This window comes from Haliotis cracherodii, unplaced genomic scaffold (genome assembly GCF_022045235.1).
Source record: "Haliotis cracherodii isolate W230 unplaced genomic scaffold, xgHalCrac1.p SCAF_3, whole genome shotgun sequence".
NCBI classification, from domain to species: Eukaryota; Metazoa; Mollusca; class Gastropoda; order Lepetellida; family Haliotidae; genus Haliotis; species Haliotis cracherodii.
Window position 1 is genome coordinate 16,572,779 of NW_027266286.1, and position 115,838 is coordinate 16,688,616.

The 115,838-nt window shown below is 40.0% G+C and overlaps 4 protein-coding genes across 18 annotated transcripts; all 4 read right to left on the bottom strand.

Annotated features, from left to right (window-relative positions):
- Window positions 1-22,292: 22,292 nt before the first annotated feature.
- On the bottom strand, window positions 22,293-23,657 carry LOC139474718 (uncharacterized). The gene is made up of 2 exons (XM_071257822.1): window positions 23,525-23,657; window positions 22,293-22,632 (listed from the first exon to the last, which is right to left on the bottom strand). The coding sequence occupies exons 1-2, from the start codon at window positions 23,600-23,602 to the stop codon at window positions 22,357-22,359; spliced, it is 354 nt and encodes a 117-aa protein (XP_071113923.1). The 5' UTR covers window positions 23,603-23,657; the 3' UTR covers window positions 22,293-22,356.
- A 1,987-nt stretch (window positions 23,658-25,644) lies between these two features.
- Window positions 25,645-27,694, bottom strand: LOC139475251 (sperm acrosomal protein FSA-ACR.1-like). Its single transcript, XM_071258490.1, has 2 exons — window positions 27,680-27,694; window positions 25,645-26,049 (listed from the first exon to the last, which is right to left on the bottom strand). Exons 1-2 carry the CDS (start codon window positions 27,692-27,694, stop codon window positions 25,645-25,647), a joined length of 420 nt encoding a protein of 139 aa, XP_071114591.1.
- Window positions 27,695-31,562: 3,868 nt separating this feature from the next.
- LOC139475882 (uncharacterized) lies at window positions 31,563-33,196 on the bottom strand. The gene is made up of 2 exons (XM_071259094.1): window positions 33,113-33,196; window positions 31,563-31,922 (listed from the first exon to the last, which is right to left on the bottom strand). Exons 1-2 carry the CDS (start codon window positions 33,188-33,190, stop codon window positions 31,647-31,649), a joined length of 354 nt encoding a protein of 117 aa, XP_071115195.1. The 5' UTR covers window positions 33,191-33,196; the 3' UTR covers window positions 31,563-31,646.
- Window positions 33,197-36,569: 3,373 nt separating this feature from the next.
- On the bottom strand, window positions 36,570-109,989 carry LOC139474400 (ensconsin-like). 15 transcript variants are annotated; one of them, XM_071257395.1, is made up of 16 exons: window positions 109,925-109,989; window positions 77,535-77,984; window positions 74,490-74,731; window positions 72,357-72,648; window positions 68,999-69,025; window positions 68,476-68,601; window positions 66,375-66,599; window positions 65,098-65,309; window positions 63,803-63,874; window positions 59,717-60,030; window positions 57,960-58,140; window positions 56,549-56,653; window positions 55,607-55,660; window positions 54,057-54,853; window positions 41,264-41,544; window positions 36,570-40,866 (listed from the first exon to the last, which is right to left on the bottom strand). In XM_071257395.1, the coding sequence occupies exons 1-16, from the start codon at window positions 109,962-109,964 to the stop codon at window positions 40,853-40,855; spliced, it is 3,432 nt and encodes a 1,143-aa protein (XP_071113496.1). In that variant the 5' UTR covers window positions 109,965-109,989; the 3' UTR covers window positions 36,570-40,852. The 15 variants fall into 15 exon arrangements, with proteins under 15 accessions (XP_071113496.1, XP_071113494.1, XP_071113493.1 ...); XM_071257393.1 differs by lacking the exon at window positions 109,925-109,989 and adding an exon at window positions 99,377-99,740 and having other exon boundaries at window positions 65,098-65,306; XM_071257392.1 differs by lacking the exon at window positions 109,925-109,989 and adding an exon at window positions 99,377-99,740.
- Between the last annotated feature and the right edge of the window lie 5,849 nt (window positions 109,990-115,838).

The following is a 115,838-nucleotide window of genomic DNA, read 5'->3' on the forward strand; positions in this document are numbered from 1 at the left end:
GGTAGTTCAGGCTTTCTTTAACCCAATTATTAGTTAGTTATTTGTAATCATAGCGTCTGTACTTCAGAGGGCCCCTACTTCTGTTGATAGTAATGAGTTTGTCGTTCAAATTCATGCATTTGTGCCACTTTTGCCCGTCATGTGTTATGATTTGATATAAATTGTGATAACACACAAAGCTGAACGACTTATAAGAAGTCGATACAATTAGTTTAGTTAAATGTGATGTTTCGCAAATATAGAAGGTAGTGATTAAGTTAGAACGTCTTGAGGTACCGACGATTCAGTATTCTGGAAGGAAGCCATGAGATTTTATAGTTTTCAGTCATCCCTTCAATACATACAATGGAAATTCTCTGATAGAAGGAGTCAATTCTAAACTTCAACGCCAGAGAAAATTCAGTCTTGATTATCAGTCTAAATATATTTCATTTGATGTAAAAGGCAAAATGGTGATAAGAGTTTAAAAGAATTGATCATTGAAAATCAGTGCTGACACCAGGTGTTAGGGAAAGGGTAAGCATGCCCTCCTCACACTTACATAATTTTTATACAAAGTAAGTTTCGTTTGTTGCCTAACGCCGTACCCAGCAAGATTCCAGACATACGACAGCGGCGGCCTGTAAATACTCGGGTCTGGACCAGACAAGTCAGTGATCAGTATCATGAGCAATGATTCTCATGCCACGCTGTCAACAAAGTCACCAAGCATGACCACCCGATCCACTTCTTTTGACTCATACTACAAAATGTCTTTAGCATGTCCATTGAACGATTTATTGTCTTGTGTAAAATGGTTTTTTTCCGATATTTTCTGGAACAGATTCTTCTTTTAAACACCCCTGAATTGTCTCCCCTTAGATGTTGCCAGGATCCGATGATCGCGGATTCAACCCCAGAATCTCCATGAAGAATGAGCCTTGGTCAGTACCATACCAGTGCCATGGGTCTCACTAAAGTGGTAGGACTTTGCACCACTTTGAACTTTCGGGGGAGGGGTCCGTCATGTCGCCTGGGTCCACAATAAGGGGAAAATACATAAAGGTGACATGGCTTAAAAGGCAGCTCAATTACAACCTCTGTCAAATGAGGCACATTTCCATCAGTGGAAGTTTAGTTGTGCTCCTGTTTGTTGATTTGTTTTAATATTCTAAAGGAGATTCCTGTTATCATGATTCACAAATTGAAAAAAGAAATTCTATTCCATTTAACAGATACTAATTATATCAGTGAGCGAGTGAGTGAACATAGGTTTACGCCTTATTTAGCAATAATCCAGCAACACCACGTCACGGGACACTAAAAATGAACTTCTCACACTGTACCTGTTTGACTTGGCTACCCCACCGCCTCTGAAAATTATATCATATGAAAAGCTTAGAGGTAAAAGGGGCCAAAATGCACTTGGGCCCTTTTTGCATATTACTGCATAAATAACATCTATGAGTTCTTGTCTACCTGTAGAAAAGATATTGTATGTTTTCATTGATGCGTTTTCGAAATATAGCAACTTAAAATTCTATAAAAGGGCCAAAGTCAAGTTCCAAAACGGCCAAAGTCACTTTGCTAGATTTTGAACGTTTTAGCTCTCATTTCCGTGTGTGGTTGAAACTGGTGGTCTGAGAGAGATTTTGAAAGTTTGGACACCTTATAATTATGTTTCAACTATTTCAACAAAGTTAGCATTAGTTTCAATCATTTAAAAGTACTCAATATTATGTGTTTGTACTTTTAGTAGTGGTTTATCAATCGCACATGTTAAATCCCATGCAAATGCATGAGGGTAAAAAAAGGCCAAAATACAGACATTGGCCGTCTCCACCCTTACACAAATTTAAAACGTAAATTTATTTCCTTTTCTGAATTTTTTTCATAGCAACATGTGTATCTCTGCTGTCAGAATTCGTTAATGTCTAGGAATTTATCGGTAAAGAAATGTTCGTTAACATGCATAATATTATGTGTTTTCATTACTTTCCTCAAAACAGACTCCACATGGCATTGGCCCTTATGGCTCCAAGCTCATTCATATGAATATCAAACAATACTACTGTGACTATTCATGCATTGCCGATTTTTCTAAGTTTAATCCAGGAATAACGGCATCAAAAAGTATGTCACGTGGTCCTATAGGCGTTACAACACAGCGTTAGATTTGCAAATCGATATTGAAAATGCCATTGCCACAAACACACAAACATTTTATTGATTTGTCACTATCGTACAAGTCTTTAATGTGTCTGGTGTATCCCATACACCTCATGCAGTTATATGTTTCAAAGTTTACAGCTATATTCCTCATACCAAGAGCTAGTAAAACCTGATTCTGATTGATCAATCAGAGGTATCAAATTGTCTTAACATGACTATGGCTACAACAGCTGATTTACCGGTCGCTTTACCGCATAGTAATGTGCACAGTGTGAAGTGAAGACTAACGATGATATTGTCAGCAAGTGTTTCCTACCGGGCCTCACTGATTGTTCCAATCCTGCTGTGATAGACTCAATTTCCTGTTTACGAGATATGCACATTCTCTGTGTCTGCTTATCTGTCACCTGGGGAAAGGCTTCCAATATGTCAAAGTCTTTATCATCAAACGGAGAATAGTATTGGTGAATGATTTTCTAATGATTTCGTTTGGTTTGAAATTGAACTTTTCTATGTTAAAGGGTGCTGTTTCTTTGCAGTTACTATACACATGTGCACATTAGTGTGTATACGCTGTGTTTGATCAAATACAGATGTAATGTTTTACCTTTACGACAGAATGAGGGTAAATGGCAATCGTTTTAATCGTTAGCACATTTGCTACTGTTTCCAACTTTGTTGAAGATGGATGTCATTTCGTATTGATCTGAAAACATTATATTGAGCTACGTAAAGTTTACAAAATTGTATTGGAAGTCCAAACTATTTATAAATTCAAAAGTGTATTGCCTTCAATTCAGGATTATGTATAAAACCATCTGCGATAATATATATATTATGCATTCAAAAAGATATGACGTCATACAATCAATGTAATAGTTTCACATTGTATTTCTGGCGTTGCATTTATTGTATATGGACCAAACGCATTCACACATAACAACTAGTTTGACTTAAATGAATTTAACTTTGGTTGTTACCACGAGCATGCATATGGTGATTATAATCCAATAATATTTTTCGGGGCAAACATGTGATTCCTATCTGTGAACAGGCCTGTAAAGTTTATTTAGTTCAGTTCTGAATCATTATGTTACACATCACTCAAAAAACACATAACCTAAAAACATGTGATTCCTATCTGTGAACAGGCCTGTAAAGTTTGTTTAGTCCAGTTCTGATCATTATGTTACACATCACTCAAAAAACACATAACCTAAAAACGTAAAATGAAATCACAATTTGTTTTAACAAGACCTACCTAAATGTTGATCACGTACTTGACACAGATACTAGCATATGTACCCAACATCGCATTGAAAAACAATGAAGTTGAAATTCACCAGTCACATCTGTGTTCACGGTTTTACAGCTTCTAAATGTCAACAAAAACAAAAGATATAATATGTGTATTCACATCGAAATCTACTTGCCACATACTTCCTTGTTAGCATGGTACGATATATTATCGCGGTAGTTAAGTTATAATGGATCGTAATGGCACACGCTTACTAACCTATAACAAATGTCATACGCAAAATGTGTCTGGTTCTTTGTTCAACTTTTGCAACACATCAATTACGATTGATCTATGCGTATTTTCTTTACCGAGTTCGTTAAACAAAGTACCTATCATTAGCGACTCAAGGGCGTGCAACTCTATTTATCGCGGTATGGCTATTTTGTATTATGATACGCGTGGAATATATGCTTTAAGCACTTCCTGCTTTGGATTATGCATAATCAGTAAGCACACGCCCCAGGTTGGGTCAAGGAATGGGTTCTTTTTTTTATCAATATTTCGAGTGAAGGTAGGGGTAAATCCACTTCAAAAACATTCCAGAAACTATCATATAAAATTACGGGTATACTTAAGAGTAGCCGTGACATAACGCAACGAGTCCTGTATTCGATCAAGCGATGAAAAAACGTGCTTAGATTTGCATAAGTCAACAGTTGACAAGGGTGAGTAGATATTGAGGTTTACCGATGCCGCGATAATATAGAGTTATACATTATAAGTCGTCTTCACCTACAAAAGAGCATTAATATTACTGATTTGGAGAATAGGTCTTCAGCAACCCATGGGTGTCGTAAGAGGCGACCATGCTTGTCGTAAGAGTCGACTGCCCAGTGACTTGGTTGAGTGTATGTCGATGTACCCCCTTATAGTATCAATCAATGGAGGTTCTGGTCCAGATCGCTCTATAAAGCTCGAATATTGCAGAATGTGGCAATAAAGACAACAACAACAACAACACACGTAATGACAGACATGCGCTACAGCCTTTCCTGTCGAGGTATTGTATATGGGCACATTATTTACTTATTAATTGTATCTGGAAATGTCTAGGCACACCACTCAGAGGTTTCTTCCGTCGTGTCCCTGTGCAATCGATCCATATCTGTTCAGTAAATGTGTATTTGCTGAAATGATTCTGTGATAACAATTCGGACATTACCATCAATTGCTAAATACAATGGCTTGATATTACAAGGTGTTAAATCTTCTACATGCCCGGAGTACTGTTTTATATTCAAGTGTGATTACCTATAATGTTTGAATTGGGCAATTCCAGATAAAATCAATAGAAGGCTGTTTAAATATGCGCTCCTCTGAGCTGCTGAAATGGAATAAAAGTTCGGAGAAAGTTCTGAAATTGGATTGTTGTTTGCAGTGGCATGTTGGTAACCGAATCTAAGAAAGGCATGTTCCATAGTGGGAAGATATGGGTGTGCTTTGGAACATGTGGTATTGATACAGATGACACTTGAAAAGACTGCAACAGTGCTTTTGATCGCAGACTAAAGGATACATTCGATTCGACGTTTTCTGCACGGAACTGTGAATCATCATGACAACTGGAATTTAGATCCTGACACAAACTGAAGCCGATCAAAGCCTGAGTCAGTTGCCATTGTGCAGTTCTCTTCCTAGAAAGTAAAAGCAATGAGCCGCTTTCGCATTTATCTTGAGGGCTTTTAAGTCAAGTGGAAAATCTTTAGATTCAGGTTTTTGAAAGATTAGACACGACCACATATTAATGTGAATAAAAAGATATTTGTCATTTTTAGTCAATATGCAACTCTAGAACTAATTCCAATTCCATGGGCTACTATATATATTGTCAATTATTTTGTTATCTCATAAGAATAAGTACTTCGAGTCTCAACATTAAAAACGCATTTGTACATCACTTCAAGTATCCTGTCACAATTAAGAATTAAATGATGCTCAGGAAAAATCTTCGATTGGTTTAAAAACGAATTCTTCGAACGAAGTTCTCACAGAAAAATTGACACATCTGCAAAAGAGATCGTGATGTGATATTGATGACCATTAAACTCTTAGATTCAAATATATCATCCAGTTCCCTTTACATCAGTTTGTTGTTTAACGCCAAAGTATATACAGCAATACTCCAGCTGTTACACAGCCGTTACATGATCGAGACAAGATAAACAATTGATTAATATTATGAGTAACATTTAAAGTCGCCATGGTACAATGACATACATTCGTAACTCGTCACTTATCACCCATCCCTTTATACGCAAAATGACAAGACCTTCATAACTGGTTTACTTTCTTCAAGGGTTTACTTCGTACATTTGTAACAATGTGAAATACTGATGTCGCATGAGAAATAAAGTTATGTAAAATTCCCTTCAACTTATCTACCCACCTGAACTAGAAATAAAAGAGACCAGTGAGACCGCCCCTTGTTTTTTTCATATTTAGATCTATGCCTAACATAAACACTCTCCGCAAGACTGTATGACAAGAGGGATGACTTTGAACAACTTTCCAATAGTCACCTTTCCCTTTATGTTGAGCAATATTCCAGCAGCTCCCGCCCTTGGTGTCCACGTTTCTCAACTTTTGACGCAGGATGCGTTCACCTTTTCGTGAACGCCTTGCATCATCGCTATTTGATAGTGATTTCTCTGATATAGTCGTAAATTGACTCTACTTGTTGCAGGGATTTATATGGCGATAGAAACGGTTTTGTCGCTATTATGACAACGAAGACTTCAAAGAGCGTAATACGATTCTTGCTCAAACGTTTTTATGATCAGGGTTACAACATTCAGGGTCTTTCGATATGCTTTTATGGTAGATATGAGAGGACATTTCCAAATTTGACGCAGGGGTGACGAAAAGGATGTCCGATGCAATTCCCTGTTTTGACTTGTATCATATTTTCTCGTGTATTTGGCAACTGAACAATTGACATTTTCCCTTGCCTATGTTTATGACGGGAGCCATTGGCGAGGAAGGGCATGTCCACCTTTTCGCGAATACCTGGTATCATCAATATATGATAGTGATTCATAAACACTTGCCCTTTGATATGGCTGTAATTGTTCAATGGTCTCTGCTTTGAGCAGAGATCTCTTATGCTTAGGAGATTTGTCGCATTTTTCGTAGACTATATATGTACGGTTGAGGATAAAATCTGAAACTATTCTGGAACCTTGTTACAGTCTAAAGACACACAGTTCATGGCATAATTCAATATTCAGTGATCTCTCCGTACCGAAAATATTGATTTTACTGTCAGGGATAATGTTCCAACATTATACATCAATATAAACATGCAACATGTTCATTGATTTGAAGTGGAACCTATATCTATGGCATCGCAAATCCGTCACACGCATATGGGTTTTTTATTTCTAGTAATAACTATTGATCGTTTTAATGAAACACATGTCTGAATTCTAGAGTGGTTCCATGAGCATGACAAGGTGTCCTTGCATGTAAGCGTTAAAAAAGCAACCATTATATGATCAAATGAGTTTCTCCTTTACACACACACAAAAACAGCACGTGAGTATAAACCACTGCTCATCCTAATGGGGTTTGCTCATACACCATCTGCTCTTTTCACACGTCGGGACATTGGCAAGGCATGGTCCTACGTATGTATGTATCTTGCTTTGACCTGTTTGTTCTGGTCGCCTTTAATCTCTGCATGTTTCTTGAATATAAGAGTTTGAAATTTCTGTAAAATATCAGCTCTTGTAATAATTACCAAAACCTTCACTTAAATATTTATCTTTTGTTATAATACTTATCAAGCTTATCATGTTATAAGTGAGAATAGCGTGAGTGTTTAAGCATGTATGTATTATAAGCTGTAGGTAAACACAAGAGGCGGTGGGGTAGCCTAGTGGTTAAAGCGCTCGCTCGTCACGCCGAAGAACCGGGTTCCATTTCCCACATGGGAACAATGTGTGAAGCCCATTTCTATGATATTGCTGGAATATTGCTAAAAGCGGCGTAGAAAAATCACCCACTCATTGATATAGACCATATTATACACTTTGAAGGAGGTGCTCAAGTGTAGATATATTTGTATCCAAGGCAGGCTTTACTCATTCTAAAAAAGATCCACATAGGCATATCTAAACTCCAGAAACATGATAGCAAAAAGACAATTTTATGGCGAAAGTGAGGCTATTTATTACAGAAGGGAAATGGATCCGGGACGTTCGTTGATGTGTGGGTGGCTAAGAAAAACGTCTCAGAGGAGAGATACAAGCAGTTTGGTTAGAGGTTAGAGTGGGGTTAGTGGAACATGTAGAAAATACTATTTTTTTCTATGGTTTTCTTGAACTGTTTCAGAAGGCCACAGCAAAACATTTTGTCAATTATTCCTATCCTGAAAAAAAAATCTCGGTTTTGTGTATATGTTTATATCCTTGAGAAGATCAGCTTTGAAGAAGGTGTGGTTCGTGATTGTATTACGAAGCATGCGACCTTTTACTCCGTCTTGCATGAGCATTTACTGATACTCAAAGTAGTTCTGTAAGCGACGACAGTGGACATATCAACTGTTAAAAAGTATGTATTAAGATAAAGATATGAGTAGAACGCCAGGGAAGGTGCCATCATAAAGAGGTGAGCAGCAGAGGTTAAGCGTGATAGGGAGAGCTTTAAAGACAACCCCAGTCCTGGAGTGTTATGACATCACCTACACCAGAAATGATCAAGAGAATCCGCGATATGGCTTTGACTGTCCGGCAAATGACATTTCCCAGGAGAGTACATTCCATTATCACAGAAACTCTGGCAATGAAGAAATTATCATCTCGTTCGGTAACACATCCTCTGACATCTAATTAACAACGCACCAGCCTCAACATGGCTCGTGATACTCCAGCTCGAATTGAAGCTGATACAGAAAGGCTCTTGCAATTATTTGTGACTATGTATGAAACCTGGTCACACCACTTCAAGTCCCATTCCAAACAACAAATCAAAACAGTGATGCATTGGACATCACCATCAAAGAAGGCAATGTTATAGGCTCCGTGTTCTGTCATCATGGTGGACTGTCCAATAAACGCCAGATAACAATCATGCTGCACTTTTAAATCAGCTATTGGATGAATTAAGACAACGAGACGTGGGAAGATAGAAAATGGCATGCTCTTCCATGAGGCCAATGCACCAGTGCACAAATCAGTCATTGCCATTGATACAATCCATAAGTGTAGCTTTTAAACTCCTTCGGCACCACGTTAGTCTCCTGATCTAGGTCATTCTGATTTTAATGTTTCCAAACTTGAAGAAAGCTGCAACCGGAACCCATTTCGACTCTAACGATTACGTCAAAGCAGTTGTGGAGAACATTTTGGACAGTCAAGCGAAGGGCTTCTACAAACCGGGAATATATCCCTCCAATTACAGTAAACTACGTTTATAACGAACACTCTTATAACGAACTGTCCATTTTCAATATATATAATAAGCTAGCGCTTTCAACTCGTACCACGTACGAGTCTCATCAGGCCATATATATGCTTATACGAACTACGATTATAACGAATTAAAATTGGTGGTCACCTTTGAGTTTGTTATAACCGTAGTCTACTGTAGTCACTTTATTGGTCACTTCTCATCACACCATTTGACTTTTGACGCACAAAATTATCAATTACTTGACATGTCTCTTTGCCTGTCAGTCATTCTTGCCGATTCACAAATTGTGTACACACATATCAGTATTGTCCTGACATTGTAGAACGTTTATTGTCTACAACTCAAACCATGAGTCCCCGAGCGGATGTATACATAGGTATCATCACTGTTGATAATGTGGAAAGTTTTATAGAGAAAACGAAATGTGACTTTTCTGTTTGTTAACGGGCGGTAGTATAGCCTAATGGTTAAAGAGTTTGCTCGTCACGCCGGAATATACTATAATATTGTTCAAAGCGAGGTTAAACTCACTCCTCATTTTTGTCCATATGTAATCTGACGGGTACAAGGACAGTCTAAACCCTTGTTTCATAGTGGCTAAAATGAAACAAACAAGAAATGTATTTGATACGAGTACCATAGCTGTGTTTTGGAACTCAAGAGTGCAGTGTTTCGTCGACTGTTTTCAGCCAAGTGGGGCTTTGAGAACGTTTGGTGAGGTGAGGTGAAATGGGGTTTAACGTCGCGTCCAAGATTATTGCACTTATATAGCGACGTGCATGCACGTGTATGTGTGTGTGTGGCTGCTTGTACTAGTCCGGACTGATGCCGATTTATAGTGCTAGCTCACTGAGATACCATGCCGCAGTTTAACATGAATACCCCACTCAGACACAGTATACTGACTCCGAGCCGACTAGTCCTTGTTTTAGCCCCTTAATGCCGAGCGCCAGACAGGGTAACAACAAGTACAATCTTTTAACGTCTTTTTGTATGACGCGGCCCGGGATCGAACCCTGGACCTTCCGCTCTCCGGGCGGACGCTCTACCACAAGACCACGGAGGCGGTCCGAGAACGTTTGGAAGTTTATGTAAAGTGTTTAGTTTCTTTGGCCTGGAGTTTATGTGAGTTGCGGTGGCACGTAGTGTTAACGACCATGTACTAAAAAAAAGAAAACCCACCCAACGTATACCAATGTTCATGTTTTGTTTCATGCTCGACGTTGCTATTCGACGTCGCTCTGGTTTAATGCAATCAGTGTGGCGCACTCCAAGTTCCCCTGGGCTGTTGGAACGGAAAATCTATTGTGATGTATTGAAATTGGATTCTTGTTTGAAACAGCCTCCTGATAATCTAAGTCACCGAAGAAACTTGCCAACATCCCGATGGTTCATTCGAAATCCGTTATTGATAAAGACGGCGTCCGAAACAGATTCAACATGTCGCGCCTCCCCCCCCCCCCCCCCCCCCCCGCGGCCAAAGCACTAGGAAACGTGTATCAGATGTTTGCATTGAGAGTATATGTATGAATTGCCTTGCAATCAAAGTGATAAATTTAGATGGAATTCTGTGAATAGCAACGGTAGAGAAAAACTGTGGCCATTATTGAAAAGTTGGACATTGGCATCATTTTGAAATTAAATTTCGCGTACTCAAAGACCTGAGAATCTCTTAGTTTTAGGGTTCTTTGTCACGGTGTGTATCAGGGTTGATTCCCCACATGGTTATAATGTGTACCGTAATACCCATTCTTGGCGTACCACCATCGTAATCTCATAGCAGTTTACGTCAAGGTCGTAGAAGCGACCTTAGACCTATAATGTTTTATCTGTTTTACAAATATACGTATTAAGGACTTCAAGTTGTTGTCCAAAATAGAAATATGGTTTGTATCTGTTCATTGGTCTGTTTCTATCAATTTGACCTTTGAATACTTAGTATTGACTAATGTAACCAGCTTCTGGACCTGAAAAGTAGATATGTAAGCTTACATTTCGGTCGTCTCAAACAATCAAGGTCTTGGACTATGGGTTGTACTTTCATTATGCAAACGCCACGGTAATGTAAAAGAAATAGCTTGAGCCAAGGTTGGCAGCTGTCTGTCGGTATTGACGTAAAGTTCTTATGTCAACAGTTGTATAACGATCTGTCCCTTCTCTGAAACCCGTTTTAGTCACACGCCACCAGTGCATGATAAGCCAATGGGAACTTCAAAATCGCAGGAACGTTTTTTTTCTCGATCAGTTGCGTTATGACCGCATCACCTTTCTCTGGTGATTGAAGCTGTGTTGTTTTGTGTATGTCAAGCAGGCATCCACTGATTTATTCCATGGGATCTGGTGTTACATCTATGCCACTCGACAACACCTTATAGTTTTCTTCTGCCACCATGGAAACACTTTTCACTAGCGTATGTACACCTACCACCGTCACTTTACATCTACAGCATTCACTATCTCGTACACTGACCCGTGAAGATCCGGGGTAGAATAGGTCTGCAGCTTGCCGTGAAAGGCGACAATGCTTGTCCTAAGAGGCGACTAACGGGATCGGGTGGTCAGACTCGCTGACTTGGTTTGATGCATGTCATCGTATTCCAATTGTTAGGATCGATGCTCATAATGTCAGTCACTGGATTGTCTGGTCCAGACTCGATTATTTACAGATTGCCGTCATATAGCTGGGGTGCGGCGTTGAACAACAAACAAATAAACCTAACATCTTTTTACAATCTCGTACAACCTCACCATTCACCACTTCGTACTCCTACAATGTACACCTCGTACACCCACCACGTACACCTACCAACATTCACACCACGTACACCCACCACGTTCACCTACCAACATTCACACCTCATACACTCACCACGTACACCCACCAACATTCACACCTCGTACACTCACCACGTACACCTACCAACATTCACACCTCGTACACTCACCACGTACACCTACCAACATTCACACCACTTACACTCACCACGTACACCTACCAACATCCACACCACTTACACCCACCACATACACCTACCAACATTCACACCTCGTACACTCACCACGTACACCTACCAACATCCACACCACTTACACCCACCACGTACACCTACCAACATTCACACCTCGTACACTCACCACGTACACCTACCAACATTCACACCACATACACCCACCACGTACACCTACCAACATTCACACCTCGTACACTCACCACGTACACCTACCAACATCCACACCACTTACACCCACCACGTACACCTACCAACATTCACATCTCATACACCCACCACGTACACCTACCAACATCCACACCACTTACACCCACCACGTACACCTACCAACATCCACACCTCATACACTCACCACGTACACCTACCAACATTCACACCTCGTACACTCACCACGTACACCTACCAACATCCACACCACTTACACCCACCACGTACACCTACCAACATCCACACCTCGTACACCCACCACGTACACCTACCAACATTCACACCTCGTACACTCACCACGTACACCTACCAACATTCACACCACATACACCCACCACGTACACCTACCAACATTCACACCTCGTACGCCCACCACGTACACCTACCAACATTCACACCACTTACACCTACCACGTACACCTACCAACATTCACACCACTTACACTCACCACGTACACCTACCAACATCCACACCACTTACACCCACCACATACACCTACCAACATTCACACCACATACACTCACCACGTACACCTACCAACATTCACACCTCGTACACTCACCACTTACACCTACTAATATTCACACCTCGTACACTCACCACGTACAGCTACCAGCATTCACATCTCATACACCCACCACGTACACCCACCAACATTCACACCACGTACACTCACCACGTACACCTACCAACATTCACACCTCGTCCAACCACCACGTACACCTACTAATATTCACACCTCGTACACTCACCACGTACACCCACCAGCATTCACACCTCGTACACTCACCACGTACAGCTACCAACATTCACACCTCGTCCACCCACCACGTACACCTACTAATATTCACACCTCGTACACTCACCACGTACACCTACCAGCATTCACATCTCATACACCCACCACGTACACCCACCAACATTCACACCTCGTACACTCACCACGTACACCTACCAACATTCACACCACGTACACTCACCACTTACACCTACCAACATTCACATCTCATACACTCACCACGTACACCCACCAACATTCACACCTCGTACACTCACCACGTAAACCTACCAACATTCACCAACTCACACATGCACGAACACCTGGCCCTGAAGTTTCATCAGACAGACATATGTACAAAAACTACATGATATAAAAAGTAAAGATAGCAAATTGAAGTTCCATCGCACACTGACAGGAGGAAGGAAGTTTGAAAATCATACACGTCCTTGTTTTCTAGCTTTTCCAAAAAAACGGCTCGAGGAAATAGCCCTCCGGGGAAGCACTGATTGCGCGCAAAGTAGTGTAGCAGACACAATTTCCTGTTTGTTACATATGCATGCCTGTGTGGAAATGGTTCTGCAAAATGTCAAATTATTGATCACATTAGGTTTGTGATGAAGTGTGTAACGGGACTTCATCTTCATGTAAACAGGACTAGTCACAAACTCTGCACGCTTGTCGTGATGGGGATCGGGTGGTCAGGTTGAGTGTCATCGTGCCCCGATGCCAAGGATCCTTGCTCATGCTTTCAGTCACTGGTTTGAATGGTTTAGAATTATTAATAAAAAGAAACAACCAATATATCGCTTGATATGTTGCTGACAGTCCTTTACCCAACTGGGCCAGCCCTTCCCCCCTTAAGTGAATGAGTGAGTGAGTGGGTGGGTGGGTGGGTGGGTGAGTGAGTGAGTGAGTGAGTGAGTGAGTGAGTGATTTAGTGGGTGAGTGAGTGAGTGAGTGAGTGAGTGAGTGATTGAGCGGTTTTACATCCCAGCAATATCATTTGGGGGACACCAGAAATAGGCTTCACACATGGTACCCATGTGGCGAATCGAACCCGGTTCTTTGGCGTGACGCTAAATAACCACTAAGCTACCCTGCCTCTCTATAGGGAAACAAGCTACATGATGTGCACATCTACGTCCCGCTGTACTGGCGAAGCTGAGCTGAACTTCTGGAGAAATCTGGACCCGCACCCGTCACGGGATGACATTTGGAACACAAAGACTGACAATAAGACTGTCCATTCAAAGACGTGTAGAGATACAGCTGGTCCTGGAACACCACGGAGGCCTTTGATCGTTAACCAGATGAACCTATAGGCTGGATTTTTTCTGTATGGTGTTGTCAATCGCCATGGCAACTACCTTTAAATCACAAGAAAACCTGAATTTGATTCAGAACAAAGCACCTTTCTGTTTCCATTATGTCTGTTTTCTTCTGGAAAAAAGAGCAAAAGATTGTATTCCAATAACCAGTTAAGGGTTCTTTATTTTGATGAAATGCGATTAGGATCCTGGTTGTACAAGACACGAGATGGAAGCACATGTGAATCTTTGTGAAACAATATGCATCGATTGGTACGTTCTGGATTAAGACTTAATTAACAAACGTTGGATTCCTTTCAATGTGTTTTTTAGTCATATGCATTTATCTAGTTTGTTGTGTCGTTGCTAAAGTGAAAAATACATTCTTTGATGCTGTAGAACATCATTGAATAACCTTTCAAAAAGTAGACAGATGTGTTTTGACCGATTTCTTGAGATCAAAAGCGTCGGAAAAAATACTTCATCGCTTATTAAACGTCGTGATGTCACGTGAGCCAATTCAAAATAAATCTTGCTTTTTGTAATGCAATAAACACATTCTGTCCTCTTGAAAATGATATAAACTTTCCACATATTACAAAAAAAATCATGCTTGCCGTAATTGCGACTATCTGTGTCATAAGAGGCGACTAACGGGATCGGGGGGGGTCAGGTTCGCTGACTTGGTTGATGCATGTCATCGTATCCCAATTGCGTGGATCGATGCTCATGATGTCAATAACTGGATTGTCTGGTTCAGATTTGATTATTTACAGACCGCCGTCAAATAGAATGTAAATATTATATGTTATCCCTATGATATATATTGTACTCTAAACAATTATGTTTACAGACATGGTTACAACTGTATCCAAAATATTGCAATTCAATTGAGGCTGTTCACGTCTCAATGAAATACCCGTGTACTGTGACATATCCGAGGGATTTTACGACGCTTTCTCAGGTATGTCTGCGCAATGGACCATGTAACTAAAACTGTTACTATCCTAAGAACATAATGTGGGTTACCTCAGCATCCGGATGTATGTGATGAATTATCAGAAATACATCGTGTCTGACTATTAAGCGTGAATACACAATGACCACATGTTGTATCACACTGGATACAAACTTGATTTTTTAGTGTTCTTAAAACCTGAGTAAAACTTTTTTTTAAAGTAGTGAGTGAGTGAGTATGTTTTTACGCCGCCTTTACCAATATTCCAGCAATATCACGACAGGGGACACCAGAAATGGGCTTCACACATTGTACCCATGTCGGGAATCGAACACGGGTCTGCGGCGTGACGAGCCAACGCTTTAACCACTAGGCTACCCGACCGCCCCTTTTTTAAAGAAAGATATGTTACTAACTAATACATTCGTAGGGTAACAAGTTGTGTATACTAATATGGTACCTCAATAAGAATTAACTGTGTGATTATTATGCAGAAATTTGGAACTATAAGTATTTCGTTTGATACTACTATGTCTATCCCGCATTACATAAATTCAATGTCTGGATGTCAAGTGATAAATTTAATATCATACGAAACTTGGCTATGTATGTTTATAAGTCTATGCAGTTAAGGACAAAACTATTGATGTAAATTTCAATGATAATAATGGCTGCTGTACAACTGCTGTGACACGGGCAGATGGCCTACGTAACCATGCTGAATAAACAAAAAGAACACAAACAATTTTTATAGCTTTGGGGTAAAGGGATAAAAGTTTATCTAATTTTATCAACGAGTGTTGAAATATTTTATATCAAAAGGGTGAGATTTTACTTTTCATCCAACATCATTTTTCTAACTTTTTCAGTTTGTAAAACAGTGATAAGCAGTGTCTTAAAGGGGAAGTGTACACGCAAAAATCACTTTCTTTCTTTTTCTAAACAAAACGCAATTTTAGAATTAGTTAGTATCTGTGTTTGAAAATATACACTCATTTTTTTCACAGTGAAAGTAGGAAGCTCACAATAGTGTGAAAGTGATATGCCGTTATGAGGCCTTCGTTTTACGAGCGAAATAGGCCTGAGTTATCCCCCTTAGATTATGACGTAATTGGTGCCAATTCAACTGGGTCCCTGTCTATTCTCAACGCAAAAGATATCAAGGACCAGTTTGCGGTAAAACATCATGGTCTACGACACACTCGGGCGCAGGGTGACTCAGCATAACACAATTCTGGCTGGCATCTGAGATGCTAGAATCACAAAACTGTACCTACACCACGTGAAGCGGCTCTAACAAAGCATGATGACGTCATAATGTTTATCAATTGGCACCAATGACGTCATATTGCAAGGGGCATAAGCCATGGTGTTTTTGTTATGGCAATAGAACACTTGGTAAATGTGAAAAATATAAATCGTTTTAGTGCAAAAAATATGTTAATTAAATGTGATGTTTTTATATTTTTGTCTATGACACTTCTATGTTAACACTTTTAATGTGGAAAAAGTACAAGAAAAAATGGTTCATTTCCGTGTGAACTTGCCCTTTAAGTGTAAAAAGTAGTGCTAACATCTTCAGTAGCAGGGCCATTAGTGATGTCATTTGATTGTGACGTCATGATAACCAATGACATCACAGTGATCTGCAAAGCATTGTGATGCAATTTCATTTCAGCGATATCTAGAATGTAGATATCGCTTGATCTCACCAATGCGATATCTACTGTGGGAGCCAGTATATAGGATAACATATGTTAATGCATTCGCTCGTCATCCTGAAGGTCCGGGTTCGATTCTCAACGTTTGTCCATCGTGTGAAGCCTGTTTCTGGTGTCCCGTGACCTGATACTGCTGGATTGTTGCTAAATGAGTCGTAAAATCATATTCTCCAGTTATCTTCGGCCTTGTGTATTCATTACACTTTCACGGAACCTAAATTGCACAACTACGATGGCTGTCAAACGAATGGTTGTGTGGGCTGTAATCTGATTGCTTGGGAAATGTAATCTGGTTTCCGGCTCCCTATGCGCCACGTCAGCTTATAAGAGACGGGGCCCAGCTAAATGAGATGCGATGCCCGGATGTCTCGTGGGATATTCACAATGTATGAACACTTTTCTATTTTCCCTCAATCCCAAATCAGAAGTTTGGTGAAATACCACGTTAATTAAATCATATATTAACTGCAAGGATTCCACGGCATTTGACTGGTTAACCAAGCATCTGTTTTTGCGTCTTTGGAGTTATATAAAATAGCTACGCGACAAAAAGCTAAGAACAATGAAGAACGAAGCGTTGTTTATTTCATGATAAAACATTGTATTTTCATGACGTCATTTCTGAAGATTCGAACATGCACTCGCAACTTGATGACGTCGTAAATTGGACGACGTTATTTTTTAGAGGGAAGCGTCTCGTGAGTTGTTCCCCATAGATGCAGCTGATGTACGCAATGGTCAACAATCGCATCGAAAAGTGGGAGAGATATGACAATCGGTATTTGGAGAAATGGTGCATATAATTGACCTGCAAATTGTGAGAATACCAAAACGCTATACAGAAAAGGGACTTGTCCGACATTGCCGAGGTCGGGCTGTATTCAGAGTCATCTTTATCTAAATACGCATAATTATTTTCCAAGCTTGTACATTTTATTGACATCCGTAAAAAGGTTTTACAAAATGTTCATGTCTTATATTTTAAAATAAACGACAATTAGGAGTTGTTTATCGTATAATAAAACACTGCAGGGAGAATGAACCTCGATGGGCGCAATTTATTTCTTAAATAACCGAAAAAATATATTATACGATTATATCTACACTTTACAGTGCAGACTACTTCGTAGGTTTATTTCTCATTAAAGAGCTAAACAAACTATAATATAAGTTAATTCATAACTAAGTTTGATCAATATTTATCTGAATAACCAGGAGAATTCAGTTATCACGGATTCATGTGTCGTCGTCAATTGTAACATGACGTCATCGCATTCGGAGGGAGTTTTTCAGATGCTGACTGATTACGTGTGTATTTAGTATGTAGATTATATCAGCGCATTTTATTGAGTATTCAATGTCAATATATCTAATTTTAGGCAAAAATTATTAGGCATGTTCAAATTGCTGAAGGGCGGCCCGGGTGGCACAGTCGTCAAAGGCGCCGCAATTCGATGTGCAGAGTTGCGTCCCTTGGGCACGACAGAAACCATGGATTGTGGGTTCGATTCCCGGTTCGCCCCGATTATTTTTCTAGGTTTGTCAGCAACATACCCGTGCTCGTGGGTTTCACCAAAGTGGTAAACGTCTGAGACCTGCATAACTTGGGCCTTTCCTCCCACATTAAGCTGACACGCCGTGATATAACTGGGATACTGTTAAAAGCGGCGTTAAACCCAACTCACTCACTCACTCACTCACTCAAATGACTGAAAGTCCCAAACTTGTGTCAATAATTGTTCCTCTTCAAATTCGTTATTTTGGTCTTAAGCTATGGAGGCAATTGGATCCGTGATTTATATCATAATAGAATGAAGATAAGATACCAGTGATAATCGGGGATGAGCGTGATCAATAAAGATGGTACTTTGGTCCATGTCTTGTGGTCTGCGGGGGGCACGGGTGGCCCAGTCGTCTTAGGCGCCGCGATTCGCTGTGCAGAGTTGCGTCCCTTGGGCACGCCAGAAACCTATGATTGTGGGTTCGAATCCCGGTTCGCCCCGATTATGTTTCTAGGTTTTTCAGCACCATACCAATGATTGACACAGGTTTGAAATATAAATGTTTTATTCTTTTCAACAACTACTAATCTTTAAGCACATGAATCACCCAATGACAGTTCCCGTTGTCTTGGGCCGGCATTTCCCATATAAGGAGCGGAAGGTGGGAGTGTCGATGTTAGGATGACAGGACATGCCATTAGCACACGGACATGTGGACGCTGTCACTTTCGTTGAACAGTCAGCGTTTCGGGATCCAAGCTTCTTGCAGTACACATAGGCTTCGGGGAATACTTCATGGACGCAGCAGAACCCAACAGAGCATTTTGGGTTACAATCAGCCTACAACAACAACAGCTATGGGCCCATCTTCAATGGCTAAAGGGGAAATCGTCTAAGGCGCCGCGATTCGCTGTGCAGAGTTGCGTCCCTTGGGCACGCCAGAAACCTATGATTGTGGATTCGAATCCCGGTTGGCCACGATTATGTTTCTAGGTTTGTCAGCACCATACCCGTGGGTTTCACCGAAGTGGTAAACGTCTGAGACCTGCATCTCCTCCCACATTAAGCTGACACGCCGTGATGTAACTGGAATAGTGTTAAAAGCGGCGTTAAAAGCCAACTCACTCACTCAGTGGTTAAAAACATATGTTTCTACCCCATGTAGTTATTATAGCTACGTTAGACAATTCATGCTTCGAAACATTACTGATAACATATGTGAGTGGCCTACTCTTATCCCATTACCAGCTCAACTGAATAGGGCATCATGGATACATGTTCACTTTGAGATTTCTTTGGATTCGTTAACTACTGTGCCGTGTGTTTCATCTTGACCAGGCTGCCGTTGTACAAAGCCTTAAGGTTATTTTGTACAACGGAACTCAGGCCGGAAGGTCGTGGGTTCGATCCCCGGCCGCGTCATACCAAAAGACGTTAAAAGATGGTACTTGTTATTACCCTGTCTGGCGCTTCGGCATTAAGGGTCCAATACAGGTACTGGTCGGCTCGGAGTCAGTATACTGTGTCTGAGTGGGGTATTCATGTTAAACTGCGGAATGGTATCTCAGTGGGCTAACACTATAAATCGGCATCAGTCCGGACTAGTACAAGCAACCACACACACACACGACTCCGAGCCGACCAGTCCTTGTTTCAGCCCCTTAATGCCGAGCGTCAGACAGGGTAACAACAAGTACCATCTTTTAACGTCTTTTGGTATGACGCGGCCGGTGATCGATCCCCGGACCTTCCGCTCTCCGGGCGGACGCTCTACCACTAGACCACGATCTGCGGATTTCTATAAAAGTGGTATTAAAAGCTTGAAGGATAAATGGAATAAGTGTATTGAGGTGAATGGAGATTATATTGAAAAATAAAAGTGCAAAAGATATTCTGCGAGTTGGCCTTCTATTGAAGTTGCAAAATTTATTTAACGCCCCTCGTAACTATAACCGCTTCAGTGCTATGACCAACAACAACAAAATTAATTTCCATTCGTTTAAGCCAATCATCCTTTACAAACTCACGTGGGATGAACTTCCTAACAAGACACAGAAGGAGAGAACGAACAATAAATTCCACCGGGCAGCCATTGTCTGTTTTCCTGTTCAATCGTTATCAGCGTGTTAAACCACAGCCGTCTGATAAAATATATGTGAGGGTACTGGTTGGTACATAATGACGAATAAAATGGCGATAAGAGATTTGCCATATAACGCAGGGTATTGAATGGAAAAGGAGATTTTCTTATTCATTCATTTCACTAACGGATGACGGACGATAAAAGGAGGTTTATCGCAATCAAATACCTCGTATGTTTGTTTGTTGTTTAACCTAAACATACACATTCATTCACTATTTAACCACGTACGACTTCACTGTTGTAAATATCTATGGTCTTGATTTGTCACAATTATGATTAAATAATGTCATGTATTCCCTGGAAACTCTGACCCGTGACGATCCGGGGTAGAATAGGTCTTCAGCAGCCCATGCTAGCCGTAAGAGGCGACTAAGGGGATCGAATGGTCAGACTCGCTGACTTGGTTGATGAATGTCATCGTATCCGAATTACGTGGATCGATGCTCATGATGGCAATCACTGGATTGTCTGGTCCAGACTCGATTATTTACAGACCGCCGTCATATAGCTGGCATATTGCTGAGTGCGGCGTATCAAATATCACAAACAAATATCAACATATCTAATGCTCATCTTATGAAAGGTCGGCGTTCATGGAAGAGTCAGTGTGTGAGACTTGGTTTGATGCCTCTTTTTACTGTATTTCATTCACGGCGTGTCAGCTTAATGTGGGAGGAACACCTGAAGTGATGCGGGTTTACCACTTTGGTGAAACCCAAGAGCAGGGGTATGGAGCTGAGAGTGAGTGAGTGAGTTGGGTTTAACGCCGCTTTTAACATTATTCCAGTTATACTACGGTCTGTCAGCTTAATGTGGGAGGAAAGCCCGAAGTGATGCAGGTCTCAGACGTTTATCACTTCGTGAAACCCAAGGGCATGGGTATGGTGCTGACAAACCTAGAAACATAATCGGGGCGAACCGGGATTCGAACCCACAATCATAGGTTTCTGGCGTGTCCAAGGGACGCAACTCTGCACAGCGAATCGCGGCGCCTGAGACGACTGGGCCCCCCGTGCCCCCTATGGAGCTGAGAAACCTAGAAACATAATCGGGGCGAACCCACGATCATAGGTTTCTGGCCTGCCCAGGGATGCAATTCTACACCGCGAATTGCGGCGCCTTAGACGGCTGGACGACCCGTGTCCCCTCATGGACAAAGGCATAAAGCAGGTAGTTCAACTCATCGTCCATAGTCAGCGGAGAAGAAAATTCTGAAATATTGTCTCTATTTGGAACTCAAACATCTGGTTATTTATCACAAAAGTGCATTTGACTGTGACCCTTGAAACAGGCTTGACCTTCGCTGATTGTAAACTGGATGAGTCTGTTTTGGGTATCTCCTACAAGGAGTTACTAAATAATGTGACAAAAAATAAATCATTGTAAATCATTGCAAATCATCAATATCAGTTGTAGTTGTGTTTCCTTCCAGCAACAAAATGATGTTTTAATAGTCCAGACCATCAGGATAACATGTCTCCATCGAAAGAGAATATTGTACAGAGATGTCATCAGATCATATTTAATATTGACCTTTAGATGAAAGTAGCACCAATACCATTTCAATAGTGTTCTTAATTTGCAATAGTTAGGATCATCTCTCAAACGTGTGTCGTTTCAAATATCACAGGATGTTCCTGTTTGCTTAGAGTGAGTGAGTGAGTGAGTATGGTTTTACGCCCATGTCGGGAATCGAACCCGGGTCTTCGGCGTGACGAGCGAACGCTTTAACCACTAGGCTACCCGACCGCCCCTGTTTGCTTAGAAACATGATAGATTTAGTCAGAAGAAACGCGAATAATTTCATGATATTTTAATCATTTTGTATCATAGTTGTCCTATATCCGTTGTTGGAGATCAGTTCACCCAGTGATACTGCCATGTGCTGTTGTGTTAAGTTGGCATTTGCCGTACAGTGAATGGAAGGTGGCACTCTCAATGTTGGGACGACAGTACATGCCCGAGACACACGGACAGGCGGACTCCGTCACCCTCATCGTGCAGTCCATGTTGAGGACTCCCATCTTCTTGCAGTACACGTAGGAGGGAAGGAATTCGTCACGGACGCAGCAGTAACCATTGGGACAGTCGTTCATGCGATTACTTATTGATGGGTCGCAGTCCATATCAATAGTCACCTGCAATGGTAAAGACTCCATTGTCAGTGGTTGAAAAATCTGTTCTTTTCTCCATATAGAAATAATTGCTACATCTGTGATTCATGTTTCGAAAAACTATCAGTACATGCATGGCTAGCAGATACATATACTAACATCAGGTGAGGTGAGGTGAGGTGAGGTGAGGTGAGGTGAGGTGAGGTGAGGTGAGGTGAGGTGAGGAGAGGTGAGGTGAGGTGAGGTGAAATTGGGTTTAACGTGGCGTCCAAGATTATTGCACTTATATAGCGACGTGGATGCACGTGTGTGGTTGCATGTATTAGTCCGGACTGATGCCGATTTGTAGTGCTAGCTCACTGAGATACCATGCCACAGTTTAACATGAATACCCCACTCAGACAAAGTATACTACCTCCGAGGCGACCAGTCGTTGTTTTGGCCCCTTAATGCCGAGCGCCAGACAGGGTAACAACAAGAACTATCTTTAAAAGTGTTTTTGATGACTCGGCCGGGGATCTAACCCCGGACCTTCCGCTCTCCGGGCGGACGCTCTACCACTAGACCACGGAGGCGGTCAATACTAACATCAAACACTGAGTTGTATAAGATACCAGGAACTGATTTTCACTGATCATATAATATCCATCACTATTTTGCCCTTTACACCCAATGTAATCTGTTCCAGTAGATAATAAAGACTGGTTATTCTCTATCGTTGACGTTTGTATTTATATTGGAATCTATGCCAACATTACAAATCGTTCCTTCTTGTGCAGCCATAGAAATAGGTTGCTCTATGATGTAATCTTGAAGAGATAACAGCTTTAGTGTTATAATTGACATTTTTGTTTTAAAAAATCAAATCCTATCTAATTTACGTTCCTTTAAACTAAAATCGTTATTAGTACCTCACCTGATCAATCAGCTGGTATGAACTTCTGAAGAGGACACAGAGGGAGAGAACGGACAGTAAATTCCATCGTGTCGCCATTGTCTGTCTGTATGTGCAGTCGTTATCTATCAGCTGTTATCAGTATGTTACAGGCAGGTCGTGTTGTTTGTGCATAAGTTAAGGTTAACCCACAGCCGTCGGTTTAAGTATGCTGTGGGGTCTTGGTCACAACAGCCATTAATTGGTTACAAGATATATGCAATGTCATCCAGGTTCTTGACTTGAATAGATGGTTCATTTCAGTTATAGATGGCATGGTTTTAGATGGAATGATTATGGCAATGAATTACCAGAAGAATAACATATACTATGCTTATATTTACCGATGACCCCATAGTAAATCAGACCAAGACTATGTGTCATGCAATGCATGCAATGCTGGACCATTGCTTTCATTTATCGCAGTCTCCAGCAGTGGTGTAAAAAACGTTGGTTGGTTGGTTGGTTGGTTGGTTGGTTGGTTGTTTAAAGTCGCACTCAGCAATATTCCAGTTATATGACGGCGGTCTGTAAATAATCGAGTCTGGACAAGACAATCTAGTGATTGACATCATGAGCATCGATCCACGCAATTGGGATCGATGACATGCATGAACCAAGTCAGCGAGCCTGACCACCCGATTCCGTTAGTCGCCTTTTGCGCCGAGCCCGGGTTGCTGAAGAGCTATTCTACCCCGGCTCTTCACGGGTTGTAAAACACGTACAGAAGTCAAGCGGGCTTGTTACTTGCAGGGATAGGGACTTCTGTTGTACCCACGGTGGAGAATCGAGCCTTCTGTGTGCACAGCGAACGCTGCAACCACTAAGCTACCCAACCGTCCGTGTATGTGTGCGCGCGCGCGTGTGTGTGTGTTTGTGAGAGAGAGAGAGAGAGGAGAGAGAGAGAGAGAGAGAGAGAGAGAGAGAGAGAGAGAGAGAGAGAGAGAGAGAGAGAAGGATGGGGGTAAACAGAACACAGCAATAACGCTAAAGTTGTTTCAAGATCAGTCGTAATCTAACATCAACATCTAGCTATCTGCAAGGTGTGAACGGTAATGGTTTAACAGTGGGCTTATATATACACACACATTATTGCCCATAACAGTAACGTCCCACTGACTTCATTATTCATAAATACTGCCAGTATTACGCCCGTACATCCCACGGGGAACTGTTAGTTCAGTAGGCTGAGGCGTTGTGTTATAAGACTAAGATCGTGGGTTCGAATTCCAGATTCGCCCTCATTTCATCCTTGGTTTCACAGCACCATTCCTGTGCTCGTTGGTTGCAATGGTGATTGCAGCCCTTTTCTGATGTTCCTCCCACATTGAGCTGGACCCGTGGAGATCCGGGGTAGAATAGGTCTTCAGCAACTAATGCTTGCCGTAAACGACGACTATGCTTGTTGTAAGAGGCGATGACTTGGTTGATGCATGTTGAACAACGTACACAGAATATTTCACAGACAATTAGCATAATATAATACAACTAATACATCACGAATATTTTAATCATGTTTACTGACCAAACGATCATGATAGTCCCAAACGTATTAACCGCGTACGTCTACAAGGCTGTCAATTATCTAAGGTTCCGAGTTACATTCTTAATGTGTTAACATAATTATGAATAAAGGATTAATGTTCACACTTTAAAAAAAAGAAGACAAATAAAATCAAGTAATCTTCCAATCCACTCATACATAATCTAAATCGTATTAATAATTATTCGTGAAACTGATGTCTTCAAGTTGCCCTTCCCGTAGGGTTTACCGTGTGTGATGGTTGATGTCGCCGTTCATTGGTCACGTCATTGTCCAAGAAATCGGTTATGACATTTCGGGGCCAGTTAACAGCTGTTTTCTTGAGCAATCATTGATAAAGAATTCTAGTCCTAAGCCCCAATCACATGCATGTAGCAGCTGACAAATATCAATACATGGCATGCTCATGTTACAAAAGGACAAGCTACAATGTCCATAGGGACCAAGACGCGTACAGCGTTTAACTAACTTTGACGCCATAATAACATAGACACAATAACTCACCTGTCCACCGGTTCTGAGAACACCTCATACCGGCCAACGGGTCTGACAACACGTATCACTGAGAACACCTCCCGCCGGTCCACCGGTTCTGAGAACTCCTCTCGCCGGTCCACCGGTTCTGGGAACACCTCACACCGATCCACCGGTCCTGAGAACACGTATCACCGGTCCACCGGCTCTGAGAACACCTCTCACCGATCCACGGGTTCTGAGAACACGTATCACCGGTCCACCGGTTCTGAGAACGCCTCTCGCCGGTCCACCGGTTCTGAGAACTCCTCTCGCCGGTCCACCGGTTCTGAGAACACCTCTCACCGATCCACCGGTTCTGAGAACTCCTCTCGCCGGTCCACCGGTTCTGAGAACACCTCTCACCGATCCACCGGTTCTGAGAACGCTTCTCGCCTGTCCACCGGTTCTGAGAACGCCTCTCGCCGGTCCACCGGTTCTGAGAACGAATCTGAACAGCATGTTTATTTGTTTATACCGTTGTCAAGCAAGTAAATAAAGAAGTTGTTATCGATAAGTTATCTCTACTTTGTCATCTGTCAACTCCTAAGTAATGCCTATCAAACAATTCATCCGTCGTCTGCAATGAGACGTGGCAATCACCACCATAAACAACCTCACATGACTAGAGAAGAATCGCATTGAAGCCAGCAATCCTTGCTTGAGCATCGTTCCACGCAATTGGGATACGATGACATGCATCAACCAAGTTTGCGAGCCTGACCACCAGATCCCTCTTACGACAAGCGTAGTCGCCTTTTACGGCAAGCAGGGGTTGCTGAAGACCTATTGATGAGTCACTACATGACATGAAAACTTTGGAAGAACAACTCCAGCAGAAAAAGACTCATGTTGTTTTCAGATGTTTCATTTCACCAAGGCCAACCCCTCTGGGAATGAGCGTTTGCAGGGGACGTTCAAGGTTTCAGAGAGATTCCACCTGGACATACGAGCCTACCAGCACCTGGACCTCTACTCTAACGCTATTCTAATCCGGATCTTCATTTGGTTATACAGCTGTTACTTCAGTATGACACTAACTTAAATTTTGTACTTGATATGTCTTGAAACAACCTCGACGAACATAGGCCTATTGTACTTGTTACAAAAGCGTTTGTGATCAATAGCCATTTTTCGGGTTAATATTCAACAAGAGGCCATATCTATCTATATCCTCCGCTTGGTAAATACTTGTCGTGAGTAGTCAACCAGTAAAATCAACTTCCCCCGAAAATCCCAAACCATTTCCAGTCCAAGTCAACGTTTTTGCCATGGAAACGAATTTTCGTTTTCAAAACATCCCAAGCTATCAGGCATCAGTTAACCACTAAACCTATGTATGTGCCAAGTTTGGTGAAGAAATATTGTACGGTTTTCAAGAACTGTTCTGGAAACGACATCTTTCCGACAAACGGACGGATTGACGGTGCCCCTTATGTACCAGCTGAAACAAAGTAGATTACATTATACTTTTCTATAGCATAATATTGAGTGAGAGACGTAGATAGATTAGTAATCCAATAAGTCCAATCTAATAAAGGTTATTTGTACGTAATATTCTGATATTTTGGTAACATTTAGACTAAATCGTATACAATAATAGAAATATATATCACAGCATATTTTGCAACGGTGTAATTAACATCATGTTTTGTTCATAGTAATCATTATCTTGTCATTGTTAGGATAGTGCACGCTTCACACATTGCATTCCTATATGTTATTCATATACAATATCACAAATATGTATCACTTTATAGTCACAAACGTGCACCGCCTCCGTGGTGTAGTGAATAGAGCGCCTGTTTAAAAAATGGCAGATCGGTGGTTCGATCCCTTGTCCCGGTCATACCAAAAAGATATTACTTGTTGATACACCGCCTGGCGCTCAACATAAAGGGGGAAAATAAGGACTTGTCTGTTCGGTAAAAGGTGTCTGAATTGGTTATCTATTTTAACTGCGACAATGTATTTCAGTGTGCTGGCACCATGAAACCAGTATAAGTCCGGACTATCACAAGCAGCCACAAACTTGAAATATTTTTGAATGCGACGTTTAAGCTTATTTCACCTCACCGTACCTCGTACCGTTCCATGTTCACATAGGTAGACATTTGTGCAGTATAAAAGATAAAATGATAATAAAAGATAAAATATAAAAATCACAGGTTAAACTCTGATTCATAAACATGAGCACACTTTACTTTCTGAAAAAAAACACATTAATTAAGTAAGCAAGTGCTGCTTTGTCAAAGTCGTCCTATTGTTGCATTTTCTTCCTTTTGCCTCGCCTGCTTGAAAGCATGCGTGAAATGTGAATTTACGCCTGAAATGTGTGTGCGTCTCACATTTCTAGATCGTCGCCTGAATATGAGACTTATTATTCCAAACAAAACGAGTCTTATAAACACACATTAAATAATGCAGCTAAATAACTTTGACATCACCTGGTCACTTCTGTAAAACTGGTCATTCTATTACACTGACGTCAACATCTCTAAATAATCAACTTCATTTTTAATGCGATCCGTGGCAGAAAGCCATAGCATCGACCCACGCTATCTCCCATTCATCCAGATTATTGCTACCACTGTTTCCTCTTTAGTCGACGCTTACTACTAATATGGGGAAATGGAAGCTCAACAGTCTCATGGATACAGGTTACAACAACAACATTGGAGCTATTGTTTGTACGAGGTAAAACCTTTGATATTTTGGTAGAACTATGTAGCGTTACAATGGAAAACAAATATTATTTAGGAATTTGATTGGTTGTTTAAACATTGAAATAAATTTCATTTTGAAAATAATGTTATGAATAGCACAGCGATCAAGCTGAAATTGTATGTAGTGGATAATGATTATGTTTCAAGGCATCGTCTGTTTTCAGTTTGTCCTGTTGCGAAAACAGATATATTACATAAAGATTACATCTGCAAAACTGCTGTGACAAAAGTACGAGGGTATGGAATACTGTAAGGGACATTCTCGCGATCTCGACCTTTGGAAACGTGCTAAATATGCCCAAAACACGGGAATGCGAGATCGCGAGATCGCGAGAATGCGAGAATAGGCAAAACTATCGCGTTCTCGCGATCTCAAATATTAAAAAAATATGTTACGTTTCTGGTGATTTAATTGTATTAGTGTGGAAGTGTTCTTATGGATTGGCAGGTGTGTAGGTGTATGTTTTGTTTTGTCAGGTTACAGGTCGATGATATTGTTCTTCATTACAGTTGGGAGTAATCTGTCACCTCCTGATACCCTTACTTCCAACTGTTGACTTTTTTATATTATCCCACGCGACGCGTTTTGAGGGGGGTATTAAAATGTACACCGTCAATCCGTTCGTCCATACCTCAATCTATGCAAGATGTCATTTCCGGAGCAAGGAGGGCAAGGAGGGCAGTTGAAAAGACCTAGGGCTTTTGCAGATTATAATGCCCTGAAAAATAGCGTTACCGTTATAACATTTATTATAGTTAAAATGGATGGTTTTTGTAATCAAATAAAAATAAACAATATCGGTTTTGAAACATTTAGTGCAATCAACAGAAATGTCACTGACCCACTTTTACAAATATGGAAACGTCATAGAACAAACCAGATGACGTCACTATTGAACGCGAACTCACCTTTCCTAACCCTATGACGTCACGTAACAACGGGTTTCTTTTACATAAAAGATTATCAAGTTGCTTGGAAATATAACTCAAACATAGGACTAATGCATGGAATCTGGAATTTTACCCTTAACACAATGCTTTGAAAGCCTTTAAAGTGTATGAGACATTTTTGTACATGTATATATAAAATTGATGTGTAACCTTTACCATCCACTGTGTTGTGATATATTATATAAACATTCTTGTATCGGAGAAGTCTTGAAATAGACATTGGTCTGTTGACCAATCAATTAGGAAAATATAATAATGTTTAAATCATACACATGGGCAGATGCTAGGATAAGTCACTCCCACTTTACCTGCAATGTTGTGTGTCATCGTACAACGCGGTGGTTGCCCATACTGTCAATCACCAGTTTGTCTGGTCCAGGATAAAATTCCATTTGGCTTCCACGATGCTGACCACGGTGTAAAAGGACATTGAATCAAAACATCGCAAGAAAACCCACCATTTGAAACCCACACTAACAGGTGTGTCCAGGTTATAATTCCTTTGGGCTTCCACAATATACCTGCATGCATTGCTGACCACGGTGTAAAAGGACATTGAATCAAACCATCGCAAGAAAACTCACCATTTGAAACCCACACTAACAGGTGTGTCCAGGTTATAATTCCTTTGGGCTTCCACAATATACCGGCATGCATTGCTGACCACGGTGTAAAAGGACATTGAATCAAACCATCGCAAGAAAACCCACCATTTGAAACCCACACTAACAGGTGTGTCCAGAATATAATTCCTTTGGGCTTCCACAATATACCGGCATGCATTGCTGACCACGGTGTAAAAGGACATTGAATCAAACCATCGCAAGAAAACCCACCATTTGAAACCCACACTAACAGGTGTGTCCAGATTATAATTCCTTTTGGCTTCCACAATATACCCGCATGCATTGCTGACCACGGTGTAAAAGGACATTGAATCAAACCATCGCAAGAAAACCCACCATTTGAAACCCACACTATAAGGTGTGTCCAGATTATAATTCCTTTGGGCTTCCACAATATACCGGCATGCATTGCTGACCACGGTGTAAAACGACATTGAATCAAACCCTCGCAAGAAAACCCACCATTTGAAGCCCACACTAACAGGTGTGTCCAGATTATAATTCCTTTGGGCTTCCACAATATACCGGCATGCATTGCTGACCACGGTGTAAAACGACATTGAATCAAACCCTCGCAAGAAAACCCACCATTTGAAGCCCACACTAACAGGTGTGTCCAGATTATAATTCCTTTGGGCTTCCACAATATACCGGCATGCATTGCTGACCACGGTGTAAAACGACATTGAATCAAACCATCGCAAGAAAACCCACCATTTGAAGCCTACAGTAACAGGTGTGTACTCTGACAGGTGCCCTAGCCGCATGTATTTTTAGTAGAGGCGCAGAGGTTATCTACGGAGTTGTTGATAATTTGGCTGCCATCCAATGTCGGCATGAGGTTGTTTGTCGAGCTTTCAATTTTTGCCAGATGCTGACTTCCTACGGGTATTTGGCTCGCAAATTAAAGACCATAGAGGGATTCGAACCCCGACCATCACATGCTGCACAACCGTTGCCCCCTTTCACAGACAGTTGATGTGGGTTTTTTTTACAACGCCGCGCTCAGAAAAAAATTCCAACTGTATGAGGCGATCTGTTACCGGCATGTTAACTAGTATGGACCAGACACACCAGTGACTGAAATTATCAGCATATCCCATGCCGTCGTTGTACACGCAATGAAACACGTCATCGTGTCTCACTTCCCGATCCACGTACATGTAATCGTAGGACCAATGCAGGTTGCTCGGGACTTATTCTAACCCGGAATCACCACGGGAACACTATATAAGTTATCAGTGGGAGGCCACTTGGACCATATCGAAAGGATAGCTTTGTTTGTTTGTTGTTTAACGCTGCACTCAGCAATATTCCAGCTATATGACGGCGGTCCGGAAATAATCGAGTCTGGACCAGACAATCCAATGATTAATGTCATGAGCATCGATCCATGCATCAGCCAAATCAGTGAGTCTGACCACCCGTTAGTCGCCACTTACGGCAAGCATGGGTTGCTGAAGACCTATTCTAACCCGGATCTTGACGGGCGAAAGGATAGCAGTTACATGAACGTGTACATACATAAAATCATAACAATTGACATGAACGTGTGAAAACTGTTTCCTTTAAGTAGTCCATTAGTTAACTTATTCAACTAGAATAGTTACTTATAACGCAACACATACGTTTCATAAAATGTTATTTTGAGTTTCTTTGTAACCATTTATTTGTACTTTGTTTCAAATACTTTACAATTCACATCATTGAAGTCGATATCGATTTTTTTCATTTCTAACATCTTTTCACCCAGTGATACTGCCATGCGCTGTTGTGTTAGGGTGGCATTTCCCATACAGTGAGTGGAAGGTGGCACTCTCAATGTTGGGACGGCAATGCAAACCACTGACGCACGGACAGGCGGACTCGGTCAACCTGGTGGTGCAGTCTTCGTTGTGGACTCCCATCTTCTTGCAGTAGACGTAGGTGGGGAGAAACTCGTCACGGACGCAGCAGTAACCAGTGGGACAGTCGTCCATGCGTTTACTTAGCGTTGGGTCACATTTCATATCGATGGTTTGCTGCAAAGTAGAAAAAAGCATGATAGGACTGTTTGCCACAAACTACCCAAGGCAAGGGAGTTAACTGGCTATGCAAGTCCAGATTGCACCCTTTCCGAACTAGGCTGGAATTTCGTGGCTCGATCGTAGCGCACAAGTGACAGTTACGAGTTATGTCCCTTCTATGTTCCTACTATTGTGTCCCGATGGAGAGGTCCATTATTTGCATGCATCCGTCGTATAGGTGGAATATTGCCGCCTCGGTGTCATATAGCCTAACTCTTACTAATATATCCTGACTATACATAAAACATCAACGCCTGAGAATAACCAGTGTCGATCATCCACCGAGACAGATTCCATTGGGCGTATAGGCCAAAAAACGGTGGAAATTTTGTGAATGGATTAATGAAAGTCAGTGATGACGTCAGGTGTTCGCGAAACGGGTAAGCATGTCCTGCCCTACAACATTCGTGACCAACTCGTGTTGTTCCGTGACAAGCCGAATAGCGACTCGTGCCCCTAACGTGGCCATTTATGCGACCGGGATCCGTTTTAGCGCAAACGGGCATACCTAAAACAATTGTCAACTAGTTGCGTAATGGTTCACATATATTTCCCCATATATTATATATATTTCAGATGCAATTTAAAGCACATCTTGACATGCGGAATTATACAGTATGATTGAACACATTAAAATGTGTCTTGGGTATATTTTTAGATGCAAGACATATGTAAAATCAATAATTATTTCTGAGGGATTCTTTGACGAAGAACTTGAAATCATACGCGCATTCTGATTGGTTTGTCGTATTTTCGCACATAACATTCATCGATAGGGGGACGAGTCTACTTGCAGGTTACGGAAAGGGGCGAGTAGTGACGAATGGTCCTACAAGTCGCACTCGCTGTCGTCTCGGTTCCGGAATGTATGTCCACGTTCGTCGAAAATTCTTATCAATGATGCGAATGACTTGGTTGACCAAACACCAATCTAAACCATGGGCTTCGCAACAATGGACGCAAGGAGAGTCATTGAAGACTTTGGGCTGCATGATGATTGTTCTTGTTTTTCCATACCTTTGTACATTTCAGCTACACCATATACCATGCAATGGGGTCGAGATAATCTGACGTGTACAACAACTGAAAGAACTTACTGTGTGTTAATTTTCCTATTCTTCCTTTAACACATTTTTTTAACTTACCTGGACAATCAGCTGATGTGATATTTGAACAGCGATGCACCAGACGACGAGGATCAACATTTTCATTTGGGCCGCCATTGTCTGTCTGTACGTTAAATTCTTATCTGTTTACCCTTATCAGTATGTTACAGGCAGGTCATGTTGTTGTTCGAATAATCAAGGTTTAAACCCAGCTGTGTATTAAAATGCGAGTGTCCTTGAACATGATGGCGAGTCTTCCAGATTATACATGTTTCAATATGGCGCCGCAATGCTGTCTCTGGTTAGGGATTTCTAACATGGTCAGTGTGCACTGACCGAGATAAATGGATTTCTCATTGTACATGCCAAAAGATGACAGATTCGAGATATCTTAATTTCGAACACGATATTTTACAAGAAAATATTAACTTATTTCTTTACATGTACACATTTCACCACAAACATAAACAGTACATAATTCGCTGCCCAAATTTGGCATGCACTTTGGCTATTACAATTTATGTCCCGTCTATGTCCCTCCTATTGACCAATCAGATTCCACCTCTCACATCACTTGTACGTACATCAAACAAAATGGCGGTGCCCAGTTAAGACGATCTGATCGATAACCAAGATGTATGTTGTTAAAAAACGGGTCTTTCTTCGCTTGGTGCATCAAATCACGTGAGCACCTTGATGGGAAACATGAAACGGTTTGGAAGATATATGTTGATGCCGAGTTGACGGTACACATGCTTTACAAATCCTGCATTCGACTGAAATCTGCTCGGCAGTTGACTAACCGGATGTCGATTTCGTTACGCGATTTTGATTGGACTATGCATAGCCTCGTTAGTCCAGCCAAGATATCACTCCATAATTCCTGTCTTGTTCGGCAACAGTCAGTTAACTCCCTTGCCTCGGGAAGATGGGGGCAGGCGGACCTAGAGGTCATTATGCTCGTGTCTTCTGGGATGGCAAATATGATGTATCAGGAAAAGGCTTTGTATTCAATGGGTCTTGGCGACTTAATAACCTGAAAGGCATAATAAAACTTCTGTCAGTTTGAATGTCGGTAAAAGGAAATCAAGACGAATATAGTTCCCCACGTGAATGTAATCAATTAGGTTATCATCTGATAGTATAACATTAATAAAAATCGATACGACTCAATGAATCGCGTGGAAATGAGTCGGGATAAAACACGGGGTAAAACAAGACAATTTCTACCCTGAAGTGGAAACAGACGCTTGTAGTAAAACTAAAATTGTTGTGTTGTGTTGTGACAAATAACGTGTGCGTCCACAACCTGTATTAAGGCACGCTTCCGTGTATCTTGTGGACTCTCCGCCTTTTCCCAGAAAAGTATGTACGAGCTACATTCTGTTGACTGGTGGCTGTTGTTGGTCTATTATCTGCCTGCCCATGTGATCCCACAAGTACAAATTGGATTAATACCAGGTGAACATGCTGGCCAAGGTAGGACCTGAACATTCTCGTTGTTTAGATTGCCCTAGATCGTGCAGTAAGGGGTCCTAGCGTTGTGGTGTTGCAGAATTGTTTCCTGAGGCCGTTCATGTAAAAATGGCAATGTAACTGGTTGGAGACCTTGATCACTATAACCTTGAGCGTTTAGGTTGCAATTAATGATCACGTCGAACACGATGATCCATGACATCCCAGAGGTGTTCTATGTCTGGGGAGCGTGCAGGCCACGGCAACAAGTTCTATACGATTCGGGCTGTATGGGGTCTGGTGTTGTTATACTGATGACGGACACCACGTGGCAGCTGTTGTAGATATAATAGGACAATCGGACGAAGGATGTCATCTATGTATCACTGAGCTGTCAAATACTCGTTAACGATGACCAGTGGTGTTCTCACGTGCCCACAAATTCCCCCCCATACCAAAACACCCCCTCCACCATGACCACCTGAACGTAACATACCGCCGTTCGTTCTTCACTTTTGAGGAAAACACGTCGTCTCCTATCTGACGAGTAGAGGAAGCCCTACTTCCTTGAGCCCTGGGACGCCTGGCCACTGTCTGTCAACTAACAATATGCTGTAAGACATTCTTTCCTGAGGAAGTGCGCAAGTACCGGTCATTATTGGGCGTAGTTACCCTGAGTCTGTCAGTGCCCGGTCTGTCTGTAACGTTGCATCAGGTTGCATCAACAGCCACACGGGAGCAACCATACGTTCTGGCAACTTGGGCATGGTTGGCTTCCATCTATATCATACACAGACCCTGCTGGCGTTGTTCGGGTGTCAGTCGAGGCATTTCTATGGTGTGTTTTATTTAAGAGTGTGAGTGTATGAAATGCGTCCGTATCATCTATATACCCTTTTTGCAAGTATTTCCGACTGGACGTGCCTACTTTCTGCATAGATAATTGATGTTTTACATTGATTTAGTTTAAACTTGTTTTTAACCGTTTGCAATTTTGTTTTTCAAGTGGTAAAGTTTCTTTTGTCTGTCTGTTTTTATGTCAGTAGTTCATATAGCTTGATGTCTGTGGAAATTCTATCTCCTTTTTGTGTTAAAAGTATACAGCAAACGTTCAGCGTATCCAGGCAGGACCCTTAATCCCCAGCACCATCTATAAATGTCAATTAACACCTCCTTACGTATGGTCTTTTACTATATAAAATGCTTTATTATATCTCAGCGCTCATTTATTACCCCAAATATCCCGGCCCTAACGGATTGTATCCATAACATTTTTTTGTGATGAACACATAAGCGTGCAGTGGACAGAAGGAAGAAAGAAAGAAAATGTTATTTTATAAGGGTCGGCAGAATCCTTAAACCAATAATTTCATTTCCCATGAGAAATTACAGCCATTTCATAAAGAAACATATTTGTGGGTGTGACTTTCGTTTGGACTCCCACATGCATTAAAATGAAACCGAACTACTCTGGTCCGCCTTGGCAAAGTTTATGTTGTAACGACAGTTCAAAGCTGATGAGCCTGGTGATTTTATGAATGCTCCCTGAATATATTGTGTGACCCCCAACCGAAAATTTGCCTCTGGCGAAAACACTCAATCCCAAACAGAACTCGGTGGCATCATCCAAGATCTTATTATAAATGTGACAATTCCCAGTTGTCCTCGTGGTGACAAAACCAAAAATTCAATTGTCTTAAGATCCTATGATAGACGTTAACGTTGAGAATTCAATGACAAAGTCAGGTAACTCTTAAGACTATATATTTCAGCTAAGACATGGCAATGGAGACCAACAAGGAACTAATATCACAAATCTTTAATTGATGCTAGTCTAAATTATTGTTACACCAAACATATTCTTGTATTCCTACATTCTGAATGAGTGCTAAAATCTGATTTATATATGAAAAATACAAATAATTTTCTAAAACATTTTTTGGAACAAATGTTATAGCACAAATTCAATCCTTCTTCACGATTACCTCTATTCAAGAAAATCTATGCAGACTTAAAAAACAAAAAACAAAACATGAATTCATAATTTACGACAGGTTTATTGCAGTAAAATCTTCAGACCGGCAAGCATGGTTTAGTACAGTTCAAGATGTTGACTCCAGATTGAGAAATAAATAAAGTGCTTTCCATGGTAGCCTATACAATTATCATTTACGACAACACAATATTGGAGCATGGTAAGGATACCAAGTACTGACACCCACGCACTCAGAGGTTGTGTCATCACATCCATAATACAACTCACATTGCCAGAAATTTCAGAGTAAGCATTTCACACTCAGATTATCAAGTTAACCAACAACCTACAAAACTGGATCTCATACTGGCTTGAACCATTAAATACATTCTTATACCTACAAACAGGAGGCTTTGATATATACATATGTCAATTCAAATGAATAAATATCAAGATTACTTTCATTGTTTTTAGTATCAAAACAATGGGAAATTACTTTTACAACAATAATTTGTTATGGATAAATCATTATGGAGTTTTTGAATGATTTTGCTATAATATACCCTAATAAGCCAACTGCTTGAGGAAAAGTTAATATGGCTGGCATGCTTACAGAACTGACTCCCTCGGCTATTTACACGAGCGAAATGAATGACTGCGAAAAGTAAATAGCCTGCAGTTTCTTACAAAACCCATTTACCAACTCACACACTGAAACAACTGAAGAGGTTCATAGATGTACAAAAGTAGAAACAGCAAGTTGCATTCATCCATCCCTAGTGTCAAAGGTCAAGGTGTTTCATTTAGAGGCAAGCACTATTCAAAATAATCTCCTTGACAGAATTTGATAAATTGGAATTTAGGTCGTTTAAATATGAAATAAGGATAAAAATAGTGTTAGAAAGAATATCTAATATAAACAATTTCTCTGTTGACAAAAATAAATTATGTTACCCTACTCTTTAAAACCTAAAACTTATCTCTAAATAAACTAAATAGACTTTCTGGAAATATATTAATCTATCCTATGATATAGTTGATTTTATAGATATGCTAATAAAGATCAAATACACACTTGTTAGTTTCTGAGTATTTTGTTGTATGATTGATTATATAACCTCTTAAGGTTTTACCAGCTTAGCTAATTACTTCACATTCATTTAGTTACACCGAATGAGAAATATGTTAGAGCATTACAAATGTTGACTGAAATGTATGGGGTATTTCAGATACAGTAATACATGAATTATGCTTGATATCTAAATATGGTCTCAGGACTGATATGCAAGCAGGAGACCAATACACCACTGAGTTATTCTACAATACATATTTATTACATGCATTTAAACACAATTTGATCATGTTAGACTATCAGTTAACCAATCACATTTGACAACCAAATAAATTATCAAAGTCAACCCATTTGCACTGAAATCAAGCACTTTTGCGCTCAATCAACACAGTCTTAGTCTTAACAAGCTTGACTGCAATGGGCACCAACTGTAGTACATATCATAGTTTAACAATATTATTCATTGAAAAGACTCACCTTTTGGAATCAATTTCAACAATGGACCATGGTGAAATAAGCACATAAACAACATCCAGTGCAATGGCTGCAACATACGTTAACTTATCAATACTTGCAGGCTGTGTGGGTAAATCACAAAGATTTTACTTTGCAATTCTAACCTGCAGCTCATTCTGTACAAATAGCAAATAATTAATGACTTTTTCTTTTTAAAATAACATTAAAAGTGTTATTTACATAAATGCATGCACATTTCGATAACCGATTTACATGTCACCTCTAACTGAAAAAAATGACCACTTCTTACAAAACATGGTGAAGTTTGTTTGGGATCAAAACACCAGAATCCCCCAGGTCATCATCTGACCCAAAACAAAAGTGACTTTACAGCAAATAATCAACAATTCTATTCTGTCTCCCTGAGTCTAATTCCTCTGACAAGATCACTAAAGCAGAGATGTGAAAATTTTGATTTCAAATGTCTTAAATAATGTGTTCCTAGAAAAACATTAAAATGCATGTTGTTTCAGTTTTACTACCTTAGAACATGTTTCCTAATGGCAAGTATGATTTCCAACACATGGAGCTGTTTCCCAAAAGCAATTTTGATTTTCTACAAACGTATATATTTTATAAAACTGCAACTAGTTCACTAACAGGAATGTCTATAATGGAAAAAATAATCCACAGCACAGGGTACTATTTTCAGGTAGAATCCAGGTTTGGGGCCACATTTGGCTTAACTTCAGCCCCAAACAAGCATCAAACCGAACACCCTATAGCATGTGTGAAAGCAAATGGCAGAATAAAGAAACCCATCATCGAATTGATAATGATGAAACACACAAATCGGATAAGAAAACAAGTATTTAATCAAGACAAGTTGGCAGTTAGCAAGAATTGCTACAGTACAGTTACAGCGTTCACAAACTGCCCCCCCTGATATGCTGTAACGCCCCTTTTGCCTGGATCAGCATCTCCTGGTCTGGTAACAGACAAACAATATTTGGAGAACAAAGATCCCGACTAGAGCACAACACGACTGATTGGGAGAGAGCGAAGTATTACAACCGAACCACGGGCAATCTCGGATATACACACAACATGGAAATCCATACATTATGAAATTGTTTTGGACAGTTTTATCACAGTGCGGCAAGCGGCATGCACATCCGAGCCACATCCTGTCACAAATAACATTCAATAACGTCTTATCTTCATCAGAATGTGATTCCCTCTTCTTTGTGTCTGTTGGCGTCGATACACAAGCACTTCCATGAAACATGTTTGAAGAAAATGACACTCAAGTCTTCCTCCACATTGGGGAAAAGTTATGGCAGCAAAATTGAACATACATGTTTTCTCTACAAGCTCTACAATACTTTTTATTCTTTTTATAAGTTTCGTAAGCATTCTAGTCTAACCTAGGCCTACCATATATACAGAATGTACAGGATCTTTGTATACACGTGTATACGTCCACAGATCATTGATTAACATGCGATATTGCACAGATGTGGAGGTCAGGGCATCAGGCTGAGATAATAGAAAGCACTATACTTCCTTGTTGAGCAAACAACACAGCTTCAGCAAGAACAATCACGTTTAATAATCCTCCCCAATTAAGTATATTTCTAACATACTCATAAGTATTTCCAAATTATAAATACTCATTTTAAGTATTTCCCAAATTTTACAGAATTAAGTACTGTGTACCTCATAGGTAAAAACTAGACATAAATTTCTATAATCTTGAATTCAAATTTGACACCAAATTTGTAAATGAAAGACAATGTTTTTACTTGTAATCCTACTATAACTTGTGGCATTTCAGTCATGGTGAGACTATATGTACAGTTGTTTTTGTCACATATACACAGACTCGTATTCGTCCGGGATAGTTTACACACAATCTGACTGCATCAGTTGGAGATTCGTATCTACATTTGTACATCATGAATTATTTACATATAACAAATCTGATAGATACATACAATGTAGCAACCAGTTCTAACTGTACTTCAAAGGAATTTACCCTAAATTTGGACAATTAAAATATCACAGTACTTGTACGAATTCATAAACCTGGAGGTATAATGTTTGGAGGAATATTATAGAAAAAAAGTACTTTGGAATTATATAGCACCAGATCATCAATCTTCCTGATGATGATGATAATGCTTCATTTGAGCCTGTGGTTCCGAAATCAAAATTTGGAATGAATTCAAACACAACCCAAAGTCAATTATCAGCCTTGAATTATGACAACTGGCTTGGTCGAGTGAGCTGGGAAAGCACCAATAGACTTTTGGTTAGGAAGTGTGTAGATAGGAGTGTGATATACCCTGGACATCCATACAATACAGCTATGTTGCAGATAACGCCTCTGTATATATTCAATAAGTTAGATTGTCGCTACACTGTATGCCTTATCTAAACCAGGTCGTTTTTACAACCGGTTCCCTTTTCCACGGTTTGCCAAAGTTGGGCTTCATCGCTCTCCCCATCCTCTCCCTCGCCTATCCCATAATCCTCTAGTATTTGCCGCACGTTACCCTGTTTCTGCATCAGAAGCTGTTCTGTTTGCTGCCATAACTTGTCCAAGTGGCAATCGTCAGCCATGTTAATAGTAAGCATATGACTGTCCCCAGCTGGCGGAGGCAGCACAGAGTCGGAGCCTATGAAGGTCAGATTGGTGCTGGCAGAGGACAGCTGTGTAGCAGGAGGCCGAGACCCAGGCTCAGTCGCTAAATGTGATTGGCTGGGAGTCTGTTCGGCAGCCTCCTTCTGAGATGAAACGCCTTCAGCCTCCTTGGGATCATGAGAGGAGATCTGAAAATAGCACATGAAATCAGTTTTAGAAATTCTAGGATCTTCAGTTTTGTTGTAGTATTTGAATCAACAGATCCATAAATTGGGTTAGAATTGATTCCCAGAACCCTATCCTGGTCATATGCTGGGTGACTAAATGGATGGTCATGGCTTGTAGACTTGGTTAATTGCGTGACATTGTATTCCGATAGCAAGGATTATTGGTCATCACATTAATCACTGGATTGTCTGGTCTAGACTCGATTTACTACAGGCTACCATCATGGATCTGGATAATTGCTAAGACCAGTATACTATTAAACAACAAGCAATCATTATATAACATTCCACCCTCCAGCCTTCTTTGACAGAACTCATTGACGAAATTATCTACACTATTCCTATTCTGTCTGCCTACCTGTGACATCTTGTCTGGCTGCTGAGTTTTCTTCAAAAGCAATTAATGGTGTTCTGTTGGTGTTATCCTCACTGGCACCATCAAGGTTGTTAAAGTTGAGAAGATCCTCAGAGTTGTCTCCCCTAGACTCCTGCCCGCAGTTCAGCTGGATGTTCTTGTTGCTATTGGTAACCGACAGGTCGATGATTTCCTCAAAGTCGTTCTGTGAGGTGACCAGTCCGCTCTCTGTCATGCCATCGTTCATGGAGGCTGTCACACTCTCCACTGATTTCATACTAATGCTGAAAAGACAATCATATACCATAAATAGCCCATCACAATCTACATGGTCATGTTCACCGGCATAACACAAATAGTCATATTATTAATCAATGCAGGAAAATACCATATTTCTTCTAACAGTCCTGGGCGTCTATAACAGGCCTAGCACAGTGGCAATGCACTACCTTACACTATCTCAAATTCTCAGTCATACAGAGGATACATTTGCAAGAAACAGTCATCTTAAATCACCAACATATCACAGTATAAGAGACCCATGGTCTATTAGATGCTTGGCTTGCGAGTTTTGACAGCATATGATCCGGCGTGTCATGAAGCTCCGATGTCTAACAGGGGAAATATGGTATGCCACACATCGTAAATTCAGGGTGAATCAAAAGAGGACAGGGGTTATACCCAAATCAGCAGCATTACTGTCATATTCCTGTGGACATTTCAGGTTTAAATTACCCAATAACTGACAAATCGTATTTCTTCAATACAGTCGTGCCTCGTTTATACGGACACTTGCGTCATTTCACAATTCGTCCGTATAAACGAATTTCCGTATAACTGAAACCAGCTTCTTACTGGAAGGGTTACTTCCCTTCAATTATGCAACTCATGACAAAATTCCTTATACATATTGTTTTTATTAATTTCGGCGAAATCGTGTGTGAAGCGATCGGAAGATCGCACAACTCACCGTTATTAACAGCAACCACGGTAAGAATACCGCTATTGACGCCTTGAAACGAACTTTAGTTGACAGAGAATGGATACATATATCATAGATGACATACTTTGATTCGTTAAAAGTCATATTTGTTTTTGTTTGACGATTCTATGTCAACATGAAATTCTCGCGATCACAATTTCACGTGCGCGTGAGCCTTGACGGTGACTGGTCAGACTGGTTCCATGTAAAAAATAATACCCGAGAATAGCGATCAGCTGCTTCGCTTATGGTTATTATTATTTTAAATACGTTTAGTAAAGGCTGCATATAATTAAGAAAATAATGGAATATATTATTCCTGATAAAAAAAAAATAGTTTCAGATACAATTGTTGTCGATCCTTGCATAAAAATCCTATAAAGTTATATCATTGGGTGTGTCTTTACCGAATCACCGGTCGATTCCAAGAAAACGTGTGTACAGCTGATTGCTGTTTCCGGCTTAGTTTACGAGAAAATACACAAGGTAATCTTAATCCCTAGATATAAAACAATGCCTCGTAATGTTCTCGTAATACGTAATGAAGTTCAACTTTGACCTCTGACCTGACTGACTGACTGATATAGACCTCTGACCTCCACAGACGCCATATTTATCGAAGGGGATTACATGTACAATAAACAAGCTCGTCTCAAACGTAACTCAGTGTCACTGGTTAATTGACTTCTCACGAATCAAATATATTACCACCAGCGGAAGTGTACTGTCCGGATAAGTGCGACAATTTTGAGTGCATTTCAGTGTTTTGTGTGTGAAAATGACCGTCCGGTTCCGGAAACTGAATTTCCGGATATACGGGCAAATTTATATAGTAATTATTTCGTTTAGAATGAAAATCGTCCGGGAACCGAGGTTTCCGGATATCTGAAGTCCGTATAAGCGGGGCACGACTGTATGTCTTATTTCATGGGCAATGTACCCCGTTAATCGGAGGAATTGTTACACCAATCTGACAAGCCTGCAAGTGTCCTTGTGTCTAGACCAGTCAAACCAGGGACTACAGTGTGCGAGTCTGAAACCTGAGTCTAGTAAAATTCTGTTTGGTCCAGCAAGCTCAGCTAGTATTAGCAAATACAATAAATACTGAAAATGATGCTGAGAGCCAAAATTGGGGCAAATAATCTCAAAGGTTTTTGGCACAGGCGGTGACCATCAGGGTACATTGTGGCTTATGCTATTTCAGTATTTGGTCTTGGCACATCCATCCCAACTTTATCTTCAGGTTACCATTATAAGTATTATCCTAACACTACAACCACTGTACCTCCTATCCCTATATATTTGCTTCCCATCCCTATATAGCCGCTTCCTATACCTATATAGTTGCTTCCTATCCCTATATATGCTTCCTATCCCTATATAGTTGCTTCCCATCCCTATATATATGCTTCCTATCCCTATATAGTTGCTTCCTATCCCTATATGGTTGCTTCCTATCCCTATGTATATGCTTCCTATCCCTATATAGTTGCTTCCTATCCCTATATAGTTGCTTCCCATCCCTATATAGCCGCTTCCCATCCCTATATAGTTGCTTCCCATCCCTATATAGTTGCTTCCCATCCCTATATATATGCTTCCCATCCCTATATAGTTGCTTCCTATCCCTATCTAGTTGCTTCCTATCCCTATATAGTTGCTTCCTATCCCTATATATGCTTCCTATCCCTATATAGTTGCTTCCCATCCCTATATATATGCTTCCTATCCCTATATAGTTGCTTCCTATCCCTATATAGTTGCTTCCTATCCCTATATATGCTTCCTATCCCTATATAGTTGCTTCCCATCCCTATATATATGCTTCCTATCCCTATATAGTTGCTTCCTATCCCTATATAGTTGCTTCCTATCCCTATATAGTTGCTTCCCATCCCTATATAGTTGCTTCCCATCCCTATATAGCCGCTTCCCATCCCTATATAGTTGCTTCCTATCCCTATATAGTTGCTTCCCATCCCTATATATATGCTTCCCATCCCTATATAGTTGCTTCCTATCCCTATCTAGTTGCTTCCTATCCCTATATAGTTGCTTCCTATCCCTATATATGCTTCCTATCCCTATATAGTTGCTTCCCATCCCTATATATATGCTTCCTATCCCTATCTAGTTGCTTCCTATCCCTATATAGTTGCTTCCTATCCCTATATATGCTTCCTATCCCTATATGGTTGCTTCCCATCCCTATATATATGCTTCCTATCCCTATATAGTTGCTTCCTATCCCTATATGGTTGCTTCCTATCCCTATTTAGCCACTTCCTATCCCTATATAGTTGCTTCCTATCACTTGGCTCCATATGCCAGAACCGGCCTGCTGTCACCGACGTAGTCATGTATTGCAAATTGACAACTGGAGATACAATACACCATATGCTACCTATGTATTGATTCATGCTGGTAGAATCTTTTTTTAAAAAAGTAACATTTACAAATTTATGCAATAACCTGCTTTGCCCTGTTCCACAAAGAGATCATAGTGCTACGATTGTTTTTGTGTTGTTTAACGCTGCACTCAGCAATATTCCATCTATGTGATGGCGGTCTGTAAATTATCGAGTCTGGACCAGACAATCCAGTGATGGACATCCTGAGCATCGATCTACGCATTTGGGATACGATGATATGCATCAACCAACTCAGCGAGCCTTACCACCCTATCCCATTAGTTGCCTCTTGCAACAAGCATGGGTTGCTGAAGACTTATTCTCTACCCGGATCTTCACGGGTCACTACGACTGTCGTAAGTCTACGTTCAAGTATGGTAGTTACCTTGTGGAATGGGGCCCTCAGGTGAGTACTATTCACAGCCTATTGCAAAACAAAAAGCTGAATCTGATTGCATAACAAACAATAAGGAGTCTAAACTAACCAGTCATGTGAAGTTAACACCAACGATATATAGAGCAACCTTCGGCTTTGCCCTGCCACACTGAACAAGGGGAAGTTCATGAAAAAAACCAGCACAAACTTGTCTCGTTAAATGCATTGGTACACTAGATAGGCGTACCATGACACACCTAAGGCATCATTACTTGACACACGACTATGCTTGTGGTAAGAGGCAACTAACAGGATTGCTGTATATCATTGTATCCCAATTGCGTAGATCGATGCTCAATCACTGGATTCTGATCCACACTTGATTATTTACAGACTACCATGGAATATTGCTGAGTGCGGCGCTAAACATCAAACAAATATACAAAAACGAAAATTACTGGAAACATCTGCAACGCAAAATAAACTCTCACAGCCCAAAGTACAGAAGCAGTCCCAACCTCTTTCCCTTGCAAACCAAACCAGATGGCAACATTACATGATTATTCTTTCATATTGTCTATCCTCGAAAAGCAATAATTCCACTCATCGATGTCCCCATACAACTATCTATGGATGACACATGTTAAATATTTGCTGTCATGTTGTTTCACTGAAACCTTCATGCCCTGTGACAAACAAACTTTTTCTTTACATTTCAAATCTTTACTTAGTTGAAATAGTTTTTGCCTCAGGTGCTCCCAAATATGAGAGAGAGAGAGAGAGAGAGAGAGATTCCTCCACCCTAGGTCCCACTGGGTCACTGAGATACACGTCAAGAATTTGTGCCAGAACTTGCTCAATTGTAATGTCAAACTTCTGCCCCACAATACGAATATCTGCCTATGGTATCTAAGTAAAGCAAACACCATCTATCAAATGTCAGATATGCAAACTTGTATGTACCATAGCAAGAATGAGTGAGTATGGTTTTTGGCCGCTTTTAGCAATATTCCAGCAATATCACGAATTAAGACACCAAAATGGGCTTCACATTATGAGGAATCGAAACCAGGTCTTCAGTGTGACGAGCAAACGCTTTAACGCTACCCTACCATAGCAAGAACCTGCATGTACATCGTTAGTGCACAGGGAGATCGTAACAAGCAAATACATGTTACAATCACTTTCAACTTCACAGCTGCAAAGCCTACATTAGCCTTGACATGAAACAACCATTCTCTGGCTTAACATCCTGGCACAACAAATCTGTCAAATGTGCTCACAAATGTAAGTTTGTTTGTTTGTTGTTTAACAACGCACTCAGCAATATTCCAGCATTCATGACAGCGGTCTGGAGTGAGTGAGTGAGTAAGGTTTTACGCTTTGAGCAATATTCAAGCAATATCTCAGTGGGGGACACTAGAAATGGGCTTCACGCATTGTACCCATGTCTGGAATCAAATCGAACATCTTCAGCGTGACGCTTTAACCATAAGGCTATCCGACCGCCCCACAGGGTCGGGAAATAATTGAGTCTCGACCAGATAATCCAGTGATTAACATCGTGAGCATCAATGTACACAATTTGGATACGATGACATGCATCACCCACCAAATCAGCAAGCCTGACCACCTGATCCCGTTAGTCGTCTCTTACGACAAGCATAGTCGCCTTTTACAGCAAGCATGGGTTGCTGAAGACCTATTCTACCCAGGATCTCCACAGGTCCACAAAAATAAGTAATTATATCGTATGAACATAACCCAAACCCCCGCCAAGCAAACTGAGATTGGTTTTATTCCTTACATTAATGTGCACATACCTTGCAGCAACATGCTAAGTCTGGGAATACCATATCTGATTATAACTGATTACCCTCAATCCAATATTTTCAACAGACATGTTTGGTCAGTGTGTCTGTCCACAACCACCACTACACAATAAATCCTGGACCGGCCCCATATGTGTCGCCAGCAAACTCAGTGTTTGAGAGGCTGTTTGCATTATCAACAATGTCAAGCATGTGTCTACACAGGCCAGCTTAACCGTCTCCATACCGTTTACAACTGTAGCAGTTCCTACTGGGGACATATTTACTGTTAACATGGGGCAACATTGGCATTATTGTAAGGACCCCCCTCACTGGGGAAGATTTGACAAATCAGATGCTTAGCATCATATGGTGAAGTGGCGTCTCGGTCCTATGAACGTCATCAAGTATTAATTCTGTTTAATTCATACATTTGAAGTCTTTTAAACATCCCAATAAATGAGTGAGTGTTGTTTTATGCAAGTCAGCAATATCTTAGCTATATCAAACAGGTAATATGATCAACAATCACGCCATTGGAGTATGACAAGGTCACAAACTAACTGGCCAAACCTTATTAGTAAACTCTTACACCCGCAAAGGGTCATGGGAAGCTGCCTCAGGCATGGAAATAAGCACTAGGCGAGATAATTTTTGTCAATGTTTTGGTATCCTAAGCTCTAGTAGAATTTCAAACAATTTTGGGGGTATTGCTACGTTATCACTATCCAGGCTAGTAGACATTCTTGGTTAATTTCCCTCCCTGCTGATTATGGCTTGGAATGATCACTGGGGTCATATTTCCTTGAGGTGTCCTTTCACATTTCATTTTTTTACCCCCCTTTTAAATGAATATTTCTCAAAAGATGAACTGCAATTATATATGAGGGCGAGAGCATCGCTAATACACATATTTTCATCCTGCTATTTCATCCTGGGATTGATGACATGCATTAACCAAGTCAGCAAGCCTGACCACCCGATCCCGTTAGTCGCCTCTTACAACAAGCATAGTCGCCTTTTACAGCAAGCATGGGTTGCTGAAGACCTATTCTACCCCGGATCTTCACGGGTCAAACAACCAAGAAAATTTGGACTGTTGTGTAAATTTTCAGTCTAAATAATCTTATAAGGATTACTTACAAATTGGTCAACATTGGGTGGGGGAGAAGGCTTAAAAAAATCAACTCGTCTGCTTGTATTGACGAGTGGCAGCATGAGCAGGGCAAGAAAGAATTGAAGAAACGTTCGTCCTGCCAGGCAAGTACACATATTTTAACTATCTGTTACAGAAATAGACAGGAATTGTGTTTGCACAGCAGGTTTCAAAACTAGTTGTTTAAGGGAGATAATTAAATTTCTTAGTTTGGTTCCAAGAGACTCGTTACGGACTCTCAAATGTCAAAGTGATAGCAAACAGCTGATGATTGATTTTGTGAGGGAAATAGCTGACATAGCATATGGAAGTTTTGAATCTGTAATGGTGGGGTTAAGGACAAAAAACATGATTTAATAAAAAAAACAGGCCGAAGAAAGAAACATTTCTCGAAAACAGTATGACTAGTAAAAGAAAAGAATTGCGCAAGATGTTGGTTGAGTGAGTTTGAATGGGTTGAGTTGAATGTAGATGGTGGAGATTTTGTACTGTCAGCCATAAAAAATAACTGAGAACATCAAAGTTTTTAAAATTTAACAGGGCAAGAGAAAATATTGTAGGACTAGTAAAAATATTTTCTAACCGCCCTGCAGGACAAGTTGGGTTAAATCAATTTTCCAAGCCCTGGGGGTGCTTACTGGAGTTAGACACTTATTTGAGCAGGGCACTTATTGGAGCAGGGTGCTTAATACAGTGACTATGGTAATCCCTTCCATAAGCCGATTATACCCTGAACTCCCAGGCCTAATCACCCAGCTGCACAGCCAGGACAGTAGGAGCTGTGCATGACATAACCCTCCACAGATGACTTATCACACTCTCCAGAACAGAGCGAAGCATAGGTCACAGGTAAAACACTCACTACTTCCTTGTACAGGCCATACTGCACAGAGTCATCGCAAACCTTCACATTGTCTCATGTTACCATAAAGGTGTCAAAATTCCTCTGAGTTACCTTGAGATCACATTCAATAAATTGTACGTTCAGTTTTCGAAAGAAAGGTGGATCCTGGCAGGAGCTTTCTCTTACAGTGTATCGCTGCAGCCCTATATAGAATGAGTGGAGTTTCTGATCTGGGTAGCACAGACACAATGAGTTTGTTTTCAAGACATAGCTTGTAATTCATCTAAATGGTACAAAAAATACAGGACAAATCAATCAAACCTCCTCATCAAGTCTGACATGACGATGTCACATATGCTGCAATCTCAAGTTTTGTTCTGCATAAAAGACGGTATCACTGAACTCCATTCATCCTGCTGGCAACATGGCTGTCCACTAAAAAGATACCGCAACAAACTGATTTCTCTATCTTCAGACGACACAAACTGATTTCTCTATCTTCAGACGACACAAAATTATTTCTCTATCTTCAGACGACACAAACAGATTTCTCTATCTTCAGGCGACACAAACAAACTAGGTCACTGTTTAATATCACAGCTCTGAAACATTGAAACATGAAGTCTACACGAGGAGCCATAAATGTTCACAACAGCAACACTAAATGATACCAACCTCACACCGAAGGCCTTATGAAGATTCAAAATTCATGCCGGGAGAGTAATAAAGCTTCTAATAACCATGAATCAAGGCCATTCATCACTCAGTGTACACAATGACATTCACTGAGCACGCAACTGATACACCACAGCACCTCGTACATCCAACAATCAGGGGACAGTCACATGTGTACATACCTGACATAGCTACCCTCCAGCCTGTCTCGTCACCCAACCCGACACTGACCAGTGTAGATATCAATCAATGTCACTCAGTCACTCCTTACACCAATGCCTCCCAGGAAATCCATATGGCCACGCATACGTCAATATCATATCGATTCCTTTCAGACGATCACAGCCACCATTCGAGACTGACTTACGATTTACCTGAGCCAACTTAAGATATTCCAGGGCGTGCCGCTAACGTGGTCCCATCTACAGGTGAATAGTGATAGGCTGTACCAACACACACCAAGCACACTCACTACCAGCTAACCAGCAAGGTAAACTTACCCGGGAAAACGTGACCCCAGGTGAACTGGTTTGATAGACGTCGTACATGACAATGTAGTTATCAACTGTTACACGAGTAGGCCTTCCTGTATCATTGCAACCGGTCCCTAGTTAAGCTAGCAAGCAAACAGTTCACAGGCTCTAGTCTATGGTCCTGATTTAGACTTGCACTGCAGGTTGAGGGAGAGTGCTCGGTGGACCACATCCCATGAGGTCAGCATATGGGATAGGCCAAGCCTTATCATTGAAAGCACATCACATGAGGGACTGTGGTTTAGTTACCCAGGCGTGAAGCATGACGGCCAGGCTCTCCTAATCTTACTACCTGTGTTTACTGTTATATCACTCTAGACAGTCCATTACATGCAGACTGACACTTTGGGTATAAATCCCTACTTTATCTGTGTACTACCACAGACAGCATGGTACGGAAAGTGTTGTTACAGCGAGGAAATAATATGACAATGTCTGGAGAGAACTTTTACATAATACATGTGACCTTGCTCTTGTCATTGTTGAATAATAAAACAATGCGACTGGTACCTGTGTCGCTACAGTAATTAACTTTGAAAATGATAGAAAGAAGAAATCATTTGGCATTTATTTAATACCACACATTTATTCCAGTACGTAACTTTTTCAAAGAAACTTAATTTGGGAAATATTCTGGAAAAAAAGTTGTTTTTTCTTACGTTCGCTTTAATTAAGTGAAGGTAGACCAAGAGTAACAAATTCTAAATACCAGTCACCAAGTTAATTACAACGTGTATCAACAATCTGAATAAAAAACTACAAAGTTTGAACCAATCTTTAAGCAGTTTTGATATTGAACAAGGTAGACACAATTTATGGATAACATCTTTATTTAAAGTAAACAAAGAAGTTGTTATCCATAAATTGTGTCTCTCTTGTCATCCGTTAACGTCTAAGTAATGCTTATCAAACAATTAATATTGAACATGTTGAAATATGGACTATTATTTCTTTGTTTATTACATGAACCAAATTTGGTTATATATATAGCATGCATACAGGTGTTTGGTCTACCTCATTGCTTCTCACAGTGTACAGTAACACTCTCTTATGAAAATACCAGGGCATAACGGTTTCCTAAAAACATTTCGCCATTCAAGTCAGTAGGTATGTCAATACGACAAACAACCAAATTATACCATTTTTACTCAATACCTCATCCAATTAATTTATGTTCTGTTTGAATAATTACTATGGTATTATCATCAGATCATATTGAATGAAATGTGTGACAAACAACTTGAAATATCAGTGGTAGAAACTAACAGATTTAGTCTACTAGTCCTTATAATGATAACATAAAGCAAATCCCTTAAAATGGCATATTTCTACTTGTCCTAATGACACCTTAACTATTGGGCAGTTTGGCAAGGACTACAGGACTAAAGTACTCATGGAAATGAAATAAACCTGTTTTGCTGGATTTAATAATTGACACAAAGCATTACGTAGATGTAAATACGAAATAACAAAACAACTGGAAAAGTACTAGTCTGGATTTGCTAGTTTTATCTCAGTGCTCAATACAAAATGTACTTTACAGGAGGTAATTTGTAGGCACTTTCAACATTCAAAAATAAAACTAAGTCCAAATTGACATGGCAGAAACAGGCTATAGGCATTATGCAAATTAGCCTGGAAAAAAGTTATCAAAACAACAATAAAATTAACAGCTATGTTTATGTACATAATAATAATGACATATAAGTTGTTGTTTGAGAAGGGAATATGTTACTTTTACGTTCTGATATTTTGACGATGATTCACTATCCCACATTGCCACTCACAAATCACTAACCACTGACAAATCACATGTACGTGGGTTTCAAGCACCTGTTTTCACCTGTCGTCAAGGTGTCATAGGTCATGGACATTCACCAAAATGTCCATGATCTACAAACACCTGGTTATGCTCAGTTTCACAATAGTCTGTTTTGTTCATATTTTTACACACTTTTACGTGTAAAAAGACATAAAAACCTTTGATATGCTGTATTTGTGCCAAGGCCCAATTAGCATGATTAGTACTAATCATGCTAATTGACCTGTTTGCATATTTACATATTTTGTATATTAACTGCATTTATTTAAAATCTGAGATCGAAAAAACAGTTTCTTTTCATTTCCGTGAGTACTTAAGTGTCAATTTCTATCGCTGCATATGGATGATAACTCCTGCACACTGCAGCCTTTCTGTGTTGAGTGTCACATTTTTATCCCTGGTTCTAACTTACATGCGGTCCTAAACAACTCCTTTAATATTAGAACATCATGCTATTTTAACCCACTTATGTCCTCCACTATTGATGCACCTGTGTGGCGACACCAACACACAACATAGCTTTAATATCACTGATAATTAATTAGTAGTGATTAGGTCAGAGTTGGTTTCCCTGAGGGAAGCAGTGAATCAATTCCTGCCCACCCATAACTTCTACAGATCTTTTCAGGTGAGGACAAGGAGGATATATCTACTGGACAACTTTTCTAGAGTTGGTTTCCCTGTGGGAAACAGTGAATCAATTCCTGCCCACCCATAACTTCTACAGATCTTTTCAGGTGAGGACGAGGAGGAGATATCTACTGGACAACTTGGTGACACCCTGTTGAGATTACCAAAGATCAAAGCTACTTTCACACATGTTAGTTTTTATGAGAAGAGAGCGGTGTGATGAAAACTTAACACAGTGTCAGAGGTGTTTTTTAAACAACAGATGCATGTGGATTCAAACAGAGTACTAGAATCTGTACTTCACTAAGAAAGTGTTATCCCAAATATTACATTTGTTCCATTTTTGACCACTTTCTAAAAGGCATTGTGTATTCATAACATGAAACAGATGCATGTGTTAAGTCTTTGACTCGATTGATGCATGTCATCGTATCCCAATTACGTGGAACGATGCTCATGATGTCAATCCCTGGATTGTCTGGTCCAGGCTTTATTATTTACAGACCACCTTCACATAGCTGGAATATTGCTGAGTGTGGCGTTAGACACAAACAAAAAACTGAAGGAGAAAGCACATGTACTCTAAAACGTTTCTCATAATACAAGGGAAGATTCAGCATTTTCAAATGGGAGGGGGACCCAAACCAAAAAAACCAAAATCCCCTAATCCCCCACTCTGGATCCACCCATGTAATAAAGAAGCTGACATCAACAAATTCTTTCTCAGGTGCATGTGTTGTTGTTGACAAAGAAGGTTGGAGCAGCGTGTTTATCAAACAGGAGTTGTATAAGCATGATAAGGCTGGAGTTTGTCTGGACTGCACAGTGTTACGTAAGCAGCTTGATGGGACAGATGAAGCAGGTTTGTGAATTTAAGGATGTGAGGATTATCTATGTAAACACTAACTGGCTGGATGACAATGTGTGGATGTGACAAACAGAAATATTCCTCCTTATGTTTTTTGTTTATTATTTGTCATAACAAAAGCATAGAAAAATAACTGCACCATGAAACTATTGCAATTGTCTTTCACTAAGTTTCAAATCCCGATTTTGATTGGACTATGCATAGACTCGTTAGTCCAGCCAAAATGAAACTCCATAATACTAGCCTAGTTCGGTAAGGGTGGAAACTGGACTTTAGATGTCAGTTAACTCTCTTGCCTTGGAAGATGTACACATTAATATTCAATGGGAGGAAAAAGTAGATGGGTACATGTCTTATAAGACATCACAAGGGCATACTTTTTCAGTTCATAACTCAAACCCAAATAGGCTTATAAAAGATTCAAACTGAAATTCCAAACTTGCCTTGAATTGTGTATTGTTTGCATTGTGAGCTTGAGAATTTTTTACGACGATGGGGTAGCTTAGTGGTTAAAGCGTTTGCTTGTTATTCCAAAAACTCGGGTTTGATTCCTGAAATGGGTATGTGTGAAGCCCATTTCTAGTGTCCCTCTGCTTATTGCTGTAATATTGATGAAATCTAGAGGAAATTACAAGAGGAAAGTAGTATCAGGAATCCTTCATACAAAGAATCCATCGGAATGCCCTACCTTGAATCCACCAGATCCTTGGCGTCTCCGTTATGAGAGATGCCGTTGACAGGTCCGGGAGCTAGGCTGGAACTGCTGGTACCTAAGTCTAGGAGGATCCCAGAGTCGGTGGCTGACGGAACTTCAGTTTTGTTCTCCTGCAAGTCATTGACACTAGCACTCTCAGTCGAGCCTTTCACAGCTACATCCAGAGGAAAGTCCTCAATGTGTTCTGTCGAGTCTCTGCGCCCATCGCTTTTCTGGGAAGTGTCGACATCTTTGTCCTCATCACTAGCATCATCATATTTCAGCTGCTCCTTCACAGAGCTAGTGTCAGTATCACACGTAGAATTGATCACAGTATCAGACCCTTGCTTCCCATTAACCACCAGAGAACTCTCCATCTTCCTCTCTTCGGTTTTCTCCTCATTGTTCCTAGCACCAAGCTTGTTCTTGCCAAGGAGGTTTTGCAGCAATGGTGACTTGAACTTGGGTCTGTCAGAGGAACTACTGGACGATTTGTTCTCCACCAGCTGCTGGAGCAGAGGGGAACGGAACTTGGGTGTGTCACCTCCATCTTGACGCTCGGCTTTCTCACTGGGTGTGGAGGGGAGGGGGCTTGACCCCCGGGGGGAACTGGGACCTGAGTCAGGTCTGCTGTCTTCCGATGAAATGGTGGTGACGATGTTGGTCACACTACCGGTTGTTGTGACAGTTGTCGTCATGGTTTCCTCAGTGCCGTCTTCGGCTGAACTCTCAGTCGATGACTCGCCGCTCTTGCTGGGGGAGCTAGTGGCTGACTTGGCAGGAGACTGAGTCTGTAGGTAGAGATGAGTGCATGATCATTATGTCCTTGTACTAATTCATGAAATCATATACAATTACAAAACATGGACCTAGTGCTATCAGATTCCCCCGTTTCCAAGGTTTCTGATAACTGACATCTTTAATTCGTGGTTAGTGGAAAAGTATTTCAGTCTTAACACTGGAGTGAGTGAGTGAGTTGTAATGCCACTTTTAACAGTATTACAGTTATATTGTGGCGTTTCAGCTTAATGTGGAAGGAAAGCCCAAAGTGATGTAGGTCTCAGATGTTTACCACTTCGGTGAAACCCATGAGCACGGGTATGGTGCTGACAAACCTAGAAACATAATTGGGGATTTGAACCCACAATCATAGGTTTCTGGCATGTCCAAGGGATGCAATTCTGCACAGCGCACCCGTGCGCCCCTTGACACTGGATGACAACCTAATGTTGGATGAAAGTGACATAGATCAGAGACACATACAATGTGGGTGAAACACATGAACACCAGTATGTTTCTGACAGACCAAGGAACATAAATCAAAGATGTTCTGGGATCTGATCACACTATGTCTGTTGATCCTCCCATGGCAAAGGGAAGCAACTCTACAGCCCTAGATTGGATGCCCACAACTCCACTTGCTATACGACAACTTACAAAACATCTGTCACAAGGAAATACACCTAGAACAATATATACCATGCATACTGAGAAAACCTTGTTTCAGACCTAAGTGAAAGGTATTGTCATCACCAGCAGCTTACCTTAGGTGATTCACTTCCGTCAGTCTTGACTCTTTTCATAATCATCTCAAGACGCTGAAACAATGTGAGACAATCAGATTTAATGCTATGATTAACAAACTTCTAAATATTTCCCAATGGGTTAGTAGGTGTCATTCTAGCCAGTACTGTGAGGTGGGGTTTAACATCACGTTCAAGATTATTGCACTTACATAGTGATGTGCATGAACATGTGTGTATCTGTGTGGCTGCTTGAACTAGTCCGGACTAATGCCAGTTTATAGTGCTAACCCACTGAGATACCATACTGCTAACCCCACTAAAAGAGCCGACCAGTCTTAATGCAGAGCACTAGACATCTTCTAATGTCTCTTGGTATGGCACCGCTGGTGATTGAACCCAGGATGCTCTACTCTCCAGAGGTGAGGTGAAATTGGGTTTAAGATTCGCGTCCAAGATTATTGCACTTATATAGCGACGTGCATGCACGTGTATGTGTGTGTGTGGCTGCTTATACTAGTCCGGACTGATGCCGATTTATAGTGCTAGCCCACTGAGATACCATGCCGCAGTTTAACATGGATACCCGACTCAGACGGACTCCGAGCCGACCAGTCCTTGTTTTAGCCCCTTAATGCCGAGCGCCAGACAGGGTAACAAGGAGTACCATCTTTTAACGTCTTTTGGTAAGACACTGCCAGGGATCGAACCCCAGACCTTCCGCTCTCCGGGCGGATGATCTACCACTAGACCACGGAGGCGGTCCTCTTCTCTCCAGAAAGACACTCTATTCACTAGACTATGGAGGCCAGTTCTGTGACTCTGGACAGACAAACCAGTGACTGAGAGCATGAGCAACGATCTATGCCATCAGGGATAATGACACACAAAACCCAATTCCCCATACAGTCAGCTCCTCCATGAGGTACTGAGGCCCATTCTGACCCATATCATATGCCGTACCTTCTTCCTCTCCTGACGTTCTTCCTCCTCCTTCTTCATCCGCTCCTGTCTCTCCTTCTCCTGCCTCTCTGCCTCCTCCTTGGCTCGCAGCTCTGCCTCCTCTTTCTGTAAAGGAGAAAGTCCATGACAATCAGATGCATCTTAAAGGAAGACTTCCATCCCATCATACAGAACACAAAGAACCTGTCTTCACATATGTACAGAGCACAGAACATACTCATGACACATGCTTCAGATGAAAAAAGTCATGTTTCAGGGTGGCACTGTATACTGACAAAACTATGTGAGAATGGGTGAGTAAGTGAGCCGAACAGTCCTTGTTTTAGCCCCTTAGCACCAGACAGGGTAACAACAAGTACCATCTTTTAACATCTTTTGGTTTAACGCGGCCGGGGATCAAACCACGGACCTCCGCTGTCTGGGTGGGCGCTTTTCCACTAGACCACAGAGGCGGTCTGCTTCCAAAAGTGTAAACACAAGACCATGACCCTGGAAGGGTGACAACCAAAACTGTGTGGGGACAAGGTCTTTATCCCTTTTAAGTACTAACAATGAGATATGATCCAACTTCTTTATTAACCTTCAGTGATATTTAAAAAAAATTATGTCACTGGATACATATACAATTTCTCTGCGCCACTTAAAACTCCTGGCAAAATTAGTAAATCAAGTTATGACAAATACAATGAACATGGGACTAGCTGCATTTCACTCCTGGTTTGTTTACCCTTTACTACTACGTGAAGCATGATATGTGAAGGTACAGTCATCCCTTGTTCTAACACCCTTCACGATACCACAGAATCAGTTAAACCACAGAGAAATCCATGGCTCCCATGGATTTCATAATTTTCCCTACAAAAATATATCGTCACGTCATCGGAAATACAATGTTTTCTTATGTATGAATAGTTCCTGTGTTTGTTTTTTAGAAAGTGAACAATTTGTACAACAAAGGTCAAAAGCATGAAGGTTTTATTTGCTGATATCGTTTCCAGATATCAAACAATAGTTATTGTAGATAATAATTTAAGGAATACGACTACCTCTATTACATCAAAGCCTGTCATCACATAGTATAATCTTCAGATTTTCAACAGAAGTCCTCTTCAGTCCCATTATCCATAATGAGTTGTGCAGGTAACAGTGCCTTGCTACCCACACCTCTTGCACATGCATAAGGTGGGCAAACTTCACTTCTTTCCTGTGTGTGCTAGTGTATATTTGTAAGAATTATGTTTGTTTCAATCAAGACAGGTGTCAGGTGTGTTTCTATCTGGACAAGTAGTCAGGTATGTTTTTCCTATAAATCAAGACTGACATTCCTGAAATCCTGGAAATGGCCTAACATCCAAATTTGAAAATCAGCCATTTTTTAGAAAGAAGCAAATATTCTCAAAGTTGTATTTACAGCGATCCTATCCTGTTCCAGCCTCTCAGCCTCCTCCCTCTTGCGAGAGTCTTCAGCCGCGATGGCCTTCCTGAGCCTCTCCTCCTCAGCCTTGCGAGCCTCCTCAGCTAGACGCAGAGACTCTTCCTCCTGGCGACGCTGCTCTTCTTCTTCTGCTATGAGACGTTCTTCCTCTAACCGCCTGCACAACAAAAACATGAAGGTACTGTAGCTCGCCATACACAGAAGCAGAATTATCTCGGCACCAACCATGACATAGATGTTAAAAACTTCTTTAATTCTTAGTCTGGGTGTTGTGAATATTTTGCACCTTAGATGTAAAATCACATACCCACTGCAGACAGGGCATGTTAGTCATGCATGTCACCTAAGGCTAAAAAGAATAATAATAGTCTTGGTTCTCAGGAACCGCCCACATCAGCATAAAGTCTGCCCCTGTTCGTTTTACTTTTACTTTTCCCAAAAAATCCTAATACTTAAAACAATGAGATCCAATATAGCACGCAGTTACTTCCCTTTACATGCCCACTGCTTTACTGCACATCTCGTGTTATGGTCATGGCAGCAATAGGAGTTTGTATGCTTGTTTATGTAGGGAGGCCTTGTCCCAGGTTGATTGTACACAAATGTTTATTTGGTTACATACCAGTTTGAACAAGCCAAAAAAAACACCAACAAAAACACCAACCACCGCCCGTCTGCACTATAATTTCAAAGTCATTGCCTGAGAACCAATTCTTTTATATTTAACAGAGGCAATCCATAGTGATGAAAACATAGAACAGAATGGATTTATCATGCTTATCAATATAATTATATGCAGTTTTCTGATATGGTGATTTAATCTACGCCCTCTTCAATCTTTAACTTTAGAGTTATGAAAAAGACCCTTTTATTTCTTAATTACAAATATTATATGGTAAATAATGACAAAATATTTGTAATGAACTAATAAATCCTCAACTGAAACCCCAAAGTTAAAAAATCATACCAATATTATCAAATACTAGATAAAGTAATACCAGTTCCATCTATGTTCGACTTCATTTCAAAACTTTTCTTTAGATTAACTGATTGGAATTCTATGATTGTGGGTTCGAATCCCAGTTCGCCCCAATTATGTTTCTAGGTTTGTCAGCACCATACCCGTGCTCGTGGGTTTCACGAAAGTGGTAAACGTCTAAGACCTGCATCACTTCGGGCTTTCCTCCCACATTAAGCTGACACGCCGCGATATAACTGGAATACTGTTTAAAGTGGCGTTAAACCCAACTCACTCACTCACTTGTTTATTGCATTAAGCTGCATTTCAGTGTGCATAACCTCTCATTACTTGGTGTTGTAGTTACTCCACTTTGATAACAGGGTAAGAATCTACATCCAAACATCGCTAAATGCAATAAACCAGAAGTTGTTATCCATAAATGTTTTCCTTATTTTCTTAAAAACTACATTTCAGGTCTTTTGTCACGAAATTTTGAGGAAAACATCACACAAGAAAATTATATTTTCTATGGGTCAAAGTACAATGATGGTATGCATGACACCAACAAATCCAAAAAGAGGCCACTCTTCCAGGGGCCCATTCCACAAAGCGATCTTAGCGCTACGACTATCGTAAGCCTATGTTAAAGTATGGGAGTTAAGATCGTCTTAGAACGAAGATTGCTTTGTGAAACTGGCCCAAGAAAAGTTCAACTTTCATTCACATTTTAGTGACCAGCACAGAATCACACAGTCAGAGTTATGTCCCTTACCTCTCCTCCTCAAGCCTCTGTCTCTCAATCTCTGCCTCCTTCTCAGCCTTCTCCCGAGCCTGACGACGTTTCTCAGCAAGCTTGGCCTTGTACTCCTCCACAGAGATGTCCTGGGTGGACTTGGACATGCTGGACATGTCCACAGACTTGGACATGATGTCCGGCATGGGCTTGGACGAGATGTCCATCACTGACCGGGACATGGTCTCGTGGGCAGATCGAGACATGGCTGCCTTGTCGTCCTCTATCACAACATGAGGAGCTCCAGCAGGTGCCTCCTTAGACTTGTCCTTCAGAATAGGCTTGGAAGGCAGCTGAAACAGTTAATAGCAGGTTACAGCATTTGATGACTCAGAGCTTAGGATGGTGTGCAGGCTGTTGAAACTTCTGAATTTTGATGAATCATGTCAAATTTTCATTCTGAGAAAAAAACCTCTTGAAGTGTTTTGGGCTGAAAAACAATTTTTGGCATGTATACCCAGTAAGCACATTCAGGGAATTTCTTGTACACACATGTTGTCATGGAAACAGAATTATTATGCAGGATTCTCTTTTCAAACTCTTTACTTTGCAGTTACATTTTGAAAATACAAAATGAGAATTGAAAAGAAAACTCACTTCTACCGCTTGATAAAAACATAATTCTGAAGATAACGTGTGCAAACATTAAAATTTGAACTTGAAATTAACAAAGGGTTAGTAAAAGCTATTAATTGTATGAGCATACAAACACGTATACTGACAGAACGTGGTGGTATTATATGGAATGGTTTTCTTGTAAGTAACAAACTCTCAATGGCCTACAGTCTAGCTTAGATTTAACCTACCTTGCTCATCAACAGTAGCGGGACTTTAACTATTATGAATCAATATGAGGATGACTTCAGACAGTTACAGTGATTGAGTTCTGAATCGTGAATCTCAGTATTACTGCTGTGCAGCAGAAAACCTGTATCACGCTCATGCAGTTATCTCGTGGAGGTAATTCCAAACTCTTCCTGACAAAACCAGGTCATATGTCAATCAGCGAAAATTTAGGTATCATAATGCAAGAATGAACTGTTCTAGATGTCGAAGTTCTGAAGCCAAAGAGAACTCATACTGGGATAGTGTTCTGGGTGCTTGATCTTTATTTTTACCACCAACACCTACTGCAGAGTTCATTCTACGCTCATTTTTAAAGGAATCGTTTTGCGATTCATTATACAAGTAGGGGTTAAATTCGCCCTGACCCCGGAACTGAACGTTTCATGACAATATTTCAGATATAGTCTTTATTCATTATGTATTGTAGGCCACAGGCCCATTATACATTACAGAGTATACAGTACATTTCAGATCTGATTGTTCATGGTTGTTATGGAGGGACCGTTATTAGGGGTAGGCAATAATTATGCAAATTATTTTATTTGGTCAGAACTTTCTAACAATTGTACGATTTTTTTGAAAAATGTTTTTACAAAATGTTTAGTTCATATAAGTTCAACTATACATTCACCATTACAGTAAATGTTTGTTGATTGTTGTGACACTGTATAAATAAATTCCATGTATAATTACATATATAAATACATATACACCAACATGTGATATATAAGCTATCAAACTCTGATATCAGTTCCATTACACATCTAAAAGATACATGTTTGGCTACAAGGGCTACTGTACCCATATACACCTATACATACACATCTAAACTACAGATACAACATGAACAGTGCAACCACAGATTTTGAACCAACGTCTAGAATACTCAACCAAACTGAAAACATCTGGCTCAACCTTGTGCTCCAACACATGCACCAAACCTGTTAAACATCACACTATGCTTGTCCATGGCCACTGAATCATGATCTGACGAGGGACTGCAAGCTTCATGTTACTTTTCTAAATCAATATTTTATCTATGGGATTATGCTATACGTTCAACACTGAGTAAAATGGGAATTGGTTACCGGGTACCAAAGTTTATAAAGTTTAACCCTAATTGACATTTGAACGGTTTGTTGACTACAGCTCAATCCCCAAAAAAAGAATAAACTTGTTTATGGTTTTAATAACTGTCCCCACCCCCAACCCGCCCCATCAATTTCAGTGCTTGAGATGTTTATCAGGGGAATATGATGTATGTCAAGAGATACAATTTTGGGAGTTATTTATGGATGTCTACATTAGAGTCTATCTACATGTGTTTGTATTGTTCCTTTGTTGTTTAACGACCATACTCAGCAATATTCCAGCTGTATGACGGTAGTCTGTAAATAATTGAGTCTGGACCAGACAACCCAGTCATTGACATCATGAGCATCGATCCACGCAATTGGGATACGATGACATGTATCAACCAAGTCAGTGAGCCTTACCACCTCATCCCATTAGTTGCCTTTTACGGCAAGCATTGGTTGCTGAAGACCTATTCTACCCCAAATCTACACGAGTCTATCTACATATGAGTGAGCTTGAGGCAAACTACTGAAGGCAAAAGTTACTAACTAAAGATCGGCAACTGCATTTAACATAGAGTACTTCAATTCAGCGCATGTATTCATCAGTGCGAGGTTTCCGATTGCTAACTGTGTTACATCAAGCAGGGAGAATACCTGTCAGTATACGCTGGTTGTGATAGAGTGACAATGTCATAAAACAACTAATCCTGTGTTTCAAATGTGGGATTTGAACCCTGGACTTTTAAAAGTTCCACAGCTATAAAATATTACATATTTATTTACATTGCATTTTTCCAGAAACATCACTGTGGCCTGTTAATACCTGAGTCAGGCTCAGACCAACCAGTGATTGATATGAGCATCTTCCCAAGCTGTTGGGGTACCCTGACACGCAATCAACCATGTCACTGAAAGTGACCCAAAACAAGTTGGTCATCTTCTATGCCAAGCATAGGTTACTGGTACCTGTTCTAACCCAGAATCCTCAAAGAGCTAGCAATGTCAGAAATATCTAATATTTAATGCCTTCTTGTGTTGAAAAGCACCAGATCTCCTACAAACAAACACAATGACCAGTTCCAATGACCACATGATGACATTTTGAGCGCTTACACTGACCATCTCCTGAAAAGTACTTAGAAGAGTGAAAGTGTTGGAGAAATAACTCAAAGTTGTCCTATAAGCAGCCTAGAATCTGAAGCGTGACATGACACAAGCAAGATAATCGGAAGGCCTGAAATAAAACAAGTTGATTAGAATAAAACTAAACTTCAAGCAAACTCAACTACAGAATGAAAAGGATAGTGCCGAATGTCAACCTGGGCCCTGTACCAAAAGCGATCTTAGTGCCAACATCATCGTAACTCCCTTGACTTACGACAGTCACAGCACCTAGGCTGCTTTGTGGGACAGGGCCTTGGTCTAGATCTGTCACCTAGAGGCCACAGATAAGAGGACCATCTATTTAACAGAGGCATTATCCTGTTCATTCATGTAATAAAACAGAGAAAGGAAATCATAAGATACAAGTTTGGGCTCGTTATATTCATACATATTGATATGCTACTCCAAAGAAGTCATAAGAACACCCCATTCTTTCATGCTACCGTAGAAAATCTGTCAATCTGGCATGACAGATAATAACTATAGTAATTTGAAATAATCGGTTGTTCCTTAACTTTTTTTGAGTAGTACATATATGTCAAATAGAAGACCTGGTCAACAGTAAACATAAAAATCAGTTTTGTCTTGATGATCTAATTCCAATTTCTTCTTTATTCCAACAATTCCAACTCTTTATATCCAATGTGCTCAATGGTTAATCAGTATTTGAAATGAAGCATGAGAGTCACGTTTAAAGTTAAAGATTTAGAGGTCGCTAAATTCAAATACTATGGGAGAAGATCTCAAATGTCCATGGACTCTCTTAATTTTGAACACTCGTTAAATCTTTATAAGATTTATGGTTGCTGGTTTCGATAATTTGACATGTGAACACATTATTTGATTTTCGTTTAGCAGTTGAGGTCAAGGAGCATCCTTGCTTGTACAATGACTCCATTTCTCTGCAGGATTATGAGATACGGATACACAGACAATATGTTGCGAAGCGTGCAAGCAATGCATGCAAAACACAAACCTTTCTTGCACCAGTGGCAAGATTTGTGGTGGACAAAGATTTTCTAGGCGACAATCGTGTTCTAGGCGACTTCTGCAACATGACGTATGCAGGAGGTTCATACGACAAATCAGAAAACTAGCAATGAAAGAGGCACTCAACTCAACCATCAGGACATGATGCATCAACGTCTCTCAACTAGCTACATTCCATGTCGACTCATGCATTTCAGCACATTCACAGAAGCAAGTAAGAAGCAAATTTGACTGACCAAACTTGAAAACCTTGGCCATGCACCTTACCACCTGACTGGACAACTGAAACATTTGAACCCACTGTGAGGCTGACCAAGTGGTCCATTCCAGGCCATACGACCATGCTTGTCAAATGCACATGTTCCGTCAAGCGAGGTTCAAGTACTTCATGCAGGCCCTGCTAAAGAATTATCTTAAAAGCCAAATGTAAGCATCACCAAACACAGGGGTTTCAAAGCTGGGAAGACTGTTACAAAGTCAAAGCTTTTTTTTACTTCTCAAAGCATGAGTTTAGAGATAACGTAGCAATAAAGATAAGATTCAGTCTGCGATTTTAACCACTAGTCCGAAACCGGAGTCTGGTAAAATTCTGTTTGGTATAGTAACCTCTACTAATAAAAGTACATATGAGTACAATAAACTGTATTGAAAACGATGCTTAGAACCGTGTTCCATGTTTTGGCACAGACTGGGATATAAGTTTGAATTCAGTTAATTTCTACAGAATGAGCTTCATAAACATGAAGAAATGAATATCCTATCAGTACTTATCTTGGAAGGTCACCCTGTATTTCAATCTCTTGAACAAAATACAGAATATACCTCCTTCAGATAGAGTCTGCAATTTTAACCACTTGTCCGAAATCCGAGTCTGCTAAAATTCTGTTCAGTCACGTAACCTCTATTTCAATCACTTTCACAGTTAACAAAATACAGAATATACCTCCTTCAGATAGAGTCTGTCATTCATCCTATTATGTTCAGGCTTTAATTCCACATAAAGCTGACATGCCGTGATATAACTGGAATACTGTTCACAGTGGCGTTAAACCTAACTCACTCACTCACACACATTATATTTCAGTCCAGCAATACAGCAAACATACACAAGCCAACACTATTCACTTACAACAATTATTTTACTTGCAAGAATGGGAAACAACTTTAGTTGAAAAAATAGAAAAATGCACTATACTGGTGTCACTCTTCTACATCTCCAGCTACAAATGCACAAACATCAACATCGAGTGCATGAAACGAGCAAGCAGAACCATCACCAACCTTAGGAGCGGGAGTTCCTTCCGCCTTGGCCTCAGCTTCTGGCTTCTCTCGAATCTGTTTTGGCTGAGACAGCCTGTCAATTGACCGGCGATTAGCCTTGAGGGTTTGTCTCTTCTCTGCATCTGTCCCATTTTCTTTCTTCTCTTCCTCCCTCTTTCTCTCCATGATTTGATTGCCTAAAGACTTCCGAGGAGTTCTATTAGGTTTGTCTGCTGACAAGCAAGAGGTTCTTAGGTTACAGAACCAGAAACAACAACATTGGTGTTTATCATTTTAAGGGTGTGAGAAATAGTCTAGAACAAACTAGTATCTAAAGAACTAGAAGGCAAGAGGCAGCTAAAACAGTGGGACAATTTTACACCAAACTGTTAATTTCGTTTATAATTAATTCACTTTCCTGATGGACTCTTGTCCCATTCTCATGTCCTACACCATCTAAATGCTACTGCCAAAGAACAACTGTTTTATCCCATAACCAACACTACATCTACAACATCATTACAGACATATAGTTACTATGGGTAGACAATCTAGGCGCATCAGCAACTTGAAGCAACGGACAACATTTTTCAAAATGGATGATGACGGCCATTATCAAGGGGAGACAACTCTTAAAGAACTAGCTGCTCTTGGACAGAACGTGTAAGTTGTAACTAGAATTCAAACTGGTTAGATAACGTGAAGCTGTTATAGTAAGGTAGAACCATATCCCTAGAAAAGTAAAAGAAGTTAATAAAAGAAACATCTTCTGTCAAAGCCTGGTGGAGCAGGTTTCCATTGTCTGTCTTATATCTGCGTTGGGTCCATCGCAACATCTTTCAGATGAATCAGTTATCAGCAGAACTTTGCTGTGTTATCAAATACTTTCAGCTGCAACTGCATGTGGTATTGTAAATGTGAGATTCTTTTATTCAAGCTTACAAAATCCCCTACAGATCCTTTAATTTAAAAGCATCCACTTATCTGGTCCATGCATTTCAATTCACTAACAGTTAAACTATAAATGAGCCCGAAAGAGATGATTTTCCTATCAGGTACAGAAAGTAAATTGGAAGGATGACTTTTCTTAAAATGAGAAAGAGTTGATAAACATGATAAATTATTTTCAATGTGGATACATATACTTAGAATGAACCAAAGACAACTAAAAGAAAATGGCTTCAGAAATCGCTCGCTTTTCAAGCCTTGTATTGATCATTATATATGCTTGATATAAATCCATCTTTTTCTGTTAGCTCCGACTTTAGTGAAGCCTGGCGTGCAAGAAGACCTATTACCTCTCGAGAGCCTGTCAGTGCTCTTGCTCCGTGGGGACGCCTGGTTTGGAATTTCCACATGCATGAAGCTGGGCATACTGCTAGCAATACTGGCTGGGCGTGGCTTACGAGGTTTCTGCTCCCTGAGCCGAACCGAGTTTAGACCCACTGTGCTCTTTGGCCGTTGAGGCGGAGGGATGCTGGGTGCTAGAATAGATCGGCGACCTTCTGGGATGGCGTTGAGAGCTGGGCGGGGCAAGGGCGGGGCAGGGGAGGGAGGGAGGGAGGGAGAGAGAAACAACAGGTGAATTTTGTGTCAGTATGACAAGTCAAGACGAACCCAGCACCATTGTCAGTTGATGGATGATCATGTGGAAGTGATGAGATGAGAGATGAGAGCTGGACAAGCATGTGCAACTAACTGATGAGGCTACGTGAAATCGGTGATGCACATGTCATGTGACGTCAACACTGTCAATCACTGAATTAACCACTAAGATTAATGACAACAATGAAAGGTGACAAGAATGCAGAACTGAGGTGTTTAAATCACCAAAGGTAGAGTATCTAATTTGCAGTTTGTCTCATTGCATCACCAATGACAGTTCTTCTACTTCTTTCGAAAAAAACTGGGGTTTATGTCTTTTTGTGTCACTTTAGAAGCTGTAGTACCAGAGTTGACAAATGGACCACTGACAAAAGTCTTTGTCAATTGTCTCCAAATTTTACCGAACACATTATTTGACAACTATGATGACATTTGTCTGGTTTCAATATTTTCATGCAATATTATGATGAAGTAGAGATGATGAAGGAATAGAATGGTTTGTAACTCCTAAGGATGACTTCTATCACTTCAGTTTTGCAAGACAGATAAAAAATCACGAGAAAAAGGTAAGCAAATGTGATGAATTAGAAAAGTGATTTAATCTTCTACATCTACAGATTCTAATTTCATTACAATACATGACGACTAAATATAATAACAACATGTACAAACATTGAACAAAATGCACTGTCACTATCTTCATCAACCCATAGCAATCCTTGCATGATTCATGATATCCACTCTCATGCATGTCAGTGTCCATTCCTTTGCAAACCGTATTTGGGGAATTGTCACATGCGTATCTTGTTTGTTGGGTTTAATGGTTAAACTCATTGATGCTTTGGGATCAGGAATGCTAATACAGATGCACCTGTTAACCATGGGATAGGATAGCTTTACACCATGCAGTGGCAGTAAAGGTAGGCCGGAGTTATCTTTCCTTGCTGGGAGCCCCATGGCAACTGCTTGGATGGAACTACGGAGCCTGTACTAATATTTTAGATCTGCTACAGCACATGGATAACTACGACCCAAATGGACTTTTGAAATAACCAAAAATTCTTTTTCTCTCGCAAAAGGATCCAACTTGCAGGTGTTGATCCATCATCAAAATTGACGTGTAAAATGTACACATTTAGTTATTTGGGGCATTAAGTTTAAATTTGGGTTGGCAGACTTCAAGTGAATGCATCCAACAGTCAGCAATATTCCAGCTATATCTCAGTGTTTTTTGTTTGTTTTCTGTAAGCATGTAAGCACTCAAGCCAGGGCTAATCTGAGCAACGGCCAAGGTACAACGACACACACTCAGCTGTCAGACATTGTACCCAACTCCCAGGGGTTGATCTACGCTAAATTATGTTCAATTTATTTTCTACTGTTTGCTATTTAAAATCACACTCAGCAATATTTCAGCTATGTGACGGCGGTCTGTAAATTATCGACCCTGGACCAGACAATAAAGTGATTGACATCATGAGCATCAGTCCATACAGTCACCGAGTCTGACTATACAATTCTAACCCATGTTTCCTTTTGGGTCTAATTTTAGCTGCAGATTTGGCGCATTGAGGCATATTTCTGCTTCTATTCTTCTGTCCTGTCCATATGTAATTCTAAGTAAATCCTGGTGAGAGAAAAATGTTAAAAACCCACAAACAACAACAAAGAAAATGAAAATAAGAGACAAAACAACGAAAAGCTGCCAAGGTTTGATATTGAAAAAAAAAGGAACTAAGGATATAATATATTCCTCTGAGAATCTCAGAGAGGAACAAAACAAAAGCATCTTACCCAACAAAGAGTCTGGTCTGTTGTTAAGCATACCCGAAGAAGCAAAGTCTGGGTTTCGTTTGTGATAAAGCACACTCATGGAGACCGACAAATGCTTGGAAGGGGGGTTCTCACCAGGGCAAGGTCCTACAGTAACAAGCAAGCAAAATGCACCACCATGCCTGCCATGTGTTCTAGGCACATGGCAATCTACATCTCTCACAGGCTGCATGTGTATGTTATAAAATGCAATGAGCACACCCCGTGCCGCGATAGACGAGAGGTGCGATACCAAGACTTGTTTCATTGTGTTATACATTGAAATAAACAAGTGCCTGTGTACTTGTTTAAAGCAAGGAAAGATATCATATATAGGAATGCAAGAGCTCAATAAGGGCAAGAAATGAATACAACCACCCATATTAAGTGACACTCCCCATGAAAATAATGCACAGTTTATATATTTGTTTGCAAAAAGCTGGCCGTGTTAAATCTAGCTGAAATACAAAAGATGTTCAAAGGGGTGAGGAAAAGAATTACAGACCTTTCCAGGATCTTTTCTTGTAAAGAGCTATCAAACACAAGGGGAAGACTCTTCAAGGCAAGGTGGGCCAAAACATTACCCAGGGGAGACAACTGTTGTATATTGTGTCAAGAATTACTAAAAATTAGGCGTCATTTTCAACTTGAATTCTGCCCACTCATAAACATAAATATGGTTGTAGAAGTATTTAATCCTACAAATTTGCTGCAAATGTAAGTGGAATGATTTTTTAAAGAATCTTATAGTGAGTTAGTGAGTTGGGTTTAACGCCGCTTTTAACAGTATTCCAGTTATATCACGACGTGTCAGCTTAATGTGGGAGGAAAGCTCGAAGTGATGCAGGTCTCAGACGTTTACCACTTTGGTGAAACCCACGAGGACGGGTATGGTGCTGACAAACCTAGAAACATAATCAGGGTGAACCGGGATTGGAACCCACAATCATAGGTTTCTGGCATGCCCGAGGGACGCAACTCTGCACAGCGAATCGCGGTGCTTTAGACGGCTGGGCCACCCGTGCCCACAAAGAATCTTATAAGAGAGTGAGCTTCTGTATGTGAAGGGCACCTGCTTCTCTATCATCACAAGGAAACAAGTCTTAGTTTCTAATGTCTTAGATTGAAAACTGATCCAAAAAGAATGTGTCTCGTGTTGCATGAAAATGCCATGTTGGCTTGTTAGCAAGCATCATTAGGAATAGAAATAATAAATATTAGTGTAAAGGGTCTTTTGGCACATTCATGTTTAAAAATTTAAATATTTATCTTCACATTTTTATAACATTCACATGCAGAAGATAGAGTTACAGTAAACTGCATCACATTTAATCTCATTCGTTAAAATGTAATTCAAGCAAATTATTCATCCAGTTAGCATGTACGGGCAATGGTTAAGTCATCCCCTTCAGGGAATGATATGTTGGATGTCCGACCATGCTCAAGAAATTACAGGCAAAGTTTATAGTGGAAATGCATCTCTTACCACATTAAATATTAAATATGCATACAGGTTCAGAAAGTACATTCAAGCCAATTAAACAGTACCTGCATGCTTGGTGCAGTATATGGATAATTGCAGGAGAATGGCCATTTGCAAGTGCATGTGTAGCCCTTTAATAAGTAAGTAATCACTGCGCTTTAATTACTTCAACATTTGCCTGAAGACTGGTACAATGCCCTCAGGTCTTGGTAAGATACACAGATCTAAATTACCAAGGTAGTTTCAAGGACTGTAATGATTCACTGAAGTATTTATCCTACACTGCAGCACAATATGACTATTGGAACACTAAATACACTAGTAAATAGTATGGCAATGCCTCCATAAGAGGATCAATCATCAGTATCATTCTGACAGTGTGAGTGAGTGTGTTGGCGTAAGTGCCTGGCACACCCAAGGGAGGTAACACTGCATAGCAAATTGCGGCGCTTGAACGCTTTAACCACTGGGCTACCGTGATCGCCCCTCAGTCTGTGTGAGTTTAGCCACGAGCTACATAGCCAAGTCTAGAAAATTTCTTTTGGTCTAGTAAACTTGGCTAATAAAAGTCATACATTAACACTACGGTCTACTGAAAATGATTAAATGACATGTCCGGGGTGGTAGACTCAACTGTATGGGAGATTGATGATGCAAATCACATCGTGCCACAGTGTATCATCAGGTTCATTACAGTCTCAGTAATATGATACATGTGCAACAGCAAACTGTATGATGAAGAAACAAAACAAACAACATCAAAACAACACCTACACAACTTGCTACACAAGAAGCTCAAGCATCTAAGCTAAGTAAGCAAAGGAGGACATGCAAGCAAAGAAAGGTCCATCATGCTAGATATATCCGTGAAACATAGATACTAGATATATTTGTGATACATAGACAATCTCACCCGAGTGTCGTTTGATATCAAATGTATCAACACAAGTTAATAAATGTTGTAAACTTTTATCAACGATTTTTGATATTTGATATCAAACGACCCTGAGTCAAATTCTATTTCTCATCCAAAATTATTTTTCCAATTTCTGAAGTTCTGAGTTTAAAAAGTCCAGCTAAACAACTTCAGTTGCCTCGGTTGGTTGGTTGGTTTGTTTGTTGTTTAACGCCGCACTCAGCAATATTCCAGCTATATGACGCAGTCTGTAAATAATCGAGTCTTGACAGACGATCCAGTGATTAATATCATGAGCATCAATCTATGCAATCGGGATCGATGACATGCATCAACCAAGTCAGCGAGCCTGACCACCCGACCCTGTTAGTCGCCTTTTACGACAAGCATAGTCACCTTTTACAGCAAGCATGGGTTGCTGAAGACCTATTCTACCCCGGAATCTTCACGGGTCTCAGTTGCCTCGGGACACGTGAGGTCATCTGACTGTGATGTCATGGTAGCTGATGATGTCATAATAGTCTGCAAAGCACTGTGCTGCAATGTTATCGATATTTCCTAGGAGGTATCATCCGATCTCACCAAAACGATATCTCCTGTGGAGGCCAGTTTTGGATGATACGCTGGGTTAGTGTGTTAGTCGTTTTAGTCATGTTAATTCTTTGAGTATCGTTTGATGCACACATATAACCTAGTGAGTTGAGATTTTCATAATGAAACCAAGGTTACTTAAAACTGCATCCCTTAGATACACATTCTCATATAGAGATGTGCTATTTCCCTTATTGATAGTTTTGTTTTTGGGCTTTGGCAATTGTTAATATCAGTATTGACAACATCAAAAGCATCTGAGAATCATTCTGTGACAAGCCTGCTGATTTGGGTGACAAAGCTTCATGCCGGGGTTGAAGAACGAAGGGAAGTTCTCAACATGACAATGACGGGGTTGTCGTTTCGATACCTTGTGTTGGTCGGCACTTATCTGTGGATCTCATAATTTGGTCAGGTTTATATACACATATAACATGAGGGACTGCTTTATAGTTCCATGCTGTCACTCAGGGGGTGAAGAAGTGGGAAGGGGAGGGGCAGGGCAGTACTTTTAAGGAGATCCTCTTTAAATGAAAATTTTAATTAAAAATTTAATCTTGGAGGATCCCCATAAAAGTTAACAATATTGTCAAATTTGAAACAATTTTACTTTAATGTCAAGGTTGTAATTACCCATTAAAGAACTATGATCCGAATTGATATTTACAACTATTATTATTATTCTGAAATGTTATTTTGAAAAAAACATTTTAAAATCTCACTAAATTATGATGCAATTACAAAGAGCGGAAAAATATCCCATCACCAGTGCTCCCAGCTTTACCTTGCTGCTATATTGACAAAAGAATAAACCCATTAACCTTGACGATATCCCAAAAGAAACTAATGGATTAGAGTGTGTTAAACACCTACCAGTAATATGGTTAATGTCAATACAACAGTGCCGTCGCACAGTGCTACAGGCAGACAGAGCACGACGCTGTGGTCGCGCATAGTCCGAGTCGGAACCATTAGGAGAGCGGCGTATAAGCGCACTATGAGAAGATGACCGCTTTGGTCGCTCAGAAGGCTGGCAAATCTCACGAGGTGTGCGGCTACCAAAGCCGAAAACGTGACCACTCCCACCTTTGCGTCCCCCGAGTTTCCACTGCTCATACCGGGCCACTCGCTCCTGCGCCCTGTAGATGATTTCCTCCCGACGTTGCTGGGGAAGAAGCACATCATATTACCAATTAATCAATGTATTTGTGAAAACAACAACAGCAGCACTATCAACCTGTTTGTCTTTCAATCCTTGTTTCAAGATGCAACGTGAGTGAGTGAGTGAGTATGTATGATTTTATGCCGCTTTTAGCAATATTCCAGCAATATCACGGAGGGGGACACATTGTACCCATGTGGGGAATTGAACCCGGGTCTTCGGCAAGATCACTGGGCTACCCCACCGCCCAAGATGCAACATGAACTAGTACAGACAATCCATTCACGTAATCGAGAGACTGAGAAAGAGAATATTAACCTGACAAGTTGAGTTCACTCATAGTTTCGAACTCTAAGAGCTTGAGGCAATTAGTATGTCTGATTTAGAGTTAAATCAAGTGTCTAGCTAATCGACATTCAAGATCAATTATCCATCATGACTTCTCATGACATATATATCAAGCAGGGGGAAAGAATACCAAAAATGGGCTCACACATTGTACCCACGTGGGGATCAAGAAGAGTGCAGAAAATGACTTCAACAGTGATTCATATGGGGCATACCAAAGGATGGTACGTTAACATACGTTAACAGTGTCTGATAACTTAAAAGGAATCCCACTAAAAGGATGCCTATTTTCACTGATCTCTCCATTCATCACTTCAAGCTACTGAATCACTCATCATTTCTTTATTACCACATCACTTCTATCACTGAAGAGTTCTTGATTATTTAGGCATGGTAGAACAGAGGCAAGCAAACTAACTTTTAAACTTAGAGGTTTAGAACGTATTCTTGATACATGCAAACATTCATATTTGAAACCTTATTCCATCACATCTAGTCTAAAGGTATCGAAGCAATGTTCAAATCCCCTGAATTGAAAACACAGAAGTATAACATAACATAACATAATTCTATTCAGGGTTAAAAACTAAGAGGTTTTGTCCACTAGTCCTTATAATGATAACATATAGCAAAACCCTTAAAATTGGCCAATTTCTACTAGTCCTTAGGATACCTTTACTATTGGGCAGTTTGGTAAGGACTATAGGACTAGTGCCAATTTCTAATGCTGCTATTCTTCCTGTCATGTCATGACAGATTATCATATGAACCAATTGGGTGTTCCTTAACTTGTTTGAGTAGTATACATGTATATCTGGATAAAACCAGACAATCCATGATTACTGCTCTACAGAAGCCCACATACACCATCGTCCTAATTCCCCATTCTGCAGAACCGCCACATCTGTGCACTACACAATGAGTCATGGCTTCAGCACAGTGTGATATTGACAAGCTAGCAGCTTACTTATGAAATGCAACACATTTGCTTGTTGCCCGTCCGTCAATACTTGACAAGGTCAAGGTCACTTAGTCAGGTGAGGTGATCTGACATGGACTCGGGGATAATGCTTTTGTATTTGGTGGCTACAGTAGTGTACCACTATTTCACAGCTGGTGTGTTCGACCGAACTGATTTCGGGGTGATGTGAATTTCTATCTGTATATTTGGTCAATAAGAGCTTATTTCTATATAAACAAAAATCAATGAAATTTGCATCTATGTTTCATTACACGCAACACTGATGACAGTAACCATTAGCATAGAGAATGAAGTGTTGTCGGGATTTTGCTTCTGCACCTAAGTCAGTAAGTGCATAATGCAAAACATCATATTAAATGGCACGGTCTGGTGCCTGTGTCAAGATAGTTCAGACCTCCGAGGGATGTGTTTGGTCTGTGCATGGAACACTACATCATTCAGTGTTCAGCATAAGGGGTCCAGTTATACCACACACCCCTACTACAAGGCACCTGCTACCCAACAGAACACTCACTCTTTCAGTTGCTTCTTTTTTCTTTCTCCTCTCCTCTACACCGGCTCTACGTTCATCCTCACGCTGACGAAGCTCAGCAATTTTACGCCTTCTCATCTCAAGTTGTCTCTCTCTGTTTTCTTGGGCAAGACGCTGTTGTTCTTTAAGCTCTTCAAATTTCTTCCGTCTCTCTTCCGCCATCCTCTCTCGGGCCTGACGAACTCGTTCTTCTCGGTCTTTTTCTTTGAGTCTCTTTGCTGCATCTGTAATCATGGTCTGACAGCTTTAGCTAGATAGGTCACTTTCTTAGGTTGAACACCTTACTGAGTCAATACGTTCCAAAACAGTGAGTGAGTGAGTTTAGTTTTATGCCGTTTTTAGCAATATTCCAGCAATATCACGGCGGGGGACACTAGAAATGGGCTTCACACATTGTACCCATGTCGGGAATCGAACCTGGGTCTTTGGCGTGACGAGCGAACGCTTTAACCACTAGGCTACCACACCGCCCCTCGTTCCACAACTGAAGCAATTAGATGCCCTACATTTCTTATAGCTAAGTAAGTGAGTTGGGATTAACGCCGCATTGATTTGGTTGGTTGGTTTGTTGTTTAATATTCCAGCTATATGACGGCGGTCTGTAAATAATCGAGTCTGGACCAGACAATCCAGTGATTAATATCATGAGCATCGATCCACGCAACTGACATGCATCACCCAAGTCATTGAGCCTGACCACCCATTCCCGTTAGTTGCCTCTTACGACAGGAACAGTCGCCTTTTGCAGCAAGCATGGATCTTCACAGGTCACACCGCATTGAACAGTATTCAAATTATACCACAGCATGTCAGGATGATGTGGGAAAAACGCCTGTTGTGATTCAGATCTCAGACATTACCACCTTGGTGAAACTAACATGCATGGGCATGGTACTGTCAAAAATAGAAACATAATTTAGGTGAACTGGGATTTGAACCCACAACCATAGGTTTCTGACGTGTCAAGGGGCGCAACTCTGTACAGCGAATTGTGGCACCATGGGCCCTTTGGCTGAGTGGCACTATGAGGACAATAATGATGTTATCATGAAGGGAAATGAAGCATAATATGTGAGAAACATCAAACAATAGTTATCATTGTTAATAATTCTAAGAATTCTACCTCCATTACGTCATTGCAATATTCCTATTTAGGCTACAATCACCCACTATAAATTTCAGATTTTTAACAGAAGTCCTCTTCACTGCCAACTAGGGCTGGGACGATTCACCGATACATCAATGTATCACGATACATTACAGTTCGATACGACTATCGATTCGTGGGTCTACAAAATGATACACAGCTGATATACTACGAGTAACAAAACATATTTGCCGCTGTTTACATCGTCTGTTTTGTTCCAACGCAGTCAGTAAAGAAAATAAAGCGATGATACAAGGGCAAATATGATTGGTTGATTTTCGTAGTACGACCAATCAAATGACTCGTATTAGTTTCAGCCTTCAAACATGGGAACTGGTTTTCCGGCCAAGAAGCATCGAGTCCCCAGACACCGTAGGCCGGTTTACGGGACAAGCCGTAGTCACGTCAAAATAGTATATATTTTTATGGACCTACCTGTAATATCATTCATTTATTAAATTTATCACATTTCATGATGTCTGAAATACATATTCCAATTCAATTTATCATTTTTTATCGATAAATTAAAAAAATATTCACTAATTCCCGCGATGTTATTGAAATACGGGTCCACATCGAACATGTCAAAGAGCAAAATAAAGACGTTTTAAACAAATCTTTAAATATATTATACAAAGTAATAAATAATATCAACAAATATATATCTAAAAGTAATCGAACTTACATCTAAGTTATTATTTCCATCTTTTCGTGCGATCGCACGTAATGTAAGTCAAATGACATTTCGGCTTTCGTCGCCTTGAATTCTCGGCTCGGACACGATGTTTGATGCAAAAATATATGCATGAAAAATCTTTGTCACAGCTCGTAACCTAGCACGATACGTTCACGAAGTTCCATATTTTTAATATATATCGTGATTTCCTGCTTTAAACGTTCAAAATAGCACGATTTTACAAAAATCTTTCGCCAACTTCTGAAATTTATCAAACACGAGCTTGGTATCACAGCTGTAATTTGATTGGCTGCCTTAGGTCACGTGCTCAAAATTGTCCAATCATGAAACTTGTAGCAGATTTCGGCAAGAAAGCATCATTAGAAACCAATTTTAATCCAATAAAATGGCTTGTTATAACTGCGGAAAAAAAACAGTCAATGTTACGAGAATGTAGATGAAGGAATAAGCTTTCCAGCGATGTGTCATATGCCATTCTTCGACGAACGTTTTATTCATACGAAGCCTCGAAAACGGGGGTATTTCTTCATGTTACTGAGCGGACAGCCGCTGTTATCGGGAAATGGGTGATGACAGAAACTATTCATAATTCTTTTTTCAAAATGATTTTCCAATTACGTAAACAATGAAAATAAAACAGAAATAGGTAAGTGGATTTTATGACATTATTTTTTGTATCATATCGTGACCCCCACTATCGTGATACGTATCGTATCGTGACCTTGTGTATCGTCCCAGCCCTACTGTCAACTACACATGGTTAGTTGATCTCCTAATAGCATTGAGAGCTTACAGCAGGAAATAGCTCACTTCTTTCCAAACATCAATCTACAAGAGACATGACTGGGGAGGTGGAAGTAATACAGGTAGTATTCTAAGAATTATTTACTATGATAACTATTTTTTTATGTCCATGTCCCATCCACCCCCTAATCCACATCCCAACCCCTATTCCATGTTCCACCCCGTCCCTCCATGTCTCACCCGCTCCCCCTCCATATCCCACCCCTATTCCACATCCCACCCCCTGCTCCATGTCCCAACCCCTCCCCCTCCTGTCCATGTTCACCCCCAAACCCTTCTTCCATGTCCCACCGCCTCCCCAGCCATGTCTATCGAGTCTTCATGTGCCACCACCCAACCCCTCCATGCCCCACCCCTCCTCCATGTCCCAACCCCTTGCCTTTTTCCTTATGTAGTGGGCTTCTCGAGCTGGCAGCTGATGTTGGTCTACTGGAGTTGGTTGAGTCGGCCTTGCTACTCCCCGACACCCCAGAAAGGCCTGTGTCCACTGACTGTGTGTCCGTCCCAGCCCGGTCCCCGTCCTGGGGACTGCGTTTGAAGTCCTGGTCCTGGGGACTGCGTTTGAAGTCCCCAGCAGGCCCCACGGCATGTGTTTCACTTGTGGGTGTGCCTATAGTTTTCATGTCACCCCCGGCATGTGTTTCACTTGAGGGCGTGCCTACAGTTTTCATGTCACCCATGTCTGTGCTGCTTTTAGTTGGACTCTGACTCTGAGCATCTGGTTCATAGCTCAGGAAAGATCCGTCGTCAACTGCTGACACATTTTCTTTCTGTTCTTGTGACAGGTCATCACTTGTTGAAGAGGCATCCAGGGCGGCATTTAGCAATTCTGGAATGAAAGGCACAGGATGAGTGCACATGAAAGTTGCATGATCACAGTGTATTTATTACCAGTTCCAAAGAAATTCATGGTAAGCTTGCAGGTTGAACCTAAAGTGGGTAAAATTGGCTTTAATGTTGCGTCCAAGATTATTGCACTTATATATCGACGTGCATGCATGTGTCTGGCTGCTTGTACTAGTCCGGACTGATGCCGTTTCATAGTGCACATTGAGATACCATGCCGCAGTTTAACACGAATACCCCACTCAGACACAGTATACTGACTCCGAGCCGACCAGTCCTTGTTTTAGCCCCTTAATGCCGAGCGCCAGGCAGGATAACAACAAGTACCATCTTTAAACGTCTTTTGGTATGACGCGGCCAGGGATCAAACCCTGGACCTTCCGCTCTCCAGGCGGACGCTCTACCAAAGATCATGGAGGCGGTAGGTTGAACCTAATCCATCCAGGGTTTCACACATGCGTACACGCAATCATATGATAAAACACATTGATTCAAGAAATGGAAGTCAATGAGAAAGCATTCCTATTATGGAAAAGCAATTAAGTCCACTTGGACTTGGACAGTTTCTTTGTCTCGAACTGGTAGAGTGGACATAAAACAGAAAATAACTAAAATAAATACCTCATAATTAAGTGTGTACATATAAACCCCCCGAACGTTGACTAAGCATTAAAGACACCACTGAGTACACTTTCTGTCTTTGACTTCAGCCATTAGTCAGATGCCTGAGTGGGCCAACATTCTGCTGATCTAACCACCGAGATTCCACACTACCAACAGATGTTCTATCCAGCTTTAAAAAAGACCTCATGAACTCAAAGAAACATCTGCAACAGTTCTGGCAATAACATCCAATCAGACCACAAAATAAATGGGAAAAAGCCAATCACGCCTATATTGGCCTGTATTTACATGTGATTGCCCTAGCAAATGTGATTATCATCAAACATCTCAACACGCTGAATACAAATTATCTTCACTTAGATCTAGAACCATGACCACCATTTTGTTGCTAATGACAACAAAAGAAGCCACGCAACCATTGCCACTGTACATGACAGCACTAACTGACTGAGTTTATCTCGGTGTGAACACGATTCCCAGGAGACAACTGTTCACGTTCACTCTGTCAACAACACAGTTACATAAATACAGATAAGCAATAGCATTGATTTTCAGAGCCTTGACACCATGTTCTCGGCAAGAAATCAATATTCGTACAATAAGATCAATACCTTTTACTAAGCCATATTATCAGATTATTCACCTCATCATAATGATACATGTCAGTCGTCAGTAGTCATCTTTATACTCTAATTGTGTTGATATGTGAAGTATGCCATGTCTTTGCTGCGTTATGCTCTATTAACTATCATGACCAGTACAATGAGCCCTTCATAAACTGATATCATTTTTACTATGCTAACACCAGTCTGTAAATAGGCACATGTCCAATGCCTGGATAACACAAGGGAAGGGACCATAGGTAATGTCTATCAGGTCATTTTGCAATCGTAGCTGGATTTGGGGAGAAAACAACTACCGTATTCCCTCCAAATCTTAACTAGTCTAGGAATAACATGTCTATCCCTTACAAAGGTCAAATAAGCTGGGTCCCGTTCCACAAAGCGATCGTAGCGCTAAGACCATCGTAACTCACATACTTAAACATAGACTTACAGCAGTCTTGGGGTTATTGTCGCTTTGTGGAACAGGCACTAGACTACGATCTAGTAAAAAGGGTACGTTCTGTCTAGTTGCATAATTTTGGGCACAAACTGTTACATCGTCATAACTATGCACCAGATCTTACATGCTGAAATGGGTGCAGCTTATGTAAATACTTATGGCTCAATTACATAACAGGACACATTATGGGCCAGGTGTCAATTACAGGTTCATGGGGACCAACAATGTTCAGGAATAGAGGCCTGTTTGTTTGACTGGGCTCAATAGCCTGATCTAGTCTCAAGCACTGTACATTCTTGAAACATGAGTGAGTGAGTAAGATGGTTTTGATGCAGCTTTGCACAGTATTCAATTTATATCACGGCATGTCCTCTTCATGAAGGAGAACAGCCCAGCCTGAAGTGATGCAGGTCTTATACGTTTACCACTTTGGTAAAACCCACAAGCACTGCGATATAGGTTTCTGCCATGCCCAAGGGACGCAACTCTTGTGCAGCGAATTGCGGTGCCTTAGACGACTGGGCCCCCCTTGAAAAATGAAACATGCTAAGTTTTTTTGTGGCCTAATACTCAAATATTGTATAGCATAATAATCTATGTACAATAATAAATTTCCGATCTGCATATACATGGCAAGCTATATACTGTCCCAAGATATCAAATTGGAAAAACCTTTGGAAGAATGTAAGCATCTTCTTTCACTACAGACTCAAATGCGTAAATCTCAACATATATCTGTTCAGACTTAATCAACTATTTCTCAGAACAAGTTGAGCAGAAAACTGATCCCCGATAAACCCAAGGGAACAAACAGGGAGCCAATCACTCATGCAATTGCTGTCATTTTAACCATTTCCTACACGATCTGCTGTCTGCATGACTGAAAATGCACACGATTCAGATCAACTACTAGCATGAGCTACAAGTACACATGACAATACATACCAACAGCTGTGACACACAATCAATATTGGTACAATATATTCTAATACAGATACGCTGCTGACAGACCTACCACAATCGATGTGCCAAATAGGCAGTTGGACAAAACGTCCCCTATGTTACCCACACAATGACTCACCTTGACATGTTTAGGGAACAGCAGACACTATGTTCAATACACATCTCACACTGAAAGGTTTAGTACTTATTGCATCTCAGAAGAATTGATTTCTCTATTCACTCTGAATAACCAAAATGACTTTGAAATGACCTCCAGTGATGCAAGGAGCTAGTTTGATTTTCATAAATGTAAAGAAATGGACGCAGATAACATTATGTTATGAACACACAATGCCATTTAGAAAATGGTCAAATGTGAAATTATGTTGTACAAGTTCTTAGCAAGAAATATGTCCTGTAAACATGGTAAATATATAATTGTCAAATCTTACAGTACAGGGCACTACACATTTCAATAATTTACAGGACCCTCATATTTCCTGTGAGGACACTTTAAATTAGTTATTGGAGGTCCTCGGGAACTCCAGTCTTGTAAGTCTAGGCAACCTGTTGAAGTAATTACTTTCGTGACGAAAAAAAACCTGTCCACTGTATCACTTTTCATGACATCTTTTCTGTAACAGATGTAGCAAGAATTGATTGTCGACAAGTTATGCACCTCATCAAAAGCACAAATCCTGATGAACTGCACATTAAATCTACCTGCCCAGACTCACATCTTCAAAATCCTTCTGAATCTGTACCGCTGACATAAATATCCCCGACAAACAGATCAAAGCCAACCCTACAAATCATGTTTCACATCCTCAAGTCATATTTCCCAAACTATGCCGCTATCAAACAACACACCTTACACAACAGAGATTTGCAAATCCTTGCAAAGTGCCGCACGACAAACACCAAACTGCTAACCTCCGTTCTGGCATCGCTGTTAGAAAGGCATCAAATCACACGATGCACAGGTCACATTGAGAAGACCGATCATCACAAGACATCCCTGGGACATCCTGGTGAGTGCAGCGCTAATAACCTGACAAATGATGTCGGTATCAGAGCATGCAGGTTATTAAGGTTTTGCGGACAATTGACCCAACTTCTCTTTCCTGCAACAATGAAATGATTTCTTTTTGTTTATCCAGCCCTGAATCAATACCACCACACTGACTGACCTGTAGGGAGGGCGATGGCACTCATAAGCTCTGCATTTTCCTTCAATATCAAGAGCTGAGACATTAGCTCACTGAGGCCAAGATAGGATATTTCTGGTTTTGAAATACGACCTTCGCGCTTATATTCGAGAACTGATTTACAAGTCGGTTTGCCGTGTCCTTGGTATTCTGTAAATACACCCACATACGTCACAATTTTCATGTATGAAATGAAACATGATCATTTGCTTAAGAGTGATTTGAAAAGATATTATTGGTGTTTTGGTTTTTTGGGAGGGTTGGAGGGAAGGGAGACAGGGCTACGAGTCCATACCCTCCAATTTGAAAATAACACTGAATATTAAAAATGTTGCTTTCTTCTCTTTCAGTTTTTCAAGACCTGTCCTTCCACTCTGTATTGAACGTGGTGGAGGCACATTCTGCTTTGCATTCTACACGTACTATTCCCTACACATCTATCCGTTAAGTAAGCATGAGGCGAAATGTGAAGAAACTGTTCACAGTATCATGTTCACTACAACATCCTTAACCCTTACCGATCAGGTGATACTCACCGATCAATACTCTTAAACATGCAGAATCAGGGCCCCCTTGCCCTGAACCCATGCCCAAACACTGGACACACAAAACCTCTCTTTATCAAACCACCGCTTGAAAGATCTGAACATGAGATTAAAATTTCATGAGCCATGTCAGTAGCAGAAAAATACAACATTGAAACCAAAATAACAACAAGTAGTTCTCAGCCAAGCACTACCGTCAACAGTTTTTCTACAATCAATATCTCCCGCATGCAGATGGTTGTTAACATAGGTTCCAAATAATTAGAAAAATCCATGAAGCGAAAAGAATAACGATGTGTCAAATGGTTTGGACATTCATTTGACACAGTCCCAAGGCTATATAAAAGGTGATAATGGAGTCCACCAAGTCAGTTGATCCCTCGCTGGTGATTCAACTAATTATCATAATGAGAACATATCTCATTACCTATCTTTGATCTGTCTCAGCCACTCAGGTGAGACGTGCAGAACAAACATTGTCTACCTGGACGGACAATCAGGCCATTGTGACGAGGCATCGGTGCCGACAGTTTCATGTGTGTCCATAATGCGACTCTGGTCAATGCACAAACACCATGAGCCTCTGATAACACCGGCCATCTTTTGGTGTATTGTTAGCACTATTGACTTGATAATGCCTTGGCAATTACACTGACGAGATTTTCTTTACAATAATATCATCTACGACCGATTATTGATCAAGGTGTGTAGGTTGTTGTACTTTGCTACAACAAAAGCAGAAGTCATCTAAGAAAAGATTAATTGTTTTACTTTTGCAAAGAAACAGTTTGATGATTCTCCAAGTATCAGTCTGTGCCAATAACTTGTGAGTCAATTTGCCTGAACTTGGCTCTTAGAATAATTATTTTGTACATGTATGTTATCACATGCAGCGTTAGAAATTGGCACTAGTCCTGTAGTCCTTGCCAAACTGCCCAATAGTTAAGGTATCATAAGGACTAGTAGAAATTGGCCATTTTTAAGGGTTTTGCTATATGTTATCATTATAAGGACTAGTGGACTAAATATGTTAGTTTCTACCCCTGACATGTTTGTTTGTTGTCTAACACCACACTCAGCAATATTCCAGAGATACGATGGCGGTCTCTAAATAATCAGATCTGAACCAGACAATCCGGTGATTGACATCATGAGCATCAATCCACGCAATTGGGATACGATGACAGGCATCAACCAAGACAGCGAGCCTGACCACCCGATCCCGTTAGTTGCCTCTTACAACAAGCAATATTGCCTCTTAGGAAAAGCAAGGGTTGCTGAAGACCTTTTCTAACCCAGATCTGACTCTACTGATCTGAATTTTACTAGACTCAGGCTTTGGACTTGGGGCTGAAATGTTAAAAAAATATGCAGTCCTTCATTTGTACAAAAGTTCCACTGTAAAAACACAAAATGAGCGAGTGAGTGAGTGAGTGAGTTTCGATGAATGCAGAATGCTGCTTTGAACGGTATTTTAGTTATGAGGCTTAAAATAATGTGTAAATAAAATGGGTTCTAAATTTCAGGGTGTTTTGCAATGTAACATATCATATGTATTGTTTATAACAGGCATCTTGACTTCCAGTTTTAGTATTGAACACTGATCATCATATCTGTTGCAGTCTTTAAGTGTTTTTATGTTGATGGCAAGGTCAGACAAGAATTGATGGCAAGGTCAGACAAGAATTTCATTTCTACTTCTAGAGATGAAAGAATCTGTGGAAACGGCTGGGATCTGAGGCGCATCATCAGAGACAGCCGACACTTGGGGATTTCACTTTCAAAGAAAAATATATTTTTTCAAAAGCTTCAAAAGATTCAATTAACATGATTAAAGCCAAATAAATAATACGGAGGTATATGTTAAAAAAGCATCTTTGTAAAAAAAAATCAAATAGTTCTCATAGCTGAACCCTGCTAACTATCATGAACTCTTGAAATCACTGAAATACTGAAATTTGATACATTTCTGAAAACTTACCGATTTGACAAAATTGTAATTCGCCAAATAGGGCTTGAAGCGATTCTGAGTAAGCAAATAAGGGTATCGTTCACTGGGGGAGGGGAGTGAAGGAGGAGTGCATTGATCTGGTCCTGGTATGCAAGACAATACACTGAGTCATGATACCCTGTGCAAGTGTTGGAAAGCTGGTGCAGAGCTCGAGATAAGCTTTTGGTTATTTGGGTATTTTACCCAGGGCTTTGATTTTGATTGGGTATCCACAAATTTTAGAGGGTATTCAAATTTTCTTTACCCACCTGTTTCTTGACATTTGAGTATTTAAATTAAAACCTGTTTCGTAACAATCCCTTTAAATCATTTAAAACTGTATGAATTAGTTGTATCCCCATCTGCGTCTGCTTGCGGCTCCCTCTCCGGGAAGCCATTTTCTTTAATTACCAATCAGCGGTTAATCAAGTTGCAATATGTCCATTGACTAGACACGATGTGTTTCTCAATTGGCATCTCTCAGTATGTTTGTCACAGACGCCTTTCCGAATGTAACTATCGGTTATTGAAATTGGTGATCGGCTGATACACAATCATTTTATCTAACAGTTGTAATACTAAACGCAGTCGTTTTATGTAAAAGTTATAATATACGCATTAATCTTATTTCAATAGAGTATTTATAGTTCTTGTTGGGTATTTGATTTGTCTGTGTATTTCAGTTTATTTTATGCATATTTTATACATATACGCAGCTCATCTCGAGGTCTGTGGTGACTGGAAGAAATCCAACAAAATCCTTCAATCATCACGATAATGCAAAGCTTGTTTAAGTTGAAATAGACACATCAGCAGGAACATTTAAATCAGTGGTGCACACTGGTGCAGATAAACCATAGCTCAAAGGGTCTGCCACTTCTAACTGTAAAGAGCAAAATCAATAGCGGTGTTATTGATTTAAAATCATAGCTTCAACATATCAACTCAAAATTATCACAACATAACGATACATCCATCAATAACAAAACTAGTTATTCTGTATGTGTCTAGTTAAAAATTCCCAATCTAGACCTGCAATGAACTTAATAGTGCTTAATATCAACTAGGCCAATCCATTAAATGTTAAATATCAGATTTTCATGCTTCTGATTGTCCATCTAAACCATGGTCATCTTAACAAACAAACTTTTCAGTATCAATTTAGCATCAATATTCATAAATTTGTACAATACATATCTACAATGACATCCTTGTTTACAGGAGCAGTCTGCATCTTTAGCGTCAAGTCAGAATCTCGAGTCTAGTAAGCTCAGCTGATAAAAGTCCATATGATATTACCAGATAACACTAAAATCTACTCAAAATGATGTGAAAAGCCACGTTCGGGTTAGTCAACTCAAAAATATTTGGCACAGACTGTGAGCAAATTGTCCGCAAAATTCCATCTACAACTAAGCCCTGCTTTACAACACTAAGTCATACTAAGTGCTAAAAGCCTCTTGATCTGTATATGCAAGAAACAAATGCTACTACCTCCATAACCTGAAGGATATTAAGATAAGAGCAATATGACCCAGCCGGCAAATCCCTCTCACTCTCCTCCTAGCATGGCCCTACTGCTAGAAGCACCTACTGGCAGGTCTACTACCAGCCAACCCAGTCACTCCAGGCTAATCCCTTCTATATGTGCGCCTGTCTTTGTGAGATAGACATGAAATATACATTGACAGCATGTCAAATGCGGGATTGTGACCTTCATTGGACATGCAATTAACATGAGTGTTACATCAAGCTAGTCAGACATACAAAAAACTGAAAGCCAGAGCAGTATGGCTGCTGTTGTTTTGGAAATTTATTTGTTTATTTGTTTGTTTGTTGTCTAATGCCACACTCAGCTATACGATGGCGGTCTGTAAATAATCGAGACTGGTCCAGACAATCTAGTGATTGACATCATGAACGCAATTGGGATACGATTACATGCATCAACCAAGTCAACGAGCCTGACCACCCGATCCTGTTAGTCGCCTCTTACAACAAGCTAAGTCGCCTTTTACGGCAAACATGGGTTGCTGAAAACCTATTCTACATCGGATCTTCACATGTCTTAAAACATGAGTTGATGCATGCTGTGTATCTTATCATCAGGTTAAGTTTGTGATGCAAGGGTGAAATTGACATCAGTTCATATGTTATTGATGGTGGTAAAATCATGCTCATTGGGAAGACTACAGGATAAGAAATATGATCATGGATCATGTAGACATGCATTCTGCAGAGGTAAAAACCAACATTATAGCTGGAATATTGCCAAGCTCAGCGTTAGCCAACAAACAAACAATTCATGTTTTAAGGCTGCACCTTTTTTTCAAAAAGTAATATTTACAAAGTTTGGCAATAATCCAGCCTGACAACTAATCGGGTCTATCGCAAAATACCAAATTCTAAATCTGATTGCATAATAGTAAATACTACTGATAAGAACAAGAATAATTTACCAGTCTACGATTTAAACACATTCTGGGATCCTTTCCACAAAGTGATCTTAGCGCCGAAAACTCACATACCTTACCATTAGCTTACGATCATCGTAGCACTAAGAGTGAGTGAGTACAGTATGGTTTTATACTGCTATTCCAACAACATCATGACAGGGGACACTGGAAAGTGGGCTTCCCACATTGTTCCTATGTGGAGAATTGAACCCGGGTCTTCGGCATGAGAAAACGCTTTAACCACTAGGCTACCCGACCGCCCCAAACCCTACATATGGATGTAGGACACTAACATGACCAAGTTGTCTACTCAAAGGTCTGCTCCCCGTCTGTTGAGATATGGAGCTTAGTTGTGACAGTGACTACATGTAGCGCACTAAAGAAATAGTAGTACCTCTAATGCCCAATATTCAGGTCAGATATAGAGAGAAGTCTAGACTGAAGTGAAAATACTTGAAGATTATTGTTTTGATAAATTGTCTGATAACATAAAACAGAAAGAAGCCCAGAGAACCTCTTCCTTTTCTAAAGAAATCTAGACTTGCCAAAGCATTGGTTGGGATTTTCGGATATTTTTGTTGCATAGCCTGTATCAGAGAGAGAGGAAGTCAGACATAAACTATATCTGTATTTAAGAGTCTGTTTGTCTACCTTTCTGAAGTTCTAAAAGTTTATACACAAAGTTTACATGTCACATACAGATATGAATGTACAGCTGCTCAGCTCTTTCAACAAGAATGTTTAGGTTTATCTTCATACAAACTTGATAAAACATGCAGAATGTTGTGTGACATTTACTAAACCACCAGGACCAGTAAAACCTAGCATACCCATAGGAGGGACAAGACAGGTTGAGGCAAGTCAAGCAATGACAAGATAGACACAATTTTTATGGATAACAACTTCTTTAATACTGTGAAAAGTGACGTTTCGGTATAGATCCTTATACCGTTGTCAAGCAAGACTGAATGAGGGACATAGTGCAGAATATATATAGCAAGTGGAGGATTAACAGTAGAGGATTAACAGTAACAACAAGGGCATACATGAGTGGGATAACATGGGTAGGTGTGACAACAAAGGATGATGCTATCACAACACGATGGACAGAAAACACATAGCTAGAAGCCAATGGGGCATGAAGCCAATAAACAGGTGATTATTGCTTGACAACGGTATAAGGATGTATACCGAAACGTCGCTTTTCACAGTACTAAAGAAGTTGTTATCCATAAAAATTGTGTTTATCTTGTCATCCGCCAACTTCTAAGTAATGCCTATCAAACAAGTTAAGTCAAGCAATGGAAGTGAGTGACCACATAACAGGATATATTTAAGACTTGCATCAATGGACAAATATACCTTTTACTATCGAAGCTTCTGAATGACTTAAGTAAATATTGGTCAAGTGCCCAATCACCTTAAAAACATTTTGAGTAGGTTTTAGAAATATAAGACCCCTTAACTGCTAACATATGGGTTTAAGATCAATGACAAGCGCCCCCTCTCCCTTGGCAATCTGAAGTCATTAACTGTGGTTGAAATTAATTTAGGGGCTCCAATGGGGGCTCCAATGGGGGGTCCTTGAGGTTTGGTGCTGTTGGATCTGAATCTGGAGATTCCCTAAATCTGTAACTTTTAACACTAGGAATATAACAAGGAACCATTGACTGTCAAGCATAATAACACTTGAACTCCTGAATAACACATCAACAGGATCATACGCAGAGCTGACATTAATACACCATTTCACGCACTACGGTAGCAAGTTTCAATACCCTTTCTTTCACTGCAAAAAAAGAAGGTTTAACTCTTGCATTCCATAACATTTAACATCAATAGACAGCACACACTTAAATTGTTTCGACAGCAGTTAAAGTATCTGTAAGCCCTGTATAACTGCTACCCAGCACACATCCAGTTTGTTTACAGGGTCCCATATGGCAATGGAGGGGAAAGGTCGACAACAATACAACCCACTGGAGCGGTGGAGATCATTACAAAGGTGAATTGCACTTTGACCCAGTGTACATTCCTCCTGCTTCTACACAGTAATCACACACAGCCTTCAATGCACCGGCCGTTCAATAGGAGGATTTGCTGAATTGCAGGTTACATTGTAATATTCTGTCACACCAGATAATGTTGCATACCCCAGCATCATGTGCAGCGGACAATCATCTCTGATGATGCAATGCTATCCCTGGAAGGTGATTCTGATCATTAGGCCTCAATGGAGATGAATAGTTTGTGAGTCTTACATGGATTCCAAAATTAGGCTTGTGATATAAAGCAATTTGTTTTGCATTGTCATATAATAATAGTGTTGAATTAGCTGTGGGAGCAGTTGGTGCCAAACATTTGTGCTTGTTTGCCCAAACATGTCTCTTATAATAATAATTTTCAGTACAATATAGTGCTATCATATGGATGATTATTAGCAGTGCTTACTAGGCAACACAGAATTTTACCAGACTCAGGCTTCAGACTAGTGATGAAGACTGGATCAGCTTGGTAACCATGGTGACTGGAAATTTAATGCAACCATCCTTTCTTTTATCAACACGATAGGTTTACTTACTTACTGGCACAAAATGAAATGTCTATGACCAAGGATGGTCTAGATGAACAATTATTTTAGGATATATGTCATGTTCGAAATACAGAAGCTGTCATTTTCAGTATCTTTCCAAATATTTGCTTATTCCTTATAAACTTGGTAACAGACATGACTAACCGGCTTAATCGATGGAGATAACAGAATTCCCTCAAGCTTGTTTATTACATACATCAAAAGACACTTGAAACATATCACAGCTCATTTCTTCCTCTCATCAACCTGTTGCCATAGTTACATACATTATTGTACAGCATAAGATCTCGTATGTAGAATACCAGAATATATGCCTCACTGAGTAGCAAAACAATAGCTATATTTTTTACAGCTGCTTCGACATGTCACAACCCTGAACACATATTGATTTCCAATCTCAAAGATATTCCCATTTCCATGACGTGAGGCGAGGAAGTCAAGCCTAATGTTCAGTGAACCCAACCTGGCCTTAAAATGACAAGCTCTAGACACTCTTAGGTGAGTTATTTGGGACAAGGCGAACCTGTTAGACAGAGTTTTACAGCCAATATTATTGTGGGAGACTTAACCTTGAGTGGAGGTAAGCATTATGATCCCTGATGCTACATTCTTGCCATAGCATTGTAATCATGGTTATGGCAGCACAAATATACAGTATGTCAATAGCTATCTCCTCAACCACATTTCTATTTTGTGGGGGCTGTCAACACTGATGTGGAGTACATAGCAGTATCATCAACACACAAAACTTCGATATCTCAAACTTGTGGATATTTTTACCCCATAATGTCAAAATGCCCCACACCACAGAGACAAGACTCAGTTACTCTTCATCCACAAACTCGACTGACTTTCTCACTGACAAATATAAGCTTCTCCTCAACACGGAGTCTGCTAATTTCATTCTGTCGTGGATGACATCGTGGTTGTACAACACTGAGGAATTTGGCATGCATCAAACCCCTACAGGTTTTCCAGAGTAACACAGTACACGGCATTCAACATACGTAACATTGGCTTCTTACATATGTATATATATATACAGTGAGCCCTCGCTACAATGCTACCTTTAGGGTCCAAATAATTGATGATCGTTATAGATAATCAGCAGTTTAACCTAGGTGGAGTCGTAGGAGGTAGATGTCCAACACAACATTCATACTCTACGAACGAGAGAGAGAGAGAGAGAGAGAGAGAGAGAGAGAGAGAGAGAGAGAGATTTCTGCTGTTACAGTGCACCTTCACCCTATCCACGGTGGTTATTCAAGAGATAAAAATGATGAACCATCCTACATTCCGTGGAAACAGTGGAATGTCAGCCTAGAATCTGTCTCCGAACCAGTGGAGGTTCTCCTTCTCAATACTGTTGATAGAAATGTTCTATGATTCATTGATTCAAAAATGTCTAGTCAGTAGTCCAGGACTGATTAATCAATCATGATTTCAAAAGGCCATTACAGCACACAAAATATTTGTCTCAGGGAGTTATCTGCGCCTGCCCAGAGGATGATAGCCAGCCTAAATCTGAAGCAAATGTCATCAAAAAGTCCCAGATCGCAATAATTAATTCCTCAATTAATGTAATAACTAATTTTATGGCTTTGCAGAAGTAACCTGTATTGCACTGGTAACTGTAACAGGACCAACAAAAGGGAAGAGGTTTTAATGCTTAGTTTTATTGTATTGCGTTGGATGCAATCTCAAAATCTCAAACTATTTACGGTAAAGAGCTAGTTTAGAATCCTAGATTGGAAGTTTTGTGAGAAAGATGCTTGTGTTGCAATGCTGCTGTGACAATAGTTTCCATCATTCTAATTAAGGCAGAATCTATAAAAAACAAAACAAGAACAAGCATGAAATACTTGTATCCCCTGCCCATATGACATGTCAGGTATATGTCTGACATTGCACATAGTAAGGATGACAGCAACCTGGGCTTCATAACTGGGTCCAGGTGCCACTGAACCAACAATTCTGATAAATACTGATGTCTGTCTGAAGGAAGATCACAGTAAATTAGCAGAAACAGCTTCACAACTGTCATGTACAGGCATTTCAAATATTTGATGTTGTTTCTGTAAATCATTACTGCTGCTACAGTAGTCCAAAACGCCATTACTTTCGCCTGCATAACTGAAATAGTTCACCGGCTATTGACCTAGGATGCAAGAACATCCTATGTACTGATTGCAACAAACAGCAAGTACAGTAGACATGGCAGGGGTAGACACCTTTGATCACATGCAACTATTCAGCAGTAGTAGTTTATGTAAAAAAAACAAGATTTTTGTAGACGACTAGTCCAAAAGGATTTTCACTTGTCTCAGACTAACAGGCTAGTGGTTGTGTCTAGCCCTGCATGATACAGTGAGTTAAAACCTAATATTGTATCAACAATATTTCAGCCATATACCATAGGACTATATGTATCCACAGATAGTTGTAATAATCAACCTCAATGACAATATAGTGTGACATACATCCAGTTCAAAAAGTACCTCCACAGCCAAGAGTATCATCCTCCTTGTATCATAAACACAGAATGCATCCATATTCAGAAAAAAATACAAATCACGATACAAAACAAGAGAAAGACACGGCCACTAGTCCATTACTGGTGAAAATCCAGACAGACTAGTTATCTTTTCCCAAAATCTAGGTATCTTTGTCCAAAAGAAGCTGCAGAACTTGTTGGATTTGACCAACAGTGTCTTCCCCTGAAAACTGAGCTCATTAGCTCCCTCATTAAAACCTAAAACACTTTTCAAAACAGTAAGCCGTAGAATCTCGGAAAGATGACACTGAACATAAATGCCCTACCATGTTGAAAGTAACTCCAAACCATCGTGACTCCAGCAGAGCTCAGTACATTAACATCAGCTGATTTCCTGTGTGGCTCATCACTGACCAGCTCAGCTGGGTGGAGACGGATGATTGACACCTGTCAAGGCAGGTCAGGTTCTCACACCAGTGTCAATAGCCCTGCTCATTAGTGCACACTGTATTACACAGGGCTATGTAACCAGGGACATATTACACAAGGAAGACATATATCACAGGGCTATGAATGAACAAGACAGAATTCCACAGGCTGACAATCAGGATACAGTTTTAACAGGCTCACAGGATAAAAAAATTCCTAATGTATATTCAGATAAATATTACGTGGAACGTTTTAATATCATAATCCGTTATGGTTTGAATTTGGATATTCTACATGACAGGATGAAAATTAACACTAGCCCCAAGCCCATATGAGTTTTGTTAACGCTAGAACATATCTTAAGGAACAGCAAAAATTTTTTGGGGGGGGGGGGTATTGTTCTATGTTATCACTCATTTGGGCTTTTCATTTTCAAGTTAAATGTAGTTGCTTATTTCTATCAATATTATATATTTTTATATATTTTTATATAAGCGTGAGTCCAGCCTGACAGTGCAGACATCTTCAGGGTGTATAACATGTCTTATAAGGATTCATACAGCATGAGACAGAACCCAGACTTGGCAATGAAAGTCTTATGGCTCGTTGGTAAGGTGCAAACGCAAAACAATTGTGGCAATTTTGGCATGGCAATCTAGCACAGTGTGTCCAATGATTGAAAAAGTTGGAAAACTTGAGAATACTTCCAATTATAATCTGCTTACTAGGGCTGCAACGAATACACTACAAGGCGAATACGATTCGTATTATGAATATAGGGTAACGAATACGAATATTTATTAACGAATAATAACAAGTCAGCAGTTGATGTATTATTTATGATATTCAGTGAAACAATAACAAAATAAATTATTTGACATGGTTTGTTAATTATTAATTTATTATACATTAATATACTTCACTTATCCAGGTACTAGTGTCTGTTCAAATGCGACAATGACCAGTGACTAAAATACTGTCACTGAAGAAATCTAATATGTTCTTATGGATATTTTAAGGGTCAGGGTATGTAAATGCACATGACTACATATTCATGAATATTCGATTCTAGTGACCACGAATAACGAATTCAATTCATGAATGGATACGGTTCGATTCACCGAATACGCGAGTGAATCATAACAGCCCTACTGCTTACACTGCTGATACAGTGACATATAAAATTGGTAACTGTGGTTTTTAATACTACATGACTGTCATACGTTTTTCTACATTTGTTTTAATTCATATTTCGAGATAATAAGCATGGACAATATTCGTAAAATCATTTTCGAATTTTTCATATTTGCATGTTTGAAAATATTATTATTCACTAAACATAGCAAACCTATCTTCTCAAAACCTTCATATTTGGCCAGAAATATGTCTTCAGAGTGAAGGTAGTATTTCAAATAACTTAATATAAAACTCGACATCAAATACACTAATCAAAAAAGAAGCTACCGACGTTTCATGGCATGACAAAATATGAAAAACCTTGTGTTCTTCAACTTCTTTGGAGTTATAAGTATACTAGTATATTGGTTTATAAGTATATATCGGTTCGTGCAGATTTAGTAATGTTCATGCCTTTGTAGCCACAAATCAATTCTAACAGACTTGATCCAAACTGTTCCCATCAAAATATGAAGTCAGGCATGTCATAATGCAATGTCGGCAACTCTTAGCATGAATGAAACTAACAGTTTCCTGTTTGATGGTCTCATCGCTTTGTCTCTTGACCTGACAGCCGTCAGCATCAAGCATGCGACAGTGCTGTCAGGTACGCGAGATTAATGCACGTTCAGCCTTTTTCAAGGCACAAGCGACATACATGAGCAGTGCTTGGTCAAACTGGTTCATCACTGCAAAACTATCAGCTGTGATGTCGTGCATGAAGGAATAAAAAAACCGACGCCACCGTTATCCATAACTGCATCTGTTGCAGATATTGATTGTAAATTATTGAGCTGTCCTTCAATGCATGAATAATGTAGACAACAACAGCAAGCTAGGAAATCAATTAGAAAATCAATAAAATAGAGTTACACATTTACACATCGTGCACCAATTGTTCACATTTATACCTCCAAATGCAAAATATACCGAAGTCAATTTTTACAAATAAAAACCAATACATTGACAATATGAACTTCACACACTGCTTATCTAATCATTTCAGACAAAACCTGTGGACAATACAATGTCAGTGACCTTGTTCACTACAATACTGCAATACAAGCCCCACCTTTTCCATAATCAGTAGGAAACTGCAGTCCATAATTTGACGTGGCCTATTTTGTTTGGTTGAAAGAAACATCAATGCAATAAATTGCCAGGCAACCCAATCTAATATATACCACAGAATCACTTGTACTTTATTTATGTGGAGTTGACATTCAAAACTTAACTTTTTAATGTGTTAAGGGTTAGCGATCATAATTTGAAGAAACTACACATACAGATTATTTCTATTTTATTAATAATAAAATTCTTCATTTTACTGGAAAGCCTGGAGCAATAATAAAATAATAATAAAACAATGATTCAACTCAAATCTCACTCAGCATGTTTCTCGTTTGCAGAACAATGAGAATCCAACTACCACTCTCAACTGTGGCCGTTGCACAAGGCTATCTTTCCACTCCAGCTGTCATAACATCCTGAGGCTAGAATCATGAATATTTTTGAGCAAAATAGCAATAATTCCTAACAGTAACCATGGTAACAAATACCATTATTTTATTCAGGAAATATTGTCATAACAACAGCAGAATTTAACCATTTGTTTGAAATAAGACTATCAGATAGCTCCAAGTACAGCTATTTAATCCAGGGTTAGAAATTGGTACTAGTCCTATAGTCCTTGCCAAACTGTCCAATAGTTAAGGTATCATAAGGACTAGTAGATATTTGCCATTTTTGAGGGTTTTTGCTATATATTATCATTTTAAGGACTAGTGGACCAAAAACCTTAGTTTCTACCGCTGTAATCACAGCTCATTTATCACTAGTAAGACAGTAAAATCTACTTAAAATGGTGATGAAGGAAAATATATGGGTCAGTAGATTCATAAAGTTCTTGACACCTCCATAACACCAAAATCTAAACAAACGAAGACAATTCAAACAACTGTTGAATAATCCATACATGCATAGTTCAAATAAAGTTAGCTACCATACATTTTCAAATATGTCGTGTCCTACTTGTGATTCATCTTAGCCTTAAAACCTTGTCTTTGGGGGGAAAAAGTGAAAAAAGAGAACAGTGTTTTGTTCGTTTATTTGTTGTTTAACGCCACACTCAGCAATATTCCAGCTATATCAAGGAATAATCGAGAGTGGACAAGAACAATCCAGTGATTAACATCATGAGTATCGATCTTCTCAATTGGGATACTATGACATGCATCAACCAAGTCAGTGAGTCTGACCACCCGATCCCGTTAGTTGCCTCTTACAACAAGCAAAGTCGTCTTTTATGGCAAGCATGGGTTGCTGAAGACCTATTCTAACCCGGATCTTCAAGGGTCCAAGAGAACATTGAAATGAATGCAGAGTTCAATTCCAACCTGCGGTTAACTAGATAATTATTATACATGGGAGAAAGCAAGAATTCCCTAAAAGAGTAGTAGCACATGTCTAGCCAACATCAGTCATTGTCTTTATCAGAATTTGCTTTTGGAAAGCATATTAAACTAAATGGATAAGGGACCAGTTCAAAAGCTCAATGTCAGAAAAAATCTTTTTCCTTAAGGTTAGGGGTAGGGGGTTAATGGCCCAGCAAGTTTTCCATCCGATAAAATCAACTGACCTGATTTCTCAATGTTTTATATACCAACTAAGCTAAAACATCTTATTTTCATTCATATGCTTTTAGGAGTTGTCAATAAAACATTCAGTCTTTCTACAAGGTGGGGCTTCATGGTCACTGGCCATAGTGGTAGGTCATTGAAGTACAGTGCACAATACAGAATAGCAGATCTGATCTATAAAAACCATACAAATGATTTTCAACACCAAGTAAACAAATTCAAGTCGATAAACATTCTGGGAAAAGCTGGTCAAAATATGAGAATGAGGAAGAAAAGAGGCCACTAAACTCAGGAACTCAACATTTTTAGAATTAACGTCTTTTGGGGGTGGGTGGGGGTTACGTCTCAACACTTAAAGAATTTGTTTTTTTATCCACATCAAACTTTTGAACTGGTCCCTAAGCAATGCCTCACTATGAAAACAACTGCACAATAAGAGTATCTTAACAATATACAGCTCTTGGAGTAACACTATGAACAAAGGTAAATAATGTCCTCAATATTAACTCCTCAATGGGCACTATATATATCTTCATTGCACTGATCCATGTCATACTTTGTCAGCAATTACATAATTCCAGCTACTTAATCTGTTTGCTGAACAAATAAGGGGCTTCAATATAGGATTGAGTGTGAACACTCCAGAGTCGTGCCCAGACCAATCTGAACCACATACACAACTAATGATATACATGTTGCCATGTGTGTAATGTCTGGCTTGTCCCAAGGAGCAACAATCTCTGAGACTTCAGAACAGCAGCAGAGTATGGTTCATGCAACACAGAGAGATGCACAACCTCATCAACACTATCAGATAGCAAGCCGGTTCACACAGGGAGGTCCCAAATGAAAAACTTTAAACATAAAACATTCATGAAATTAAAGGAAGTCATTGAGCCATACACAAAAGTTGGAAGACCTAAAGAATCATGTGACCTAAATGTCACAATACATACTTATTAATTAAAGACTTTTCTACTTAATTTAACAAGTTTAAGATTTTGAATACCTCATTGTAATATATATACTGAAAGTTATTTTACGCCTGAATTTGTTTTCAATACAAAGACACCCTTAGTTGATCAGAGTGCTTAATATATTGAATACAGTGTGTTGGGTTTGATGAATGAATTTCAAATGAAATTAACCACACCTATCAGATATTGCTATTTTTTCAACAAGACATTTGATGTAGGAGAGAGTGAATTGGCAATGTTATCTCTATTCAGTCTTAAGATACATAAATAGCAGTTAGAATGACTTGCAAATATTTCCATTTTGACATGATTGAGTAATCCAGCAATATCAAACATTGACAGATTCATCAAGCCATTACCTTAAGGTAGATCCAGGACAAAATTATGCAATAATAACTACCCACGTCATATTCACGGATTAAAATGATGAATCTGTTGACTCAGAGAACTGAGTTTCTAATTTCCTGAGAGATTAATATCAATCTTGCTTCTTGTAATTTAATTCCAAAACGATGAAACGCTGCAGAAATATTGACATACTGCAGTCAGAATCTCCTGAGAATTGTTGTCAACCAAAGCAGTGTCTGAGCCAGTCAAATCAATACAGCTCCCCTTGACATGAGGCTTGTCATAACCGTATTGTGTTTAGTGAAAAGAACATGCAATGTAATCAATTTCACCTCGCACATTTCATCCGATGTGAATGGAAAGAAACTGTCCCCGCTTGATATGATCTAAATAAAATATTATGAGGACAATCACCAATAAATTAACAAGTAAAGTGATGCAGAGGACTCTGACTTTTTATGATTTTCAGTATATCAAGCACACATGCAGATGATGAAATGTCTTAACTCTTCAATGGCTGGGATTTCTGACCTAAGTAAATGGTTGTCTAAATTATAAAGTTAAACACTCACAGTGGGATTTATGATACTTATCAAGTTGTTTGTTTGTTGTTTAACACCGCACTCAGCATGCTCAGCACTATTCCAGCTAAATGACGGCAGTCTGTAACTAATCGAATCTGGGCCAGACAATCCAGTGATTGACATCATGAGCATCGATCCACGCAATTGGGATACCAGCGTTAGAAATTGGCACTAGTCCTGTAGTCCTTGCCGAACTGCCCAATAGTTAAGGTATCACAAGGACTAGTAGAAATGGCCCTTTTAAAGGTTTTTGCTATATGTTATCTTTATAAGGACTAGTGGACAAAAACTGTTAGTTTCGGCATCTGAACATGATCAGAAAATCAAAGATAACATTGTAGAGTGTAGGTAATATATTGTGGCAAGTATCACAAAACATGAATCATTGCTGCAATAAATTGACAAACAAAAGTCTCCAATACCCATCCATCACAAATACTGTGATAAGCTTTCTGCAACCTTACCAACTTATTATTATAAGTCTGAAGCCCGAGTCTTGTAAAATTCTTCCCGTCTGGTAAGAACAGCTAATTATAATCCATACATTAACACTACAATCTATGGCAATGATACCAAAATATATTAGAGCTAGCTGTCTGATTGGTTGGCATATTCTTGTGTTCCCCACTGCGATATTGCTGGAACATTGGCATTGAGGCACAAATCCTCAATTACTGTACAATTAACATGATAAAGTAAATCTCTTTCTCATAAAACACATTCACAACTTTTCTGCTCATTTAATACCATATTAATTAAAAAAACTGACACTTCACATTATTCAAATGATCTTAGAGTGCATATCAAAAAGACCAACATGCAACTGTGAGTTGCCTATAATTATCAATGTTCCAATGCTGCATACTGAAGTAATGAAATATCCCTTTAATCAATTCTTGCAACAGTCTTTCCAATTAGATGCATAAACGTGATAAAGGAATATTTCTCTATTCCGGTAAAGTAAGACCGGGGCTCATTTCAATGTTTCTAAATTTAGCCTCAGCAGTCAGCATCATGTGACCTGAGGCATGAGGTGATGCTTGACTGTTTGTCTATTCTCTCACAGCTGATGTACTGCCGATTGGCTTAAATTCAAAAATGCAACACAAATTTTATAAAGTGGCAATTAAAATGTTCTAGCTAATAAAATCAGAAATAAATTTACAAGATTGATCCAAAGCCTGTACCTGGTAGAAGTCTACTAAAAATAGCAAGTGCACCAATGCTACATGAAGTTCAACAAGATCAACAAAACAGATAAAATACCCAGAACTCCAACCCATGCATTCCAATTTTTTAACTCACGCTTTTTCTTCGAAGACACTCCAAATGCATGCTTGATAGACTTAAACAGACTTTTAGTGGATCGTCTCCACGACTTGTCCGGGTCAACAATTTGCTCCGTCTCCATGGTCATCTAGTGGTCAGTTACTGCTGTCACGTTAATCAACAACATTCTACACACTGAATCGCCATACAAACAAATAGTCCGTGTTCCACGTCAACAACGCTGTGCAAACTCCGCTACACCACCACAGAACATATATCACAAACACCTGTCAGTTTCAAAATGATTGTCACTTTCCCGTCCAATATCTACATGAAGCAGAATATGGATTTTTGTTCGCAAGTCGAGACATAAAATTGATGCCAGCTTCACTCACCTGAGCCACGTATTGAAAGCTTCAGGTAAATGGTAATTATTGGAAACTGCCCTGCCCATAAAAGTAAAATGGAAACAGTCAGTGAAATACTCACCAACCGTAAGTCTGCCAGCTGTCGAATGGACCCATTGTCACTGTAACGAGTCTCTAGCTAGCTTGGGGCGGTAACAGCTATTTTAATGATTAATAAACATGACTATTCTGCGCTGGAATGACAACTCTGCATAAACAGGTAGGTATAAACAGAGAGAGGGATTAAAATGATTCAGTAACTGTTTGGTTGGGCATTACTGACAGACAAGGCAGAACAATGCCAGTGCTTCCCCTTATTTTGATGTTGTGAAGACAGAGTTGGAAAAAGGGTCAAATGGCAGAGTTTATTGCCTGATGCAACAAAACCAACAAGGTAAGGTTTGATGGCTGATGAATCATTCACGAGTCTAGTTTGTGAGATATTTGATCTGAATCGAAATTTGATCTTGATTTTGTGAACTTGACAGATCCTTCAATATCTACCCCCGAAAAACCTGTGTAACAAGGTGCAAACCTATTATCATGCATTTTTAATGAAAGTGTAATTACTTTGATCACGCTACACATATTGGGAGAGCACAGCACAGGTGTACAGTGTGGGACAGATGGATTGATTAGTGAGAAAACAAAAGGAATAGTTTCTTGCTTCAAGCTTTCACAAGATTATTACACAAAAGGGAAAGAGGTGAAGATGACTGATTGGGCAGAATTCCACAATCACTATCACGTCAACAGTCTGTGCCAAAGACTTGAGTCATAGTGACCTGCCTGAACATGGCTCTAAGCAACCTAATCCATTACATAGAGAGTGTATTCTTATCATATGGACTGTTATCAGCTGAGCTAACTAGACCAAACAAAATATTTCTAGTCTCAGGCTTCAGACCAGCAGCTTAAGTTGCAGAATGCCGTATGATAATGAAACGTGAATCTTGTAAATTGTGCAGGGTCAAACATAAATTTATATTTACACTAGTCCGCAAAAATTACAAGCAATGTAGTTGCCATCTAACTTACAGAAAAGTGGTAACTAGCCCACAAGGTAAAGTCATTAGTGCTTCCTGGATTTTACTCGGATTAGCGGAGTTATGTTCATTTTAAACCATGTTGTGTTGTGGTCAACTGTGAATGTCACTCTCAACCCCAAACTTGATTATAAATTGCTGTGTCCAGTTAATAAATGAATTTTGGGATCACATTAGTATATCCTTAAACATATCTGGATATTTTGGTTTGTTGTTTAACGCCGCACTCAGCAATATTCCATCTATATGATGGCGGTCTGTAAATTATCGGGTCTGGACCAGACAATCAAGTGATTAATATTATTAGCATTGATCCACACAATTCGGATACAATGACATGCATCGACCAAGTCGGTGAGCCTTACCACCCGACCCTGTTAGAGTGTAAATTATATGTACATATATGGGATAATAAGAATAAATATCACATTACAGGTATAAGTGTAAATGTTTGCCAGGCCTTGCTCCTGTCAAGTAAATCCCCCATACAATATCCAATACCACAAACTAACCTACTAACCCTATTTCTTCATGAAATAAGACACAGATGTTGTCACATTATGTTCCTACACCCCTTGATAATGCTTAACACATTAGGAATCTGGAGCAATCAAAACATCAAATGACAACTAAAGTGAGTCTGAGGTGGTTAACTTTAACACAATGCTGTTCATAGATGGAGATAAAGATCTCCCATCACAAAACTCATTACAGCACAAATACTACTTCCTAACCATGACAATTGACCCCTAAGCATATCCGCACAGATAAGGGACAATAGGGTTGCTGGCTACAGATTTGGCCAGTGAACCATCAACAAGATGATCCTATCTCCAGTGTTATCATTTATGTCGCAAACTTGACATACTGGCATACAGTGACATACAGTTTTTGTACATATTTGACTTACATACACTTCACATACCATCTGACCAAGCCTGGGGCTGTGTTGAGTCGTGAGGAATGTGTCGAGGCTGAGGCTGAGGCTGATCGTCAGAGGCTAAGGACACTACAACAGCGTGACAACAGCAAGGGGCAGCTGTCCACACCTGAGTACGTGTACTTGAGTAGCAATACACCGGGCTATCTCAGCATCCTCTATGTTCATTGCACATAGATTTAATGTAGATCTAATGCAGATTACATTCAGATTCATAAGGGCCTGTCTGTCCAGGGTGTGCTGCTGATGTGGCTCTGATGTCATGTGTTGGTGTGTTTTATCACACTATCCACTGATTAGGGATACGGAAGCTTAGATAGTGATGACCTTTAGACTAATACTTGTTTCAACAGCAGCTAACTGTAACTGGACAATGCCGGAAATCATTTGAAGTATGAAAAATAACATACAGTGAAAATGTGCACTGCGTGAAAATTAATAGCATGGACGTAGAAAAATATATATTGCATCCTGGGGACGCACAGCAATATATTTTGTACCAAATTCTTGACAAGAAGCATAAAGGTCCTGTAGTTATCCTGGGGACGCACAGTAATATATTTCGTACCAAATTCTTGACAAGAAGCATAACAACTTTACAGTACAGGACACTACACCATTTCATCACTTTACAGGACCCTCATATTGCCTGCAAGGACACTTGAAATTAATTGTTGGGGGTCTCATGGCCTGCAGTTCTGTAAGTCAAGGTTAAACCCTGATCTATCCTATAATAGTCATAAACATAACTACAGGGTGTTCAGGTATTGTGTGTCATCTGTGGTACAAAGTCATGTCATTACAAACCTAGCCAGACCCTCGGCATTGTCTACTTCATTGGGGGTGGGGTGGATTCAGGGATCTTGGTTCAGCTCCTTACAAATTAACACATGTGACAAGGACCCATTGACTTCCATGATTAATTTCAAACTCAGTAGTATACTGGCTATTCTCAAATGTAAATATTCACCACTTAGGCCAATGGGATGTCAGGGGTTTATCTATCAGAGGTTGATATATTCCGCCCCTCGTCTGCAACCAACAGTAAAAAATTCCAATTTGAATTCAAAATTTCCCTTATCCGCAGAATTTATGAAAATAAGGACATAAAAAACAATATGACATTTTTCTTCCAAATCTGCCCTCCAAGAGCACTTTGTTTAGAATCCTAGATAAATAAATCCCTGTGTGTGAAATGATCCCATAGTACAAATGTTGCTGTTGGTGACAAGAACATACTACACCACAAGGTCGCAGATATGTCCATCAATTAGACTATTGGCTGACTGTCATCCAACTGACCGTCATATTTTTTTCAGTTCAGTAATGATCCATACATGGTAGAAGATCAATACTGGAAAATCATGAAAATGACCCATAAATTCCATACAAATTGTCAAAATCACTGTACCAGTTTCCAGAGTATCAATCAATCACTAATCACTAATACCATTACACTGTATTATTAAAAAGTTAATTCCCAGCTGCAACAGAATCCCTAAATGACTGTATGGCATGTGAACATCAAAACTAACGATCTTCAACACAAGACTAATATTAGCTAACTATCCCTGCTGAAACAATGTCGTACTACAACAACACGGGCATAAGTTAACATGACTTTTAGCCCTTAATGGCAGTTCAGCATTGCCAAATGTTCCAAGAATTCAGGAAGTACCTTCCACATGTTTAACCAACAAGCCTCTGCCAAATAAATCACTATTTCAAATAGCCTGAGAAGCAATCAGCCAACATGACCATGTCTTTCATCAGTGAATCAATGGCTCCATTTTATCATCCCAAGGACCAGAAAATTCAATCAATCCCACCCTCCACAGCTGATATCAGTGCTCTATCTCTCCACAGGTAACAGCGATCACCCCTTGCACCTGTCCCACCCAGGAATCTTGCCAGCAGTGGGAACTGGGAGGATGCGTCTCTCTTCGGGAATAGTTCATCTCTGTCAGTAAGCTGGGAGTCAGCTCTCTCCATTACATCACACGATTCCAGCTTGTACACCAGTGGCTCTGGGAGCCTGCCAACTCTCACTTCATTCACAGGCTCACTGTGGACCAGTGAGTGGGTCAGGAGGGCTCGACCTTTATGCAGTAATCGATAGGTTGGACTACCAACTGTACACTATTTTGGTCACATAAACACTGTTGTAGACATGGAAATCAGATACTGAGGGCTACTGAATACTAAATATTTGTGAACATTTATAATGTCAATTTAAAGGGGGATTAGACTTTGACTAACTGGGAGTTTTATTCGAAACCTTAAAATAACATTTTGTTTGTCTGCTCCCCCACATGCTATGATATTAATCAATCCAATCAGTCAATGATTACCTTAATTACACAGACACATTGTCCCCAGTTCACAGGACTCATTATTATGTCTAGAAATTCACTGGTTTAGACAGGTTCAATATCGCATTCAAGATTATTGCACTTCAGTAGCGACATGCATGCACATGTAATGCCGGTTTTATAGTGCTATCCTACTGAGATACAACGCCACAGTTTAGCATGGATACTCCACTTAGACACAGTATACAGGCTCCGAGCCTACCAGTCCTTGTCCTAATCACTTAATGCTGAGTCTTGGTATGACGCGACGGGGACAGAACCACCGACTTTCCGCTCTACAGGCTGATGCCTAGTCTGCCATACATACCCAGTCCCTGAGACAAATTTATCCAATACAGCCCATGCAAGTCTATAATATTTAGAAAGTCTAGACTACTGCAGTATCAGGAATGAAGAGAGTCTATGAGCTCAAAACTATAATTTAACAATTGTTTTTATCCGTAAAATATGTTCACTTGAGACGAACATCTAGTCTAGCAGATGCGATATATCTACTAGACCACAGAGGCGGTCACTACACTAGTCATGGACCCAGACTGTAGACCGTATAGTCCTTCTACATATTTGGTCCCATATATCTCTGTACTCATCATCATTGAAACAATGACACGCAAAGCATAAAATAACACTCACTGTACTTATGTCTATCTGACATTTAGAAACAAAGTGTCATTATACAAGTCATTCATGACAATTACCACATAAAATGCTATCAAGCCAATAATTCTAATTTTCATAATAAAGAGCGCCTAACCATGATTAGAAAATCTATATGAAATCCAGGTTTGTCAATATTTTCATCTTAAAAAGATCAGGAGAACAGTGAAACTCCCGAAGGCCCACCAAAATGTCAATAGTGACATCAATCATTGATATTAACTGCAGGTAGCCCAGTTTTCTATGTCCAGAACAAACACTGCAAGTCCACCTGAATATCATGTACTGTGTTGAGATGAGTCAGCATATTGTCAAGATTGTCAAGATTGTCAAGACATGGCCTAAATTAATAACTTCATCTAAAGCCAATTACTTAACCTACCAGGGTAACAATGTCATTGGTAGTTCAGTCAACACATGGCTTCTAGGAAAATCAATTCATAATGAATTTAGATCTGCTAGTTCCTGCACTTTGAACTAAACAATGTGACCTAGACTGTAACAAATCAATTACCCCTACTGGTGGTATAGACAGTTTCATGTGAACAAAGTTACTAAGCTTTAGCAATATTCAACAGGGCAGGGTACACCAGAAATTAGCTTCAAACATGGTATGCCTTTGTTGTTCCTCAATTGCATGTAAAGAAAGTAATTGTATATCTCAACAATTTTATCCAAATGCAGTACAAGGGTCCTCAACGCCTACAATGTCAATATGACAAACTCGTCAAAGCATTAATAATGGGCTCCTAAAAAATATCTGCGATCAGACATTAAGAATAAGATCTTTTCATTAGCTCAGCCAAGTATACCCCTAGTAATAGGGCTGAATGTAGGTATCCAACCTTAAATTAGCATCACTGTTCTTTTTGGGCAACACCCATCCTGCCACATCAGCCTGGGGGTACCATTAGGCCCACTCACTATGGCTGTAGACACAAAAACACAACTGAAGGACAGTCGGTGTAACTCCACATTCCTCACTACATCACATACAGGCATCAATGAACAAGACAAACAGTCAGTAAGGAAAAGTGTCGCCATTTGTAGCTATGCTGAACACTTCTTTACCTTCATGCTGAAAACAACTTGACGAAATCAGCTTGGAGAAATCACAATTTTTTATGGAAACTTAGGTTATTTTGTATATATATTCACCTTCTTAAAAAGTTTGGATTTTTATTGCTGACCAATTTGAGAAAATCATTGATCATTTAATGAGTAACTTGCAGGGGAACTTAGCATTTTTTATATCAACAGCATTCATGATTAGGACTAATAAAAACAAGACTCAGAATGGGACGAGTCCAAATCTACTACCCGGGTACCTGACCCCCTATTACCCAACCCTACACAGGTACCTGACCCCCTATTACCCAACCCTACACAGGTACCTGACCCCCTATTACCCAACCCTACACAGGTACCTGACCCCCTATTACCCAACCCTACACAGGTACCTGACCCCCAATTACCCAACCCTACACAGGTACCTGACCCCCTATTACCCAACCCTACACAGGTACCTGACCCCCTATTACCCAACCCTACACAGGTACCTGACCCCCCTATTACCCAACCCTACACAGGTACCTGACCCCCTATTACCCAACCCTGCACAGGTACCCACTGCAGATCTGAAGAGTTGGGAACAAAATGTCTGATTGGGAATTGTTTTACCGCGGCCATGGCCAAATGTATTTAGACACATGTTTCAGATGATCAGATCATGAGAAAAACAACTGAACACAATTGAACACAAAATTGACTGAAGCTTTATCTTTACTCAAACATATACAAGTCAGAAAGAAATGCGAACATCAGCGACTTGTAGTCTAACCACTGAGCTACAGTGAGTTTCTGTCATTAAACAATATATCACATGCCTATCCATGCGTCCAGGTAGTCCTGTGGGTACCCAGGTCCTACTCAGTACCCACCCGACCAAAGTACCCGAGTTACCTGTCCCAGCCCTAGTTTGGAAGGCAGGCAGTGATAAATATTTTCATGTGTGACTTTGTTTTTTGATGTCACAAACAGGGATATGTTTGGGTCAGCTACTTATTATAGTGTTGATCAGGTAATCAGAACCACATCATTTTTCACAGAGCTACAGATAAGCAGCGTATTTGCGTAAAGTACACCCCAAAAATATTCAAAACCCAATTACTTTCAATCAACTTGCATACAGAAACGCATGCATTAATTTTAAAAAAAACCTCAAATGTATAAAAACAGCACACATAAATACCCAATGATTTTTCAGCATGCGTACAAAGGAGCTAATTTCCGAAGCTACTTTATTTTCCAAGTCAAGCCTATATACATGTATTTAGAACAGTTTTCATGGTTATCTACATCTAAAACATTATTTCATTTTCTTTAAAACTTAAAATGTTCACTCTTTGGGGGAAAAACCAATAATAGAGTTATGAGTAGATGAGTGAAAAAATATTGGTTATCCAATGAAAAGTGTAATAACCCAGTTATAATAGAAACCCTAGAGTAAAAAGTACTAAAAACTCAATTGTTCAAAAAGTTATCTGGAGCTCTGGTTTAGGTCATATTGCCCTTCATGTATATATACGATACCACACCAAATGACAAGACTTTCCAATGATATTTTACTTGTTTCAGAAGCATGTCATTACTGAGCCTGGCATTCAGCAACTCAACAATGTCAACAAAGAAAGCTGAAAATGGTGATTAAAAACCTTGGATCACGGTAAATTAATCAGACACTGCAAACATAATATTCACAGAGCTAAGCTTCTACTGTCAGGTTAATGGTATGAGATTAGTTCTCCACAGGGTGACAATCATCTTACTGCACAAACTCAGAGAACAAACATTAACTAAAATGCACAGTAGTGAAAAACCGATTCATGAAATGTATGTAAAACAAAACTATATCTGAAACCAGTTATCCCTTGTAGCTTGAACTTGTTTAAATATCCTTCAATATACCAGTCATGAAAAAAAGCAATGGTTCCCCATTACTAACCTTTCTCTAATTAACAAACAAATAAATGATAGGCACCATCAAAAAGATCCAGAGGCTTTAATCACACCAATTAACCAGTCAATATTCCTTGTGTACCCATATTCTGGTTTCATTAGTCCACAATAGCCAGAGCATATTTACACTTTTAGGGCAATAAACGGGTAATTAGTAGGTGATTAAGATAACCAAAGGTCTTTGACCAAATAACAAGACAACATATTGCGAGAGCATTAGTTTAGAGTAAATACTACATGTACATGCCACATGTTAAGATCCAAATAGGAAGAGGTCAGTGTAATAGTTTCTGCGTAATGTTTATGTACAATATACGTAGAGCTCAATACTAACTAAACGTTTGTGTTACTATATAGTTACTATTTAGCTAACATACTGACATTATTCTGCTGTCCAGTAACTACATGATGGTGGTGCTATCAATTTGTGTGAATTGAAGTTATTAAATAATGAATTAATAATAATGCCAACAGTTCATGTATTTAGATGTGGGACAATAGCGGGGATATCTGCAACCCGGAACGTGAATAAGATGTGGATTTTGATGATGTTATGTCATATAGTATGTAGGAATGGGAATTTTTTCAAAAGCACTGAAAGCCGGGGTTCAGGGTGACCATATGATTTATGCATATAAATTGTAATGGTATGTATCCACAGTGACCCTTGACATAACAAAATTTGAGGATACTCATACCCAAGAATGCCATATGTTTGCAAGGAGAAAAATATGTGGCATTAGTCCACTCACCTACACATGTTTTCTCTTGATAAATAAATGCATTATTTTTTGCAAAACTGTGTCAGATTTTATCTTACGTGGCAAGCATGGTAAACACTTGTAGTCTTATAACTCCAGTCAGCAACAAATGATTAATACATGATATCACAGATTAACTTTCCCTAGTAGATTCCTCACATGAACTGGTTAGTGAAATAATCTCAAAATCAAATAATGTCAACTGACTCCTAAACTCTTAGAAGTATCTATCTGTGAACATAACAAAGAGAAAACTATCCTTTGATATATAAACATTCCTCAATGATCACCATGACAACATGGCTAATATATATTGTATAGTATTACTTACTACTATTACTTCTATCACATGGTATTTCTTGAGGCGACATAGACAATGATGAAGACATTGTATGTATAAGCTAATGCCTTGTGGTGACAATGTCTGGCCACTGGCTACATCATGATACTTGCATGGTCACATGCAGCCATGTGCTTCATTGATCAGTTTCATGTTTCATGTTTAAAGCACATATTCAATACCTTAAACTGAATCATCAAGTAAGACTGTGACCAACTGTTACAGTTTCCACTGGACAGCTGCTGTTAACAATAATCATGATCAGAACAGATTGCTTTATCCTTCAGAGAAAACTTGAAATTGATTTCCAAAACTGACAAATCATCATTGTAAATCAAGAAGGTCAGTGCTTTCAGGTTCTGATAATCATGTCTGCTGATTACTCTCAGAAATCAGGGTGGTGTGAGAGAATGAATGAACATGAACAACATCAAGAACTTGAAAGGAAGGAACCATATGACCAGAATCAAGGTGTATTCTAAAAAAAAAATCAATACAGGGTTTCTGAATATGGGCCTTAAGTCGAGGTGCACTCACATTTGCCGACTTAGTGAGGCATCCATAAAGTATTCTTCTGGTGAGATCAGTGAAAGGATTATCATAATTTTGATTTTGAACAACATTAAACATAATGAGACAGGCTTGTTATTACTTCGTTGAATCAGATCATCTGACTATAACATGACTCAACAGTGGCAAAATCTAGTCCACATTGACCTAGGTTTATTCAATATTCATTTTGGTGGTAGGTCTTTTCAAGCAGACATTTAACAGAGTTCTTACTGACCAAGAGGTGACCAACCGAAACTGCTAGAGGGTTCAAAAACCATATTTGTTGATGTTGACAGATGTGAGACCTGGGTCACAGCTCAACCCTCGCGGTCACCAGAGATATGACTGTCCGCGTCCTTCTGCACGTAGCATAGATCTCACGCACAGTTCAGACTGAATACCTAACGAGAAGGAATATTTAGTGTTGTGATTTCATATCTACAGAGTTCAATATCTTTTCAGACAGTTGGAAACTAGGTAAAACCGTTTACCTTCTTGGTTTTGGCCAGCAGTGACAACTGTGTCCGCCATATTTTACTTGCATGCATGACGTCAGTGCTTCCCGGAAGTGGTGGAAGATTAGTCACGCACTTACTGCAATTCTGGAATTTCATTCGTGCCAAAACCTGAAAATATTTCTACCGCTCTTTACGCACAAAGTATATAAGAAGATTAACCTTGCGTGTATAACACAGAGTTTAAGTTACTCAATTTCGATAAACATTTCTACCGAGCAATCCGTCCATTCGTGTATTTACGCAAGACATCATATTTTAACCGGCACCTCCACACTTATTTTCTATATATATCTGACCTGACGTACATTGTCAAACTTCAATATTGAAAGTTAATCCTAATCCTAAATATATGCCCTCTTAACCATCAAGTTTTGCTGTATTCGTTCTTGTTCAATTTAACATGTCGGAGAATGTAGTAATCCAAGAAATAAGAATAGGTACACGTGAGTGAGTTGGGATAACGCCGCTTTGAACAGATTTCACAGTGGGATTCGAACCCACAATCAGAGGTTTTCTGGCGTGCACAATTTATTAAGGAACGCAACTCTGCATAGCTTATCGTTGCGTCTCAGACGAGAAGAAGAGAAGAGAATCGCGTGTGCCGCTTGAAAGAACATTTGGCCCAGGGACTAAAAACACCCATCCAATACTTGGTTGCTGTTGGTCATCTTTTGAAACTTGGCTAGTGACTTATTGTGATTATCATCTGACTGATTAGTTCTAAACTAATTTGATTATTGTGTTTATCATCTGACCGATTAGTAAAATAAAATGTATATAAATATTCTTGGGGTTATTCCATTAAAATGACAAAGGTAACAGGCAGGGGATTTGGTGTGCATTCAACTGTGAACTTTATTGTTATAAGCTGCATGGAGGTGTTTTGGCATGTAGGCGTTTTGCCCCGCCCAGTGCCCCCAACCCCGACGCCTTAGGCACATGTTTATTTAAATTACATAATACACACGTACACGCATGCACGCGCGCACGCAAACGCACACACACAAACAGGGCGTCTATAATGCATGGATTCCTGAGGAATCTTTCATCCGTGCTACTTGTATCGACTCAAAACTCAAAATAATTAAACGGATAACGAAAAAAATGACAACGAATATTTCGTAACTGGGAGCAATAAATGAACATACTACCCATACATGTATGAACAACCTATTTAGCAAACTCGACATTTAAGTGAGTGAGTGAGTCGGGTTTAACGCCGCTTTTAACAGTATTCCAGTTATATCGCGGCGTGTCAGCTTAATGTGGGAGGAAAGCCCGAAGTGATGCAGGTCTCAGTCGTTTACTACTTCTTTGAAACCAACGAACACGGGTATAGAGCTGACAAACCTAGAAACATAATCGGGGCGAACCGTGATTCGAACCCACAATCATAGGTTTCTGGTTTGCCCAAGGGACGCAACTCTACACAGCGAATCGCGGCGCCTTAGACGACTGGGCTACCCGTGCCCCCTCTCGACATTTAAGCAAACAGGAGGATTTCTGAAGGATTCTTGAATCCCATACATGCAGTAAATAAGCGAATGAGTGAATGTCGGTCAGCGATATTCGAGCCTTCTGTCACACTTTGTTCTGGCAATGCAGTGATTATATAACAATAACACAATTAAACGATCCTCGTGTCGTGTCACGATGACTCACAACAAGACAGCCAAAGATCACACTCTCTATCCATTCGGTCATCAGTAGTCACACCTGAGATCAATGACCACCCTGGTCAGTGAAAGGACATGAAACTCTCCCGAGTGCGAAATATGCAATGCTGGAAGTGCCCGTAAAATCGCCACTCACCAAACTGTTGAAACGCATTTTTTACGAAGATACATCCTCAAAATGGAATAAAGTGACCGAAATCAATATGTTTTATAACTGTTTATGACAATAATTATTGACTACCACATTTACTTGTTTCCATGGATCATATGATATGGGTGAGTGAGTTGGGGTTTAACGCCGCTTTTAACAGTATTCCAGTTATATCGCGTCGTGTCAGCTTAATGTGGGAGGAAAGCCCGAAGTGATGCAGGTCTCAGACGTTTACCACTTCGGTGAAACCCACGAGCACGGGTATGGTGCTGACAAACCTAGAAATATAATCGGGGCGAACCAGGATTCGAACCCACAATCATAGGTTTCTGGCGTGCCCAAAGGACGCAACTCTGCATAGCGATCATATGATATGAAACAGTACTGGAGAACAAAAAAGAAAAAGAAATGTTTTTTCCAACCTTTCAGCAGGTAACGCTTGTATCTTAGACTAGATATGTGTGTGTGAGAGAGAGAGAGAGAGAGAGAGAGAGAGAGAGTGTGTGTGTGTGTGTGTGTGTGTATGTGTGTGTGTGTGCATATAGTACTGTATTGTGTGTGTCCATTATACATACATTGCAAGTGATTCCATGGCATTTGATTGGCTAACCAAGCGTTTATGTTTCTACGCGAGTGTAAACCATTTTGTTCGTTCATACATCTATAATAACAATATGTAGTCGTGGTTGTTGTTTAACCAATGGACATTATCGCGAACGTATTTGTTTGTTTAATGTCGCACTCAGCAATATTACAGCTATATGACGGCGGTCTGTAAATAATCGAGTATGGCATCATGAGAATCTATCCACGCAAATGGGATACAATGACTTGCATCAACCTACTCCGCGAGCTTGACCACCCGATCCCAATAGTCGCCTTTTAAGGCATGTGTTCCTGAAGACCTATTCTAACCCAGATCTTCACGGGTATATTGAAGTCAATTCTGAAATGAAATGGATTTGAAACTTTAAGAACAAAGAATAGTTCGTCCCTCTTTACGCGTGTTTGGATTTTTTAATCTGGTAATGTACATGTATACCTAAGGCGACACTTTTCAATTTGTTTTGTAAACGTAACTTTAAAAATAATACACGACTTTCTATTTCAACAGTACTTGCTTGTATCTTTTCCAACAAAAAGACAGACGGAAACATCTTTATTCAAAATAAAAAAAAATAAAACCACACAAAAATATTCTTTTAAACTTTCGTCAAACCCAAGCGGTCAAGAAAAATCCTCAAACCGTTATATGAAAAAGATGGGCCTCATGTTTCAGTGTTGTTTACATGATGATGTCTTAAGCCTCTGTCATTGTACTCGGTCATATGACGTCAGCGTAGATGCCAAGAATGGGCCTGTCAGATTGTACCCATGTGGACAATCGAACGTCGGTAATAACACGCAAGCTGATCTATTTGCAGGAGCACACTAGTTTTATCCATGTTCTATGGCCCTTTTCACGTTGAGCAGATTCCCGGGAAGGCTAGGTCCTTTGACAGAAATGGCCGTAACAGGCTGCTTATATAGCCCCGGATACAGAAATGTACACACATGATAAACAAAAGGATTGACTGTCCTTTGAGATGTGTTATTTCAACACCCCCTTCAAGTTATGATTTGGCCGATTGTGTCAGCGTCTCCAGACAGCAGGATCGATGTTTCCACTACATTGACGAGTTTGCCGTCTCTGATCACACATGCATATGCTGATATATTGATATGGATGAAGGCGGGGGCCACTTGGACCATTTGCACCAAACACATCAAACGGACTTAAGACAAATTTGAGCGAAGGTTTGTGAAACGTTTACATGCGACGATTAACCCGTCTGCCTCATGGTGTGTTATTAACCAAAAATGAACATTCCTGAAAGGTTGTACTCGTTCAATAAAACGACCTGGGAGGATCAATAACAATGAATCCAGTAAAATGATGTAAAGGCTATGAATGTCATGCGGACTTTATAGTGTTTCCGATTTGCCCGATTCAGACACCTAGTTAATTTATGCCCGCTGAATTGAACCATAAAAGGAGCGAATCCCATGTAGGCATTTTCCTGATATACTATTCTATGTCCCTCAACAGGTTCGTCCTTAGCCAACAACGTCACCACGGTAAGGCCTTCAAGCAATTGCATCATTGTCAGATCTTCATTGTCTACCAACATCGCCATTGGCCACTACACCGTTCTGCATCACAATATGACCTTTGTGGCTGGCCACCGCAACTTCATCATTATATGACCTTCATGGCTGGCCACTGCAACGTCATCACAATCTGCCACTGAAACTTCACCACGATATGACCATTGTGGCTGGCCACTGCAACTTCATCACGATATGACCTTCATGGCTGGACAGTATAACTGCATCCAGATATGACCTTCATGGCTTGCCAGTGCAACTTCATCACGATAGAATCTTCATGACTGAGAACTGTCACTTCCGTCACGATATGCTCTTCATGACTGACCACTATGACTGCATCAGACATAACCTTCGCGATTGGTCACTATATCTGTAAACATTGTGTATATAAGTTGACTTCATGGCCACGTGGCCTTGAATTCTGAAATAAAGAAACTTGACATGACTGTAACTCCGTGACCGCACTACCTTCATGACTTTCGCAAGAGTGAGTGAGTATGGTTTTACGCCGCTTTTAGCAATATTCCAGCAATATCACGGCGGGGGACACTAGAAATGGGCTTCACACATTGAACCAATGTCAGGAACCGAACCCGGATCTTCGGCGTGACGAGCGAACGCTTTAACCACCATGCTACCAGACCGCCCCGACTTTCGCAAGAGATGGCCAAAAACGGAGAGTCAGGCGGTTACAAAGTGGCTGATTAACAGTAACCCCGATATCAGGGACCCTTAATACAATCAACCACTTATGTAGGTATTCCGCACATGGCTATTTACAGTACCCAGTGATGTAGCTCTTTTATTGGTGTCTGTAGCGTAAAACAACATTCACTCACTCACCGACTGCTGTAGCCGGATACACATGACAACTTGATGGCGTCAATCACATATTTCCACTGTTTGAAATGATGCAGGGAATGCTATACTAAGCTGACTATAGGAAATAGGATGACACGTTTGATGACAAGAAAGGGTAATATAATGGATTGCTGCAATTTCGAAAGCTCAGAGAAACTCTCGCACGGTCATCCAGTTAGTGTTAAGATGTCTGAGTGAGTGAATTGTTTTGGAACAATTTTGGACGGTATTTCAGTTATATCAATATGTGATAACTGAATTTACAAAACTCGCTCTCGCTCGGGAAATACAAAGAATTTCTGACATTCGTTTCGTAAAATCAATATGACACACATGCTCCTATATTACTCTTTATGTAGAAGGGTTGCACTCCGTGAAGCTGGTCTTACGTGTAAGGAACCAACGAGGGCAAAGTGCTGACAATCAGAGCGAATCAGGAATCATAGGATCATGGCACGCCCAAGGGAGCAAACTCTGCACAACCAATTTCGCCGCTTTGGACAACACAATCCTTTGTGTTTGCGACAGGCACCACCGGTGAGGCAGGATGCGCTCACCTTTTCGCGAACGCCTGTTCTCATTATTTGCAATTGATAGCGATCCATATACACATGCTTATTTTATTGTCGGAAGCGTAATATGGACTCTGCTTTTAGTAGTTATTTCTTATGATCGTGGAAATGTTTTTGTGGCTTTTTTTAATTGGTTTTGTTGGAGACCAAAAACTGTTATTGCCTGACGTGTCTCCCAGTGCTATGAACTTTCCCTATACAACCAAATCTCTTTGAGCCTACGTAATATGTTGGATACATCGACACTGTGTGAAATTATCAAAGCTGAACCAACCGTTACGATAATAAATGAAAACGTGACTGTCGCTGTTTCGCCTCGATGATTTATTTTTACAACCATTAACGAACTAACCTGCATATATCGATTTTATTCTACCTCAATTTACCATAATTAAAGCATTGTAACACATGTCTATGCAAGGCATCGCCTGTAGATGAGGTATACATGCGCATGTGCACAAAATGGTTTCATCCAC

Excerpts from the sequence above, each read along its gene's own strand:
- LOC139474718 (XM_071257822.1), bottom strand. The coding sequence starts at position 23,602 with ATGGCGACACGATGGAATTTACTGTCCGTTCTCTCCCTCTGTGTCCTC. Across the intron at positions 22,633-23,524 it reads CATACCAGCTGATTGATCAG|GTGACTATTGATATGGACTG; the intron begins GTGAGGTACTAA and ends TTACCATTGCAG.
- LOC139474400 (XM_071257392.1), bottom strand. The coding sequence starts at position 99,488 with ATGACCATGGAGACGGAGCAAATTGTTGACCCGGACAAGTCGTGGAGA. Across the intron at positions 63,875-65,097 it reads AAGGAACTCCCGCTCCTAAG|AAGTCGCCTAGAACACGATT; the intron begins GTTGGTGATGGT and ends GTCATGTTGCAG. Across the intron at positions 60,031-63,802 it reads TTGCCACTGGTGCAAGAAAG|CTGCCTTCCAAGCCTATTCT; the intron begins GTTTGTGTTTTG and ends TAACTGTTTCAG.
- LOC139475882 (XM_071259094.1), bottom strand. The coding sequence starts at position 33,190 with ATGGCGGCCCAAATGAAAATGTTGATCCTCGTCGTCTGGTGCATCGCT. Across the intron at positions 31,923-33,112 it reads CACATCAGCTGATTGTCCAG|CAAACCATCGATATGAAATG; the intron begins GTAAGTTAAAAA and ends TCTACTTTGCAG.